The sequence below is a fragment of the Thalassophryne amazonica genome, chromosome 13, assembly GCF_902500255.1.
Source record: "Thalassophryne amazonica chromosome 13, fThaAma1.1, whole genome shotgun sequence".
Lineage (NCBI taxonomy): Eukaryota > Metazoa > Chordata > Actinopteri > Batrachoidiformes > Batrachoididae > Thalassophryne > Thalassophryne amazonica.
The window spans coordinates 12,945,993-13,090,171 of record NC_047115.1 but is presented as its reverse complement, the minus strand read 5'-3'; the positions used below and the strand labels follow the sequence as shown (position 1 = coordinate 13,090,171).

Sequence of the window (144,179 nt, the reverse complement as noted above, 5' to 3'; positions counted from 1 at the left end):
TGTTTATGGTCCTGATGCAAGATTTTAATTAGTATAAAGTAAACCACTATGCACTGATTAAATAAGTGTAAAAAAATGTTTAAAGATTTTAAAAGCAGGAAAAACCATTTCATTCTTGTGAACAGACATTGCAAACCCCCTCATCACAAATAAACCAGAAAAGGAGAAAATCTGACAAACAGAAAGAGCCACTTTCATGTTCTATGTTCATAAATAAGTAAATAAAGTGTTAAAATACTGTTATTTTTACTGATTGGCTAATCAATGAATCCGCTAAATGTTTTATCACTGTGATTGCTGAATCAATTAAAAAATCAGACTATTATGGCTCTAGAAAAAAATGTGTTTGATGTTGAAATAAAAATGTTTGATAGCCACAACAAATTTGTAGTAACACACATACAAGGAAAAGCAAATGTTACAAGATTAAAAGTGCAAAATATGAGAATTCATATAATGTGTAACCTGTATGTCAACAATAATATGTTATCTCATTACTGAAATACTTTAATACTGTTTCACAAATAAAACATTTTGCATTTTGACAAAAATACCTGTTATTATATCTACAATAATTAATTCTGAGTAAGAAACTGTGTCCATTTTAAATGGAGAAATACAGAATGTATTTTCTACATTAATTTTTTTTTTTTATAAAAATGATAAAACTTTGTTTTGGATATAGTACATGGATATAGAACCTCTTGTCTCAATGAGACTACCTGTATAAATAAAGGATAAAAAAAAAAAAAATGATTAGAAATGCTATCCAACAATATTTCTAGTAACAGAAATGATATATAGTATCACTGTATGATCAACGTGATTATTCAGTACTTTTGTATAACATTTCTAATAGTGATTATATGCAAATACAGTTTCTGTACACTATCTATCCGTGTATGTATGGCATGATCATACTCATCACTGTATGATCTGTATTCCCTTACTGTACTAATTTGCAACATTTGTAATCATGACAGTAACAATTACAAGTTGTATCCAGTCACTGTCGTGGCAATCCCTTGATAGTGAGGACAATGGTCTCTTGATCAATTCCTCAGTGGGATGGTGGACATGGAGAAATCTGGAGATGCCTGTGCATGGTTCTTTTAACGTGGGATTAGCATTGCACAACGACAAACGCTGTCCTTGACAGATCCTTAGCTTGGTCTGATGGCTGGGAAATCCCAGATGATTGGAGTCTGAGGACCTGCTGCAGCCTTCACAGCTGTTGGGTTTGAAGTCATCACCTCCTCCACCTGATCTGCTGTTGAGCACTTTTTGTTTCACCAGAGCCCCATTAGCCACCTCGTGTTCAGGGTTCCTGTTGGGCCCTCATGGTCACCATAACGGCCGCTGGGCACATAAGAGCCCCATCGTATTTCACCCCAACAGGCAATGCCTCCACTATATCAAATATACGTATGTGTACACATACTGTATGATCACACTTCTTTTTCCTCAATGCTGAATGTTGTTGCACTGTTTCCTTGTCACTGCATGATCATGCTGTACTTTTGTATAATATTTCTAGTAATGATAATGATGATGAGATACAATTATGCAATGTATGATCATAAAACATCACAACTGTTAATGTTACTATCTGCCCTCTAATACACTGTATGTTTTTGCTGCTATGGATATAACACTCAGTTATGATACAATTCATTTACTATACTGCTATAACCATGTCTACACCAACAAATTCTACTACCATAACACCAATAAAGCATCTGCTTGTGCATTTTTAAACTATTAATATTCTGTACTTTTCCTTTGGCTTTTATTTATTTATTTTTATTAATTCAAACAGTATTGTTTGATAATGTAAAAAAAAATAAAATAATAGATGCCTTCCAGTTTGAAACAGGAAAAAACAGCTCAGCAGGCCCATAGCTCACTTTATTGTGGGCCATTAGGTTGAGTGCATTTAATTCCTCCTTTCATCTCCTTCTATCCTTTTATGTTACCACATACACACACATACACTCATGCACAGTCACACACACACAGACGGAGGTGTGAAACGCACTGATGAACAGCAGACTGTCTGCATTGCCCCAGTAAAGTCATTACATTGAGGAAATGGCGGCTGTGCTGGGTGGTGTGGCTGCTTTGCGGTTCAAGGTTCACTTGCAGCCTTGGACTCGCTTTGTGTTTCTGCTTTGGCGTTGATTAAAGTCTGGATTGGGATTACAGATTAGACAGAAAACAATGCAGGACAAAAATGTCCAACATCATTTGATGATTCTTTTCTTCATCAGTTTACTGATGATGTTGCAATTTATTTTACATTCAAAAAAAGGGATGCTTTTCTGTTATGACTTAAAGCTCCCGCATCTTCATACTGCTTAGAGAGATGCATGCTTAGTGTTATTTTTTTTATTATTGTTTTAATCCAAAAGTAATGACAGTTTAAAAAAAACACCAGATGTCTAAAATAGCTGAGAAACTGTACAGCAAAAACAACCTCTTTTCAAAGATAAAGTGCTTCAGTTGATAACAGTCAAATCAATTCAGTTGATCCAAATTAACTAAGTAATATTAATGCCCACTTATTTAATTTTGGCAAACTTAATTCATTTGAGTGTTGCCAGTTGAAGCAATTTAATTAAGTTTAGTCTTTTTTAGTCTATAAAAATAAACTACATTTATGTGGCATTTAAAAAACAGCATAATAATGCGCTTTACAACCAGATAAAATATAAAATTATACAAGATACAAAAGAAAACAATGAAATATTTTAACTTATCTATAAAATTGATACAATAACAACAACACTACAAAACAATAAAAATATCAATAATATATACTGTAACACTTTGAATGAATGTAAAAGCTGAAGAAAAATAGAAGAGTGGAGCTTCTTGTACTGTTGTGGTCTGAAACAGTAAACTACTATAAAATAAAGAAAGAATGGAAAAGCAAGTTGTAAAATTATAAAACACGAGAGTGTTGCTATATGCATATAAACCTAATACTAGTACAATATGTTCACCATAAAATCCCCAAATGGAGTCTTTTCCAGTATCATCCTCCAGGTCCAAAACGGAGGTTTGAGGTTATGTTGAAGTATCATAAGGAAGAACACGATGTGCTAGGTGACGTCATAAAACCTGGTGGGAGGGGATGGAGTGTGAACAACAGACATCATTTAAACGACTTTTTTATTTTATTTTTTTGGTGAAAATAAGAATAATAAAAAAATAATGCTCGATATTTAGATTTTAAAGTTGAATGTCAGAGTATGAGTCAAAAGGTTGTTCATTCTATGGTTTCTGTTGAAAACATTGCCAAAATGAACATAGTTTGAAGCCTTAAAATATTCACATTACAAATTGAATTTTAGGTTGCTTGTATTTCTGCGGCTAGTTCTTAACCACCATTACGGATTGTTTTCTATGTAAACTAAAAGAATCTGCAAGATTCTGGCGGACAAATGTGCATTTGCAACCACCTGGAAAAGGGTTAATTTTATGGTTCTTTAGCTTATTAACTTAACACGAGGTTTGTGTTCAATGAAAATTAGACATGTTTTATTGACATGTTTTTACTCCAAAAACTTGATATAAAAATAGTTTACTATGTATATTAGAGTTTGTCTAAGTAGTTTTCAGTTGTTTTTAATATTCTGTCTGACTGATGTGATGCTGATGTGTAAATTTTCCACATTACGGGAAAAATTAAGTCAGAATTCTTTTTGTTGATAAGATTCAGTTCTGTACAATATTCTTTATTATGAAAAACACCAAAGAGACAAATAAATCGCATGTTGTGTGGGGGAAAAAAAGACGTTTGGGCCTCTTTTGACCCTCGATCGCATTTTTGGAGCCTCATTCTCAACTTGACCCCAGCAGTCATATATTATTGTATTGTTTTTCAGGTAGAGAGAAAGAAAACATTTGTAGAAGTTGTGCGTCCTCCTCCTCACCCTCTCCGGCTCTCCTCCCGCTGTGACACCGATCACTTCATCGCCTCCTCCGGTTGCTTCCCAGCCGCGTTCTCCGCTTTCACACACGGATCAAGACGCCTTTCCATCGTGCCGGGAAAAGGAGCTGTAAATCCTGACAGACTGCAGTGGATTTGCGGTGGAAGCTCCGCGCGTCTCCGGCGGACGCCTGTGCGTAAAAACGGAAACCGGGCACGCGGCACAGAAAACAAACCATACTGGTTCTGAATGTCTTCTCTGAGGGGGATGCGACGCTCGAGCGCACATGATGAACCGGACACCGAGTCGAAGGGGATCAGACATCTCCAGCATCGAGGCGCGCCAAAACGTCTTCGTTAAAAACGGCGAATTTATGAACTTTGACGCATGCACGCAGCTTGCATCCTGTGTGGATTTATTCCTATTTTAAACCTGGTGTGTGTGTGTGTGTGTGTGTGTGTGTGTGTGTGTGTGTGTGTGTGTGTGTGTGTGTGTGTGTGTGTGTGTGTGTGTGTGTGTGTGTGTTTGGATACTATAACAAAAGTTAGGATGAACGGAGTTCACATTTTGTCCATAAGCGCACAGAACTTAGAACACATTCAAATCCACTGCAGGCCTTTGAAGATCTCCAGATTTATTGTCAAATATGAGGAATTATGAGTTTTATTTAAAGCCCGAGTAAAACGTTGTGGTTTACGTTTAGATTGGTTGAGGCTTTATATGCCACAAATACAAAAGTGAACCAAAAAAACAGCTAAATTTATGTGCAATACACTGAAAAAAAAGGCAGAATGAGAATCAAGTTTATTGCCAAGAAAGCTTTCACATACAAGGAATTTGTTATTTGTGTTTTATGCACAACAATAAACATAAGTTCAATAAAACTGGTAGTAAAATTTCAGGAGAAAAAGTGTGAACTATAGGTTTACCTAAAAAAGAAAAAAAGATTGTTGGATTTATATGATTTCAATATGTACATTGGTTGCACATGATCAGAATGTGTCGAAATAACATAGTTTTCTTATGTTTCTAACATAAGAAAACATAAGAAACATAAGAAAATTATGTTTTTGATTTTGACATGATTTAAATATGTATATTTGTTGCACATCTCCAGGGATACCTGGAGCTGCATCAGGAAGGGCATCTGGCATAAAACGTGTGCCAAATACCAATGCGGATCTGACTGTATCCGCTGTGGTTACCCCCCCAAAAATGGGAGCAACCAGCAGGACAACAACAATATTGATTGCACATGGTTACAATGTGTCCAAACATATTTTTTCTTGTGCTTCTCAAATAGAAACATACTCCTATAAGAACATTATATTTGAACAAATGCAAAATTCTGCAAAATTCACTGAAAAAAAAAAGTCTGTTGGATTTGCATGTTTTAAATGTGTACATCGGTTGCACATTCTGATCATGTGGAAATATAAGTCATGCATCTTTTTTTGAGATGCTGGATTTAAAATCTAAAAGAGAAAAAAAGAACTCTTAATGCAGCCCATGTGCTGCACAATTAAAACACATCTCAACTCGTATGGTGTGCGATTTTTATTTATTTTATTTTATTTTATTTTAAATATTCTCTTGTCAAATTCCTGGTGTGAAATGTTGACAAATGTGTCCAAGCTGAATAATTCCCAAATTGTTTTGTGAAAATAAATAAATAAATAAATAAAAACCTCGCATGACATTGAATTTCAGGATATTTATGGTGGCACTTATTTGAGGCTAAATCCTATGTGGTCAAAACCCACGAGGAGCTTTTTAAAGGATTTGTACACTCAGTGATCATACATCTTGTCATGTGATTCCAGAGTTCAATGACAGGAAAATATCTCAGGAATTCAACTGTCGTGAGAAAATGGAAGCTGTTGTGCTGACAGGGGTCGAAATTTTATATCACATGATTTTATTTGACATTGTACAATTAAAACAAAATGAAAGTCAGACATTTTAGAAATAAATAATCAAATAAGCCTTACTTATTTATTCATTTTTGAGGACTGACACAATTAAAATGCCTGTTAAATAACACTATAGCATGCAAATTAAATTACTACTTCAAACTTAAAAGAATTGCTGAAGGTTGTTTCCTTCTGATTTGGAGAGCCGTTTGGAATACAAACATTTCTTCTCTCTTATCTTCACACTGTTTTTTTTTTTTTTTTCATTTAAAAAAATCTTAACATGAATAATCTGTATCACTCAAATGGGCTAAAAAGTAAATTCTAAGTCCCATATTTCACTCTAACAATGTTGTATTTCCAGCATGCTGCTGATCATTTTCATCTGTTTGCATTTTACAAATTATTTGATTTAGATTTTTACGCCATATGTTGGTCAATTTGCTCTGCATTATTTAACCCGAGTGTCAAAGAACACAATGGAACCATAGTTCTTCTTCAAGGGAGCAAATTGTCACTTTTCAGTATGTGGAACAAGTCAAAAAATTTTCAGTTCATTGATTTACAAAATTATTACTTGTGTTCATCGATAGTCAATTGTTTTGCTGTTTGAGTTCTGCTTATTATAACTGAATGGTAGAAAGAGCAGCAGGCAGCTGCTTTCGGCCTACAAAGTATTTCTTTTTAGGTACATTACTGTACATAACAGAGTGCAGTTTCTGAAAGAAAATCCTTCTGCTCTTGTGGGAATTTTCCTTTTTATTACATAATAAATATTTTTGTCAAATCACAACAGTTCTTATTTCACACCAAGATACACATGAATTTTCTTGGAGGCGAACACGCATGTCATCGCTTTGCTCTCAATGTAATTATGTTCATATGTACATCATCAAGATATCAAAGCACACATAATCCATTTTTATTAAACTTGGGAGGTACTTTGGTCCTATGAATGGAAAGAAGTGATTTGATTTTCAGTAGGATTACTCAGTTATAAAGGTTTGAGGTCAAGGTCAAATTTCAGGCCCAATGCTAATATATAGTAAAAAAAAATCTTATGAAATAAGTTCAGATATTCTACTGTTTGTGAACTTGACTGTTAACATCCCAGGAAACATTTCTGTCGAAATGCTTGATTTTAAAATGTAGGTGTGGCATCACTGTGCTCTGCTCTCTGAGCACTTTGATGTAGATATATTGTGCTCATATAAAAACCACATTATAAAACTGAACATGTTGTTCAACTCAAAGTACAATCGAAGAGGCTGACTTAAAATTCAACCTTAAAGCTGTACGGCCTTTGGGTTTTTTAAAGCTTGGAGTCATAAAAAGACTTTTCTTTGACACCACTGTAATTTTATTCCTTAGCATTTAAATAAGGGATTTATAATATGATATATTACCAATATGATGAAAATCCATGCATTTGGGAAAGAATTTAGAATTTTGACCCCTGATGGGTAGAAATTCAAGCAACTAGTTGCAATGACCTACATTTGGTTGCAGCATCATATATCACGTGGAGGCTTCCCCTGATTTGCATGAGGGATGCTGGGAAGGACATGGTGATGACAGCCAATCAGAGTAAAGAAAAGCAACATGACATCAGCTGGCTGCTCACTGGAACAAAATAAACCAAGACATTGGAAAACGCTCCAAAACAGCTTATTTCTGTATAAATGTAACATGTTTCTCAGATATTTTGTAAAAATTAGAGAGAGATAAACATTTCTAAATCTAAAAAAATCTTTTTTTGAAACCAGATAACACCTCCGAAGTGATTTACAAGACATCTTATGGATGTTAACGTGCACGCCTCAGGAACATGCATCAAGCAGCTGCATCAGGTCAAAGGTCATCTCAAAACCTCACACGTGCACACACATGCTTTCTTATGCAGTCCGTTGCATGAAGGCATTAGAAGGAAAAGACAATATTTGCCATGGAATTCCTGCAAGATAAATGTGTTCTCTTTGTTAGTTTTGTGAAATTTGAAAGGCTTTATGGCTTTAAATGAAAAAAAAAAATGATTTGTTCTTCTAACATGACTTTATGTGCAGTCTCTTTCATTTTATATTTTCATTTATTTGTACTAATGATGTAAAATGTGCCTGAATTTAGAGTTGAGGAACTACTGGGGTTTGGAAAGATGGGACACTGTTTGAGCTTAGTGAAGATAAGACAGAGGTAAGTCCTAAATAGGACCTGAGGTCCGTTGGTGCCGGTGCTTATTCTGTAGCATCAAGATGAGTTGTTGTGAAGTTGACACTTCTGGGTTAATGACTAATGGCTGGATTGTACTGCGTTCCATTGTATCTGGAACGCAGAAAAGAAATGAGTTCCAACTCGGAAAAGTGGAATGGGATGGCCATTTGATGTCTGACTTCCAATTCGGAAACTGGGGCAAGATCTGTAAAGACTGAGGTCAGCGATCTGACGTCACAGCAGTATGGCAGAAGACACACAGGGAACTGTAAACAAAATCACTTTTTTCTGTAATTTTTACTTGTATGTAGTGTTTGATGGTGGCTTTTATGCAATAAATGCTCTCAGCACGGCAGTTCGTCACAAACCCATGACAGTTCCCCTCCCAAGATGCAAAATGCAAATACTGCAGAAAGGAGCTTAATGACTTTCTCTCGGAGCACATGCACTGGGACATGACTTTGGAATTAACAATTTCTGACGTGCAACAGAATGCAGCATTATTTCTTCCAATCAACTTTGCAATGTGGAAAACAGATCAGATTTCAGATCAGATCAGTATTTCCATATACTATTTTCTTTGAGAGTCTATTATGGCGCCATCCGATGGTGTTTTGGTGGAACTGCATGTAATTTCCAGTTTGGTTCCCAGACATAGAGTGTGCTACACACTGTGACTGAACTTTGTGAGAGTGTTGTTTTGGAAAATACTGCAGCAGATCTACAGATCAGAGGGTCCAAATATTTGACATCCACCCCCAAAAATCTACAAATGATTTAATATGTTTTGTTCTAACAGTCTCTCTCTGTCGCTGCTCATCTGGACACAATCGTCTCCAAAGTACTTCATCTGGCTGCGGGGAAAGAAGACACAAGACATGAAGATAGAGTCTAATGAAAGAAAGTGAGGAAATGCCAAAAGCGAAATCATGTTGTTATATGATTTACTTTCTGACTTTACTGTTTTTACTGCTTTACTGTCTGACTGTACATATATAGAGCCCACAATGTAAATCACAGCCTCACATACAGGACTCTGTCATGGAGGTGAGGAAAATAGTGTCCTTCAATATAATTCAGAGTTAATATTTGGGGGATGGTTGCACAAATTTGACCCACCAAAATTAGGCCAAATGGTAGACAAATGGTTTTATGTGATAAGTTGTTGTGTGGGCCGCCGAAGAGGAGGTACTGCTGGCCCACCACCACCAGAGGGCGCCCTGTCTGGAGTGCGGGCTCCAGGCACCAGAGGGCGCTGTCGCCTCACAGGAGCAGCCAGGGTGACAGCTGTCACCCATCACCTGAGACGAGACAGCTGATATCAATCAACAGGGAGGTATATCAGCAGGACGGCATCTCCACCTCATTGCCGAGATATCGCTTTACCAAGGAGGTAACGTATCTAGCCGATTATATCAACCTTAATTACCTTTTGCCTTTATACAGAGAGAGAGGAGAGCAGCAGGAAACAATATTTGGATAAGTACTCACACTCCTGCACTTTAGTGTTTTCCTGACAAGAGGTGGAGGTGGTGTTCCACCCTGTGTGTTGCTGGGTGCAGCCGCACCCACACCTGACTGTTTCTGTTCCTTGCCAGCAGTACCGGATCCGACGAGCGGAGGCAGTGGCCACCTGGGGTTCGGGACTTGGCGGCTCCAGTATCCCCGGGGTTCGGTGGCAGAGGAAATCGGGTGGATGTATTTGTAATCTGTTGTGTTTGTTGTGTGAATTCACAACAGTAAAACTTTGTGATTTGACTTTCTCCATTGTCCGTTCATTTGCGCCCCCTGTTGTGGGTCCGTGTTCCTACACTTTCCCAACAGGATATCTCGGCCAACGTCATGGATCCCGAGGGGCGTCAACCGGCTGTTGAACGGCCAATGGAAGAACAGGAAGCGCAGGCGTCCACAGGAGGGGTAATCGGTGACTTGCAGCGGATCCTCTCCGCTTTCACGACTCGGTTAGATTTGATGACCGAGCAGAACGTCCTCCTGAACCGCAGGGTGGAGGCTCTCGCCGCGCAGGTGGAAGCGCGCCCCCCGGGCGCCGCTGCGGCTCTCCCTCCCGTAGACCCTGTGCGTAACATTGACGTTCCACTGGTCGTTCAACGACCCCTCCCACCTTCCCCTGAAGCATACATAAGCCCCCCAGAGCCGTACGGAGGCTGTGTGGAGACGTGCGTGGATTTCCTTATGCAGTGTTCGCTCGTCTTCGCACAGCGTCCAGTCATGTACGCGACCGATGCTAGCAAGGTAGCTTATGTAATAAACCTGCTTCGCGGCGAGGCACGCGCTTGGGCTACAGCGCTCTGGGAGCAAAAGTCATGGCTCCTTCAGACATATGATGGGTTTGTGAGGGAGTTCAGAACCGTGTTCGATCACCCCAATAGAGGAGAAACCGCTTCAACTGTGCTACTGTCGATGAGACAGGGGCGTCGGCGCGCAGCTGCCTATGCAGTCGACTTCCGCATCGCGGCTGCGAGGTCCGGCTGGAATAGCACTGCCCTCCGCGCCGCCTTTGTAAACGGACTGTCATTGGTTCTTAAGGAGCACCTGGTGGCTAAGGACGAACCGCGGGATTTAGACGGGCTCATCGATCTTGTCATACGATTAGACAACCGGTTAGAAGAACGTCGGCGGGAACGAGACGAAGGGCGTGGCCGGGCACGCGCCGTCCCTCTCCCTTCCGGATCCGACCGCGCTCCGCCTTCCCCACGCTCCACGGCCCCTGCGCTCCGTGGGGCCACAGCTCCCCCTGCTGGCGAAGCTAAAGACACGAGTAGGGCAACATTTAGGGCACCAGATGCACAGAAGAGGCAGGCCCACGGAGCTTGTTTTGTTTGTGGCTCGACAGAGCACCACGTAAGAGACTGCCCCGAGCGGTCAAACTCCAAACGCCCGCCCCTAGAGACAGGGCTAGGGGTGGGCCGAGACATTCACGTGGGACACACCCACATTGCCACACGACTCCCAGTCACGATCCTTTATGAGGACTCAACCCTGAAGGCCCCAGCACTGGTGGACACGGGCTCTGAGGGGAATCTGTTGGATAGCAGATGGGCTAGGGAGATAGGGCTCCCTCTGGTGGCGCTTACCTCGCCTGTACAGGTTCGGGCACTAGATGGCTCCCTACTCCCTCCGATCATGCATAAGACACCACCTGTAACTCTGGTGGTGTCAGGGAATCACCGGGAGGTGATCAAGTTTTTTGTGACTCAGGCCACCTCCCGTGTGGTTTTAGGATTTCCCTGGATGTTGAAGCACAATCCCCGGATTGATTGGCCGTCCGGGGTAGTGGTTCAATGGAGCGAGACCTGCCATCGGGTGTGTCTAGGTTCCTCGGTTCCTCCCGGCTCCCGAGCTAAGGAGGAGGTCAGAGTCCCGCCCAATCTGGGGGCGGTGCCGGTGGAGTACCATGACCTTGTTGACGTGTTCAGCAAGGATCTGGCGCTCACCCTTCCCCCCCACCGTCCTTATGATTGTGCCATTGATTTGGTTCCGGGCAGTGAGTTCCCGTCCAGCAGGCTGTACAACCTCTCACGGCCTGAGCGCGAATCAATGGAGACCTACATCCGGGACTCGTTAGCCGCCGGGTTGATCCGGAATTCCACCTCCCCGATGGGTGCAGGTTTCTTTTTTGTGGGTAAAAAAGACGGCGGTCTTCGTCCATGCATTGATTATAGGGGGCTGAACGAGATCACGGTTCGCAATCGATACCCGTTGCCCCTGTTGGATTCAGTGTTCACGCCCCTGCATGGAGCCCAAATATTCACTAAGCTCGATCTTAGAAATGCGTACCACCTGGTTCGGATCCGGAAGGGAGACGAGTGGAAGACGGCATTTAACACCCCCTTAGGGCACTTTGAGTACCTGGTCATGCCGTTCGGTCTCACAAACGCGACTTTCCAAGCATTGGTTAACGATGTCTTGCGGGATTTCCTGCACCGGTTCGTCTTCGTATATCTAGACGATATACTCATCTTTTCTCCGGATCCTGAGACCCATGTCCAGCATGTACGTCAGGTCCTGCAGCGGTTGTTGGAGAACCGGCTGTTTGTGAAGGGCGAGAAGTGTGAGTTCCACCGCACATCTTTGTCCTTCTTGGGGTTCATTATCTCCTCCAACTCTGTCGCTCCTGATCCGGCCAAGGTTGCGGCGGTGAGAGACTGGCCCCAACCCACAAGCCGTAGGAAGTTGCAACAGTTCCTAGGCTTTGCTAATTTCTACAGGAGGTTCATTAAGGGCTACAGTCAGGTAGTTAGCCCCCTGACAGCCCTGACCTCACCAAAAGTCCCCTTCACCTGGTCGGATCGTTGCGATGCCGCGTTCAAGGAGTTGAAACGGCGCTTCTCGTCTGCACCTGTTCTGGTGCAGCCCGATCCTAGTCGCCAGTTAGTGGTTGAAGTGGATGCCTCGGACTCAGGGATAGGAGCCGTGCTGTCCCAGAGCGGGAAGACCGATAAGGTCCTTCACCCGTGTGCCTATTTTTCCCGCAGGTTGACCCCAGCCGAACGGAACTATGACGTCGGCAATCGAGAGCTCCTTGCGGTGAAAGAGGCTCTTGAGGAGTGGAGACATCTGTTGGAGGGAACGTCCGTGCCGTTCACGGTTTTCACTGACCACCGGAACCTGGAGTATATCAGGACCGCCAAGCGGCTGAATCCCAGGCAAGCCCGCTGGTCACTGTTCTTCGGCCGTTTTGACTTCCGGATCACCTACCGTCCCGGGACCAAAAATCAAAGATCGGATGCCTTGTCCCGGGTACATGAAGATGAGGTCAAAACGGAGTCGTCGGATCCCCCGGATCCCATCATCCCGGAGTCCGCTATCGTGGCCGCCCTCACCTGGGACGTGGAGAAGACCGTCCGGGAGGCCCTGACACAAGACCCGGACCCTGGAACCGGACCGAAGAACAAACTCTACGTCCCACCAGAAGCTAGGGCTGCAGTCCTGGACTTCTGTCACGGTTCTAAGTTCTCCTGTCATCCTGGGGTGCGAAGAACCGTGGCAGTCGTCCGGCAGCGCTTCTGGTGGGCGTCCCTGGAGGCCGACGTCCGGGGTTACATCCAGGCCTGTACCACCTGCGCCAGGGGCAAGGCCGACCACCGCAAGACATCGGGATTGCTACAGCCGCTGCCCGTGCCTCATCGCCCCTGGTCTCACATCGGCCTGGATTTTGTCACGGGCCTCCCGCCGTCCCAGGGAAACACCGTCATCCTCACGATAGTGGACCGATTCTCCAAGGCGGCCCACTTCGTAGCCCTCCCGAAGCTACCAACGGCCCAGGAGACAGCGGACCTCCTGGTCCACCACGTCGTCCGTCTGCATGGGATACCATCAGACATCGTCTCCGATCGCGGTCCCCAGTTCTCCTCGCACGTCTGGAGGAGCTTCTGCCGGGAACTGGGGGCCACGGTCAGTCTCTCGTCCGGGTATCACCCCCAGACCAACGGGCAAGCAGAACGGGCCAACCAAGAGATGGAGCAGACCCTACGTTGTGTGACAGCCGCGCACCCGATGGCCTGGAGTACCCACCTGGCCTGGATCGAGTACGCCCACAACAGTCAGGTATCATCAGCCACCGGCCTCTCCCCTTTTGAGGTGTGTTTGGGGTATCAGCCCCCGTTGTTTCCGGTGGTTGAGGGAGAGGTCGGTGTGCCCTCGGTCCAGGCCCACCTACGGAAGTGCCATCGGGTGTGGCGTGCCGCCCGTTCTGCTTTGTTGAAGGCCCGGACGAGGGCGAAGAACCATGCAGACCGGCGGCGGACCCCGGCTCCTACGTATCGTCCTGGGCAGGAAGTGTGGTTGTCCACCAAGGACATTCCCCTACAAGTGGACTCCCCAAAACTGCAGGAACGATACATTGGTCCGTTTAAAATTCTCAAGGTCATCAATCCCGCCGCAGTGAGGCTTCAGCTCCCGGCCTCACTGCGGATTCATCCAGTGTTCCATGTTTCCAGGATAAAACCTCATCACACCTCACCCCTCTGCACTCCGGGTCCGGCACCACCTCCTGCCCGGATCATCGACGGCGAGCCGGCTTGGACTGTACGCCGGCTCCTGGACATCCGACGGATGGGCCGGGGTTTGCAGTATCTGGTGGACTGGGAAGGGTACGGCCCCGAAAGAGCGCTCCTGGGTGAAGAGGAGCTTCATCCTGGATCCGGCCCTCCTGGCCGACTTCTACCGTCGCCACCCGGACAAGCCTGGTCGTGCGCCAGGAGGCGCCCGTTGAGGGGGGGGTACCGGATCCGACGAGCGGAGGCAGTGGCCACCTGGGGTTCGGGACTTGGCGGCTCCAGTATCCCCGGGGTTCGGTGGCAGAGGAAATCGGGTGGTTCCGGTTCGACTCGGACAGACGTCTCCTATCGTCGAGCCTGCCCACACAACACCTTTGGAATTCGGTTACTGCTGTATTTGTAATCTGTTGTGTTTGTTGTGTGAATTCACAACAGTAAAACTTTGTGATTTGACTTTCTCCATTGTCCGTTCATTTGCGCCCCCTGTTGTGGGTCTGTGTTCCTACACTTTCCCAACAATAAGTATTGGTTTTGATTTGGGCACTCAAATGAAATACCATATTAGTGAGAATATAAGACAGGGGCTGTTTTTTGTTTTGTGTTTTTTTGCTCTAGAAAATAGATTTTAAAATTATTTGGGCAAAAACAGTAACCTAGAAGGCCCTCAGAGAGCACATACCTCCCCATGGCCAAAATACAATACAAATACAAAATTTTGCATCAGGCATCAAGTCTTATTTCATAAAAAATTATCTATGTGCTCATAATATTTCATCAGTATCCATTCATAACTGTTTCAATTCAGCATCACAATCTGCCTAACATTCTTCTGGATCCCGGGTCCAGAATATGTTCCGGATTGACTCAAAAATTACTTAAGTTGTTTATTAGGGCATTATTCATCTGCTCACAAATTCTTATGGAATTTCATTTTTAACACATTTTTGAAAGAAAAGCATCAGAGAGATGATGCCTGCAAACTCTGCACACTGGGATATCAGCATGTCTCATGGTTCATGTTATCAATCAGTCACACATATTTTGCTGATCAATATAAACTTTAGATCATCTCTCTAGCCCCATTCCTTGCAGAGATATAGCAGAAAATCTGTTTTGTTTTGTTTTTTGCACCATGTTTTTGTTGACCTTGACCTATGTCCTTTGTCTGATCTTTTCCAAAAGTTAATGATTTCAAGATCTCTGGCCAGTTAACATTCCAACCAACCACGTTTGGTGAAAATCCATCCAGACTTTTGTCAGTTATCTTGTTCACAGACAAACAGACACACATGACCACCAGTTACAATGCCATGCTTTGCTGCTTCACCTGTGTGCCAGGTAATTAAATGTTCCTGAATGCTTAAAACTTATAGATCTTGGATCTAAAATATACTTCCTTATTTTTTTGGATGATGATCACCTGCTCCCCAAATTTCATTAACATCCTCTCACAACGTTTTGAGTTAAATACTGCTAAGTGCCAAACATTCTTCTGGATCAAAGTTCCAGAATATATTCTGGATCACCTCCAGAGTTGAATCACATATTACCCAGAAGGTTGTCTATCTGCTCACCAAATTTCACTGAAATCTGTTCATTACATTTTGAGTTATCCCGCAGGCAAACAAACAGACCAATGGCGGTGAAAATATTACCTCCTTGGTAAGCATAGCACAAATTATGTATGCAAATTAATGTCAGAAAATGGTCATATTACCTGAAAATCAAATGTGGCATTATTGTTTTTATTGGCAAATTGTAATCTGTCTGTAGAAATATTAATCACAGTGTAATATCAGATTAATGTAGAATTGTTCAGCCAATGGGCTTTAAAAATAATGTTTCACAGTTGCATGTAATAATATTCAGACATATTTACACACTGACAGTTCAGTGTTTTTAAAAATCTTTTGTGATTTTTTTAATAACTTGCATTTGTGAAGTAAATTTGCCAAAATTAGTAATGACATTTAATATATATATATATATATATATATATATATATATATATATATATATATATATATATATTAAATATATATATATATATATATATATATATATATATATATTGTATAACGTTACCACCTGGTTTCTAGTTTCTCCACAATAAAAGATAAAACATGCACGGAGCGCCCCCATGTGTATACTTGTTGTACTGCAGGACACTGTGAGAGATTTTATATACTATGTCAACAGGTTTACAATTTAAACCGTTTGAATATGATAAAAGCACGTCCTTTCATTTGGAAAACAACAGTAACAACAAAAAACAATTCAATTTTTTATTCAATTCAAATTATTTATGTCATTTACATTATAAATCTCATCTCGTCGCTTCACTAGGACCCACCAGCTGTTGAGAATTAATTTTTAAATATTTCCTTGTGTTTGCAGGTTTTCTTTCCTTTAATCTTTCTTTTTAAATAAAGTCTTTGGATTAATATTCCATTTAACAGATTTTATTTGTTTTTAAATTGAGAAGCTTCATCCACTTCATGTTTTAAACTGTTTGTAAACTAGTTTTACTAAACAGCTGCGAAACATTAAATGTCTTAAACTAGCAATTCATTACTTCCATCCATCCATCCATCCATCCATTTTCTTCCGCTTTATCCGGAGTCGGGTCGCGGGGGCAGCAGCTCAAGCAAAGCTGCCCAGACCTCCCGATCCACACACACCTCCCCCAGCTCCTCTGGGGGAACCCCAAGGCGTTCCCAAGCCAGCCGAGAGATGTAGTCAATTCATTGCTTATTTATTATATTAATTTATTTATTTTTACTAGCTGATTTAAGTTCTGAGAATTTTTAAATCTTGCAAAAATAACAGTAGCACAGTTTATTGATGTCATTAGTAGTTAGATGTTTTACCTGCATTTGCATTGAATTGTCATTCTGAGGTATTTCACGATATTTCAAAAATATTGCAATTACTGTGAAAAACGATTTCAACGATTTCTTGCCCACTACCAAGACAAAACAAAAAGACTACAACGCAAAGCATTCTGGGAAACTGTCCTCTCCTACGTCAACAAACCGCGCCGACTCCTGACTTGCTTGATGTCACTGCACAGGAATAGAGAAGTCTGTTCTTTGTTTCTGCGTTTTTCTGATTAATTATCTGCTCTTTGCATCGCTAGAAACACATACATTTAATGTAAGTACGTATTTAATGCAGATATTCTTTGAAATAAGCTGAAAATCGATAGAATATGCTGAAATGTTTTTTTCGTCACAGTAATGACAGCAAGCTTATGTGACACCAGAAGTTTAGCGATTTTTTTTCGCACCTGTTCTAATTTACAACAAAAATGTATTCGTAAAGTTTTTAAAAAGTAGAAAACCGCTTGTCTCCAAAACGCTGATAATACAAAGCCTCATTCAGCAGCTAATTTGAAACTTTGGTTGTAGAAGGTAAAGTAAATCAAATCACGACATGTCGTATGTGGTGTCAAATTTGACAGATTCGTAGCTAAAATCAACACCGACTTTAATTGTATATCCATTTACATTGTCATCAGTGGCTAAATAGTGCCAGGCTGCTGCTGCTGTAAGTTTAAACATATCACATATCAGCTGTTCTAGCACCTCCACCAACACGTGCACAGTGGTTCTAATGCCACATGCCGGCTATTTTACACTCCATTAACCTCAAATTACATCTGTTCCTGTGTTCCAACCAGCATTTGGTATGTGGACCCAGACAATATAAGAATTTCGATACTGCGTGTAATTTCCACACATACAGATTTACATATAGTGATGTAGTTGTTTGAAGGTCCTACTGACCCTGTATATCCAGATCAGATCAAGGTTTGGTTAGTTGGTGTCGTCAAGTTTAAATTCATGAACGTGCTTCATATTATTTTAGCTTGAGATCAGCCAGAGTTTTAGTCAAAAAATGCATCATGATTAGGAAAAAAAATGCAAGTCACATTGGTCTATAACTTACATTTAGTTTTTGAAATGTGGTGGCACTGCTTCATGCAACAAAAATCAAAATGAATTTAATTAGTGGATTGTTTATTTATAGCACAAACACTGCTTAGTGAGCAGAAGCTAACAGGCCAATTAATCTTATTGTTTGAGGCACACAACAACTCAAGTGTAAACTGCTTTAAAGCAGCTCACACACTCAGAAAGCTTCTTGCTGACATGATTCCACAGTCTGCAAGGCAAATGTTCCAGAATGAAATGTTGTAATATAGTGGGGTAAAAAAAAGTATTTAGTCAGTCCCTGATTGTGCTCCTACTTAAGAAAGACAAGAAAGATGAGAGAGATCTGTAATTTTCAACATAGGTACACTTCTACTGTGAGAGACAAAATGAGGCAAAAAAAAAAAAAATCCAGGAAATCACATTGTAGGATTTTTAAAGAATTTATTTGTAAATTATGGTGCAAAATAAGTATTTGGTCAATAACAAAAGTTCAACTCAGTACTTTGTAACATAATCTTTGTTGGCAATGACAGAGGTCAAACTTTTCCTGTAAGTCTTCACCAGGTTTGAACACACTGTAGCTGGTATTTTGGCCCATTCCTCCATGCAGATCTCCTCTAGAGCAGTGATGTTTTGGGGCTGTCGCTAGGCAACACGAACTTTCAACTCCCTCAACCAATTTTCTATGGGGTTGAGGTCTGGAGACTGGCTTGGCCACTCCAGGACCTTGAAATGCTTTTTACAAAGCCACTCCTTCGTTGCCCGAGCGGTGTGTTTGGGATCATTGTCATGCTGAAAGACCCAGCCACGTTGCATCTTCAATGTTCTCACTGATGGAAGGAGGTTTTGGCTTAAAATTTCACAATACATGGCCACGTTCATTCTTCCCTTAACACGGATCAGTCCCTTTTGCAGAAAAACAGCCTCAAAGCATGATGTTTCCAACCCCATGCTTCACAGTAGATATGGTGTTCTTGGGATGCAACTCAGCATCTGTCTTCCTCCAAACATGACGAGTTGAGTTTTTACTAAAAAGTTCTATTTTGGTTTCATCTGACCACATGATATTCTCCCAATCCTCTTCTGGATCATCCATATGCTCTCTGGCAAACTTCAGACGGGCCTGGACACATACTGGCTTAAGCAGGGGGATATGCCTGGCACTGCAGGATTTGAGTCCCTCTCTGCGTAGTGTGTAGCCTTTGTTACTTTGGTCCCAGCTCTCTGCAGGTCATTCATCAGGTCCCTCCGTGTAGTTCTGGGATTTTGTTCACCGTTCTCATGATCATTTTGACCCCACGGGATGACATCATGCATGGAGCCCCAGATCGAGGGAGATTATCAATGGTCTTGTATGTCTTTCATTTTCTTACAGTTATTCCCACAGTTGATTTATTCACACCAACCTGCTTGACTATTGTAGATTCACTCTTCCCAGCCTGGTGCACATCTACAATTTCTTCCTGGTGTCCTTCGACAGCTTTTTGGTCTTTCTCCAAACATGACGCGTTGAGTACAGGTAACAGGTGGAGGACAGAACAGCTTCTTAAAGAAGTTGTTACAGGTCTGTGAGAGCCAGAAATCTTGCTTGTTTGTGGGTGACCAAATACTTACTTTCCACCATAATTTACAAATAAATTCTTTAAAAATCCTGCAATGTGATTTCTGGATTTTTTTTTTTTCTCATTTTGTCTCTCATAATTGAAGTGTACCTATGATGAAAATTACAGACCTCTCTCATCGCTCAAGTAGGAGAACTGGTACAATCAGGGGCTGACTAAATACTTTTTCTCCCACTGTGTTAATATCAATTGTGTAACTTCAATATAGGCACCATGTGGTTTCCAAAATATGGTAAAGGGATACACAGACTTGTATGTGTTGTTTTATTTTAGATATTCTGTCCTACAGTGAACCAGAGGAATATAAGAGGAGAGACATGGGGGCTCTTCTATCACGATGGAGGGTATGTGTATCAGAAAAAAGTGGTGTGTGTGTGTGTGTGTGTGTGTGTGTGTGTACATATATATATATATATATATATATATATATATATATATGTATATGTGTATATGTATATGTATGTGTGTACAGTACTTTGCAAAAGTTTAAGACACCCCAGTTATAAGTGGCATTGGAAGTCTCCCCCACCCCATTTTTTTTGGCATTTCCCACAAAAGTGAATATGTGAGCAATATTTTTTATAATAATAATAACAATGATAATGATATACTCAAACTTTAAGTCGCTTTATCCTTAAAATAGTTTTGAGGTCCTGCAACTTATATATCGAAAAATCATGCATAAATGGAACCCAGTTGTCATATTATCATCAAAATAGAAATTCATCACATATTTCATTTATTTATGACTTTTGATCAGGTTTTCATACTTTTTAGTGATTTTATGATGCATTAAATGTGCCTAAAACTGTTGCACAGTACTGTATAGTATTGGAGTTGTTGTTGTCCATAACAAAAGGTGTTTCATAATCTGATTATTATGCAGAGGAGTCTTAGTACGTGGCTTGTCAAGTTAGACATAATGTGTTTATTGACAGTTGACACTTTTGACTAATTTATCATTTTATTGATATTGCACTTTTCTGTGCTGTACATATGTAAATATCTAAGATAAGTACTTGTTCTATTACTTTGACAGATAACTATTTTACTTCTCCACATGGGAAATTTGACCCCCAAAACTAATTCTTGAGCAGTCATTTACACAATGTTTTTTTTTTGTCCCGAGAACCATGTGTGATATCAGTCAAGACTTTGAAGCCTGCACCCCCGCTGGAAGAAATCCAAGTCCTATTTTAAGACATACCGGAGAAGTCAAAGAAAGAATGGCAGAGGCAGTCTTGACTTTCATTCAGTTTTTTGAGAGGAAAGAGGTCAGACAAACTGAGTTTAACTCCAGATTGAGAGATATTTGAAATGGTGTCTGAGAGGAAGTCAGAATGCAGTCAGAAAAACCTGTCTGTCAGCCTTACAGTGCCGTCACATTTAAAGCCTTTGTATCTTAGTTTGTTTTCATTATTACATTTAAAGAATTCTTGCCACCAGCTCAACTGGCTGATTGTTTGCAGAGACCAATCAGAATCTTGTAACACTTAGACAACCAATGTACATTGTTCTCAGAGAGTCCTTCGCTCATTCATCTTCAACCGCTTACTCCAATTAAGGGTCACTGGGGGGAGCTGGAGTCTATCCCAACAGTCATAGGGTGTGATGCGGGATACACCCTGGACAGAATGCCAGTCTGTCACAGGGTTATGGGGGACATGTTTTAAAAATAATTTATTTGTCTCTTTATCTCTGTTTTCTAATCTTTGCTGTTTTTGTAGACAAAACCAACTACTATTGAGCAGCTGGAGAATCTGGACAAGGTAATGAATAAATAGTCACTGCATTACTGGGGAAATGGTGATCTTTGTGTGGAAGGGATGATCATATGATTTCCATTTTTGGCTTTTGGAGACTTGTTGTTATTGTGCAACCATACCTGATTGTTTAATAATGTTTGTCATTATTTTTGTGTCATTTAACCCTTTTGTAGGAGATCAAAGAGTTGGAGGAATTCATGGCCAAAAACCAGCGCCTGAAAAAGGTAAAGTAGACAAACTTGATGACCTCCAGTGTTGTTCTGTAAGCAAATGCTTATCAGTGTCTTTGTGTATCAACCCGCAGCTGTGGGTTGGCAGATTTCTTTTCTACTCATCGCTGCTTTACCTGCTGACCTCTCTGCTCTTTTACTGGCTGTATCTACCGGACCAATGGTTGGAGAGACTGACCATGGCTTTGCCTTTCTTCATTTGCCCCATGCTGTGAGTCATACACATTTGATTTTTGTGATCTGGAACACAAAGTCTTAAACATGACATGTTGAACCTTGAATGTATTTAAGGTGTAATCTACAGGGTGTTAATGGCTGTTTTGGGTTCTCATCATACATTTCTATCTACATATCAGGATCTGGTTGATAAGGAAGTTTTTGATTTTCCTCTTCTCGAAACACACTGAAAGAAACAGTGAGTTTTGCTGCTTATCTACACAGGCAACACATGATAAATTTTAGGTTTTTTACCTGTTTAAGATTCACTAATGCTGCTCCTGCTATTACAACCCCTGGCCAAAATTATGGAATCACCGGCCTCCGAGGATGTTCATTCAGTTGTTTAATTTTGTAGAAAAAAAGCAGATCACAGACATGACACAAAACTAAAGTCATTTCAAATGGCAACTTTCTGGCTTTAAGAAACACTATAAGAAATCAGGAAAAAAAAAATTGTGGCAGTCAGAAACAGTTACTTTTTTAGACCAAGCAGAGGGAAAAAAATATGGAATCACTCAATTCTGAGGAAAAAAATTATGGAATCATGAAAAACAAAAGAACGCTCCAACACATCACTAGTATTTTGTTGCACCACCTCTGGCTTTTATAACAGCTTGCAGTCTCTGAGGCATGGACTTAATGAGTGACAAACAGTACTCTTCATCAATCTGGCTCCAACTTTCTCTGATTGCTGTTGCCAGATCAGCTTTGCAGGTTGGAGCCTTGTCATGGACCATTTTCTTCAATTTCCACCAAAGATTTTCAATTGGATTAAGATCCGGACTATTTGCAGGCCATGACATTGACCCTATGTGTCTTTTTGCAAGGAATGTTTTCACAATTTTTGCTCTATGGCAAGATGCATTATCATCTTGAAAAATGATTTCATCATCCCCAAACATCCTTTCAATTGATGGGATAAGAAAAGTGTCCAAAATATCAACGTAAACTTGTGCATTATTGATAATGTAATGACAGCCATCTCCCCAGTGCCTTTACCTGACATGCAGCCCCATATCATCAATGACTGTGGAAATTTACATGTTCTCTTCAGGCAGTCATTTTTATAAATCTTATTGGAACGGCACCAAATAAAAGTTCCAGCATTATCACCTTGTCCAATGCAGATACGAGATTCATCACTGAATATGACTTTCATCCAGTCATCCACAGTCCACGATGGCTTTTCCTTAGCCCATTGTAACCTTGTTTTTTTCTGTTTAGGTGTTAATGATGGCTTTCGTTTAGCTTTTCTGTATGTAAATCCCATTTCCTTTAGGCGGTTTCTTACAGTTCGGTCACAGACGTTGACTCCAGTTTCCTCCCATTCGTTCCTCATTTGTTTTGTTGTGCATTTTTGATTTTTGAGACATATTGCTTTAAGTTTTCTGTCTTGATGCTTTGATGTCTTCCTTGGTCTACCAGTATGTTTGCCTTTAACAACCTTCCCATGTTGTTTGTATTTGGTCCAGAGTTTAGACACAGCTGACTGTGAACACCCAACATCTTTTGCAACATTGCGTGATGATTTACCCTCTTTTAAGAGTTTGATAATCCTCTCCTTTGTTTCAATTGACATCTCTCGTGTTGGAGCCATGATTCATGTCAGTCCACTTGGTGCAACAGCTCTCCAAGGTGTGATCACTCCTTTTTAGATGTAGACTAATGAGCAGATCTGATTTGATGCAGGTGTTAGTTTTGGGGATGAAAATTTACAGGGTGATTTCATAATTTATTCCTCAGAATTGAGTGAGTCCATATTTTTTTTTCTCTCTGCTTGGTCTAAAAAAGTAACCGTTACTGACTGCCACAATTTTTCCTGATTTCTTATAGTGTTTCTTAAAGCCAGAAAGTTGCCATTTGAAATTACTTTAGTTTTGTGTCAGTCTGTGATCTGCTTTTTTTCTACAACATTAAACAACTGAATGAAGATCCTCCGAGGCCGGTGATTCCATAATTATTGCCAGGGGTTGTATTATTATTATTATTGGCTGAATTCCTTTGTTTGTCTGTTTTAGATGATAAACTAGAAGATTTGAAGGCTGCTAAAAGAAAGATTGTAAGTGTAAAAACTCTTTCCAGCATTTCTCTTGCTTACTTTTTAAGGAGGGCTGAATTTGTGATATTTGTGCAATTTCCTGTGTAAATAAGTTTAAAACAAATATGCTACTATAATTAATGAATTTACAATGGAGTTTTTGATTTCATGTAATTTTATATCATTTATTTACATTAAGATTATCAAAAAACTATTTTGAGAGGTTACACTTTATTGGCCCAGTCCACCCAGCTATAAATGTGGAACCGGCTTTCACTGGGCAAGTAACCTGAGGGATTTGTAGAGTCTTATCCACTTCACTCTAAGGAATCATCATCTTTGTTGTCATTATTATTATTATGATTATGGTTAAATTATTTGCAACGAGATTGAGTCCACAAGGTTTTATATGTGGAGCTGAAATTCAGTCTGCAACATAGAACTAATGATGTCCTGGTTTGTGTGTCTAGCTGGAAGAAGTGATGGAGACAGAGACGTACAAAAATGCAAAACTCATTCTGGAACGCTTTGATCCAGAAGCGAAGAAGAAGGCTGTAAGTGTGGTTGTGTAGATTTAGTTTGTGTTGTAATTATCTGTTGATTGGGTTCACTGTTATGTTGCAGGAGTTGGAGTTGACTCCTGTCCATCCTCAGATGACTCCCAGGCCAGGACAAGGTTCAGCACACACACACACACACACACACACACACACACACACACACACACACACACACACACACACACACACACACACACACACACACACACACATATATATATCAAAACTGAAAGACAAAGAATTACAGTTAATTTTTTTGTATGTGAATGGTAAATGGACTGCATTTATATAGCGCTTTTCTATCTGCATCAGACGCTCAAAGCGCTTTCCAAATAATGCCTCACATTCACCCCGATGTCAGAGTGCTGCCATACATGGCGCTCGCTACACACCGCGAGCAAAAGGGGATTAAAGACCTTGCCCAAGGGCCCTTAGTGATTTTCCAGGATCTTCTGGTCTCAAGCCCAAAACCTTAACCACTAGACCATCACCTCCCCATGTGTTATTTGCTCAGGATCAAGCTAGGCTTATTTTCAAGTTGTGTGAAAGTAAAAGCAGCAAGACAACATGCAATGAATCGTTTTGTTCTAGAGCTTCGACAGAGGGGAGCTGCAATGAGACCATCTCCAACCAGCACTCCGGCTGCAATGACAACAGCTCCCCCACCTGGTGCACGAGTCTCATTGGGGTCAGGGGCCACACCTGTGGGTAAGAGTATGCTTGGCAATAAGTATCATAGAATATAACAGATGTGTAGTGTTGGCTGGGGCCTTACAGTTAGACCTTTCACTTGGTAGCAACACTGGCCCATGTGGCAGCCATCTGTCTGTCTGTATTCCATGTTGTTGTTCCACCAGCACCTCTCTCTCGCCCTCGCTCTCCCAGCTCCAGGAGGACCACCAGAGAAATCTGCATCTGTCCACCAGGGGGTGCTACCCAGAAGCCCCTGTTCCCCTGTTCCAGGTGTAGGTAGGTAACGCCTCTGATCTCAGTTTGACGTGACTGTGCATGGGCAAACCGTGTGTGAATAATGCTCTCTGTGTTTGGGCTGTTTTTGAAGGCATGCACCCACCAGGTCCCCCTATAGCCAGACCCATTCTGCCCAGAGAGAGGGGCACTGTGGACCGCATCATAGAGTACCTGGTAGGGGATGGACCACAGAACAGGTAAAGGTCCTTTTTAAATGTTGCATATCCTTCTTTAGGTGTTCAGCCACATGAACCTGTGAGTTATTCTTTTGAACAGCTCCAAGACAGGATAATTTGTGCATCAGTCATCAGTTGGTAAGAATCAAGATTTTTCAGGTCAGTCAGGTTTTATAATACAGGTACAGAACAAAACACAAAACTATGAAGATGGAATAATGTCACTTGAAATGCTCAACAACTGGCTTCAGGATCTATCGTTTCCACATGCTGAACATTTTTCATGAAGTTTTTACTTCGCATTCTGAATAATAAGAATAACATATTTGTTATACAGATTATGTATTTCAAAATGCTTTTACAATTAAACATATTCATAACAGTACAATAAAATCATAACATATCTATATCAGCCAACATTTCTGGAATGTGTGAAGTTTTGACTCAATGGGTGCAACGTTGAGAAATGTTGGTTTTTCAGAATGCAAAAGATGGAGAACCACGCCTTAATTTTTGTATGTTTATACATTTAATTTGTCTTTATTGTTATTCTTCAGGGATCTTAATAGAGCTGCAAACCTAATATTGGTGTGCAGTGTATTACATTGACAAAGATATTCTATTCTAACATGAATCATACTTGGTGTTGAAGACTGTACAGTTTGTTTGTTTGTTTTTTTAATAGTTTGCAGCCCCCAGTTTGAGACATGTAAAATTTGCGTTTGCTGGTTTCACGGTTTATTGTTGTAGTCAGAAACAATTTGGAGGGGGACTTTTGTCTCAGACACACCGTTTGCTTTTTAGTAGCTGATCTCTTCAAGCAGAAGCTTCTGTTTGTGTATCTAACTTCTTTAGATGGTCAGACGTCATTCTGTGATGCAGTAAAGTTTAGTGATGGGAACTTTCAGAATGACTCTCACAGGGTGATGGACACTGCCTTTTGCAGTTACTAACGGGACAAATGGAAGAGAGTGGTTGGCTGAATATCACAAACTGCCTTTCTCTCCCTGTCTGCTTACTTCTCTTCTTTTCTTAGATATGCCTTGATCTGCCAGCAGTGTTTTTCTCATAATGGGATGGCTCTGAAAGAAGAATTTGAGTATCTGGGTAAGAACAGAGACACTCCTACATGTACCTTACTGAAAAGTGCATATTTGCAGTAGGGAGACTTGAAAAGAAGTTGTGAAATTTCAGCTACAGTTTGCCTGAAGGAAGTAAGAAGCCCATGGGAACCTCGAGCCTAGATGTGCTCGGTTTGCTTGAAACAAAGTCCAGAAGAATAATAACAATAATTGAAGTTATTTGTCATTGCATATACAACAAAATTTGTCCTGCATTTAACCATCCTGTTTGCAGTTGGACACAATCCAACCACTAGGAGCAGTGGGCAGCCACAATTCGGTGCCCGGAGACCAACTCCAGATGTAGAGACGCTGCCTGGCTCAGGGACAGAGAAAGGGGCAGACCCTAAATAAGCATGTTTTCGATTGTGGGAGGAAACCGGAGTTCCCGGAGGAAACCCACACAGACACAGAACATACAAACTCCACACAGAAAGGGCGGGAAGCGATCCCACAACCTTCTTGCTGTGAGGCATCAGTGCTAACCACTAAACCACTGTGCTGAAGAAGTGGCTGATGATACAATGTTTAGGTTTACCCTCAAAATGCAATTTTAAACAAAGTCTGCCCAGGATTATTTAACAGGATACATTTAAAATGACAATTTTATTACTTCATTTTTGCCTGTATTTGATAGATTCTAATAGACAGAATCTATCTTGAAATTCATCTTCAACCACTTTCCACTGTGCCCCCAAACTATGAAGTTTAGTGTGAGTAAAATTTGAGGTGTGTTATGTTTTGTAACGTGATCCCTCCACTTTGCGTATTAAGGCTGAGGTCCCTCCCTCTCATCTCTGTTCTTTCTCCAGCGTTTCGTTGTGCGTATTGTTACTTTCTGAACCCAGCCAGGAAAACACGCCCCCAAGCTCCCAGGCTTCCCGAGTTCAGCTACGAAAGGAGGCTGCGAGCAGAATCTCCATCACCTGGGCGGGCACCACGTTCTGCTGCAGACACAGAGGAGAGTGCGCCCCCTTCTGGAGGTACTGAAGTACACAAACGCAAACATCAGACATGACCAAGTATGTTCGGGTCTCAACATACAAAAGAACTAAAAAAGGACCAATCATAATTCAGATCAGGACCAAAGCTGTGGACAAATGTCATGCTTGAGATTGTTTGACTGACGTATTAGTCCAGGAGGCTGAAGTTGATTTTGACCTAATCGGTACCAAAACAGTTCCAATCCAGCATACACAAATGTATGGTGGCCATCCCAGGGCAGTAGCTATAGCAAGGTAGGGGGTCAGTGAAGGATTACACAAGGGTCAAGATTTAAAGTTTTACCACATTATTTATCTGATCATAAAGATTCCAAAAAGGTAAAGTTTGGGTGATTTCTGACGGAATATTATGGGGTCAAAACAGCATTTTTTTTTTTTTGACAAGCATCAGTTTCAGTTTATTCAACTCAAACTTTATGTCGGAAGCACATTTAGAATGACAGCAGTCGACCAAAGTGCTGCACAATAAAAATGGGCACCGGGTCACACCCAATAATAAATAAGTAAATAAGAGTTAAAAACAACAATAAAAATTAGGGCAGACTACAAAAAGGTAAAATAAAATAAAAATGCACTAGCTCATTTGGGAAATGCTGTGGAAAAAGAGGTGAGTTTTTAAAGAAGATTCAAAAGTCTCAAGGGTCAGGGATGATCTAATATGAAAGGGGAGACTATTCCAAAGCCTGGGGGCAACCGCCGCAAAGGCCTGTCACCTTTAGACTTTAATCTACTTTTGGGCACGTCCAGCAACAGTTGGTCAGAGGACAAGTAACTATGTTCTGGATGAGCTGGAGACAATTAAGAGAAGTCAGGTCCAAGCTGATGTACAGAGAGTTACAATAGAGAGTTAACACTATTCTTGACCGTGCGTAATGGTTCCTGATAATTCTCCAGGAACACGTGCCATTAATCGTAACGTGTGGTCACAGGTTGCAGCAGTTCCTGAGGACACCTGCCGCCTCTGTCCCGAATCATCACATTCGTGATCAGCAGCCAAGAATGTGTACTTCATGGCATTTGTGACTTGTCGTTATGTGTAAACGCAGCATAAAAGTCTTGTCTGTTTTTAAAAGCTTTTTCTTAACTATGTTTTTTCTTGTACTTTGTTTTATTCTTTGTACTTTTATGGTAGCGCCTTGAAATTTGCTTGTCAAATGTAAGGCGCCTTATAAATAAATTTTTTATTATTATTATAATCTAATGTACTTGTAACAAAGGCATAGATAACCTTCTCGAGGTCATTCCTGGAAAGATGGGGCTTGGTCTTAGCTAAAAGACGAAGTTGGAAAAACCTTGCTTAACACAGCACTGATCTGCTTCTCAAATTTTAAATGGCTGTTGTTCAGGGGTCACAAGTTAAAGTTGCTCAAATTTAGGTAAAATGTGTTGGAAATTATTGGTTGAGCCACTAAGCTTAATAAATGGAATAGTTTTGACCATCATAGTGACTGTTTGCTCTCCGACGTCTATTTGATTCTATGACATATGTTACTCTGTAACACGAAGAAGCTTAACAGATGGTGCCGATTATTACTTTTCAAACCATATGGGATTGTGTTGTTTAGTCCTCTTAAGTGGTACAGAATATCTGCTTGGCCTGTGGACTGTCGACACAAACAAGGAATAATTAGCTGACATTTGGCTCCACAGGTTTGTACATTATTGACATCCAGTGACACACCTGAACATACTGCCGTAATGTTCTCTGTCTCTCTCTCTATGCTACCTGGTCCATGTTCTAACATCTGTGTTTGATCCTTTTTATGACAGAGCAGCAGTTAATCCTTTTCTGACTTTAGTTTCTTTGATAGTCTTATTGATGCCACCATTTGTCTTTTGTTGTTGTTCAGACAGAAGCCAGTAGAAGGGAAATGCCTATTGTCACTTTTTCTTTTATCCATCCATTAAACTCTTACTATAATTTGGCTATCTTCACCTAAATGTTGATGCACTTATGTAATTAACTTTGTATTTATCCTCATTCACTGTTCCAAAAAACAAACAATACTGAGGCACAAAGCTGTTTTAATTAACAACTGTACAATTTAGAATCTGTTCCTGTTGCACACAGTTCTTTCCATCTGTTCAAAAATTAGTTTTTAAAAATCTATTTGATTCAAGACAAAATACAGCTAGTTACCAAACCAGGTGAAGTAGAAAATGAGGTGTAATTTTGTTGTGTGCATGCCAACCCTTTAGGTAATGAGTTTTGTGCACTGTTTTATAATAGTAATGATGTATTTTTATTGCAATTTCAGGTTATACATTTCAAAATGCTTAACATCAGTAAATTCACACCAGAACACCTCAAACAGTTTAGTGTCTTTTTTTTTTTTTCTTCAAAACTCAACCTCGACCTACCTCGGACTGGTGCCCCGTTTCTGGGAATAAGCACTGGAACCAGTGGGCCTCGGGGTGTTTATAAGACTTATTTCTACTACTACTATTTCCAAATGTTAGTTAACAAAGTGCTTTGACATACAGCAGAAATGCAGTCCGGCTTCTGTTTGACTTCTGTCGGTGTCCATCTGATTCTACAGCACTCACAGTCCTGCGTCACATTTGTTCTGCTTAATGCCTGACTGTGCGCTGTGGGTTTAACAGTGTGATCTTGCCTCTAGCCAAGGCTCCGGCACCGTGGAGTTTGGTCCACAGTTTCCCAATCCAGCAGAGTCCAAAGAATCCCAGACTCCACCTCTGCAGCGTCCAGGTTCCCCAACCCCCTCTCTGTGCACGCTCTGATCTGGTGTAAATTTGGGGCTGATTTTAATGAAGTTTTTTCTTCTCTCTTCCAAATGGGGACATTTTAATTTCTCTTGAATCAGTTTAGGTCATAAAACTGCCACAAAGTGTGGAATATCAGAGGAACATGCATGGACCTGATATTTTTTTATTTACTGACTTGGCATTGTTAGAATTGCACATTTGGTTGTTTCTCGAATATATGAATATAAATCACTGTAAAATTAACTAATTATGATAAATATATCTGACTTGGACTTAGTCAAGAATGAATGTGCAGTATATTTAGACATCCTTACCTATGTACTTCCAAAAGTGCACTAATTATCTTTAAATTGTGTGAACATTAAGCTGAACATTATTCTTAACCAGTTTTCTTCTATGTCCCAATTTCAATGATCCCCTAAAAATGTGATATTACACTTTTGTACACTTAAGGCAAAAATGTACTTCAGATTAATTTTGCTACATAAAGTATTTCTGATATTTGCCTCTGAAGAGGCCTGGGTGATTTGGCCTAAAAATAAAATCTCCAATTTTTTTTCAGAAAAAATTCAGTTTTTGATTTTTTTTTTTCCGATTTTTTTTTTTCTTTTCCCTACTTTTAAAAGAAAACATTTAATACAAATGACAGAGATAACTCAAAACAAGTTTTGCTTTTATCAAAAACTTAAAGCTAACCCCTACTTACCTCCTGGAATTGAAACTCCAACTGTTCTTTTGATTTAAAAAATACACTTGGGTAAATTATTCCACCAGAGTAAGCTGGTTCTTAGCAGGAGTTTGCGCTCCTGTTCCCCTCGTAAAGTGTAACATTTCTCCCATGCAGCTGGATGCTTCTGTTTTAGATACTGGAATAAGTTTGTTGTGTGGCTGGCTGCGTTTGTGGTGATGGGCTTTTAGGGTTCGCCCCAGAAATTTTTAGTATAGTGGTGCTGTTGGCAATTATCACCCGAGGCGGTGCGTTGCGAGTCATTTTGACTGGTTTTAGATGCATTGAAAGCAGAATAATAGACCAAAACAAGACACTTATGTTGTAATATCAAAGTTTTTTTTTTGCATGTTTCTGTCTAAGTTAATAAAATAAATAACATTGAAAAGTTTAAAAACACATTAATATTTGATGGATATATCATTTCCTCTCCTCTTCTTTAAAAATGACACACTGTACCTTTAATCCATACTTTATAAAAACATATACCCCTAATTGTCTTGTTGTACAAGAGCTAAAACCTGGACTGATTTGTCAAATCAGAATCAAATTTATTGCAAAGTAAGTTCTCACATACAAGTAATTTGATCTGGTGTCATTGGTGCATAACAACAATAATAAAAAGAAACACTTCTATAAGAAGTAAATTTGCTCTCATAAAGATGAAATCCTGGATGGAAAAACTTTCTGAATCGGTTTTTCCACACTTTACTGTGTCACTGAATTGTGTGGTGAAGATGATCATTGATTAAAATTGCTTCGCTGCTTTTTACAGTGTGGAGTGTGTTCACTTTTTCCTCCTCCTCCTCTCTCTCGTCGTGAGGGAAACGAGACTCTTCACAACCGTCTTGCGGCTTATTGAGCAAACTTTGGAAACATGAAAGCTTTCATTTGTAAAATAAAGCCTTAATGTGTCACCAGCTACACAGGCAGAAGGAGCTGTTTTGTTGAAAGACTGACGGAGTTTTTGTTCTTTCACTGGAGACTCTGAGCTGCAGCGCTGTGGCTCTGCTCTGCTCGGCTGACTGGCGACGAGCAGGCAGCAGTCCGATCAACACAGACTGGCTGGATTAAACAAAATACAATGGCACTACGCCGTTGTTCCATTGTTCGGGGTAGAACCATGGTTTAAGACAAACTTTGCAGCATCCAGTCACTTGTTCCACGTCTGTCACAGCAATCTCAAACCACTGACGAAACTCGCTCTCCATTAGCGGTTAGTTTTCGGGTCCGAAGACCTCCAGGTTTATAATTAAAGATACGTCTGTTTGATCCTTTTAAGTATTTACAGTTTAAGTTTAGTTGGTGTTTACATTGTGCGCAAACCTCCGTCCCTCCCTTCTCCTCCTCCACCTCAGTTAACCGCATTCGTCTGGTTCTATTGTCAGAACACTTAATAAAACTTTTTTTTTTCTTTTACTTTACATATTTTATTATGTACAGGTAAAATATACATGTCTGTTTGTTAATAAAAAAAAATATTTATTACAATAAACAGGACGTTAAAGTGCAAACTTCACTTTCTCCCCGAACATGAACAGGAAGCGATCGCAGCTCGCAGCAACTGACATTGAAAATAACGGAGAAACAACCTGAGCGTCTGACATTTTTACATAAAACAAACGCAGTAACAGCGTCTAAAAACTCAGTTAATAATCCAGGAGAGTTTTATGTTGCGATGCTAATGCTGTTGTCCGTTTGCAGCGGTTTAAGTGCAGCCTGATCAGATCGTCTCAGTGCAGTTCTGTGTTAATGACGGCGCGCCTTTTTTGTTTGGAGTCGGAAGTTGCAAATCACATGATGCTTTGCGTCACACTTAACAACCGGATTGTGTGAAGGAAACGGGACGGGGAGGGGGGAGCTACGGAAGGTCCTGGGGACAAAAAGGTGCGCCGCTGCAAGAAGAGAAAAAAAAAAAGAAAAAAAGCTTGAATGTGTTTATTTTTTAAATCGTCCGCAACAAATAATTCGAATTAATCGATATTATCGATATATCACCCAGGCCTACCTCTGAACCTTGTTGTGTGTAGGATTTAATAGTTTATCCACCAGGGGCTTCATAAATACCGCCCGAATAATACCCTGTAATTCTTCAGGAAACTGCCATCAAAGCCAGAGAACTGTATAAGATCAGGGTTTTGAAGGCTTGCTATCAGACATCCACAACAGAGTCTTAATTTGTAAAAGCATAAACTGTGGATTTAGTTATGGTTGCATAATTAATAATTTGTGTGTTGTGCTTGAGAGCCTGATTTTTGCCCCCCTCCCCCCCCCATTCAATGACGTTTGAGAGCATTGTTTTCACTTCATGTGCAAGCTTATAATTTTCACACAATAACTGAAGAACACCTTGTCTGAATGAAATTTGTTGTTGGTTAATTGGGGAAGGATAGAGGAAGGGTTCTTTCAAAAGTTGGGGTCTTCAATCATTCAATATGGCCACAATGAGTGCCATGTTGATATTTGTTTCTGCACAATAACTGAAGAACGCCTTGTCTGAATTAAAGTATTTCCTGGTGGTGAATTGGGGAAGGATAGAGGAAGGGTTCTTTCAAAAGTTGGGGTCTTCAGTCATCTAATATGGCCACCATGGGTGCCATGTTGATATTTGTTTTCGCACAATAACTGAAGAACGCCTTGTCTGAATTAAACTATTTCTTGGTGGTGAATTGGGAGAGGCTACAGGAACTCTCATCTCATCTCATCTTCAACCGCTTTTCAACAGCTCCAGCAGGGGACCCCAGACTTCCCTTTCCTGTGCCACATTGACCACCTCTGACTGGGGGATCCCGAGGCATTCCCAGGCCAGTGTGGAGATATAATCTTTCCACCTAGTCCTGGGTCTTCCCCAGGGTCTCCTCCCAGATGGACATGCCTGGAACACCTCCCTTGGGAGGTGCCCAGGAGGCACCCTTATCAGATGCCTGAACCACCTCAGCTGGCTCCTTTCAATGCAAAGTAGCAGCTACTCTACTCTGAGCTCCCCACGGATGGCCGAACCTCTCACCCTTTCTCTAAGGGAGACACCAGCCACCATCCTGAGGAAGCCCATTTTGGCCAGGAAGTATCCCTTTTAAAAATTGGGGTCAGTACACTACACACCTATTGTTATTGGCAAACTTTCCCAATAAAAATTGACCATACACCATCTTTAATGCACCAGTCTTTCGCTGTAGCAATAATTTCCAGTCTTCATCATTCCCCATACTGTGCAAGCGGAGGCATGCACCACGCTTTATGTTGTAATTCTTCAGCTGTGATTACGGTCAGTGTGTTCATGCAGGAGTTACTAGCACGGACACATACAAAACAGTTTTCAAACATTTATGAATGACAGAAAGTCTCCTCGAGTGAAGAGATGGAACCTTCTCCAGTGATTTTGCCTTTGACGGAGTGATGAGCCGCTCACGTCACTGTGATTGTTTTCTGTCTGGAGTCTGAGTTGCACCATATTCTCAAAGAAAAAACCAGGCAGGATGATTTTAAGTATTAATGATCACTTAAAACCTTCAACACCACCTCTGCTAAAAAGGTAGCTGAAGACCATTCTGCTGGATAATTAGGTATTCATCACTTTAACCACATCAAAGATAATTTATCTATCAACCAATCATATTGCAAATTATGAATGTGATTGTAGATGTTCCAGCTTTCGTCTTCTTCTTTCTCTTTATTTGACTTTATCTTCCTGTTTCTTTCTTTCTGTTTTTGTTTTTGTACCCCAAGTGGTTCCTGCTTCTTAATAATTCAAATTTTATCTTCAGATGAGAAAGAGACAGAAGATGGACCTTCTAACGAGGCAAAGAGACAACCAAAGGAGGAGCAGCAGCAGGAGGAGAAGGAAGAGCTAGTTCAGAAAGAGGACGCACATGCAGAAACACAGCGCCCCCTGTGAGGCAACATTTCAAGCATCATCGGTGCTGAATCAGGTCTGCTCACATCAGTTAGTCATCCGAAAGATCTTTCTGGATTCTGTAGTTGGCTGCAGCTGATGGTTTGATGCTAATGTTTTGTAGCTAAACTCCCTCACTGACTCTTAATTGAATTTTTATTATTTTGTTTGTTCAACTCAACTTGGCACATTACCTGCTGTTGTTCTACAAAAACAAAACATGTCAGTCGGGTCCCAGAGATCGAAGCAAAAAGTTAATCACAAGAAGAGTGTTTGGTGAATCACGACAGCGTTTGTAGTTTATGAAGGACTTTTGTGACACGCGGGGAAACGGCTGATGTTTAAGTCGTTACGATTACAAGCTCAATGTAACAATGTCAAAGTGCTTATACTCACATTTGACCAAATTCTGAAGCATGTTCACATTTTTCCGATGAAATTTGAAGAAATCAATGTCTGAGTAACTCAATCAATCAAACCTCAAAGAATGACACCAGCTTCACCCAATTTGATGTTTTAGCCCAATTTACACTGAATATAAATGTTATCGTTCCACAAATTTAGCAAAACATCCAAGTTTAACTAAATCATTTTCTGAGCTTTTCTGGGTGCCACCGAGTTCAGTTGTTTTTGGTTGGTTTTAACCAAATTTGCTGATACTTGAAACTGGCCTGGGATAGAGGATCCATCATAACAGATACAAATCTAGTTTAAGTTGTGTAATTTTAGAAATTTAGTGTAACAGTGCATTTCCTGCTGTTACATACAAGTGGAGAGCAGAAGGCAAATTTTCCATATTCCAAGTTCCCAAACCATGTTGGGAACCCAAGAAAACAAAAAGCTGTTATGCTAAAGTTACAGTGTGCAGGATTGATGGATGTTTTTAGTAGTAGTGCATAATTAATTACCTGCAGCAATGAGTTAATGTGTTTTCATCAACGTAGAATGAGCCCTTCACATCTACACAGGGCCACCATCTTGCACCGCCATATTGATACAGCAGCCCAAAAGGGACATATTTATTCACATTTACATACTTATTCCTTCCTTCACATTTTGGAGTGTGTCAGGAAGACTGAAGAAAGAAGATGAGTCCGTGGTTGATCCTCTATACATAGTCTACTGGATGCTAGTGTAGGCAAACATGTTTTAGAACCATTGTTTTTGTGAATACGTATTGCTTTTTACAAAAGAAGGCAAGCAAGCATGAATCCCCATCGGCACAGAAGCAAAAACTTGAACGTAAACAAAATCATGTAACATATTGCAATCTCCAGCCTTGCCACTAGGTGACACACCTGTTGAAAAACCTGCTCCTCCCTCAGTGTTTATGAAACCTACTCATCCCATCAGCTTGCTCTTTAATGTCTTTATTGTTTTGACATTAGAGCAAATAAAAAAAACTTGCCTTCTTTAATTTAAAATTTGCACTCTTTAGATATAAGCAAGTCAGGACACAACCTCTTTAATATAAAACAACTTAAATAAGCATGTTTATAGAGAAACATAGGCTCATGTTTGCCAGAAGGCACATGGGGACATGTGATCCTAGATGTCTTTCAGTCCACCTGTGAATGCAACAGGCCAGAGCTTATAGTCACTTCATCCCATCATAGCCACTGAAGTTTGCAACTCCTTCATAGTAGAAAACCCATGACAGTTCCCCTCCCAAGATGCAAAATGCAAATACTGCAGAAAGGAGCTTAATGACTTTCTCTCGGAGCACATGCACTGGGACATGACTTTGGAATTAACAATTTCTGACGTGCAACAGAATGCAGCATTATTTCTTCCAATCAACTTTGCAATGTGGAAAACAGATCAGATTTCAGATCAGATCAGTATTTCCATATACTATTTTCTTTGAGAGTCTATTATGGCGCCATCCGATGGTGTTTTGGTGGAACTGCATGTAATTTCCAGTTTGGTTCCCAGACATAGAGTGTGCTACACACTGTGACTGAACTTTGTGAGAGTGTTGTTTTGGAAAATACTGCAGCAGATCTACAGATCAGAGGGTCCAAATATTTGACATCCACCCCCAAAAATCTACAAATGATTTAATATGTTTTGTTCTAACAGTCTCTCTCTGTCGCTGCTCATCTGGACACAATCGTCTCCAAAGTACTTCATCTGGCTGCGGGAAAGAAGACACAAGACATGAAGATAGAGTCTAATGAAAGAAAGTGAGGAAATGCCAAAAGCGAAATCATGTTGTTATATGATTTACTTTCTGACTTTACTGTTTTTACTGCTTTACTGTCTGACTGTACATATATAGAGCCCACAATGTAAATCACAGCCTCACATACAGGACTCTGTCATGGAGGTGAGGAAAAGTGTCCTTCAATATAATTCAGAGTTAATATTTGGGGGATGGTTGCACAAATTTGACCCACCAAAATTAGGCCAAATGGTAGACAAATGGTTTTATGTGATAAGTTTGTGTGGGCCGCCGAAGAGGAGGTACTGCTGGCCCACCACCACCAGAGGGCGCCCTGTCTGGAGTGCGGGCTCCAGGCACCAGAGGGCGCTGTCGCCTCACAGGAGCAGCCAGGGTGACAGCTGTCACCCATCACCTGAGACGAGACAGCTGATATCAATCAACAGGGAGGTATATCAGCAGGACGGCATCTCCACCTCATTGCCGAGATATCGCTTTACCAAGGAGGTAACGTATCTAGCCGATTATATCAACCTTAATTACCTTTTGCCTTTATACAGAGAGAGAGGAGCAGCAGGAAACATATTTGGATAAGTACTCACACTCCTGCACTTTAGTGTTTTCCTGACAAGAGGTGGAGGTGGTGTTCCACCCTGTGTGTTGCTGGGTGCAGCCGCACCCACACTGACTGTTTCTGTTCCTTGCCAGCAGTACCGGATCCGACGAGCGGAGGCAGTGGCCACCTGGGGTTCGGGACTTGGCGGCTCCAGTATCCCCGGGTTCGGTGGCAGAGGAAATCGGTGGATGTATTTGTAATCTGTTGTGTTTGTTGTGTGAATTCACAACAGTAAAACTTTGTGATTTGACTTTCTCCATTGTCCGTTCATTTGCGCCCCCTGTTGTGGGTCCGTGTTCCTACACTTTCCCAACAGGATATCTCGGCCAACGTCATGGATCCCGAGGGGCGTCAACCGGCTGTTGAACGGCCAATGGAAGAACAGGAAGCGCAGGCGTCCACAGGAGGGGTAATCGGTGAGTTGCAGCGGATCCTCACCGCTTTCACGACTCGGTTAGATTTGATGACCGCGCAGAACGTCCTCCTGAACCGCAGGGTGGAGGCTCTCGCCGCGCAGGTGGAAGCGCGCCCCCCGCCCGCTGCGGCTCTCCCTCCCGTAGACCCTGTGCGTAACATTGACGTTCCACTGGTCGTTCAACGACCCCTCCCACCTTCCCCTGAAGCATACATAAGCCCCCCAGAGCCGTACGGAGGCTGTGTGGAGACGTGCGTGGATTTCCTTATGCAGTGTTCGCTCGTCTTCGCACAGCGTCATGTACGCGACCGATGCTAGCAAGGTAGCTTATGTAATAAACCTGCTTCGCGGCGAGGCACGCGCTTGGGCTACAGCGCTCTGGGAGCAAAAGTCATGGCTCCTTCAGACATATGATGGGTTTGTGAGGGAGTTCAGAACCGTGTTCGATCACCCCAATAGAGGAGAAACCGCTTCAACTGTGCTACTGTCGATGAGACAGGGGCGTCGGCGCGCAGCTGCCTATGCAGTCGACTTCCGCATCGCGGCTGCGAGGTCCGGCTGGAATAGCACTGCCCTCCGCGCCGCCTTTGTAAACGGACTGTCATTGGTTCTTAAGGAGCACCTGGTGGCTAAGGACGAACCGCGGGATTTAGACGGGCTCATCGATCTTGTCATACGATTAGACAACCGGTTAGAAGAACGTCGGCGGGAACGAGACGAAGGGCGTGGCCGGGCACGCGCCGTCCCTCTCCCTTCCGGATCCGACCGCGCTCCGCCTTCCCCACGCTCCACGGCCCCTGCGCTCCGTGGGGCCACAGCTCCCCCTGCTGGCGAAGCTAAAGACACGAGTAGGGCAACATTTAGGGCACCAGATGCACAGAAGAGGCCCACGGAGCTTGTTTTGTTTGTGGCTCGACAGAGCACCACGTAAGAGACTGCCCCGAGCGGTCAAACTCCAAACGCCCGCCCTAGAGACAGGGCTAGGGGTGGGCCGAGACATTCACGTGGGACACACCCACATTGCCACACGACTCCCAGTCACGATCCTTTATGAGGACTCAACCCTGAAGGCCCCAGCACTGGTGGACACGGGCTCTGAGGGGAATCTGTTGGATAGCAGATGGGCTAGGGAGATAGGGCTCCCTCTGGTGGCGCTTACCTCGCCTGTACAGGTTCGGGCACTAGATGGCTCCCTACTCCCTCCGATCATGCATAAGACACCACCTGTAACTCTGGTGGTGTCAGGGAATCACCGGGAGGTGATCAAGTTTTTTGTGACTCAGGCCACCTCCCGTGTGGTTTTAGGATTTCCCTGGATGTTGAAGCACAATCCCCGGATTGATTGGCCGTCCGGGGTAGTGGTTCAATGGAGCGAGACCTGCCATCGGGTGTGTCTAGGTTCCTCGGTTCCTCCCGGCTCCCGAGCTAAGGAGGAGGTCAGAGTCCCGCCCAATCTGGGGGCGGTGCCGGTGGAGTACCATGACCTTGTTGACGTGTTCAGCAAGGATCTGGCGCTCACCCTTCCCCCCCACCGTCCTTATGATTGTGCCATTGATTTGGTTCCGGGCAGTGAGTTCCCGTCCAGCAGGCTGTACAACCTCTCACGGCCTGAGCGCGAATCAATGGAGACCTACATCCTCTTTAGCCGCCGGGTTGATCCGGAATTCCACCTCCCCGATGGGTGCAGGTTTCTTTTTTGTGGGTAAAAAAGACGGCGGTCTTCGTCCATGCATTGATTATAGGGGGCTGAACGAGATCACGGTTCGCAATCGATACCCGTTGCCCCTGTGGATTCAGGTTCGCCCCTGCATGGAGCCCAAATATTCACTAAGCTCGATCTTAGAAATGCGTACCACCTGGTTCGGATCCGGAAGGGAGACGAGTGGAAGACGGCATTTAACACCCCCTTAGGGCACTTTGAGTACCTGGTCATGCCGTTCGGTCTCACAAACGCGACTTTCCAAGCATTGGTTAACGATGTCTTGCGGGATTTCCTGCACCGGTTCGTCTTCGTATATCTAGACGATATACTCATCTTTTCTCCGGATCCTGAGACCCATGTCCAGCATGTACGTCAGGTCCTGCAGCGGTTGTGGAGAACCGGCTGTTTGTGAAGGGCGAGAAGTGTGAGTTCCACCGCACATCTTTGTCCTTCTTGGGGTTCATTATCTCCTCCAACTCTGTCGCTCCTGATCCGGCCAAGGTTGCGGCGGTGAGAGACTGGCCCCAACCCACAAGCCGTAGGAAGTTGCAACAGTTCCTAGGCTTTGCTAATTTCTACAGGAGGTTCATTAAGGGCTACAGTCAGGTAGTTAGCCCCCTGACAGCCCTGACCTCACCAAAAGTCCCCTTCACCTGGTCGGATCGTTGCGATGCCGCGTTCAAGGAGTTGAAACGGCGCTTCTCGTCTGCACCTGTTCTGGTGCAGCCCGATCCTAGTCGCCAGTTAGTGGTTGAAGTGGATGCCTCGGACTCAGGGATAGGAGCCGTGCTGTCCCAGAGCGGGAAGACCGATAAGGTCCTTCACCCGTGTGCCTATTTTTCCCGCAGGTTGACCCCAGCCGAACGGAACTATGACGTCGGCAATCGAGAGCTCCTTGCGGTGAAAGAGGCTCTTGAGGAGTGGAGACATCTGTTGGAGGGAACGTCCGTGCCGTTCACGGTTTTCACTGACCACCGGAACCTGGAGTATATCAGGACCGCCAAGCGGCTGAATCCCAGGCAAGCCCGCTGGTCACTGTTCTTCGGCCGTTTTGACTTCCGGATCACCTACCGTCCCGGGACCAAAAATCAAAGATCGGATGCCTTGTCCCGGGTACATGAAGATGAGGTCAAAACGGAGTCGTCGGATCCCCCGGATCCCATCATCCCGGAGTCCGCTATCGTGGCCGCCCTCACCTGGGACGTGGAGAAGACCGTCCGGGAGGCCCTGACACAAGACCCGGACCCTGGAACCGGACCGAAGAACAAACTCTACGTCCCACCAGAAGCTAGGGCTGCAGTCCTGGACTTCTGTCACGGTTCTAAGTTCTCCTGTCATCCTGGGGTGCGAAGAACCGTGGCAGTCGTCCGGCAGCGCTTCTGGTGGGCGTCCCTGGAGGCCGACGTCCGGGGTTACATCCAGGCCTGTACCACCTGCGCCAGGGGCAAGGCCGACCACCGCAAGACATCGGGATTGCTACAGCCGCTGCCCGTGCCTCATCGCCCCTGGTCTCACATCGGCCTGGATTTTGTCACGGGCCTCCCGCCGTCCCAGGGAAACACCGTCATCCTCACGATAGTGGACCGATTCTCCAAGGCGGCCCACTTCGTAGCCCTCCCGAAGCTACCAACGGCCCAGGAGACAGCGGACCTCCTGGTCCACCACGTCGTCCGTCTGCATGGGATACCATCAGACATCGTCTCCGATCGCGGTCCCCAGTTCTCCTCGCACGTCTGGAGGAGCTTCTGCCGGGAACTGGGGGCCACGGTCAGTCTCTCGTCCGGGTATCACCCCCAGACCAACGGGCAAGCAGAACGGGCCAACCAAGAGATGGAGCAGACCCTACGTTGTGTGACAGCCGCGCACCCGATGGCCTGGAGTACCCACCTGGCCTGGATCGAGTACGCCCACAACAGTCAGGTATCATCAGCCACCGGCCTCTCCCCTTTTGAGGTGTGTTTGGGGTATCAGCCCCCGTTGTTTCCGGTGGTTGAGGGAGAGGTCGGTGTGCCCTCGGTCCAGGCCCACCTACGGAAGTGCCATCGGGTGTGGCGTGCCGGTTCTGCTTTGTTGAAGGCCCGGACGAGGGCGAAGAACCATGCAGACCGGCGGCGGACCCCGGCTCCTACGTATCGTCCTGGGCAGGAAGTGTGGTTGTCCACCAAGGACATTCCCCTACAAGTGGACTCCCCAAAACTGCAGGAACGATACATTGGTCCGTTTAAAATTCTCAAGGTCATCAATCCCGCCGCAGTGAGGCTTCAGCCCGGCCTCACTGCGGCTTCATCCAGTGTTCCATGTTTCCAGGATAAAACCTCATCACACCTCACCCCTCTGCACTCCGGGTCCGGCACCACCTCCTGCCCGGATCATCGACGGCGAGCCGGCTTGGACTGTACGCCGGCTCCTGGACATCCGACGGATGGGCCGGGGTTTGCAGTATCTGGTGGACTGGGAAGGGTACGGCCCCGAAAGAGCGCTCCTGGGTGAAGAGGAGCTTCATCCTGGATCCGGCCCTCCTGGCCGACTTCTACCGTCGCCACCCGGACAAGCCTGGTCGTGCGCCAGGAGGCGCCCGTTGAGGGGGGGGTACCGGATCCGACGAGCGGAGGCAGTGGCCACCTGGGGTTCGGGACTTGGCGGCTCCAGTATCCCCGGGGTTCGGTGGCAGAGGAAATCGGGTGGTTCCGGTTCGACTCGGACAGACGTCTCCTATCGTCGAGCCTGCCCACACAACACCTTTGGAATTCGGTTACTGCTGTATTTGTAATCTGTTGTGTTTGTTGTGTGAATTCACAACAGTAAAACTTTGTGATTTGACTTTCTCCATTGTCCGTTCATTTGCGCCCCCTGTTGTGGGTCTGTGTTCCTACACTTTCCCAACAATAAGTATTGGTTTTGATTTGGGCACTCAAATGAAATACCATATTAGTGAGAAATAAGACAGGGGCTGTTTTTGTTTTGTGTTTTTTTGCTCTAGAAAATAGATTTTAAAATTATTTGGGCAAAAACAGTAACCTAGAAGGCCCTCAGAGAGCACATACCTCCCCATGGCCAAAATACAATACAAATACAAAATTTTGCATCAGGCATCAAGTCTTATTTCATAAAAAATTATCTATGTGCTCATAATATTTCATCAGTATCCATTCATAACTGTTTCAATTCAGCATCACAATCTGCCTAACATTCTTCTGGATCCCGGGTCCAGAATATGTTCCGGATTGACTCAAAAATTACTTAAGTTGTTTATTAGGGCATTATCATCTGCTCACAAATTCTTATGGAATTTCATTTTTAACACATTTTTGAAAGAAAAGCATCAGAGAGATGATGCCTGCAAACTCTGCACACTGGGATATCAGCATGTCTCATGGTTCATGTTATCAATCAGTCACACATATTTTGCTGATCAATATAAACTTTAGATCATCTCTCTAGCCCCATTCCTTGCAGAGATATAGCAGAAAATCTGTTTTGTTTTTTTTTGCACCATGTTTTTGTTGACCTTGACCTATGTCCTTTGTCTGATCTTTTCCAAAAGTTAATGATTTCAAGATCTCTGGCCAGTTAACATTCCAACCAACCACGTTTGGTGAAAATCCATCCAGACTTTTGTCAGTTATCTTGTTCACAGACAAACAGACACACATGACCACCAGTTACAATGCCATGCTTTGCTGCTTCACCTGTGTGCCAGGTAATTAAATGTTCCTGAATGCTTAAAACTTATAGATCTTGGATCTAAAATATACTTCCTTATTTTTTTGGATGATGATCACCTGCTCCCCAAATTTCATTAACATCCTCTCACAACGTTTTGAGTTAAATACTGCTAAGTGCCAAACATTCTTCTGGATCAAAGTTCCAGAATATATTCTGGATCACCTCCAGAGTTGAATCACATATTACCCAGAAGGTTGTCTATCTGCTCACCAAATTTCACTGAAATCTGTTCATTACATTTTGAGTTATCCCGCAGGCAAACAAACAGACCAATGGCGGTGAAAATATTACCTCCTTGGTAAGCATAGCACAAATTATGTATGCAAATTAATGTCAGAAAATGGTCATATTACCTGAAAATCAAATGTGGCATTATTGTTTTTATTGGCAAATTGTAATCTGTCTGTAGAAATATTAATCACAGTGTAATATCAGATTAATGTAGAATTGTTCAGCCAATGGGCTTTAAAAATAATGTTTCACAGTTGCATGTAATAATATTCAGACATATTTACACACTGACAGTTCAGTGTTTTAAAAATCTTTTGTGATTTTTTAATAACTTGCATTTGTGAAGTAAATTTGCCAAAATTAGTAATGACATTTAATATATATATATATATATATATATATATATATATATATATATATATTAAATATATATATATATATATATATATATATATTGTATAACGTTACCACCTAGTTTCTAGTTTCTCCACAATAAAAGATAAAACATGCACGGAGCGCCCCCATGTGTATACTTGTTGTACTGCAGGACACTGTGAGAGATTTTATATACTATGTCAACAGGTTTACAATTTAAACCGTTTGAATATGATAAAAGCACGTCCTTTCATTTGGAAAACAACAGTAACAACAAAAAACAATTCAATTTTTTATTCAATTCAAATTATTTATGTCATTTACATTATAAATCTCATCTCGTCGCTTCACTAGGACCCACCAGCTGTTGAGAATTAATTTTTAAATATTTCCTTGTGTTTGCAGGTTTTCTTTCCTTTAATCTTTCTTTTTAAATAAAGTCTTTGGATTAATATTCCATTTAACAGATTTTATTTGTTTTTAAATTGAGAAGCTTCATCCACTTCATGTTTTAAACTGTTTGTAAACTAGTTTTACTAAACAGCTGCGAAACATTAAATGTCTTAAACTAGCAATCATTACATCCATATCCATCCATCCATTTTCTTCCGCTTTATCCGGAGTCGGGTCGGGGGCAGCAGCTCAAGCAAAGCTGCCCAGACCTCCCGATCCACACACACCTCCCCCAGCTCCTCTGGGGGAACCCAAGGCGTTCCCAAGCCAGCCGAGAGATGTAGTCAATTCATTGCTTATTTATTATATTATTTATTATTTTTACTAGCTGATTTAAGTTCTGAGAATTTTTAAATCTTGCAAAAATAACAGTAGCACAGTTTATTGATGTCATTAGTAGTTAGATGTTTTACCTGCATTTGCATTGAATTGTCATTCTGAGGTATTTCACGATATTTCAAAAATATTGCAATTACTGTGAAAAACGATTTCAACGATTTCTTGCCCACTACCAAGACAAAACAAAAAGACTACAACGCAAAGCATTCTGGGAAACTGTCCTCTCCTACGTCAACAAACCGCGCCGACTCCTGACTTGCTTGATGTCACTGCACAGGAATAGAGAAGTCTGTTCTTTGTTTCTGCGTTTTTCTGATTAATTATCTGCTCTTTGCATCGCTAGAAACACATACATTTAATGTAAGTACGTATTTAATGCAGATATTCTTTGAAATAAGCTGAAAATCGATAGAATATGCTGAAATGTTTTTTTCGTCACAGTAATGACAGCAAGCTTATGTGACACCAGAAGTTTAGCGATTTTTTTTCGCACCTGTTCTAATTTACAACAAAAATGTATTCGTAAAGTTTTTAAAAAGTAGAAAACCGCTTGTCTCCAAAACGCTGATAATACAAAGCCTCATTCAGCAGCTAATTTGAAACTTTGGTTGTAGAAGGTAAAGTAAATCAAATCACGACATGTCGTATGTGGTGTCAAATTTGACAGATTCGTAGCTAAAATCAACACCGACTTTAATTGTATATCCATTTACATTGTCATCAGTGGCTAAATAGTGCCAGGCTGCTGCTGTAAGTTTAAACATATCACATATCAGCTGTTCTAGCACCTCCACCAACACGTGCACAGTGGTTCTAATGCCACATGCCGGCTATTTTACACTCCATTAACCTCAAATTACATCTGTTCCTGTGTTCCAACCAGCATTTGGTATGTGGACCCAGACAATATAAGAATTTCGATACTGCGTGTAATTTCCACACATACAGATTTACATATAGTGATGTGTTTTGAAGGTCCTACTGACCCTGTATATCCAGATCAGATCAAGGTTTGGTTAGTTGGTGTCGTCAAGTTTAAATTCATGAACGTGCTTCATATTATTTTAGCTTGAGATCAGCCAGAGTTTTAGTCAAAAAATGCATCATGATTAGGAAAAAAAATGCAAGTCACATTGGTCTATAACTTACATTTAGTTTTTGAAATGTGGTGGCACTGCTTCATGCAACAAAAATCAAAATGAATTTAATTAGTGGATTGTTTATTTATAGCACAAACACTGCTTAGTGAGCAGAAGCTAACAGGCCAATTAATCTTATTGTTTGAGGCACACAACAACTCAAGTGTAAACTGCTTTAAAGCAGCTCACACACTCAGAAAGCTTCTTGCTGACATGATTCCACAGTCTGCAAGGCAAATGTTCCAGAATGAAATGTTGTAATATAGTGGGGTAAAAAAAAGTATTTAGTCAGTCCCTGATTGTGCTCCTACTTAAGAAAGACAAGAAAGATGAGAGAGATCTGTAATTTTCAACATAGGTACACTTCTACTGTGAGAGACAAAATGAGGCAAAAAAAAAAAAAATCCAGGAAATCACATTGTAGGATTTTTAAAGAATTTATTTGTAAATTATGGTGCAAAATAAGTATTTGGTCAATAACAAAAGTTCAACTCAGTACTTTGTAACATAATCTTTGTTGGCAATGACAGAGGTCAAACTTTTCCTGTAAGTCTTCACCAGGTTTGAACACACTGTAGCTGGTATTTGGCCCATTCCTCCATGCAGATCTCCTCTAGAGCAGTGATGTTTTGGGGCTGTCGCTAGGCAACACGAACTTTCAACTCCCTCACCAATTTTCTATGGGGTTGAGGTCTGGAGACTGGCTTGGCCACTCCAGGACCTTGAAATGCTTTTTACAAAGCCACTCCTTCGTTGCCGAGCGGTGTGTTTGGGATCATTGTCATGCTGAAAGACCCAGCCACGTTGCATCTTCAATGTTCTCACTGATGGAAGGAGGTTTTGGCTTAAAATTTCACAATACATGGCCACGTTCATTCTTCCCTTAACACGGATCAGTCCCTTTTGCAGAAAAACAGCCTCAAAGCATGATGTTTCCAACCCCATGCTTCACAGTAGATATGGTGTTCTTGGGATGCAACTCAGCATCTGTCTTCCTCCAAACATGACGAGTTGAGTTTTTACTAAAAAGTTCTATTTTGGTTTCATCTGACCACATGATATTCTCCCAATCCTCTTCTGGATCATCCATATGCTCTCTGGCAAACTTCAGACGGGCCTGGACACATACTGGCTTAAGCAGGGGGATATGCCTGGCACTGCAGGATTTGAGTCCCTCTCTGCGTAGTGTGTAGCCTTTGTTACTTTGGTCCCAGCTCTCTGCAGGTCATTCATCAGGTCCCTCCGTGTAGTTCTGGGATTTTTGTTCACCGTTCTCATGATCATTTTGACCCCACGGGATGACATCATGCATGGAGCCCCAGATCGAGGGAGATTATCAATGGTCTTGTATGTCTTTCATTTTCTTACAGTTATTCCCACAGTTGATTTATTCACACCAACCTGCTTGACTATTGTAGATTCACTCTTCCCAGCCTGGTGCACATCTACAATTTCTTCCTGGTGTCCTTCGACAGCTTTTTGGTCTTTCTCCAAACATGACGCGTTGAGTACAGGTAACAGGTGGAGGACAGAACAGCTTCTTAAAGAAGTTGTTACAGGTCTGTGAGAGCCAGAAATCTTGCTTGTTTGTGGGTGACCAAATACTTACTTTCCACCATAATTTACAAATAAATTCTTTAAAAATCCTGCAATGTGATTTCTGGATTTTTTTTTTTCTCATTTTGTCTCTCATAATTGAAGTGTACCTATGATGAAAATTACAGACCTCTCTCATCGCTCAAGTAGGAGAACTGGTACAATCAGGGGCTGACTAAATACTTTTTCTCCCACTGTGTTAATATCAATTGTGTAACTTCAATATAGGCACCATGTGGTTTCCAAAATATGGTAAAGGGATACACAGACTTGTATGTGTTGTTTTATTTTAGATATTCTGTCCTACAGTGAACCAGAGGAATATAAGAGGAGAGACATGGGGGCTCTTCTATCACGATGGAGGGTATGTGTATCAGAAAAAAGTGGTGTGGTGTGTGTGTGTGTGTGTGTGTGTGTATATATATATATATATATATATATATATATATATGTATATGTGTATATGTATGTATGTGTGTACAGTACTTTGCAAAAGTTTAAGACACCCCAGTTATAAGTGGCATTGGAAGTCCCCCACCCCATTTTTTTTGGCATTTCCCACAAAAGTGAATATGTGAGCAATATTTTTTATAATAATAATAAACAATGATAATGATATACTCAAACTTTAAGTCGCTTTATCCTTAAAATAGTTTTGAGGTCCTGCAACTTATATATCGAAAAATCATGCATAAATGGAACCCAGTTGTCATATTATCATCAAAATAGAAATTCATCACATATTTCATTTATTTATGACTTTTGATCAGGTTTTCATACTTTTTAGTGATTTTATGATGCATTAAATGTGCTAAAACTGTTGCACAGTACTGTATAGTATTGGAGTTGTTGTTGTCCATAACAAAGGTGTTTCATAATCTGATTATTATGCAGAGGAGTCTTAGTACGTGGCTTGTCAAGTTAGACATAATGTGTTTATTGACAGTTGACACTTTTGACTAATTTATCATTTTATTGATATTGCACTTTTCTGTGCTGTACATATGTAAATATCTAAGATAAGTACTTGTTCTATTACTTTGACAGATAACTATTTTACTTCTCCACATGGGAAATTTGACCCCCAAAACTAATTCTTGAGCAAGTCATTTACACAATGTTTTTTTTTTTGTCCCGAGAACCATGTGTGATTCAGTCAAGACTTGAAGCCTGCACCCCCGCTGGAAGAAATCCAAGTCCTATTTTTAAGACATCCCGGAGAAGTCAAAGAAAGAATGGCAGAGGCCACGTCTTGACTTTCATTCAGTTTTTTTGAGAGGAAAGAGGTCAGACAAACTGAGTTTTAACTCCAGATTGAGAGATATTTGAAATGGTGTCTGAGAGGAAGTCAGAATGCAGTCAGAAAAACCTGTCTGTCAGCCTTACAGTGCCGTCACATTTAAAGCCTTTGTATCTTAGTTTGTTTTCATTATTACATTTAAAGAATTCTTGCCACCAGCTCAACTGGCTGATTGTTTGCAGAGACCAATCAGAATCTTGTAACACTTAGACAACCAATGTACATTGTTCTCAGAGAGTCCTTCGCTCATTCATCTTCAACCGCTTACTCCAATTAAGGGTCACTGGGGGGAGCTGGAGTCTATCCCAACAGTCATAGGGTGTGATGCGGGATACACCCTGGACAGAATGCCAGTCTGTCACAGGGTTATGGGGGACATGTTTTAAAAATAATTTATTTGTCTCTTTATCTCTGTTTTCTAATCTTTGCTGTTTTTTGTAGACAAAACCAACTACTATTGAGCAGCTGGAGAATCTGGACAAGGGTAATGAATAAATAGTCACTGCATTACTGGGGAAATGGTGATCTTTGTGTGGAAGGGATGATCATATGATTTCCATTTTTGGCTTTTGGAGACTTGTTGTTATTGTGCAACCATACCTGATTGTTTAATAATGTTTGTCATTATTTTTGTGTCATTTAACCCTTTTGTAGGAGATCAAAGAGTTGGAGGAATTCATGGCCAAAAACCAGCGCCTGAAAAAGGTAAAGTAGACAACTTGATGACCTCCAGTGTTGTTCTGTAAGCAAATGCTTATCAGTGTCTTTGTGTATCAACCCGCAGCTGTGGGTTGGCAGATTTCTTTTTCTACTCATCGCTGCTTTACCTGATGACCTCTCTGCTCTTTTACTGGCTGTATCTACCGGACCAATGGTTGGAGAGACTGACCATGGCTTTGCCTTTCTTCATTTGCCCCATGCTGTGAGTCATACACATTTGATTTTTGTGATCTGGAACACAAAGTCTTAAACATGACATGTGAACCTGAATGTATTTAAGGTGTAATCTACAGGGTGTTAATGGCTGTTTTGGGTTCTCATCATACATTTCTATCTACATATCAGGATCTGGTTGATAAGGAAGTTTTTGATTTTCCTCTTCTCGAAACACACTGAAAGAAACAGTGAGTTTTGCTGCTTATCTACACAGGCAACACATGATAAATTTTAGGTTTTTTACCTGTTTAAGATTCACTAATGCTGCTCCTGCTATTACAACCCTGGCCAAAATTATGGAATCACCGGCCTCCGAGGATGTTCATTCAGTGTTTAATTTTGTAGAAAAAAAGCAGATCACAGACATGACACAAAACTAAAGTCATTTCAAATGGCAACTTTCTGGCTTTAAGAACACTATAAGAAATCAGGAAAAAAAAAATTGTGGCAGTCAGAAACAGTTACTTTTTTAGACCAAGCAGAGGGAAAAAAAATATGGAATCACTCAATTCTGAGGAAAAAAATTATGGAATCATGAAAAACAAAAGAACGCTCCAACACATCACTAGTATTTTGTTGCAACACCTCTGGCTTTTATAACAGCTTGCAGTCTCTGAGGCATGGACTTAATGAGTGACAAACAGTACTCTTCATCAATCTGGCTCCAACTTTCTCTGATTGCTGTTGCCAGATCAGCTTTGCAGGTTGGAGCCTGTCATGGACCATTTTCTTCAATTTCCACCAAAGATTTTCAATTGGATTAAGATCCGGACTATTTGCAGGCCATGACATTGACCCTATGTGTCTTTTTGCAAGGAATGTTTTCACAATTTTTGCTCTATGGCAAGATGCATTATCATCTTGAAAAATGATTTCATCATCCCCAAACATCCTTTCAATTGATGGGATAAGAAAAGTGTCCAAATATCAACGTAAACTTGTGCATTATTGATAATGTAATGACAGCCATCTCCCCAGTGCCTTTACCTGACATGCAGCCCCATATCATCAATGACTGTGGAAATTTACATGTTCTCTTCAGGCAGTCATTTTTATAAATCTTATTGGAACGGCACCAAATAAAGTTCCAGCATATCACCTTGTCCAATGCAGATACGAGATTCATCACTGAATATGGACTTTCATCCAGTCATCCACAGTCCACGATGGCTTTTCCTTAGCCCATTGTAACCTGTTTTTTTCTGTTTAGGTGTTAATGATGGCTTTCGTTAGCTTTTCTGTATGTAAATCCCATTTCCTTTAGGCGGTTTCTTACAGTTCGGTCACAGACGTTGACTCCAGTTTCCTCCCATTCGTTCCTCATTTGTTTTGTTGTGCATTTTTGATTTTTGAGACATATTGCTTTAAGTTTTCTGTCTTGATGCTTTGATGTCTTCCTTGGTCTACCAGTATGTTTGCCTTTAACAACCTTCCCATGTTGTTTGTATTTGGTCCAGAGTTTAGACACAGCTGACTGTGAACACCCAACATCTTTTGCAACATTGCGTGATGATTTACCCTCTTTTAAGAGTTTGATAATCCTCTCCTTTGTTTCAATTGACATCTCTCGTGTTGGAGCCAGATTCATGTCAGTCCACTTGGTGCAACAGCTCTCCAAGGTGTGATCACTCCTTTTTAGATGTAGACTAATGAGCAGATCTGATTTGATGCAGGTGTTAGTTTTGGGGATGAAATTTACAGGGTGATTTCATAATTTATTCCTCAGAATTGAGTGAGTCCATATTTTTTTTTCTCTCTGCTTGGTCTAAAAAAGTAACCGTTACTGACTGCCACAATTTTCCTGATTTCTTATAGTGTTCTTAAGCCAGAAAGTTGCCATTTGAAATTACTTTAGTTTTGTGTCAGTCTGTGATCTGCTTTTTTTTCTACAACATTAAACAACTGAATGAAGATCCTCCGAGGCCGGTGATTCCATAATTATTGCCAGGGGTTGTATTATTATTATTATTGGCTGAATTCCTTTGTTTGTCTGTTTTAGATGATAACTAGAAGATTTGAAGGCTGCTAAAAGAAAGATTGTAAGTGTAAAAACTCTTTCCAGCATTTCTCTTGCTTACTTTTTAAGGAGGGCTGAATTTGTGATATTTGTGCAATTTCCTGTGTAAATAAGTTTTAAAACAAATATGCTACTATAATTAATGAATTTACAATGGAGTTTTTGATTTCATGTAATTTATATCATTTATTTACATTAAGATTATCAAAAAACTATTTTGAGAGGTTACACTTTATTGGCCCAGTCCACCCAGCTATAAATGTGGAACGGCTTTCACTGGGCAAGTAACCTGAGGGATTTGTAGAGTCTTATCCACTTCACTCTAAGGAATCATCATCTTTGTTGTCATTATTATTATTATGATTATGGTTAAATTATTTGCAACGAGATTGAGTCCACAAGGTTTTATATGTGGAGCTGAAATTCAGTCTGCAACATAGAACTAATGATGTCCTGGTTTGTGTGTCTAGCTGGAAGAAGTGATGGAGACAGAGACGTACAAAAATGCAAAACTCATTCTGGAACGCTTTGATCCAGAAGCGAAGAAGAAGGCTGTAAGTGTGGTTGTGTAGATTTAGTTTGTGTTGTAATTATCTGTTGATTGGGTTCACTGTTTATGTTGCAGGAGTTGGAGTTGACTCCTGTCCATCCTCAGATGACTCCCAGGCCAGGACAAGGTTCAGCACACACCACACACACACACACACACACACACACACACACACACACACACACACACACACACACAAACACACACACACCCACACATATATATATCAAAACTGAAAGACAAAGAATTACAGTTAATTTTTTTGTATGTGAATGGTAAATGGACTGCATTTATATAGCGCTTTTTCTATCTGCATCAGACGCTCAAAGCGCTTTCCAAATAATGCCTCACATTCACCCCGATGTCAGAGTGCTGCCATACATGGCGCTCGCTACACACCGCGAGCAAAAGGGGATTAAAGACCTTGCCCAAGGGCCCTTAGTGATTTTCCAGGATCTTCTGGTCTCAAGCCCAAAACCTTAACCACTAGACCATCACCTCCCCATGTGTTATTTGCTCAGGATCAAGCTAGGCTTATTTTCAAGTTGTGTGAAAGTAAAAGCAGCAAGACAACATGCAATGAATCGTTTTGTTCTAGAGCTTCGACAGAGGGGAGCTGCAATGAGACCATCTCCAACCAGCACTCCGGCTGCAATGACAACAGCTCCCCCACCTGGTGCACGAGTCTCATTGGGGTCAGGGGCCACACCTGTGGGTAAGAGTATGCTTGGCAATAAGTATCATAGAATATAACAGATGTGTAGTGTTGGCTGGGGCCTTACAGTTAGACCTTTCACTTGGTAGCAACACTGGCCCATGTGGCAGCCATCTGTCTGTCTGTATTCCATGTTGTTGTTCCACCAGCACCTCTCTCTCGCCCCGCTCTCCCAGCTCCAGGAGGACCACCAGAGAAATCTGCATCTGTCCACCAGGGGGTGCTACCCAGAAGCCCCCTGTTCCCCTGTTCCAGGTGTAGGTAGGTAACGCCTCTGATCTCAGTTGACGTGACTGTGCATGGGCAAACCGTGTGTGAATAATGCTCTCTGTGTTTGGGCTGTTTTTGAAGGCATGCAACCCACCAGGTCCCCCTATAGCCAGACCCATTCTGCCCAGAGAGAGGGGCACTGTGGACCGCATCATAGAGTACCTGGTAGGGGATGGACCACAGAACAGGTAAAGGTCCTTTTTAAATGTTGCATATCCTTCTTTAGGTGTTCAGCCACATGAACCTGTGAGTTATTCTTTTGAACAGCTCCAAGACAGGATAATTTGTGCATCAGTCATCAGTTGGTAAGAATCAAGATTTTTCAGGTCAGTCAGGTTTTATAATACAGGTACAGAACAAAACACAAAACTATGAAGATGGAATAATGTCACTTGAAATGCTCAACAACTGGCTTCAGGATCTATCGTTTCCACATGCTGAACATTTTTCATGAAGTTTTTACTTCGCATTCTGAATAATAAGAATAACATATTTGTTATACAGATTATGTATTTCAAAATGCTTTTACAATTAAACATATTCATAACAGTACAATAAAATCATAACATATCTATATCAGCCAACATTTCTGGAATGTGTGAAGTTTTGACTCAATGGGTGCAACGTTGAGAAATGTTGGTTTTTCAGAATGCAAAAGATGGAGAACCACGCCTTAATTTTGTATGTTTATTACATTTTAATTTGTCTTTATTGTTATTCTTCAGGGATCTAATAGAGCTGCAAACCTAATATTGGTGTGCAGTGTATTACATTGACAAAGATATTCTATTCTAACATGAATCATACTTGGTGTTGAAGACTGTACAGTTTGTTTTGTTTGTTTTTTTAATAGTTTGCAGCCCCCCAGTTTGAGACATGTAAATTTGCGTTTGCTGGTTTCACGGTTTATTGTTGTAGTCAGAAACAATTTGGAGGGGGACCTTTTGTCTCCAGACACACGTTTGCTTTTAGTAGCTGATCTCTTCAAGCAGAAGCTTCTGTTTGTGTATCTAACTTCTTTAGATGAGTCTAGACGTCATTCTGTGATGCAGTAAAGTTTAGTGATGGGAACTTCAGAATGACTCTCACAGGGTGATGGACACTGCCTTTTGCAGTTACTAACGGGACAAATGGAAGAGAGTGGTTGGCTGAATATCACAAACTGCCTTTCTCTCCCTGTCTGCTTACTTCTCTTCTTTTCTTAGATATGCCTTGATCTGCCAGCAGTGTTTTTCTCATAAGGGGATGGCTCTGAAAGAAGAATTTGAGTATCTGGTAAGAACAGAGACACTCCTACATGTACCTTACTGAAAAGTGCATATTGCAGTAGGGAGACTTGAAAAGAAGTTGTGAAATTTCAGCTACAGTTTGCCTGAAGGAAGTAAGAAGCCCATGGGAACCTCGAGCCTAGATGTGCTCGGTTTGCTTGAAACAAAGTCCAGAAGAATAATAACAATAATTGAAGTTATTTGTCATTGCATATACAACAAATTTGTCCTGCATTTAAACCATCCTGTTTGCAGTTGGACACAATCCAACCACTAGGAGCAGTGGGCAGCCACAATTCGGTGCCCGGAGACCAACTCCAGATGTAGAGACGCTGCCTGGCTCAGGGACAGAGAAAGGGCAGCAGACCCTAAATAAGCATGTTTTCGATTGTGGGAGGAACCGGAGTTCCCGGAGGAAACCCACACAGACACAGAACATACAAACTCCACACAGAAGGGCGGGAAGCGATCCCACAACCTTCTTGCTGTGAGGCATCAGTGCTAACCACTAAACCACTGTGCTGAAGAAGTGGCTGATGATACAATGTTTAGGTTTACCCTCAAAATGCAATTTTTAAACAAAGTCTGCCCAGGATTATTTAACAGGATACATTTAAAATGACAATTTTATTACTTCATTTTTGCCTGTATTTGATAGATTCTAATAGACAGAATCTATCTTGAAATTCATCTTCAACCACTTTCCATGTGCCCCCAAACTATGAAGTTTAGTGTGAGTAAATTTGAGGTGTGTTATGTTTTGTAACGTGATCCCTCCACTTTGCGTATTAAGGCTGAGGTCCCTCCCTCTCATCTCTGTTCTTCTTTCTCCAGCGTTTCGTTGTGCGTATTGTTACTTTCTGAACCCAGCAGGAAAACACGCCCCCAAGCTCCCAGGCTTCCCGAGTTCAGCTACGAAAGGAGGGCTGCGAGCAGAATCTCCATCACCTGGGCGGGCACCACGTTCTGCTGCAGACACAGAGGAGAGGTGCGCCCCCCTTCTGGATGGTACTGAAGTACACAAACGCAAACATCAGACATGACCAAGTATGTTTCGGGTCTCAACATACAAAAGAACTAAAAAGGACCAATCATAATTCAGATCAGGACCAAAGCTGTGGACAAATGTCATGCTTGAGATTGTTTGACTGACGTATTAGTCCAGGAGGCTGAAGTGATTTTGACCTCATCGGTACCAAAACAGTTCCAATCCAGCATACACAAATGTATGGTGGCCATCCCAGGGCAGTTAAGCTATAGCAAGGTAGGGGGTCAGTGAAGGATTTACACAAGGGTCAAGATTTAAAGTTTACACATTATTTATCTGATCATAAAGATTCCAAAAAGGTAAAGTTTGGGTGATTTCTGACGGAATATTATGGGGTCAAAACAGCATTTTTTTTTTTTTGACAAGCATCAGTTTCAGTTTATTCAACTCAAACTTTATGTCGGAAGCACATTTAGAATGACAGCAGTCGACCAAAGTGCTGCACAATAAAAATGGGCACCGGGTCACACCCAATAATAAATAAGTAAATAAGAGTTAAAAACAACAATAAAAATTAGGGCAGACTACAAAAAGGTAAAATAAAATAAAAATGCACTAGCTCATTTGGGAAATGCTGTGGAAAAAGAGGTGAGTTTTTAAAGAAGATTCAAAAGTCTCAAGGGTCAGGGATGATCTAATATGAAAGGGGAGACTATTCCAAAGCCTGGGGGCAACCGCCGCAAAGGCCCTGTCACCTTTAGACTTTAATCTACTTTTGGGCACGTCCAGCAACAGTTGGTCAGAGGACAAGTAACTATGTTCTGGATGAGCTGGAGACAATTAAGAGAAGTCAGGTCCAAGCTGATGTACAGAGAGTTACAATAGAGAGTTAACACTATTCTTGACCGTGCGTAATGGTTCCTGATAATTCTCCAGGAACACGTGCCATTAATCGTAACGTGTGGTCACAGGTTGCAGCAGTTCCTGAGGACACCTGCCGCCTCTGTCCCGAATCATCACATTCGTGATCAGCAGCCAAGAATGTGTACTTCATGGCATTTGTGACTTGTCGTTATGTGTAAACGCAGCATAAAAGTCTTGTCTGTTTTTAAAAGCTTTTTCTTAACTATGTTTTTTCTTGTACTTTGTTTTATTCTTTGTACTTTTATGGTAGCGCCTTGAAATTTGCTTGTCAAATGTAAGGCGCCTTATAAATAAAATTTTTTATTATTATTATTAATCTAATGTACTTGTAACAAAGGCATAGATAACCTTCTCGAGGTCATTCCTGGAAAGATGGGGCTTGGTCTTAGCTAAAAGACGAAGTTGGAAAAACCTTGCTTTAACAACAGCACTGATCTGCTTCTCAAATTTTAAATGGCTGTTGTTCAGGGGTCACAAGTTAAAGTTGCTCAAATTTAGGTAAAATGTGTTGGAAATTATTGGTTGAGCCACTAAGCTTAATAAATGGAATAGTTTTGACCATCATAGTGACTGTTTGCTCTCCGACGTCTATTTGATTCTATGACATATGTTACTCTGTAACACGAAGAAGCTTAACAGATGGTGCCGATTATTACTTTTTCAAACCATATGGGATTGTGTTGTTTAGTCCTCTTAAGTGGTACAGAATATCTGCTTGGCCTGTGGACTGTCGACACAAACAAGGAATAATTAGCTGACATTTGGCTCCACAGGTTTGTACATTATTGACATCCAGTGACACACCTGAACATACTGCCGTAATGTTCTCTGTCTCTCTCTCTATGCTACCTGGTCCATGTTCTAACATCTGTGTTTGATCCTTTTTATGACAGAGCAGCAGTTAATCCTTTTCTGACTTTAGTTTCTTTGATAGTCTTATTGATGCCACCATTTGTCTTTTGTTGTTGTTCAGACAGAAGCCAGTAGAAGGGAAATGCCTATTGTCACTTTTTCTTTTATCCATCCATTAAACTCTTACTATAATTTGGCTATCTTCACCTAAATGTTGATGCACTTATGTAATTAACTTTGTATTTATCCTCATTCACTGTTCCAAAAAACAAACAATACTGAGGGCACAAAGCTGTTTTAATTAACAACTGTACAATTTAGAATCTGTTCCTGTTGCACACAGTTCTTTCCATCTGTTCAAAAATTAGTTTTTAAAAATCTATTTTGATTCAAGACAAAATACAGCTAGTTACCAAACCAGGTGAAGTAGAAAATGAGGTGTAATTTTGTTGTGTGCATGCCAACCCTTTAGGTAATGAGTTTTGTGCACTGTTTTATAATAGTAATGATGTATTTTTATTGCAATTTCAGGTTATACATTTCAAAATGCTTAACATCAGTAAATTCACACCAGAACACCTCAAACAGTTTAGTGTCTTTTTTTTTTTTCTTCAAAACTCAACCTCGACCTACCTCGGACTGGTGCCCCGTTTCTGGGAATAAGCACTGGAACCAGTGGGCCTCGGGGTGTTTATAAGACTTATTTCTACTACTACTATTTCCAAATGTTAGTTAACAAAGTGCTTTGACATACAGCAGAAATGCAGTCCGGCTTCTGTTTGACTTCTGTCGGTGTCCATCTGATTCTACAGCACTCACAGTCCTGCGTCACATTTGTTCTGCTTAATGCCTGACTGTGCGCTGTGGGTTTAACAGTGTGATCTTGCCTCTAGCCAAGGCTCCGGCACCGTGGAGTTTGGTCCACAGTTTCCCAATCCAGCAGAGTCCAAAGAATCCCCAGACTCCACCTCTGCAGCGTCCAGGTTCCCCAACCCCCTCTCTGTGCACGCTCTGATCTGGTGTAAATTTGGGCTGATTTTAATGAAGTTTTTTCTTCTCTCTCCAAATGGGGACATTTTAATTTCTCTTGAATCAGTTTAGGTCATAAAACTGCCACAAAGTGTGGAATATCAGAGGAACATGCATGGACCTGATATTTTTTTATTTACTGACTTGGCATTGTTAGAATTGCACATTTGGTTGTTTCTCGAATATATGAATATAAATCACTGTAAAATTAACTAATTATGATAAATATATCTGACTTGGACTTAGTCAAGAATGAATGTGCAGTATATTTAGACATCCTTACCTATGTACTTCCAAAAGTGCACTTAATTATCTTTAAATTGTGTGAACATTAAGCTGAACATTATTCTTAACCAGTTTTCTTCTATGTCCCAATTTCAATGATCCCCTAAAAATGTGATATTACACTTTTGTACACTTAAGGCAAAAATGTACTTCAGATTAATTTTGCTACATAAAGTATTTCTGATATTTGCCTCTGAAGAGGCCTGGGTGATTTGGCCTAAAAATAAAATCTCCAATTTTTTTTCAGAAAAAATTCAGTTTTTGATTTTTTTTTTTTCCGATTTTTTTTTTCTTTTCCCTACTTTTTAAAAGAAAACATTTAATACAAATGACAGAGATAACTCAAAACAAGTTTTGCTTTTATCAAAAACTTAAAGCTAACCCCTACTTACCTCCTGGAATTGAAACTCCAACTGTTCTTTTGATTTAAAAAATACACTTGGGTAAATTATTCCACCAGAGTAAGCTGGTTCTTAGCAGGAGTTTGCGCTCCTGTTCCCCTCGTAAAGTGTAACATTTCTCCCATGCAGCTGGATGCTTCTGTTTTAGATACTGGAATAAGTTTGTTGTGTGGCTGGCTGCGTTTTGTGGTGATGGGCTTTTAGGGTTCGCCCCAGAAATTTTTAGTATAGTGGTGCTGTTGGCAATTATCACCCGAGGCGGTGCGTTGCGAGTCATTTTGACTGGTTTTAGATGCATTGAAAGCAAGAATAATAGACCAAAACAAGACACTTATGTTGTAATATCAAAGTTTTTTTTTTGCATGTTTCTGTCTAAGTTAATAAAATAAATAACATTGAAAAGTTTAAAAACACATTAATATTTGATGGATATATCATTTCCTCTCCTCTTCTTTAAAAATGACACACTGTACCTTTAATCCATACTTTATAAAAACAATATAACCCCTAATTGTCTTGTTTGTACAAGAGCTAAACCTGGACTGATTTGTCAAATCAGAATCAAATTTATTGCAAAGTAAGTTCTCACATACAAGTAATTTGATCTGGTGTCATTGGTGCATAAACAACAATAATAAAAAGAAAACACTTCTATAAGAAGTAAATTTGCTCTCATAAAGATGAAATCCTGGATGGAAAAACTTTCTGAATCGGTTTTTCCACACTTTACTGTGTCACTGAATTGTGTGGTGAAGATGATCATTGATTAAAATTGCTTCGCTGCTTTTTACAGTGTGGAGTGTGTTCACTTTTTCCTCCTCCTCCTCTCTCTCTCGTGAGGGAACGAGACTCTTCACACCGTCTTTGCGGCTTATTTGAGCAAACTTTGGAAACATGAAAGCTTTCATTTGTAAAATAAAGCCTTAATGTGTCACCAGCTACACAGGCAGAAGGAGCTGTTTTGTTGAAAGACTGACGGAGTTTTTGTTCTTTCACTGAGAGACTCTGAGCTGCAGCGCTGTGGCTCTGCTCTGCTCGGCTGACTGGCGACGAGCAGGCAGCAGTCCGATCAACACAGACTGGCTGGATTAAACAAAAATACAATGGCACTACGCCGTTGTTCCATTGTTCGGGGTAGAACCATGGTTTAAGACAAACTTTGCAGCATCCAGTCACTTGTTCCACGTCTGTCACAGCAATCTCAAACCACTGACGAAACTCGCTCTCCATTAGCGGTTAGTTTTCGGGTCCGAAGACCTCCAGGTTTATAATTAAAGATACGTCTGTTTGATCCTTTTAAGTATTTACAGTTTAAGTTTAGTTGGTGTTTACATTGTGCGCAAACCTCCGTCCCTCCCTTCTCCTCCTCCACCTCAGTTAACCGCATTCGTCTGGTTCTATTGTCAGAACACTTAATAAAACTTTTTTTTTCTTTTACTTTACATATTTATTATGTACAGGTAAAATATACATGTCTGTTTGTTAATAAAAAAAAAATATTTATTACAATAAACAGGACGTTAAAGTGCAAACTTCACTTTCTCCCCGAACATGAACAGGAAGCGATCGCAGCTCGCAGCAACTGACATTGAAAATAACGGAGAAACAACCTGAGCGTCTGACATTTTTACATAAAACAAACGCAGTAACAGCGTCTAAAAACTCAGTTAATATATCCAGGAGAGTTTTATGTTGCGATGCTAATGCTGTTGTCCGTTTGCAGCGGTTTAAGTGCAGCCTGATCAGATCGTCTCAGTGCAGTTCTGTGTTAATGACGGCGCGCCTTTTTTGTTTGGAGTCGGAAGTTGCAAATCACATGATGCTTTGCGTCACACTTAACAACCGGATTGTGTGAAGGAAACGGGACGGGGAGGGGGGAGCTACGGAAGGTCCTGGGGACAAAAAGGTGCGCCGCTGCAAGAAGAGAAAAAAAAAAAGAAAAAAAGCTTGAATGTGTTTATTTTTTAAATCGTCCGCAACAAATAATTCGAATTAATCGATATTATCGATATATCACCCAGGCCTACCTCTGAACCTTGTTGTGTGTAGGATTTAATAGTTTATCCACCAGGGGCTTCATAAATACCGCCCGAATAATACCCTGTAATTCTTCAGGAAACTGCCATCAAAGCCAGAGAAGAACTGTATAAGATCAGGGTTTTGAAGGCTTGCTATCAGACATCCACAACAGAGTCTTAATTTGTAAAAGCATAAACTGTGGATTTAGTTATGGTTGCATAATTAATAATTTGTGTGTTGTGCTTGAGAGCCTGATTTTTATGCCCCCCTCCCCCCCCCATTCAATGACGTTTGAGAGCATTGTTTTCACTTCATGTGCAAGCTTATAATTTTCACACAATAACTGAAGAACACCTTGTCTGAATGAAATTTGTTGTTGGTTAATTGGGGAAGGATAGAGGAAGGGTTCTTTCAAAAGTTGGGGTCTTCAATCATTCAATATGGCCACAATGAGTGCCATGTTGATATTTGTTTCTGCACAATAACTGAAGAACGCCTTGTCTGAATTAAAGTATTTCCTGGTGGTGAATTGGGGAAGGATAGAGGAAGGGTTCTTTCAAAAGTTGGGGTCTTCAGTCATCTAATATGGCCACCATGGGTGCCATGTTGATATTTGTTTTCGCACAATAACTGAAGAACGCCTTGTCTGAATTAAACTATTTCTTGGTGGTGAATTGGGAGAGGCTACAGGAACTCTCATCTCATCTCATCTTCAACCGCTTTTCAACAGCTCCAGCAGGGGACCCCAGACTTCCCTTTCCTGTGCCACATTGACCACCTCTGACTGGGGGATCCCGAGGCATTCCCAGGCCAGTGTGGAGATATAATCTTTCCACCTAGTCCTGGGTCTTCCCCAGGGTCTCCTCCCAGATGGACATGCCTGGAACACCTCCCTTGGGAGGTGCCCAGGAGGCACCCTTATCAGATGCCTGAACCACCTCAGCTGGCTCCTTTCAATGCAAAGTAGCAGCTACTCTACTCTGAGCTCCCCACGGATGGCCGAACCTCTCACCCTTTCTCTAAGGGAGACACCAGCCACCATCCTGAGGAAGCCCATTTTGGCCAGGAAGTATCCCTTTTAAAATTGGGGTCAGTACACTACACACCTATTGTTATTGGCAAACTTTCCCAATAAAAATTGACCATACACCATCTTTAATGCACCAGTCTTTCGCTGTAGCAATAATTTCCAGTCTTCATCATTCCCCATACTGTGCAAGCGGAGGCATGCACCACGCTTTATGTTGTAATTCTTCAGCTGTGATTACGGTCAGTGTGTTCATGCAGGAGTTACTAGCACGGACACATACAAAACAGTTTTCAAACATTTATGAATGACAGAAAGTCTCCTCGAGTGAAGAGATGGAACCTTCTCCAGTGATTTTGCCTTTGACGGAGTGATGAGCCGCTCACGTCACTGTGATTGTTTTCTGTCTGGAGTCTGAGTTGCACCATATTCTCAAAGAAAAAACCAGGCAGGATGATTTTAAGTATTAATGATCACTTAAAACCTTCAACACCACCTCTGCTAAAAAGGTAGCTGAAGACCATTCTGCTGGATAATTAGGTATTCATCACTTTAACCACATCAAAGATAATTTATCTATCAACCAATCATATTGCAAATTATGAATGTGATTGTAGATGTTCCAGCTTTCGTCTTCTTCTTTCTCTTTATTTGACTTTATCTTCCTGTTTCTTTCTTTCTGTTTTTGTTTTTGTACCCCAAGTGGTTCCTGCTTCTTAATAATTCAAATTTTATCTTCAGATGAGAAAGAGACAGAAGATGGACCTTCTAACGAGGCAAAGAGACAACCAAAGGAGGAGCAGCAGCAGGAGGAGAAGGAAGAGCTAGTTCAGAAAGAGGACGCACATGCAGAAACACAGCGCCCCCTGTGAGGCAACATTTCAAGCATCATCGGTGCTGAATCAGGTCTGCTCACATCAGTTAGTCATCCGAAAGATCTTTCTGGATTCTGTAGTTGGCTGCAGCTGATGGTTTGATGCTAATGTTTTGTAGCTAAACTCCCTCACTGACTCTTAATTGAATTTTTATTATTTTGTTTGTTCAACTCAACTTGGCACATTACCTGCTGTTGTTCTACAAAAGAACAAAACATGTCAGTCGGGTCCCAGAGATCGAAGCAAAAAGTTAATCACAAGAAGAGTGTTTGGTGAATCACGACAGCGTTTGTAGTTTATGAAGGACTTTTGTGACACGCGGGGAAACGGCTGATGTTTAAGTCGTTACGATTACAAGCTCAATGTAACAATGTCAAAGTGCTTATACTCACATTTGACCAAATTCTGAAGCATGTTCACATTTTTTCCGATGAAATTTGAAGAAATCAATGTCTGAGTAACTCAATCAATCAAACCTCAAAGAATGACACCAGCTTCACCCAATTTGATGTTTTAGCCCAATTTACACTGAATATAAATGTTATCGTTCCACAAATTTAGCAAAACATCCAAGTTTAACTAAATCATTTTCTGAGCTTTTCTGGGTGCCACCGAGTTCAGTTGTTTTTGGTTGGTTTTAACCAAATTTGCTGATACTTGAAACTGGCCTGGGATAGAGGATCCATCATAACAGATACAAATCTAGTTTAAGTTGTGTAATTTTAGAAATTTAGTGTAACAGTGCATTTCCTGCTGTTACATACAAGTGGAGAGCAGAAGGCAAATTTTCCATATTCCAAGTTCCCAAACCATGTTGGGAACCCAAGAAAACAAAAAGCTGTTATGCTAAAGTTACAGTGTGCAGGATTGATGGATGTTTTTAGTAGTAGTGCATAATTAATTACCTGCAGCAATGAGTTAATGTGTTTTCATCAACGTAGAATGAGCCCTTCACATCTACACAGGGCCACCATCTTGCACCGCCATATTGATACAGCAGCCCAAAAGGGACATATTTATTCACATTTACATACTTATTCCTTCCTTCACATTTTGGAGTGTGTCAGGAAGACTGAAGAAAGAAGATGAGTCCGTGGTTGATCCTCTATACATAGTCTACTGGATGCTAGTGTAGGCAAACATGTTTTAGAACCATTGTTTTTGTGAATACGTATTGCTTTTTACAAAAGAAGGCAAGCAAGCATGAATCCCCATCGGCACAGAAGCAAAAACTTGAACGTAAACAAAATCATGTAACATATTGCAATCTCCAGCCTTGCCACTAGGTGACACACCTGTTGAAAAACCTGCTCCTCCCTCAGTGTTTATGAAACCTACTCATCCCATCAGCTTGCTCTTTAATGTCTTTATTGTTTTGACATTAGAGCAAATAAAAAAAACTTGCCTTCTTTAATTTAAAATTTGCACTCTTTAGATATAAGCAAGTCAGGACACAACCTCTTTAATATAAAACAACTTAAATAAGCATGTTTATAGAGAAACATAGGCTCATGTTTGCCAGAAGGCACATGGGGACATGTGATCCTAGATGTCTTTCAGTCCACCTGTGAATGCAACAGGCCAGAGCTTATAGTCACTTCATCCCATCATAGCCACTGAAGTTTGCAACTCCTTCATAGTAGTTGGGGGTCTCTTGGAGGCTTCCCTCACTAGTCTCCTTTGTGGACATCCTCTGCTTTTGAGGACCATCAGCTCCAGATTTGAAGGAAGTGTGCAGCTAATTGTTTTTATTCAGTTTTTTATTTTCAATTTGAGATGAAATATCACCATTTTAAAGGTGTATATATGGGTGAAGCACACTGTAAGTCACAGTATACTGGGCTTGAAGATCAAAATGTTGAGTACTGACCTTGAAGAAACAGTTGAAGTTTAATCAGTAACTGATGTCATTCATTTTATCCTCTTGTCTCTTTGTTGGAAGGAACGTCTGCTGTAGTTTTGAAGGCGAACTCATTGTCAGCAACGTTAACGTGTCACCTCTCACAACAGTAATGAAACAGTCAACAGGTCACGATTGATTTAATGTTAAATGTAGGATATTTTATGGCACAATAACATTTTTTTTCTTGAAACTGCCATCGAAGCATAGGAAAAGGAAAACTTTAGGGTTTACAAAGGTTTATTTTTTATAATCTGGGTCGCTGAAGGCAGAGCAGGTCTGGGAATGGCTTGACTCCATGTGCGCATCTGTGTGTGTCCGTCTATTATGAAGGTCGGCTGAAAGATTTTGCCTCCTGTGTGATTATTTTAACAACAAACAAGATACCCGCATGAATCAAATAACTGCTTAAGGATTGGAATGTTCTCTATTAGACGGCGTCATTACTTTTCCTCAAAACCCCCTTCCCTTTCCACACACTTACACCAATGCTGGATAAGTTTTTGCATGAGCGACGGACAGCTGCTTGCGGCTCTGCACCATCAGTCTAACACCGTCCCTTCAGGTGTTCTTTCAGCTTTGGAAGAAGGGACAGAGTTATAGGGTGCGAGATCGGGACTGTACCGCTGGTGTGGGAAGACCTCATAAAATCTGAGCCGCTGCAACGCATCCTGTGTTTGTCTTCTCGTGCGGACGGGCACCGTCGTGTTGAAGAACTGCGTCTTTTCCAGGAGAAACTTTCTACAAGCATCCATACAGCTTTTGCAAAGTGTCCACATGTTGATTTGCATTCACAGTGTGGGCGTGTTCCAAAACATCTGCGAGAACTATGCTATCTCACTTGCATCTGTAGCTTTTATGGGGCGCCCCCTACGGGCCTGGTCATGCAGAGTCATCATGGCTGGGTTTTTGCCCTTTAAACTCTTTTCCCACCTCTTGTCTTTCGTGACATCTACACAGGTGTCTCAGTAGACACATTCATCACTGAATGTTCATGGGTGCACACCCCTCTGCCGCGAAGATTTCAGTAACAGCACATTGTTTGAAATGCACATCCATTTATGTATGTCACCTTTTTTTTATTTTACTGACTACTGTGTGCATGTGATGTGTCCAAGGTGATTCTGTTCATGCCTAAAAACTGCAGACGAAAACCATGTGGTGTAACGATGGTCTATAAGTAAAGGGTTATTTTTGTACCAGTTTCACTTCAGTATCTCGCTTGTTATTGAAATAGTAGCGTTGCAGGCAGAACCTTTTCAGCCGACCCTTGTAGTCAATGTTTACACAATATCTTGACAAAGATCTTTGTGTATCAAGGTGAAACCTGGTGCACAAGATCGATTTACGATGATCTTGGATAAGTTTGACACTTAGCAAATTTCAGCTCTGATTTTTGATTTCTGTAGGTTATAACTTACTAAGGCTCAGACCTTGCACAGCTTGGAGGTTGGGCTTGATGAAATGGCTATGGTCATGTTTAGCCCTTGTTATGAAATAGGCCTGCCAGGCTAAGCTAAAGTATGAGCTTGTTAACACTGTTGAACTCTTGTGGCTAATTTCACGTAAACACCCATTTGTTTGGCTCCTTGTTTATTTATTTATGCTCTTCTGCTGCTCATTTGCTGTTGCTGTCTGAAGGAGCAACTTGCTGTTTGGTTTGCCCTTTCTTTTTGACTTGTTCTCTTAGTTGTTTGTGTCTTCTTGGTCTTGGATCAGTTCTTTTAGTTGATTGGTCTTATTCTCTTGCACCTCCTTAAACAGCCTAGATTGCAACTCATCCCACAGACTTTGCATAGTTGTATGAATTATTCACTTGATTTAGATGTTTTTATTGCTGGATTGAGTCTTGTATTATTTTTGACAGCCGTGGGCTTCAAATGTTTGTATGCAATGGAAGTCAAATATGTAGTGTTCCACTTGAAAGCTCTGTGTGAATAAATGGAAAATCAAACAAACAAATCAGTGACTGATTCTGATCTTGTGTTTAAGATGGATTCATTGCGATTCCATCTTTACTGTATGTGCTGTATTTTCCAGAGTAGAAGTTGCAGGGAGTTTGTGAGGTCCTGTAACTTATACAGTAAAACTTGCCTAAACCATCATCGTATAAAGCGGCGGATATTTGCATGGTTTTTCATGTAATAAACACAGTATATAACGGATTTTGTATAACAGATTTTCGCTTACACCAGACAAAACTTCTCATCCGATTGCAATGCATTTTCATAAAAAAACTCCTTGCATGTACCGGACAGAGCAGTCTGGACATGCCCAGCAACAGAGGTATGAAATGAAGTTCAGTACTGACACTCGGGGATTTGAGGAAATTGGGTTCCATGTTTCTGTGATTACAAGACTGGACATTAATCTTTTTTCAAACCGTGTGCAGACCCGAGACCTAAATGAGGCAGGGTGTCATTCAAGCCCAGAGATTATTAACAAAATGATGCTTGTTGCCTGCACTGTAATATGGTGTTATGTTTCACACATAACACCATAGGTGTTATGTGTGAAACATAACATAACACATATGGTGTGTTATGTTATGTGTGAAACATAACATAACATAGCATGTCTTTTTCCTGGTTCTCTCTTTCAGCCCCAACCAGTCCCAGCAGAAGACTGCCCCTCCCTGAGCCTGGTTCTGCTGGAGGTTTCTTCCTGTTAAAAGGGAGTTTTTCCTTCCCACTGTAGCCAAGTGCTTGCTCACAGGGGGTCGTTTTGACCGTTGGAGTTTTACGTAATTATTGTATGGCCTTGCCTTACAATATAAAGCGCCTTGGGGCAACTGTTTGTTGTGATTTGGCGCTATATAAAAAAAAATTGATTGATTGATTGACATAACCCTGGGTGTGGTGATCAGAACCCTCTTCCTGGCTGTGAACCTGTGCACCTGCTAAATGATGGAGACTGCAAAAGGCTGTGATTTGTCACTTTTCAGGTTTCACTCCTTCCTCTGGGAAGGGTTCACTAGTCTGAAGGTTCACTAGTCCAAAGTTCAGTAGTCTGTGTGTGTCTTTATTTCAAATTAAAGCAAATATTGCAGTTCACAGATAATTGCCATTTCAGTTAAATGCCAAAGTCGTAATTACAGAATAGTGTGTATGACATTTACATTTTAATTTCAATTTATTTTCCTTTATATAGCGCCAAATCACAACAGAGTTGCCTCAAGGCGCCTCACACAAGTGAGGTCTAACCTTACTAATCCCCAGAGCAGCATTGGTAAGGAAAAACTCCCTCTGAGTAAGAAACCTCAAGCAGACCAGGATCAAAGGGGTGACCCTCTGCTTGGGCCATGCTACAGATATAAATTACAGAACAATTCACAAAACGATTATACAGGAAATGCTGTTGGTGCACAGGACAGGAGGGTCTTCAGCACAAATATGACACCCATCTCTGGATGGAGCTGCACCTTAACAGAGAGGAAAAAAAAACAGAATCAGGCATCAGAAAGACAAGAAATACTGGATAATTTGTCAGCATTAAACAACAAGAAAAACAGGATACTAAGGTGATCGCCGGCCACGAGCCCTGAGCTTCACTAAAAGACCCAGACTTTAGGTCAAGTTGAGGCTGCGGCATGCTCCGTTTCCTAATAAAATTAATTAAAAGAATAAAAAGCACAGAACTATACTATGCCAGTATGCTAGCCGTACAGAAGGGAAAATAAGTGCGTCTTAAGTCTGGAGTTGAAAATCTCTACAGAATCTGACTGTTTTGTTGACGCGGGGAGATCATTCCACAGAACAGGGGCATGATAAGAGAAAGCTCTATGCCCCGCAGACTTCTTATTCACCCTAGGGACACAAAGTAGTCTTGCACCCTGAGAACGCAAATCCCAGGCCGGTACGTAAGTTTTAATTAGGTCAGCTAGGTAGGGAGGTGCCAGTCCGTGAACAATTTTATAGATTAGTAGCAGAACCTTAAAATCTGATCTCACTGGACCAAGAACCATCATTTCAGTCTTAGAATTTAAAAGTAGGATGTTTCTAGACATCCAACGTCTCACTGATGCAAGGCAATCTTCTCAGGATTTTATGTGGATGAGATTACCAGCAGTTATCGGTATTTATAACTATCATCAGCATAGAAAGGTAATCCCAAAACGCCACAATATGTGCCCAAGGGGTGCTATGTAAAGGGAGAAAAGCAGGCAGCCTAAGACATGGAACCCCAAATTTCATGTCACTAAGGTTAGAGGTAGTGTTACTGTACAAATCAATGAGAACGACTGGGCAAGTGTGACGTCAACCATGAAAGGGCACTCCCAGTAATCCCAAAGTGATTTTCCAGCCTGTCAAGTAGAATATGATGATCTACGGTATCAAATGCAGCACTGAAATCTAACAGCACCAGAACCGTAGTGGTGTCCGAATCCATTTCAAGCAGAAGATCATTCACCACTTTAGTGAGAACCATCTCTGTGGAATGATATTTTCCAAAAGCAGACTGCAGTGACTCAAAGAGATTATTCTCAGTAAGATAGACCACGAGCTGCCGTGACACCACTTTTTCCAGAATTTTAGAGCAAAATGATAGATTTGATATCGGGCGATAGTTTTTCAATACACTAGGGTCAAGATTAGCTTTCTTAAGTAATGGTTTAATCACTGCAGAATTGAAACATTTAGGAATAGATCCAGAAGTTAAAGAAAGATGAATAATTTCCAGCACAGTCGGCCCAAGAGTGGGCCACAGGTCCTTAAACAGTTTTGTTGGTATAGGATATGTAGGTTGTGCTTTTTGTTGTTACGAGTTTTGTCAGCATGCCTAGAGAGATACTCTCAAATTCTGTAAATCTAGGTAATACCTTAGTAATGGCACCCACCTCAATAGCAGGGTGTAGTGGCTGGGTTGAGGCATGCTGGGATATGTTTAAGCTAATGTCTTCTATTTTCTTCTCAAGGTAATCCAGGAAATCTTGTGCTGTAAAAGGAGAGCGAACTACAGGAGGTTGTCCATGAATAAGTGTTGCCACCATGTCAAACAAGAACTTTGAGTTATGCTTGTTTTTGTTGATCAAATCATAGTAATAGGTCTGCTCTGTAGCCAGCAATGCATGCTTATAGTCTAAGATGGCATCACGCCACACAAGGTGGAATACTACTAATTTTGAACTACACCATTTCCGTTCTAGACCTCTAGCCTTATGCTTGAGATTATGCAGGTAATCATTGAACCATGGTGACTGTGTTTTGGGGGAGTGCGGTTTTAACACAGGTGGCATAATCATTTCGAGTGCAGTTTTGGGCACTGAGTTTAAACTATCCACAAGACTGTCTACTGATTGGGTATTTGCCAAATGTGAAGCTAAGACATCAGGCAATCTAGCTTCAAGTTCAGTCTTAGTTGAGGAGTTGATGCATTGCTGTAGTGATATATAAGGTTGTTGTTCCACTAAACACAGCAGCGAAACTGTAAACTTAATGAGTGATCAGAGACCACTGATGTAAGAGGCATAATGTCAATATTCGTGACAGCAATACCATGTGCTAGAACCAGATCCAGGGTATTTCCACTAATGTGTGTCAAGTCCCGAATGCATTGCCAAAATCCTAATGCATCCACAATTCCCATAAATGATTTGCGGAGGGGATCAGAAGGCTTATTTGTATGAACGTTAAAGTCACCAATGATCAGAACGTTATCTGCACTAGTTGACAATTTAGAGATGAACACACCAAATTCATCTAAGAATTCCAAATATGGGCCAGGAGGCCTATATACAGTGACAAAGTAATATGGTTGATTTTATTCTTCTGACCTTGGCAATGCGTAATATCCTGAGCAGAGCAGACAATCAGATGCTCAAAAGAGTTATATTTGTGACCCCCAACAGCTAATAAGCTAAACCTAGATTTATAAATAAGACCAACACCCCCACCTTGCTTCGCATTACGAGGGACGTGACTAAATGTATATGCTGGTGGGTAGGCCTCATTTAAGGGAAGGACAGCTGTAGGTTTAAGCCAAGTTTCACATAACATTGTATGGTGCATCTTTATAACCAGCGAAGTTAAAAACAAAGTGATGTTTTCTTTTTAAATTAAAGTAACATTCACTGTTGTATCATCATAATTGAAACGAAAAGCACATGCAAGTACACAGCTCGTCATACAGCCTACTGAAACTTGTCATCAAAATATATTATTTTATTGACCTGAACCTTCGGACTAGTGGGATGTTCCCCTTCCTCTCCTGTCATATATTAAATGTTTCTGCAGTGTGCACACTCATTACATTTTGATCATGAATCAAATGTGTTTAGCAGAAAAGTCTGCAAATATGAACAACTTTACAACACTGAGTCGGAAAAAGACGCTCAAATGACCCGCAATTCATGGAGGGAAATTGCACATACCATACCGTTGGTTTGGAGGTTGATGATTGTATGAAGTGAAGCTCACTGAAGAACAAATGAATCGAGAAAAAGTCAGGCTTTAGGCCACTCTGCAGCAGACTTAGAAAAAGAGTGACTCAACCAAATGTAATGTTTTTAATTCACATAATTCCCGGCGCTTATTTATTTAATTAATTTATGTTTTCAGACAAAGTTTTGACATGGTCATTAAATGAGGCAGGTCCCGATTTAAGGTCAGGCGTTTAATCAACGAAATACATAAACCTGATTGGTGCTGGGGATTCCCCGTAGATCGTTCAGCACCTCCTAACTATAACTAACCCGTTAAATACATATAACGGATTTAGTCTATTTTTATACCTATAACAGATTTTGTCCGTTTTATACATTTGATGGATTTTGTTTGTTTTATATATGGATTTTGATTATAACGGACAAAATTCACTAGTCCACCTGAATCCATTATCTGTGAGTTTTACTGTATACAAAGGAGGAATTCAAATATTCATTATTAATACTAATGACTATATATATTGGGCTTTCCCATAAATAAATGCACTAAAAAAATAAATTCCAATAATACAAGAATAAATTTCAGTAATAAAAGTATTCTTCAACAATGCACAAAAATCCCAAGTTAAACAGCTGATTTAAAAAAAAAAAAAAAGTAAGTTGCCCATAAGGGCAAAAAACAAAAACACAATGTTGATTTCTTGCTATCAACCCATCATATTTAATCAGATGAATACACAGTCGAGACCTTGCAGTGCATTTGATCAGGTTTTGTTGCCATCTAGCAGGTAATCTGAGCATTGTAGCGCTTCTGGTACATTTCCTCCTTGAAACCCAAAATAAAAAAAAAAGCATTTAAATGTCAGAAATGAATGATTTATTTATTTGACATGTAGAGCTTTGACCTATCATTATTATTCTATAAATATTTAGATTTTGGGAGTTTTACAGTTCAGGCAGCACAGTGGCTTAGTGGTTAGCACTGTTGCCTCACAGCAAGAAGGTTGTGGGATCGCATCCCATCCTTTCTGTGTAGAGGTAGCATGTTCTTCCCGTGTTTGCGTGGATTCTCTCCGGGTGCTCCGGCTTCCTCCCTCATCCAAAAACATCCAAGATAGGTGTACTGGAAACTTTAAATTGTCCATAGGTGTCCATGCGGGTGTGAATGTGTTTGTTTTTCTATATGTGGCCCAGCGACAGACTGGTGTCCTGTCCAAGGTGGACCACGCCTCGTGCCCTATGACTGGTGGGATAGGCTCCAGCCCCCCACGGTGACCCTCAATTGGAATGATTGGGTATAGAAAATGGATGGATGGAGTTTTACAGTTTTTGAATTTTAAGATACTAAGGTTTGCCGGAAGGATAAGCTAAGCTCCTGACAAGCACAACTTACAGTTATGAAAAATGTCAAACTGACTCACATTTTATTTGTCCATCTTGCTTATTTTTGCTGTTTAAAAGTCCCTATGTTGAGTAACAGCACAGGCTGTGGTGTGCACATGTGCTATACTGAGTTCCTGTCAGTTGTTCAACTTGTCACCAGGGAAGTGCTGTCTTAAAATGAGAGTTCCACATACAGGGGAAAAAAATGCAACCTATACTCTGGAAAATGCAGTATATAATCATCTATAAAATTGATACATCATTTGAAAAACAACTAGTTAAGACTACAAATTTTTTTTCTGTAGCTGTTGCATACTTCATGGTCATTTTGCCAAAAGTGTTGTGTTATTTCCTGGATGTTGCACTGAGTTTCTCTTTGTATTTATTGTGTTTTACTGGCGTTCAGGTGTGGTGTGCTGCTCAGTTTGAAGTTTGTAATCACCTCAATGCTGCCAAACCTGTTCACATGCTGCAGCTATCTGAAGGCTAAACCACACGTTTGAAGTGTTAATGTGTTGCTGTTCCAGTAGATTAATTTAAAGTTTTTAATGTCGACACTAAGTGATGCTGTCTTAATATGTGCCTCGGTTGCTGCTGTTATTTGTTTGTGGGTTTGTTTGTTTTTTTTTTTTTGGCACTTTCGGGCAGCTCTGCTCTGTTGGTGTTTGTGAAAAAAAAATAAAACAAACTTTTTTGTGTGTGTTATGATAAATTGGTCTGTAGAGGAATCTCTTTGTTGTTCTCTTGTCTAATGGGAACTTTTTTCCCCTCACATTCAGATTTTGCAGCCTCAACGTTTCATGACAATAACATTTGCAGAACTTAAAGGTATATATACTTTATTGGTGCAGTAGTCATGCTTTCTTTTTCTTTTTCTTCCCATCACCGAAACAAAACAATTCATCTACTGTACTCACAATTGACAAAATTATTTCATGAAATGTTTGATATTTGTACACTGTAATCACAGCTTAATATTTTAGTCTTTTAATGAATACTTTTCCAGACAAGTCTGCTGACCCTTAGAATTTCAGTGCAAGTAGGTAATAATAATGAGGCTTTTATTTTAAAATGAGTGAAATTCTGAATTGTTTGTATTTTTAGTTGCTGGATTTGTCAGGTCCTTGTTTGCCCGTGCTGGCTGTCCTGTGTGTGTGTACGACACGCCTAATAAAGTATTTCAGCATCAAAGGAAACGCCCTGTAGTTTGATTTATTCTTTAATGCTGTTCACTGGAGAAACCGTAAAGCAGGATATTGTAATCGTGTGTGTGTGTGTTTCTGTCTGTGAACTAAAAAACTTCAGGACAGATTTCATCAAACGTGGTGGGAATGTTACTTGGGAAGATATCTCAAGATGATTAACTTTTGGGGAAGATCGGACAATGGTCATAGTCAATGAAAACATGGTGCGAAAAACATATTTTCTGCTATATCTCCGTAACCAGCAGAGCGAAAGAGATGAGCTAAAGTTTACGTATATTGATCAGCAAGTTATTTGTAATTGATTGGCATATACATTGTGTCATGATGAAGTCATTAAAATAAATTGTTTGTTCCGAGCATACAAACTTGCATCAGCCCCTTTTATTTTATTTTTTTATTTTTGTCTGTATCACCATGAATTTACTTTTCAGTGTGATGAGGGTAACAGCAGTGAGTTTTATGCTCCAGTAACTGAAAATGATCAACTCTAAGTGTATGTTATGACTTTATTTTTCACTCTATTTTACATGTATGCAAATTTATACAAAACACACAACAAAGAACACTTCTTCAAAGGAATCAAAAGCTGCAAAATAAATCAAGTTGCCCTCCATTGCTCGTCACAGACAAGATTGCAACACTGCAGCAATTATAAGTAAAACTTCAAAATAAGAATATAGTTAAGCAATTAAAAAAAAGGGTTTTTGCTATGATGCTTTTAAAGTTGTTACATATTTGTTTTTCTGATTTTAAACATTTTTTGCTTTAGGTTATAAAAGGGTTTTTGTATTTTTATCATGACACAGTGGTCTTAAAGTAATTTGTAGTTTGGAGCATTGCCCCCCTCTGTACATCCATCACATTAAAGATGATGAGCTTTGGCAGATGTGTGCACTCTGTGTGCCTTTCTACTTAGTTTTAGTTTCATCCTGCCGAGGAGAAACTACCTCACTATCCTCCAGGAGTAAATGAAAGAAAGATGCCAATGTGTTGCTCACAGTCCATCTAATTACGGTCACAAAAAAAGGAAAAAACTAGAGTTATTATCATTTATAACTTTAAAATGCAATTTGCACACATTCATTATTCAGATTAAACAGATACATTGTTATTTGGAGAATGCAAGACAAAACAAGTAGTCTAAGATACATAACAGCAGATTTACAACAAATTTATAGAAAACTACAGTATTAGAATTGGAAAAATGATTGTTACACAAATCACAAGGTTAACTTATAAATAGATTAGAAGTCAGTCGATCATCAGGTAAAACAAAACAACAAAACACTGTCAAGAAAATATCTCGTGCTCCAAAGGCCGAGACCTCCGTGCACATGAGCTCGCTGAGGTCGCGACCCATTTGGTAGAACAGAGTTGTTCCGAATAAAAGGTTGATTTGTTAATCTTCAGATCACTCACTGTGTGAGTTTTTTAAATACAAAACTCCAACCGACCTGCCAAAAAACAATGGCAGTTTGGCCATAAATCTCATCAGTTAGCTAGAATTTTATAATCATTTTTGTTTAACTTAATGAATTCTCATAATTACCAATTCCCATAATTAGGGAACGCTTCTCATAATTACAACATGTTATCTCAGGACTTAGTGTTTCACAAGTCTGATTCGCATCTGTTAGTTATGATTTAACATCTCGTTATTGCTGCATCTTGGAAATATGATTTGGAAACTTGTAGTTATTAATTTCCTATAATTATGACAAAGCATCTCATAATTATGCTTAAGTTCCTCATAATTGGTTTAGCTTCTTATAAGTACGACTTAATATCACATTTGCTCATAATTATAATTCAGCATCTCATAATTAGGACTTAGTAACTCAAAGTTCTGATTTATAATTCATAATTCTTGCTACCTCTTGCTATTGTGATTCTGAAACTTGTAACTATGACTTAGTTTCCTATAGTTATTGTTCAGTCTCATAATTATGACATGGCATCTCATAGTTATGCTTCACTTTCTCATAAATGTCTTACATGACTTAGTGTCACATACCCAACATCTCATAATTAAGCTTCAGTATGTCATAATTATAACTTAGTATCTCATAGATATGACTTAGCATCTCAGCAATCTCACAGTTATTGCAACATATTGCAAATATTATTCAAAAACATTCAGTTATGACTTAATTTCCTATAATTACGACTTAATCTCTCATAATTATGACGGCATCTAATGATCAGCATGCTATAATTGTTTTAGTATCTTATGATTGGCTTAGCAGTCTCATAGTTATGACTTGCAGCATCTCTTAATAATGCCAGGATCCTGCAATTGTAAATCAGGAACTCATAATTATGATTTGACACTTTATGACTGTGTCTCATAATCGTCTCACAGCAGCATCTTGTAATTGCAATTCAGTATCTCATGACTATGACTCAGCACATCATATTAAGCGTTTCATAATTATGTTTCAGTATTGCATATTAACATAATAATAATGTAATAATGAGACTATCTTGTAATTACGACTTAGTATATCAGTCATAGCTTACCTTTGTCTAATAAAGAGTTAATATCTTTAAAGATGGTAAAGTACGTATAATTTAATATCTTGCAGTTATTTAACTTAGATTTCATAACTAAAAAAAAATACAAATAATTAGAAGGTGGTTACTTGTTTGTTTTCAAGTTGCATTAATGTCCGTTTCCGCCTAGAAAAACAAACTACAAACACTTTTTAGAAAAATATTTGCAACGACTGCTTCAAGTATGACCCATTTTGAATCACGAGACACCTGCTTTACTGCAGCGACCTCACACACACATTTGACCCATGAGAAAACTTTAACTCATGCTGTGTGTATGTTTGGGAGTCTGGAGGAGATCAAACACGACCTGAACTCATCCAGTCATATCAGTCTGGTCGGCAGCTACAGCATGTTGAGCTCGATGAGTCTCCCGGCAAAGACGGCAAGTGTCCCAATGATGCACACGGCCATGAAGACGCAGAGCAGGATGTGATCTAGAACCATGGCGACAAACTTCCACTCCTCTGCGGCCTGAGGCAATATGAGGAGAAGATGAAGTCACAGTTTGGATGTGGGTATGTACCAAACAGAAAATAACTCTTTGGTGACAGCATAGTTTAGACTAAAGCCAGGACTCTTTGACGTACTTACAGGCTTTGTTGACCTTACCTAACCATCTGGAGTTCAGGGTATAATTGGCCGTTTTTGACTACTTTTGGTTTTACCTTTATAATTTACCTTTAAAAAAAACAGTTTTCCTTGTTTGGTGTCATTTTTTTCAGCACAACATCCCCTGTGTGACTTTACATGTTTCTTTCATTCTAACATACTTTATTTACACAATGAACCTAAATTTGCACAAAAACATAAAATACGAACAGATAAAAGTTTGTTTTTTTGCTGTGAAAGTCACAAACATGTTTAACAAACCCCTTTTAGAACTCAGAATGCAAATATAAATTGTAAATTTCAAAAACATATGTACAAATGTAGCAAACAACAGCTATATATAACTACGTATTTACATTAAAATGCAGGAAATGCTTCAAGTGTTTTTTGTACAACTTTTTATAAAACAGTAAGATGCCACTCAAATAACAATTCCTGTCCAAAACCTGACAGATTGACACAGGCCTCACCTACAGGAGTGTCACTTCTGTTGTCCACCTGGAGGCAGTGTTGGTACTTTTGTCTGCCTTTGGTGGCATTTTGACCAGAATGTCCTCAGACCACGCCACATGGATTGATGATTTTTGATTGGCTTAGGTCGTGCACTTTTCGACCAATGATAAAGGGTAAGGACCCCTTCACACATAGTACGAATGTGGTCGAATTGTGCACAAAACAGGAATTCGTGTAAAACCGGAGCTGCCTCTAATGCCACATACACCTGTTGCTACAACTATTTGTGCACAGCAGTGGCTGAAAGACAAAGTGTTCTGCGAGAGCCCATTTAAATCCTCTTGTGGCACGTGCCGGCCAAATTCCAAGTGACACACACGAACATCTAACACCACTCACTTGGCACTTAGAAAATATGTGGCCATTCGTGCTGTTAACATGAAAACAGTCAGCAGACGATCACTTTTGAGCTGGCTGTGAAATTATCTAAGTACCCCCACGAGTGTGGTGCTGAAAAACAGAAACGCACATGTGGTGTGCCAGAGTGTCGGCTACCCCCGCAACACGTGCCATGCATGTTAATTGCGCATGTGTTGCACTCCCCACCTCCCATCCGCAACACGTGGCGGATGTGTTGTGGATGGAGGGAATAACTAAATAGCAGTAAAAATAACTAAAAAGAAATGATCACATAACACAGACACAGAGTGACACATTGGTGTGTGTGCTGAACTGACAGTGGGCGTGGCCGGCGACAGCTACAGCTGTTGAGATCTCTGGTTCTGGACATCCCAGCTGGGGGACATGTATCATGTTTGGAAGGACATGAACTAACAACTGTCCACTGTGATGCGCATGTGTCTGCTTGCTGTCCTCACGTGGACATACATAAAAACATATATCGCTGTTGCGATGGGCTGCAGCGAGCGAGTGCACAGCGCGCACATTGACAGGCTGAAACGGGTGAAACGGACAGTAAGATCATAACAAGCAGTGGGCGATCAGACTGTTACGTCACCCACGTGAGCTCTGTTCCACATGACCCGGTGTCTGTCCTGCGGCGCACCGTCGACAGGACACGCGTGTCGGGCCAGAAGCGCACTGGCCGGCTGGACACACCAGGCCAGTAGATGTGGACATAAGAGCGCACGGCATCATTCATGTTATTTCGTGACTGCACGTCTGTGACCATGGGTCATCATCTACAGAGGAACAGATGGTTCATACTTGTATTATTCGCTCGATAAGAGGGATTCAATAAAATGCGATGTTGGTTTTATGGTGTGTGTTTTTTTTGTTTGTTTTTTCTTTTTAAATAAGTTTATCTCCTTCTTGATTTCAGGCATTTTTCCGCACCTTTTATAGGACAATGATGATAGCACAGTGGTAAAGTTTCTGGCTGGCAATCAGAGCTTTTGTAAATTGTAGGTTTGAATCCCATACATCTATTTTTTTTCCACAGCAGTTGCTCGATGTCGTTCCACACGCTGCTCGCACTGTGTTCACGCCTGGCACATGGCTCAATGTTTTTGTGGTTCGCTCATACGAGCTGTTTCACCGTGATTTGCCCTGATATGTACTATGTGTGAAGGGGCCCTAAGGCATGGTTTTGTACTCTGCCTCTCCTGCAGCGAGACAGAGCTCAGTTTGCTGTGACTTTATGCAAATGCATGCACTAAAACTGACCATAAGATTCAGGAAAAAAACATCACGGAAATTATTAATCATAATTCAAGTTATACTAGGCCTATCAACAGAATTTAAAAACTGGTATATAGTTTGAGGTCCTCTATTTCAAAACATGCAAACGGAGACTTAGAGTCTGATGGATTTGATGGGAGGACCGCTTCATTTGGTCATGTGACTTTTACGTGGAGACGCGTCAGATGACTCCAGAGCTTTAAAGCTACAATGTGTAGGATTTAGAGGTGCTTATTAGAAACGTAATATAGCATTCATAACCATCTGTTCATTAGTGTATAATTACTTGCAACAACAAACTGACATGTTTTCATGAGCTTAGAATGAGTCCTTCATGTTTACATGAGAGTGGGCCCCCCTTGTGTAGGCTGCCATTTTGTAAAGTCATGCCGATACAGTAGCCCAAAAAGGACACACTTACTCTGCCTTTCACACTTTGCAATGCAGCTGGGAGAGGGAAAAAAAAGAAAAGGAATCAGTGGTTACTCCCCTCTATGTCTACTGGCTGCTAGTTCAGGCTAACAAGTTTGAGAACCCTTATTTTTGTGAAATGGAGCTTCATACATATTGTTTATCGCAAAAGAAGGCAAGGGCAGCATGAATCCCCATCGCCAAGCAAAAACATGACTGGATATAATATCATGACTGGTGATGATATAATACAATGTGCAAACTCGCCACTAGATGACACTAAATCTTACACACTGTAGCTTTAAATTCTTCTTGGTGTAATTTGAAAGAATATCAAAAGCTGTTGTTGTGTAGTTACTGGATCACATTTTTGTTTGCCGTGATATTTTGGTCCAGATAAATAAAAAAATTCTAAATATTTGTTAAATTAAAGTAAGCTGTCTGAGGGATCTGGTGTAATCTGGTTTGTGAAAATGACTTTAAAACGTGTTTGTGTTTGTCTGCAGTATCCATTGCTGGTTCAGGGAGATGTTGTCTTACATTATTAGATTCTTCATCAGATTTCATGGTCTCTGCGATGTACTTCACCCCCTCGATGGCGCTGCGAACGTCCGGGTTTTTAATGATGGGAGACTGATATGTTACACTGGTGGGTGTTGGATTACCTGTACAGGAAAGAATGTGGACAAAAGAACAGAAATTTGTCATTATGAAAATGTTAATGATCCACCATGTCCCCTAATTACCACCCTGATGGTAAAAACAAAAAACCCACCAATGAGCATTAACCCACATAATCCCAAATGTTTGTTCTTCTGTCTGATAAAGATTATAGAATTCTAGAAAAATTCTGCAAACATATTTTCTGGCATATGAGTCATGTATTGTTTATTACACTACTTTGGGAGGTCCTGTGATTTATACTCCAGTATATAACTTCGATTTAAACACCATTAACAAAAGAGTAAATGCCAGTAATAAAAGTACACATTAAAGAGCTGTGTTTTTGGAAAATACAGTGTGTGTTGTTGGAAAATACAGTACTTCTAAATTGTAAAATTAAAAACCATGGGGCAACTTGAGTTTGGGAATTAGGATAGAATTGGGGTTTGGAAAAGCATATCTGACCTTGACTTTGACTTCCAAAAAGTAACCAAAAGTTGGAAATTGTAAATGACTTGTTTCTTTGTTTGTCCATCCATTGTAATTTCTAAAACTATTTTATTATAGTGTATTTGTAGAATTCGAAAGTTGAGTGACTTGAAATGTGGCAGCTTGAGTCATGGTATTGCAAAATATTTGATCTCTGAACATGACTTTCAAAAACAGCAAAAGCACATTTTTAATCATATATATTTATAATATATATTACAATTCATAAGTTGTAATTATTTACTTACTAGTTTAATAAAAACACATGTGGTGTTAATAAAATTATGATTACTATTTATATAGGACTTTCTACTAAATTAATTACTAAATGGTAAAATGGTAAATGGACTGCATTTACATAGCAGTTTTCCATCTGCATTAGTCGCTCAAAGCACTTTAGAATAATGCCTCACATTCACCCTGATGTACTAAACAAAATAAACTCCAATAGTAACTAAAAAAATAAAGAATAAATAACAATATTAAAGTTCATTACAACAATACACAAAAAATCCAAATTAAAGAGCCCATAATACAGAAAAAGGTGCAACTTATACTCCAGTGTGACATATATGGGTTTTTCTTCGTCAAGAGGTATTTTTCAATAAGTGCGACTTATTCTCTGAGAAATACTGTATACTACCCCTAATGCCATTGTATTTCCAAATAATCCCATTAGGTTCACAAATTTGTGTACTTTCAAGTGTTTGGGTGTTGCCCTTCTAGGATGGTTAGATATCCACATGGGTGAACACATGATGCCTGTATTTCCTTGAAAATAAATATAAATGTAATTTACTGGTCCTCTGTAATTGCAGTGTGGAAGGACAGACATCAACCTCTAAATGTTTGTAACACTGACTTCGCTGGACTTTAACAGACAATTTTACAATATGATAAAACTATTATTTTAGCATTTTCTTCTTGTACCACAGTGGACAAGGAGTTAGCTTCCCAATATGTAGATCTGGGTTTGAATCCTGCTCATGATAATGATGTGTCCTTGGATAAGACACCAAGTCTGCATTGTCCCAGTCCACCCACAGCTTGAAATCGTTGCTGGGTTTAGCTGGGGAAGTAACCTGATGGAGTCGCAAACTCATAGATAGATAGATAGATAGATAGATAGATAGATAGATAGATAGATAGATAGATAGATAGATAGATAGATAGATAGATAGATAGATAGATAGATAGATAGATAGATAGATAGATAGATAGATAGATAGATAGATAGATAGATAGACAGACAGACAGACAGACAGACAGACAGACAGACAGACAGACAGACAGACAGACAGACAGACAGACAGACAGACAGACAGACAGACAGACAGACAGACAGACAGACAGACAGACAGAGAGATAGATAGACAGACAGACAGACAGACAGATAGACAGAGAGATAGATAGACAGACAGACAGACAGACAGACAGACAGACAGATAGATAGATAGATAGATAGATAGATAGATAGATAGATAGATAGATAGATAGATAGATAGATAGATAGATAGATAGATAGATAGATAGATAGATAGATAGATAGATAGATAGATAGATAGATTGATTGATTTAGCTTTATTGTCATTTGCAGACCCAGCATACAATGAAATTCGGCGCGCTGCTCCACTTGTGCATAATACAAAATGCTCAAACATTCACTCAAGGATACATTTCATAAAAAGTAGAGAATACTATAAAAATAAAGTTTAAAATGGTTAACATTTTGCTATGAATGATATCATTTGCCATGTATATTACACACTTAAGATTGTATTGCTCCCTTTATATTGTACATTTGCTTCATGCTGCAGATTCTGGGGATAACTGCTGGAACCACTGGACTGTGTAGGACTTCATTTTTGTGGATCATTTGGAAAGTTGTCCAATAGAAGAAATTTGCTTGTTTTATACCTTACTGGTTCGGTTGCTCTGAAACTTCATGTCAGACCATGTTTTTCTGCAGCAGCTTGTTTTTTTTGGTGTATTTTCTTTGGCATTTTTCTATGCATTTGTGGAGACAAAATTCTATGCTATATCTGAGCGTCACTAGATTGTAGGCATTGATTGGGCCTTGAAAGAAAAGGTATGGAGGGAAGCAGAAACTGCCCATTTCTCCTCATTCCTTATGTACTTTGCATTACTCAACCATTCCTATAGTGTTTGAGCAGTGTGTCATTTAGATGTATTCTTGCCTGAAATGTCAGAGATGTCCATGTCTGTTGGGAACAATCTCTTCTGTTGGATCTCCTGACTGGGACGTTTCATTGTGGAGAAGAACATCATGTTGGGAATGGTTTCAATGAAGACCTGAGTGAGATAGAGTCATTGGCTTTAAGCTGGCATGACACATTTCTGGTCATTGTAGGTAAGAAGAAATAAAAGGGAGACCTTTCGGATCCAGGCGGGCATGGTGTGTGTGCTGGGCGAGCGGTGATGCGTGTTAATGACAATGACTGTGATGATGATGGAGGCGATGACGAACACCATGGTGAAGAGCATGTATTTCCCAATGAGAGGCACAGCACTGGAGGTGGACGGAATCAGCTCCACAATGACCAGCAAGAAGACGGTCAGAGACAGCAGGACCGAGATGGAGAGGGTCATCTTTTCACCTGAGAAATTTGGAAACATTCTCATTTTTGCCCAAGTTGGATTTTTTTTTTCCATGTTTATGACACATGCGTAACACACTTTAGACGCTCAAAATAACATTAAAATAGCTGCCTACTTAATAACCATCAGCACTCGAGTGGTACAAAACATGAACAAATATGGCCAATTGGATGCATTTTTCTGCATTAATTTATTGGTTTTCATCAAATCAGCACCCGTCTTAAAAGTTAGTACCAGCTAGGTTGTTCACCCCTAAGACAGGCTTATTAATCGTTCCTATAGAAATTTAATATCTCCAGCAAGTAAGAAACTGATCATAAAATGCAACAACATAATTATCCAAATTCAAGGTTCTGAAATGTTCATTGTTGGCCATTTCCACCAACAGGTAACAGGCCCTGTTCTTGTTCATGCACTAAAATGTGAACCAGTTGGAGTGTTTTGACCCAAACTAAAATGGTTCTTAAACTGAAAAGTTGGTTTACCTTTCAAACCAAAAACTAACTGGTTCTTCAGTGCTGCTCCAAAGTGCTGGAAGAATGGACCAGTTTAGTTGATAATACCAATATTCAAATAAATGAATTGCACAGGTTATAATCTGTTCCACATTGGTGGAAAAGACCTATTGGCAGTTGTGCACATAACTGGTGCAGCAGAATTTGGAAGGAAAGGCTTCTCAGGATGAAAGCAATGATAACAGATTGTAGGAAAAGTGCTTCAATCTGTGTTTTCTGCAGCACACCATTTATTTTTAGCACACGCAAACACCATGAGCACCAGTTATGTGTACGTCTCCTATTAGTTCTCTATGGCAGATACCCTATTGATGTCCCATTTCAGCAGATTGTGAAAAACATGGGATTTCCCATTTTTACGATGTTTTACATTTTGAATCACTGGACTTGAATTTTTTTCAATTTGACCATTAAAAAGTAGGCCAATATAATGGTTATATGATATGTTAATTTTAGATACCACCCATGTTTCCATACCAGAGTCAGTGGGCAGGTAGAAGACAAGTCCAGTGAGAAAAGAGAAGAGCATGCAGGGAATGATGACATTGACGATAAAATAAAGAGGCAATCTCAGCATCAGGAAGTGGTAAGTGATGTCCAGGTATGGTGTGTCGAGACAGCAGGTGTAAAAAACCCAATGCTTCCAGCTCCTGTAGTCCTTCAGCACCCATTCACCCGATTCCATGAAGTTACTGATATCTGGACGATCGCTGTCCTGAGAGGAGAGAAAGTGTTTTCCAAACAGAACCCACACTGGGACAAACTTCATTCATTAACGAACTCCAAAAGAATTCTGAAATTTTAATTCTAACTCTTACTGGGTTGATGACCACCAACAGTCCGTCGTATGTCCAGGTTCCCAGTTTCATGCTACAGTTCTGCAGGTCGAATGGGAAATGGAGGACAATGATCTCACAGTAACTCTTAAAAATAGCTGGAGGGTTCCATGTTATCTTCCCATTGTACTCCAGCAGAACTTTGGTCTCGTGGATGATGGCAAAGTCACCATCAGCGCTGTGCAAGTGAAAAGAAACCCATGGCCAAAAAAAGAGAGATGTCATAAGACAAAATCGAAACACGAATCACCGTCCAAATACTGACTAGATGTGTTATATTGACTTACTGGACTTGTTTTCTACTCTGCAGCTTGTATTTCAAATATCCTTCTAAGTATTGGTTTATGATTGTCCATCCATCCATTCATTTTCTGTACCCGCTTACTCCAATAAGGGTCACGGGGGTCTGGAGCCTATCCTAGAAGTCATAGGGCGTGAGGCATGGTACACCCTCGACAGGACACCAGTCTGTTGCATTGCCTTGTTTATGATTGTTTATGAGAATAAACACTCTACTCACTCACTCATCTCCGGACTCTGGAGGACTTGGAGGACTCTGGAGGCAGTTGCAAGGTATTGACAGGCCTGAAGGGTGGCAGCCTCTGCTGTGGGGGAGGCAAAGCAGCGGGTGTGGGAGGAGTTCAGAGCAACTATGGAGAAGGACTTTCAGTCAGCACCAAGGTGCCTCTGGCGGACAGTGAGGCATCTCAGGAGCTGAAAACAGGGAACCATCCATGCTAGCAAGTTTGATGGGCTCAGGGTCTCATCACTGCTTTTTAGAGATGATGTGGTCCTGTTTGCTTCATCAGCCTGTGACCTCCAACACTCACTGGATCAGTTCGCAGCCGAGTGTGAAGCGGCTGGGATGAGGATCAGCACCTCTAAATCTGAGGCCATGGTTCTCAGCAGGAAACTGATGGATTGCCTACTCCAAGTAGGGAATGTGGTCTTGCCCCAAGTGAAAGAGTTCAAGTACCTCTGGGTATTGTCCACAAGTGAGGGGACAATGGAGTGTGAAAGTGGCGGGAGAATCAGTGCGGCAGGGGCGGCGTTGCATTCGCTCTACCGTACTGTTGAGACGAAAAGTGAGCTGAAGCTCTCGATCTACTGGTCAATCTTTGTTCCTACTGTCACCTATGGTCATGAAGGTTGGGTCATAAATGAAAGAATTAGATCGCGGGTACAAGCGGCCGAAATGGGCTTCCTTAGGAGGGTAGCTGGGGTCTCCATTAGAGATAAGGTGAGAACCTCGGTCATCATCGGCTGCTGCTCCTTTGCATTGAAAGGAGCCAGCTGAGGTGGTTCGGGCATCTGGTAAGGATGCCCCCTGGGTGCCTAAGACCCAGGACTAGGTGGAGAGATTCTATCTCCACACTGGCCTGGGAACACCTGGGGATCCACCAGTCAGATGTGGTCAATGTGGCCCAGGAAAGGGAAGTCTGGGGTCCCCTGCTAGAGCTGTTGCCCCTGCGACCGCATCCTAGATAAGCGGTTGAAGATGAGGGATGAGTGAGTGCAAATGAGAGGTGATACATTTCTGAATCATTTGATGTTTTAGTGATACTGCTTTCAGTTTTTACTGTATATAATTCTGTGGTAGCATGGTTGCTTGCAACATGTTCATACCTGAGTTTAAAGTGTAGGTGACAAAATATGTAACGTTGAGCATTTAAAACTAAAAATAAACAATAGTTCGAAATTCATCCTTTCCTGGTGCGTAGTTACTGAAGAGATAAATATTCGGATTTTGAACTGCGCACCACTAAAAACCAGGAAGTTCCTCCCATGTCCTGACATTGGAGAAGAAGGAGAAAGTGATATCAGCACTGGATCCATTATCTTATTAGTCCCATTAATTTCTGATTTAATTTATGGATTTTTACAGGCTACTGACAGCTCTGTTTCCACAGAGTTGTTTGGGTCAGAGCTGCACGGTGTTTTCAGTATCAGAACGGTTAATTCTCGCCGGCAGAATCCTTTTGATTAATAGGTGGAACACCTAGGTTCACGAGCGTGCATACACGGTGTCTGTAGCTTCTCCACTTGACATGGAAGGAATACTGAGTATTTACACATTATTTTATTGTTTTGTGGATCATGGGATAATTTTGTCGTGTGCAGACTGAGACATTTTGAGCAGATGAGGGACTGGGAGTCTCTTAATTTGCAGCAGAGACTCGATCCATCAGCCACAGATGCAATTAATGGATTACACCTGTAGTTGACCGTGCCACACACGGATTGTACAGCAGAGACTCAACCCATCATGGACTTTTCTTCAGCCAGGACAACAAATTAAATTATTTTCAGATGTTTTCATCAGACTAAAGATGATCTCACTGAAATGGACAGGTAAGACTATATTATTATTATTTTCTCCTTATGTGAACGGTTTTAACATTTCGTAATAACGTGTTATGCTACTAACATATAGTACACTAACTGTATTCAAAAAGGAAACAATATTTATTTTAAAAAGCTGATATTTTCAGTCCCTCATGATATTTTTTAGATTTGAAATGTATGTATCTGTTTCTAAGAAAAAAAAAATCATAAATAAAAATCCACACTTCCTCATCACTTTTGTCTGATGTCACAGATAGTAAAAGTATTGATTAAGACCAAAGAGCTGGCAAAACAAAGTTTATCATCTCCACCTGTATGACAAAATAGCCTGCATTATTTATTTATTTATTTTATTTTATAATAACCATTCTGTGTTCTAAACTCTGCTAATATTGTCAATGTTGTCAGACTGAAGGTTTTCCTCCAAGGTTTCTTCTCCCTCACTGTGGTCTAAATAAAGTTCAAAACCATAAGGATGTGTCCTCCACAGCTTCTTCAAAAACACCTTCAGACTGGACTTTAGAAAAAAAGCTCCACACTAGAAAAAAATCATCAGAAAACAGCACGAGCTCTGCCATGTTTACAGTTGATTTTGGCCTGAATCAACAGGTGCTGTTCAACAATATGGCTGAGGCCTGAAATAGAGCGCAGGCTTCAGACAGCTGTAGTTTATCCTTCACCTGAGCACTTTTCATCGACTTTTATTGTTCAGGATTTTTAAAAATATCAACATTTCATCATTTTTAGTGATTATTTGTGCACATTTTTTGGTGTCAACCACACTTTAACCCACTCTGCAGAATCCTCGATGCTGCACATATTCTTTAAGAGAGATTCCAAGATGTTAACTCCCTCAAACAGCACAGATATTTGTTAAATTTGATTGTAAAACTACTTGCAATAAATTGTTGATGGTATATTTGTCTTTAACTGAAATAAAGATGGGCTTTGCTGAGGATAGTGAAGCGTGGGATTGAGCTGCTTGGTCTACTGCCAGGATAATGGTGCATTCACACTCTGACAGTTAGCCCAATGTTTACCAACAGACAGCGAATAATGGATTAACGTCGGCCAGCATCAAGGCCGGCCAGACTGTGCAGAAGCTAAGTTGACATCAGTTGGACAACGCTTTTCAACATGCTTAAAACCTCAACGTTCATGCTAAAATGCCATCAAGAGTTGAGCTACTCTACCACTACGTCACCTCGTCTAGTATGCTGTTACAGCTTCATTCTCCTACACTGGCCGACGTTAGAGACTTGATTGGATGCACCACCTCCTCTGGATCTTTTCGGCATGAAGAAATATGTGAAAGAAAATCTAGAACCTGTCTCGATGACGCACCACTAGCAAGTGACGAAATCAAAGAGTTATGTAGACTTTATGTAGGTGATATCACCTGACATCACAAATGTTGAGCCGACCATCAGGTCTGACAAGCTACACTACTGCTCCGCGCAGTGCACTACCAAAGCACCCAACCTCCAACAGTGAAAGTTGAACTATGTCCTATAGTAAGTGGGTAGACCATTGGCAAACATCGGGGCCCACTAATACAACAACTCCCTCCACTGAGTTACGTTGACCTGCATTAAAAACAGGAACTTTGGACCCTTGAAGTGAGTCTTCTCCAGCATTTCACAGAGATTTTTGAGAATCTTTTATGTCAGGAAGCGTTACCCACTTCACGTCATAGTGTGAATGGTCTCTAAGAGAATGAATGAATGAATGAAATGAAGATGGACTAAACAAGTCAGCACTGTGTTTGTGGACGTTTACTTGTTGTATAGAACCAGGTCAGGTTTCCATATGTCAGCTGAAGGGACTCGGATCTTCTTGATTCCTCCGTAATCATCAGGATTCCATTTTAAGTTCACATCTACCCATTGCTGAAGTGATAATGGAGAAACGTTAATCAATTTTTTGTTGTTGTTACCAATTATCTGTTTTAGTCACAGTGACTGTTATTAATAGTTTATTATACAAATGTATGGCAGCAGAACAAATAAAAATCCAAAACAGCAAGAGATGAACTTTGCCAGCTACAGCAACCCTTGTGTTACAAATATCAAATATGATTTGAATTTCAGGGGGTACTGGGAAGGGGGTGGGGGTGTGTCACCTCAAAATAAAGAATCAAAGCCACCCAAAGCAGGTTAAATCAAGAGTTTGGGGAAGGGGGTTATATGTCCTTCCTACCTGTAATTGTAAAGAGTATTTCCCATATTCATACCTTGAAGAAGTTTGTAAAACTGTTTCAGACACCCCCAAAGTGGATCATAACATATCTGAACCTGGACTGAACTCTTTTCTGCCTGTCTGACCAGTGTTGCCAATTATTGACTCTGTCGCTAGATTTAGTGACTTTTTCACTTTTTACTTAGTGACTAAAAATCCAGTTTAGCGGAGCAAGATCAATCTGGTGACTTTCACACAAACTGGTCAGTTTGTAAATATTACATTAATATAATAAAATTACAAACTCAAATATGTAAATTACTCCTACATAGTCCCCACCTGTTTTTGTCATCCCCCTCTACTTCTTTCGGCTGTTCCCGTTAGGGGTCGCTACAGCAGATCAAATGTTTCCATCTCACCCTGTCCTCTGTATCTTCCTCTGTCACACCAACCACCTGCATGTCCTCCCTCAGCAAGTCCATAAGCTTCCTCTTTGTCCGCCCTCTTCTACTCTTGCCTGGTGGCTCCATCGTCAGCATCCTTCTCCCTATATACCCTGGGTCCCTCCTCTCCACATGTCCAAACCATCTCAATCTCGACTCTCTGACTTTGTCTCCAAACCGTCTCACCTGACTGTTCTTCTGATATGTTCATTCCTAATCCTGTCCATCCTCATCACTTCCAAAGAGAATCACATCTTCAGTTTTGCCACCTCCAGCTTTGCCTCCTGTCTTTTTGTTAATGCCACCATCTCTACACCATACAGCACAGATTTTCTCACTACTGTTATGTGTCGACGCGGGTTGAGGAGCGGACCTGCGTCTGACGGAACCCAGCGCTAAAATAACCAGAAAGCGGTTCCAATAACAAAACAATTTATTCTTTCCACCCTCTAGTGCATAACAAAGTGAATGAACAAAAGATGCGTCAGTCTGGTGGAGTGAAGGCTGGCACGCTCTCCAGCGCCTGAAAGGATCGAGCCCGGTGCTTCTGGACTCACTTTTACCGCCAAACACCCCCCAGGTGGACACGACAAACCGACTCTCTGCGAAGGATAGAAGAGGTGAGGTAAGCAGTTACAAGCAATATCCTTCAAAAGGCACACACTATCAGCAACACATTCAGGTCTGTATTTAAGCTTTATGTAAATGAGCAGCTTCTCACAACAGGTGGAGGATCAGTTGTCTGCACGCCACAGCAGTGAGAAGCGAGCTGCACAATTCTCATCACAATTCAAATATACTGCGTAACAAAATACCAAGTTACTATCAACAAGTAGTCAAACAATTAATCACCTCTGATGTGTGCTGACAGCATGTGTCCCTCACCCTTCCTGCTTCACAGTCACGATGTGTCAAACCCAGGCGCGGTCCTCAGCGTCTCACAAACGAACATCACAAGGTCGAGTTCCCGGCAATTCTGCTTGAATCACACATGGCTTAAATGCAGAACGCCATCTAATTATCTGCTTCAGCTGAAAGTCTTTAAGGTTGCATGTGAGCACCATCCACAGGTGCTGCACATAACGTTGATGAGGGTGAAGGACTCTTCTGCCAGCACCTTCTCCACAGACAAATCAGTTCTCATACCACCTGGAGAGCAAAGAAAAGAAAAGAACACCAAAATGTCCAGCCACACCCCCCCAACACACAACAACTACTGTCTTGTAAACTTTCTACCTTCACTCTTGCAACTATTCTTCCATCACAAATCACTCCTGCCACCTTTTTCCAACTTGCCTGCACTCCCTTCTTCACCTCTCTACCACACTCTCCATTACTTTGGACAGTTGACCCCAAGTATTTAAACTAATCTACTTTCCCCACTTCTACTCATTGTAATTTCAGTATTCCACTGGGCTCTGTCTCTCATTCACACATGTACTCAGTTTTAATTATACTAACTTTCATTCCCCTGCTCTCCAGAGCATATCTCCACATTTCCAGGCTACACTCAACCTGCTCTCTACTCTCACTACAGATCAGTGTCATCTGCAAACATCATAGTCCATGGAGACTCCTGTCTGAAATCATCCGTCAACCTGTCCATCACCATTACGAACAAGAAAGGACTCAGAGCTGATCCTTGGTGTAATCCCATATCCACCTTGAATGAGTCTGTGATTCCTACTGTGCATCTCACCGCTGTCACACTATCCTTGTAGATATCCTGCACTACCCTCACATACTTCTCTGCCACTGCAAATTTCCTCATACAATACCGCAACTCTTCTCTTGGCACCCTGTCATAAGCTTTCTCTAAATCCACAAATGTAACTCCTTCTGGCCTTCTCTATACTTCATCAGTATTCCCAGAGCAAACATTGCATCTGTAGTGCTCTTTCTCAGCATGAAACCATATTGCTGCTCACAGATCTTCACTAGTTTTCAAAGCCTAACTTCTATTACTCTTTCCCATAACTTCATGCTGTGGCTGATTGACTTTATGCCTCTGTAGTTACTGCAGCGCTGTACATCACCCCTGTTCTTAAAAATGGGAACCAGCACACTTCGCTTCCACTCCTCACTGGTGTGACATCCAGTGCCTTCCTAGTTGTCTCCCTCACCGCATCTGCAGTACTTTTCCAGTTGTCCAAAATTGCTTCCCTTCTAGTGCCTCTCTCATCTGCTCACTGAATTTCACACAACAGTGTTTCCTCCTTCAGCTTCCACCATCTGATCCTTTCTTGAGCTCTCCTCTTCTTCTTTACCTCTAAAGTCATCCTACAAACTACCATCCTGTGTTGTCTAACTACACTCTCTCCTGCCACAACCTAACAGTCTCTAATTTCTTTTAACTTGCATATCCTCCACAGAATGTAGTCCACCTGTGTGCACCTTCCTACACTCTTATATGTTGCCCTGTGCTCCCCCTTTTCTTAAAGCAGGTATTCACCACAGCCATTTCCATCTTTTTGGTAAATCAACTGCCATCTGCCCTTCCACATTCCTGTCCTTGACACCATATCTACCCATTACTTCCTCATCACCTCTGTTCCCTTCGCCAACATGCCCACTGAAGTCTGTTCCAATCACCACTCTCCACCACCTCATCTAACTCACTCTAGAAATTGTCTTTCTCTTTCATCTTGCAACCTACCTGTGTGGCATATGCACTGATGATATTGATCATCACCCTTCAATTTCCAGCTTCACACTCATCACCCTGTCAGACACTCGCTTAACCTCCAACGCACTCTTAATGTACTCTTGCTTTAAAATGACCCCAACAGCATTTCTCTTCCTATCTTCACCATGATACAACACTGAACCCACCGCCTATGCTCCTGCTCTTACTTCCCTTACACGTTGTCTCTTACACACACAGTAAGTCTGCCTTTCTCCTCTCCATCATATCAGCTAGTTCTCTCCCTTTACCACTTATACTGTCAACATCGAACGTTCTGACTCTCACTTCCAGCCTTCCAGTTTTTCTCTGCTCTCACCGTCTCTGGACAAATTATCCTCCTCTTCTTTTTCACTCAGCGGTAACCCAGTTTCCACCAGCACCCTGTTGGGCAATGGCACCGGTGGCAGTCATTGTTAACCCGGGTTTCAACCGATCTGGTATGGAAATTCGAAATTCAGCCACACCACATGTGGCTGAGTTCTGTTTTCATCACCTCATGCCACCAGATAAAGAAATAAATGTATAAAAACAAACAACACCAACACCCAAACAAAAATAATTTAACCTTTGAGAGAACAGAACACTATTCAGTTTCCTGCCATATGCAAATTAGACATCATGTATTCTAGTGACTTTTAGTAACATTTCAATTAGCTGGCAATGACTTATGGTGAATTTTTATTTATTTATTTATTGGCAACACTGTGTCTCACTCACTGCGACACCTCATTTAAGTCTCTGGTCTTGTCTCTTGTCTTTCTCGGTCTTGAATATGTGGCCAAAACCAAATGGATACTGTAGTAGGTTAAATGTAAGTAAGTCACTCTGTAGTTTGTTTAATACACTTTATGTTCTATAGTAATGATGTTCTGAATCAAATTGCTTCAAGTGTCTGTGGATGAATGCTAACGTTAGCTAGTTGCTAATGTTTTCCTGAAGTTACAGTTTACGAGATAAAACCATTAAGGTGACTAATGCCTCGTGGGGACATCGTCATTTACTGAAGCAGCCAATAACAGTAGCTTGGCCACCATCTTGGGAAAGGGTTCAAATGATGTCACACAGTGTAAATAAAGTAACATGTTCGCTGTTCTTATATATATTTATAGATAGATTTATAGATTTTTAATAGATATTTTTATGTGTCCCTAGAACAGAATTTTAGGTTTAAAAAACAAAACAAAACAACTTTCCTTTTAGATGAACAGCAGTTGGTGTTCAGTTAACCTGGTGTGAGTTCTGTTTTAACTTTTTAAAACCTTTTATCTGTATCATGTAGGCAGTTAGATTGATCTAGTTATCTAGATTACGATTTGTTTCCCAGTGTAATCTTTACGTGCCTTAACTAAAGCACTCCTTCTGCTGAATCACCTCTAAATTATTTACACATTATTCACTTTGCGTGTTTTTAGGAATCCGCTAGCTTAGCGTAGCTACTAGCTCTTAGCCGATTTAGCATGGCGGCTTCTCCTGTCTCTCCCGCACTTTTCTGCTCTGGGTGTGAAATGTTTAGTTATTCCTCGGCCTCCTTTAGCAGTAACGGTACTTGTAATAAGTGTAGCTTATTCGTAGCTTTGGAGGCCAGGCTGGGCGAATTGGAGACTCGGCTCCGCACCGTGGAAAATTCTACAGCTAGCCAGGCCCCTGTAGTCGGTGCGGACCAAGGTAGCTTAGCCGCCGTTAGTTCCCCCCTGGCAGATCCCGAGCAGCCGGGAAAGCAGGCTGACTGGGTGACTGTGAGGAGGAAGCATAGCCCTAAACAGAAGCCCTGTGTACACCGCCAACCCGTTCACATCTCTAACCGTTTTTCCCCACTCGACGACACACCCGCCGAGGATCAAACTCTGGTTATTGGCGACTCTGTTTTGAGAAATGTGAAGTTAGCGACACCAGCAACCATAGTCAATTGTCTTCCGGGGGCCAGAGCAGGCGACATTGAAGGAAATTTGAAACTGCTGGCTAAGGCTAAGCGTAAATTTGATAAGATTGTAATTCACGTCGGCAGTAATGACACCCGGTTACGCCAATCGGAGGTCACTAAAATTAACATTAAATCGGTGTGTAACTTTGCAAAAACAATGTCGGAGTCTGTAGTTTTCTCTGGGCCCCTCCCCAATCAGACCGGGAGTGACATGTTTAGCCGCATGTTCTCCTTGAATTGCTGGCTGTCTGAGTGGTGTCCAAAAAATGAGGTGGGCTTCATAGATAATTGGCAAAGCTTCTGGGGAAAACCTGGTCTTGTTAGGAGAGACGGCATCCATCCCACTTTGGATGGAGCAGCTCTCATTTCTAGAAATCTGGCCAATTTTCTTAAATCCTCCAAACCGTGACTATCCAGGGTTGGGACCAGGAAGCAGAGTTGTAGTCTTACACACCTCTCTGCAGCTTCTCTCCCCCTGCCATCCCCTCATTACCCCATCCCCGTAGAGACGGTGCCTGCTCCCAGACTACCAATAACCAGCAAAAATCTATTTAAGCATAAAAATTCAAAATAAAAAATAATATAGCACCTTCAACTGCACCACAGACTAAAACAGTTAAATGTGGTCTATTAAACATTAGGTCTCTCTCTTCTAAGTCCCTGTTGGTAAATGATATAATAATTGATCAACATATTGATTTATTCTGCCTTACAGAAACCTGGTTACAGCAGGATGAATATGTTAGTTTAAATGAGTCAACACCCCCGAGTCACACTAACTGTCAGAATGCTCGTAGCACGGGCCGGGGCGGAGGATTAGCAGCAATCTTCCATTCCAGCTTATTAATTAATCAAAAACCCAGACAGAGCTTTAATTCATTTGAAAGCTTGACTCTTAGTCTTGTCCATCCAAATTGGAAGTCCCAAAAACCAGTTTTATTTGTTATTGTCTATCGTCCACCTGGTCGTTACTGTGAGTTTCTCTGTGAATTTTCAGACCTTTTGTCTGACTTAGTGCTTAGCTCAGATAAGATAATTATAGTGGGCGATTTTAACATCCACACAGATGCTGAGAATGACAGCCTCAACACTGCATTTAATCTATTATTAGACTCTATTGGCTTTGCTCAAAAAGTAAATGAGTCCACCCACCACTTTAATCATATCTTAGATCTTGTTCTGACTTATGGTATGGAAATAGAAGACTTAACAGTATTCCCTGAAAACTCCCTTCTGTCTGATCATTTCTTAATAACATTTACATTTACTCTGATGGACTACCCAGCAGTGGGGAATAAGTTTCATTACACTAGAAGTCTTTCAGAAAGCGCTGTAACTAGGTTTAAGGATATGATTCCTTCTTTATGTTCTCTAATGCCATATACCAACACAGTGCAGAGTAGCTACCTAAACTCTGTAAGGGAGATAGAGTATCTCATCAATAGTTTTACATCCTCATTGAAGACAACTTTGGATGCTGTAGCTCCTCTAAAAAAGAGAGCTTTAAATCAGAAGTGCCTGACTCCGTGGTATAACTCACAAACCCGTAGCTTAAAGCAGATAACCCGTAAGTTGGAGAGGAAATGGCGTCTCACTAATTTAGAAGATCTTCACTTAGCCTGGAAAAAGAGTCTGTTGCTCTATAAAAAAGCCCTCCGTAAAGCTAGGACATCTTTCTACTCATCACTAATTGAAGAAAATAAGAACAACTCCAGGTTTCTTTTCAGCACTGTAGCCAGGCTGACAAAGAGTCAGAGCTCTATTGAGCTCAGTATTCCATTAACTTTAACTAGTAATGACTTCATGACTTTCTTTGCTAACAAAATTTTAACTATTAGAGAAAAAATTACTCATAACCATCCCAAAGACGTATCGTTATCTTTGGCTGCTTTCAGTGATGCCGGTATTTGGTTAGACTCTTTCTCTCCGATTGTTCTGTCTGAGTTATTTTCATTAGTTACTTCATCCAAACCATCAACATGTTTATTAGACCCCATTCCTACCAGGCTGCTCAAGGAAGCCCTACCATTATTTAATGCTTCGATCTTAAATATGATCAATCTATCTTTGTTAGTTGGCTATGTACCACAGGCTTTTAAGGTGGCAGTAATTAAACCATTACTTAAAAAGCCATCACTTGACCCAGCTATCTTAGCTAATTATAGGCCAATCTCCAACCTTCCTTTTCTCTCAAAAATTCTTGAAAGGGTAGTTGTAAAACAGCTAACTGATCATCTGCAGAGGAATGGTCTATTTGAAGAGTTTCAGTCAGGTTTTAGAATTCATCATAGTACAGAAACAGCATTAGTGAAGGTTACAAATGATCTTCTTATGGCCTCGGACAGTGGACTCATCTCTGTGCTTGTTCTGTTAGACCTCAGTGCTGCTTTTGATACTGTTGACCATAAAATTTTATTACAGAGATTAGAGCATGCCATAGGTATTAAAGGCACTGCGCTGCGGTGGTTTGAATCATATTTGTCTAATAGATTACAATTTGTTCATGTAAATGGGGAATCTTCTTCACAGACTAAAGTTAATTATGGAGTTCCACAAGGTTCTGTGCTAGGACCAATTTTATTCACTTTATACATGCTTCCCTTAGGCAGTATTATTAGACGGTATTGCTTAAATTTTCATTGTTATGCAGATGATACCCAGCTTTATCTATCCATGAAGCCAGAGGACACACACCAATTAGCTAAACTGCAGGATTGTCTTACAGACATAAAGACCTGGATGACCTCTAATTTCCTGCTTTTAAACTCAGATAAAACTGAAGTTATTGTACTTGGCCCCACAAATCTTAGAAACATGGTGTCTAACCAGATCCTTACTCTGGATGGCATTACCCTGACCTCTAGTAATACTGTGAGAAATCTTGGAGTCATTTTTGATCAGGATATGTCATTCAATGTGCATATTAAACAAATATGTAGGACTGCTTTTTTGCATTTGCGCAATATCTCTAAAATTAGAAAGGTCTTGTCTCAGAGTGATGCTGAAAAACTAATTCATGCATTTATTTCCTCTAGGCTGGACTATTGTAATTCATTATTATCAGGTTGGCCTAAAAGTTCCCTAAAAAGCCTTCAGTTAATTCAAAATGCTGCAGCTAGAGTACTGACGGGGACTAGAAGGAGAGAGCATATCTCACCCATATTGGCCTCTCTTCATTGGCTTCCTGTTAATTCTAGAATAGAATTTAAAATTCTTCTTCTTACTTATAAGGTTTTGAATAATCAGGTCCCATCTTATCTTAGGGACCTCGTAGTACCATATCACCCCAATAGAGCGCTTCGCTCTCAGACTGCAGGCTTACTTGTAGTTCCTAGGGTTTGTAAGAGTAGAATGGGAGGCAGAGCCTTCAGCTTTCAGGCTCCTCTCCTGTGGAACCAGCTCCCAATTCAGATCAGGGAGACAGACACCCTCTCTACTTTTAAGATTAGGCTTAAAACTTTCCTTTTTGCTAAAGCTTATAGTTAGGGCTGGATCAGGTGACCCTGAACCATCCCTTAGTTATGCTGCTATAGACGTAGACTGCTGGGGGGTTCCCATGATGCACTGTTTCTTTCTCTTTTTGCTCTGTATGCACCACTCTGCATTTAATCATTAGTGATCGATCTCTGCTCCCCTCCACAGCATGTCTTTTTCCTGGTTCTCTCCCTCAGCCCCAACCAGTCCCAGCAGAAGACTGCCCCTCCCTGAGCCTGGTTCTGCTGGAGGTTTCTTCCTGTTAAAAGGGAGTTTTTCCTTCCCACTGTAGCCAAGTGCTTGCTCACAGGGGGTCGTTTTGACCGTTAGGGTTTTACATAATTATTGTATGGCCTTGCCTTACAATATAAAGCGCCTTGGGACAACTGTTTGTTGTGATTTGGCGCTATATGAAAAAATTGATTGAAATTGATTGATTGATCATTGTCAAACTCCATCAGATATTTGAAGTATTTGCCACAGCCACCAGATGGTGGATTTTATGCAAAAGTTGGATGTGACAGTTACTGACTTGCGTTGTGGATCTTGGTCTTGCTGTCAGTACAACGGTGGGTCACAAACCCTCTACCAAGATGGCTGAAGAAAATATTGCAGGAATGAACTCCATGTCCTGTCTAGTCATTATTAATCTCTATGGATAAAAGTATTATTTGCCTAAGCTAACAAACCTAACACAGGCTAACTAATTACTTAGCATTGCTTAGCAGTTAAGCTAATGTTTAGTTATGCTTGGCACTCTGGTTATAAATATTGATTTAGCTTGCTAATGGAGTGAAGTCACCGGTTAGTTATACCCACCTGTCTGAGACGGACATTACTGGTCACAATCTGGTTCACTTCATCCTGACAAATGACACAACAAAGTCAGAGATGAGCAGCAGTACGTTGATCAAACTACATTTTACGTATTTATGCAGCACCCTCAAAGGATTAGTTGATTAATAAAAAAGGATTCCACAACTATTATCATCACTCAAAGGACAATCTTCACCTCCAACACACCGTCACGTACCACACTGATGAGCTGGATTAGCTGCAGGCCCACAGTGATGACTACGGCCTCATTGAAGTGATTGACTGGACGCACAACCTTGTTGTAGCCAGTAAATAGTGTCTTCATCAGACGAGTCTCAGCCTCTGAACAGAACACAGGACCTGGCAACACAAATATTATGCAGCGTTAGTTCAGTTATTTTGTACAATTACATTCAATCCAGCATCCTGTCAGGTCTGGGAACTTAGTTCAGTCAAGGAGCATGCACTGGTGCCACGTGTCACTGTGTCCACCATACTATGGAACTACCCTTGGTCCTGGTTGGCACACAATTGGTTCATTGCCGCCTTCCTAAAGCAGCCATCCATCTGTTGAAACTAGGTGATACTTGGCCTTTCCCAATGGCTAGGGTCCTTAATTCCAAGGCATGTGTGCTGGATCATGTACAGAGAAATGAACTACATGGCCATAATGTCGTAGTGGCCATTCTCTCACGATGGGTGTCTTTAAGTAACCAGTTTGACACATTTCATCCAGCAGTACTTAAGGTTTTTCCAGAGAGACCTAGTACCAAAGACATTGAGTTGTCACCTTAGGTTACAGGTTAGCCTTCAAATCTTGAACTATGCAATAAGACAGGAAGCAACAGGAGCATATAAGTTCAATCACAGGTCAAACATTCAGGTGAAGATCAGGGCCATTGGAATCAAGGTTCAGATTTTCACAAAGCCACGAGAATTTACCAGAAACCTCTTGCCTAAGTGTAGCAAGGTGAAATCTTGAAGGAAACATGTTCCTAATAGCTTAGCTAGTGGGAGTATCCCCTTGGCTGACCTGCTAGAGCATTGGCCTTCTGAGTGAGGAGTCCTCAACTAAGACTGAACTAGAAGCTAGACTGCCTGATGTCTTAGCCTCACTTTTGACAAATACCCAGTCAATAGACAGACTTGTGGATAGTTTAAACTCAATGCTCAAAACGACACTCGACATGATTGCACCACCTGTGTTGAAACCGCTCTCCCCCAAATCGCAGTCACCTTGGTTCAATGATTACCTGCGTGACCTCAAGCATAAAGCAAGAGGTCTAGAAGGGAAATGGCATCATTCAAAATTAGAAGTATTCCACCTTGCGTGGCTTGATGCTGTCTTAGACTATAAGCATGCATTATTGGCTACAAAGCAGACCTATTACTCTGATTTGATCAACAAAAACAAGCAAGTTCTTGTTCGACACAGTGGCAACACTTATTCATGGACAACCACCTGTAGCTCGCTCTCCTTTTACAGCACAAGATTTCCTAGATTACTTTGAGAAGAAAATAGATGACATTAGGTTCAACATATCCCAGCATGCCTTAAGCCAGCCACTACACCCTGCTATTGAGGTGGGCACCACTACTGATGTTTCTATTACTTCTACTAATCTATTACCTAGATTTACAGAATTTGATAGTATCTCTCTAGACATGCTGACGAAACTCGTAACATCAACAAAAAGCACAACCTGTTTATTTGATCCTATACCAACAAAACTGTTTAAGGACCTGTGGCCCACTCTTGGGCCGACTGTGCTGGAAATTATTAATCTTTCTTTAACTTCTGGATCTGTTCCTAAACGTTTCAAATCTGCAGTGATTAAACCATTACTTAAGAAACCTAATCTTGACCCTAGAGTATTGAAAAACTATCAGCCGATATCAAATCTATCATTTTGCTCTAAAATTCTGGAAAAAGTGGTGTCACGACAGCTCATAGACTGTCTTACTGAGAATAATCTCTTTGAGCCACTGCAGTCTGCTTTTAGAAAATATCATTCCACAGAGACGGCTCTCACTAAAGTGGTGAATGATCTTCTGCTTACAGTGGACTCAGACACCACTATGGTTCTGCTGCTGTTAGATCTCAGTGCTGCATTCGATACAGTGGATCATCATATTCTACTTGATAGGCTGGAAAATCATTTTGGGATTACTGGGAGTGCCCTTGCATGGCTGACGTCATACTTGACCAGTCGTTCTTACTGCGTTTTGTACAGTAACACTACCTCTAACCTTAGTGACATGAAATTTGGGGTTCCTCAGGGGTCTGTCTTAGGCCCCCTGCTTTTCTCCCTTTATATAGCACCCCTTGGGCACATATTGTGACGTTTTGGGATTACCATTCACTGCTATGCAGATGATACTCAGTTATATATGCCGATAACTTCTGGTAATCTCGTTCACATAAAATCCTTAGAAGATTGCCTTGCAGCAGTGAGACGTTGGATGTCTAGAAACGTCCTACTTTTAAACTCTGAAAAGACTGAAATGATGGTTCTTGGTCCAGTGAGACATCAGCATCAATTTGACCAGTTAACACTCAGTCTAGGCTCGTGTGTCATACATCACACTGACAAAGTGAGGAACCTTGGGGTAATTTTTGATCCTTCGTTGTCCTTTGGCCTCCATATTAGAAATATTACTAGGACTGCTTTCTTCCACCTGTGAAATATAGCGAAGATTCGTCCCATCCTGTCTATAGCTGATGCTGAGACCCTGATCCATGCGTTTATCTCTTCTAGATTGGACTACTGCAATGTTCTATTTTCTGGTTTACCGCAGTCTGGCATTAGGGCTCTCCAATTGGTTAAAAATGCTGCAGCCAGACTTTTGACACAAAGTAGAAAGTTTGACCACATTACACCCATTTTGGCATCTCTTCACTGGCTTCCTGTCCCAGTGAGATCAGATTTTAAGGTTCTGCTACTAACCTATAAAATTATTCATGGACTGGCACCTCCCTACCTAGCTGACCTAATTAAACCTTACGTACCGACCCGGGCTTTACGTTCTCATGGGTGCAGGACTACTTTGTGTCCCTAGGGTGAATAAGAAGTCTACGGGTCACAGAGCTTTCTCTTATCGTGCCCCTGTTCTGTGGAATGGTCTCCCTGCATCAATAAAACAATCAGATTCTGTGGACACTTTCAAGTCCAGACTTAAGACGCACTTATTTTCCCTTTCATATGGCTAGCATACTGGTACAGTTTTGTTTTAGGCTTTTTACTCTTTTAATTCACGTTATTAGTAATTGGAGCGGGCCGTGGCTTCAACTTCACCTAAATTCTGGGTCTTTTAGTGAAGCTTAGGGCTAGCGGCTGGCAATCACTTTAGTATTTCTTCTGTTTTTCTTGTTGTTTAATGCTGGCAACTTATACAGTATTTTTTGTCTTTCTGATGCCTGATTCTGTTTTTTCTCTGTTTAAGGTGCAGCTCCATCCAGAGATGGGAGTTGTGTTTGTGTTGGCGACCCTCTCGTCCTGTGCACCAACAGAAATTCTTATATATTCATCCGTGAATTGTTCTGTGAATTGTTCTGTAATTGTTTGTAGCATGGCCCAGGCAGAGGATCACCCCTTTGAGTCTGGTCTGCTTGAGGTTTCTTCCTCAGAGCGAGTTTTCCTTACCACTGTTGCTCTGGGGGTTGGTAAGGTTAGACCTTACCTGTGTGAAGCGCCTTGAGGCAACTCTGTTGTGATTTGGCACTATATAAAGGAAAATAAAATAAATTAAATTAAATTAATTAATTAAATTATTCTGTTCAAATCTCATTGGGAGCCACACAGATATATCTCATTGTTACAAATTGGCATTGCTAACAGGATGTGGTACTTGACCTTGTAGTCCCAGTTACAAGTGAAGGTTCTTCATGCTTCAATGCACCTATGACCTCGGAACGAGGTCAAGATGAGTGGACAAATTTGCAGAAAGGTGAAATCCAGACTGAAAAAGGTTCTGGCTAGTTTGGCTTGTGGAAATTCCTTTTTGGTTGACCTGGTAGAGTGTTGACCAATGTGAGCAAAAAAATCTGGTGTTTGAATTGCAAAAGCAGCCACAATGGCACATCACATGATTACATCAGCAGGACGACCACATATAATACCTTTACTTCGTTAATGCTGTACATACCCTACCTACTTGCAATAGCATTTAGCATCTTAATGCCTGTGGGCACTATGGCCTGGTCCTGTTAATGCGTGTAGTAAAGTAATTGTTAATATTTACTATCTAGGACTCTAGGATTCTTGGCAAAAACTAAAGAATGGGTTGTCCATGGCTAAGGGGAATCTTAATGAACCCCTATTTCAAGAACCTTGAGTTCAGGCTGCTGTTGTGATGATGTCCAAACTGTTGCTAATATTAATAGGTAAACACTAGACATTTACTTTTCTTAGAATCCGCATTCACATGTATTGTTATCACAGGGGAGGACAGCAGCAGGTTTCAGCCAGGTTCTACATAAACCAATCATATTTAAATGGTGTTCCATAATTAGATCATTTATCAACATTGATACTCATACTCATCTTCAACCACTTTTCCGGGTTCGGGTTGCGGGGGCAACAGCTCCAGCAGGGGACCCCGGACTTCCCTTTCCCATGCCACATTGACCACCTCTGACTGGGGGATCCCGAAGCGTTCCCAGGCCAGTGTGGAGATATAATCTCTCCACCTAGTCCTGGGTCTTCCCTGGGGTCTCCTCCCAGATGGACATGCCTGGAACACCTCTCTAGGGAGGCGCCAGGAGGCATCCTTACCAGATGCCTGAACCACCTCAGCTGGCTCCTTTCAACGAGAAGGAGCAGTGACTCTACTCCGAGCTCCCCACGGATGACCGAACTTCTCACCCGATCTCTAAGGGAGACACCAGCCACCCTCCTGAGGAAGCCCAAAATTAAAATAAAAATGAAACCAAGAATTAACTAAGAATAATAAAATTATAGTTTTATTATTGTTTACATTCCACAATTTGAATTCTACATTCATCCAAACCCTGGACCAGATCATTAAATATCATAAACAAGCTTTTCTGTTCTTCCTCTTCTCAGTGACCACTGTGCCAGCTGTTCTTCTACCTGACATAAAACGGCCTACCGTGGTTTCTTCTCACATTAACTTGATCCCTCTGTACCTTCCACTTTCCTGAACACCTTTTCTCCTTATCAGTGGTTCTACCTGCCTTTATTCCAGTAATGGCAATAAAACATGGTTGAAATTATTTTTTAAATGTGACCCAGCAGATTAGAACAGTGCTGCTTACCAGGCTGTGACACACTTACATCCTCTGCATGTTATTTCTGGAATCTGTTGGCTGTTTGCTCTGAGCCTGGGCCCAGCATTCTGGGCTCCAGTTTCATTTAGTCAGCAACAGCCCAGCACACACACACACACACACACACACACACACACACACACACACACACACACACACACACACACACACACACACACACACACACACACACACACACACACACACACACACGGACAAAGTTGTGCACAATTACACTGACACACACACACACACACACACACACACACACACACACACACACACACACACACACACACACACACACACACACACACACACACACACACACACACACACACACACACACGGGGTGGTTTGTGACTGTTTGGTTTATTTTGTGGGCTTCAGCAGGGATTTATCACAAGGGTCCAGACGGGGGGAAAATGTGTGCACAGAGTTGACAATCATATCCATTTCCATCCGTCACTTTATCTCTTCACGATCTCTTGTCCTGCGAGCCGTCTTTGATCTTACCAAAATACATGAGAGGCGGGACAGAGGAGCCACTTGGAACTGTCGATCACTGCCCACTCTCAGTGGGTAGCTCCGCATCATCCTGAATTGCAACACAGTATAAAATGTCTGAACTGCAATGTGGGGAAAGTGTCTATGTGTGTATTCATATGTTAATGAATTAAATTCAAGTCTGTAATGTTTTCACATTTAATGTCAAAAATGTCAAATTTAGACATGAATCTTTGTGCCTTCTGCACTGTAGATTTTGCAGCGTTATGTAAATTGACTGTCCAATGAGCACGTATGGTCACATTCCAGTGTTAAATGGACTCTATCAGAGTATTAAATCAAGTCTATAATAGGACAGAAGAAGAAGTAAGTCCTATATACACGACGAGGACCTTTGGTGCCAGTGCTTATCTCTGGATTCCATAGTGTCAAGCGGATGCAAGTCTATGACTCACCCTGGACGGGATGCCAGTCTGACGCAGGTTACTTCCCCAGCCAAAGCCAGAACCCAATTACAGCTGCGTGGAATGAGAGCATGTAAATAGACTGTCTTGTCCAAGGACACAGACAGATAGCATGAGCAGGTTTTGAACCCAGGTCTAGATATTGGCAGGTCAGCTACAGTGGCTTGCAAAAGTATTCAGCCCCTTGGATTTCATGCATTTTAATTTGTTTATGGCATTTCAAATGCAAAACATAGATCACGCTTCTCAATATAAGTTTCTAAAATGATCTTCCTTAGACTCAAACTGAAAGTAAATCTGTACAACTTGATGTAAATTAATTAAAAATATAAAAGCCAAGACGATGGGTTGCATAAGTAATCAGCCCCTTTGGTATAATACCTGTAAATAATCAGTTTACTTGCCAGTTTTCTTCAAACAAGTCAGGGGATGGATACATGAACATTTCCAAGTCACTGAATATGTCTTGGACTTTATTTACATCAGTTATGAAGAAACACAAACAGTATGGCACTCTATGGTAAATTTGTGTGGAGTAGACAGTTCTCAAAAACTGAGTGACTGTGTACCACTTCATCATGAAGCTGTATAACTGGGAACACTAAATGCAAAACATGCACCATGCACAATATCTCCAATCACAGCCACAGAAGCCTGTAACAACGTCTGGGTTGTCTGGGTGTCTTGGTGGCTTTCCTCACTCTTCTCCTTGCACAGTCACTCAGTTTTTGAGTACTGTCAACTCCACACAGATTTACCATAGAGTGCCATACTGTTTGTGTTTCTTCATAACTGATGTAAATAAAGTCCAAGACATATTCAGTGACTTGGAAATGTTCATGTATCCATCCCCTGACTTGTCTGAAGAAAACTGGCAATTAAACTGATTATTTACAGGTATTATATCAAAGGGGCTGATTACTTATGCAACGCATCATCTTGGCTTTTATATTTTTAATTAATTTACATCAAGTTGTACAGATTTACTTTCATTTTTAGTCTAACGAGATCATTTTAGAAATTTTTATATTGAGAACCTTGATCTACTTTTTGTATTTGAAATGCCATAAACAAATTAAAATGCATGAAATACCAAGGGGCTGAATACTTTTGCAAGTCACTGTATGTGATCCATTCAGCTACCTGCTCTACTGTCATGGGATAAATGAACTGTATTAAAGCTGATCAACTTGATTTAACACTCTGATAGAGTTCAGTTAATACCATTTGGAATGGGAATATACAGTAGTGTTCAGAATAATAGCAGTGCTATGTGACTAAAAAGATTAATCCAGGTTTTGAGTATATTTCTTATTGTTACATGGGAAACAAGGTACCAGTAGATTCAGTAGATTCTCACAAATCCAACAAGACCAAGCATTCATGATATGCACACTCTTAAGGCTATGAAATTGGGCTATTAGTAAAAAAAAAAGTAGAAAAGGGGGTGTTCACAATAATAGTAGTGTGGTATTCAGTCAGTGAGTTTGTCAATTTTGTGGAACAAACAGGTGTGAATCAGGTGTCCCCTATTTATGGATGAAGCCAGCACCTGTTGAACATGCTTTTCTCTTTGAAAGCCTGAGGAAAATGGGACGTTCAAGAAATTGTTCAGAAGAACAGCGTAGTTTGATTAAAAAGTTGATTGGAGAGGGGAAAACTTATATGCAGGTGCAAAAAATTATAGGCTGTTCATCTGCAATGATCTCCAATGCTTTAAAATGGACAAAAAAAAAAAAAAAAAAAAAACAGAGACGCGTGGAAGAAAATGGAAAACAACCATCAAAATGGATAGAAGAATAACCAGAATGGGAAAGGCTCACCCATTGATCAGCTCCAGGATGATCAAAGACAGTCTGGAGTTACCTGTAAGTGCTGTGACAGTTAGAAGACGCCTATGTGAAGCTAATTTATTTGCAAGAATTCCCCGCAAAGCCCCTCTGTTAAATAAAAGACATGTGCAGAAGAGGTTACAATTTGCCAAAGAACACATCAACTGGCCTAAAGAGAAATGGAGGCATATTTTGTGGACTGATGAGAGTAAAATTGTTCTTTTTGGGTCCAAGCAGACAGTTTGTGAGACGACCCCCAAACTCTGAATTAAAGCCACAGTTCACAGTGAAGACAGTGAAGCATGGTGGTGAAAGCATCATGATATGGGCATGTTTCTCCTACTATGGTGTTGGGCCTATATATCGCATACCAGGTATCATGGATCAGTTTGGATATGTCAACATACTTGAAGAGGTCATGTTGCCTTATGCTGAAGAGGACATGCCCTTGAAATGGGTGTTTCAACAAGACAATGACCCCAAGCACACTAGTAAACCAGCAAAATCTTGGTTCCAAACCAACAAAATTAATGCCTCGCAGATGTGAAGAAATCATTAAAAACTGTGGTTATACAACTAAATACTAGTTTAGTGATTCACAGGATTGCTAAAAAAGCAGTTTGAACATAATAGTTTTGAGTTTGTAGCGTCAACAGCAGATCCTACTATTATTGTGAACACCCCCTTTTCTACTTTTTTTTTTACTAATAGCCCAATTTCATAGCCTTAAGAGTGTGCATATCATGAATGCTTGGTCTTGTTGGATTTGTGAGAATCTATTGAGTCTACTGGTACCTTGTTTCCCATGTAACAATAAGAAATATACTCAAAACCTGGATTAATCTTTTTAGTCACATAGCACTACTATTATTCTGAACACTACTGTACAGTGTTGTACTCCATCCAGGATAGAATCTGAGATCAGGTCTGCTGCACAGTAGTTTGGAGGGTTAAATTTACACTGCACCTAGTCCAAACTGTATACTAGCATTCCAGATTGTAATTCAACTCTGTCATACTGTTAAATAAACTCTATCAAATGTAGTAGAGTTTATTAAACACCATTCGGAATGGGATCATACAGTATGTCCTTACTTGGGGTGTAATATAACATCAAGATTGCCACACAGTAATTTTGCAGAGTTAAATTTACTCTGCAGTAAGGGCATACTGTATGCTCCCATTCTGAAATGCATTGCTGTAAGTCAATTTTACCAAAGTGTTAAATTAAAAGTCACAGTGTTAAATCACATGCATCACCATCAATGGAGTTGTTTTGACAATACGATAGAGCTGATTTAACTGATAAAAATTTAACACTATGGTAGAGTTGACTTAACACAATTTGGAATGTGGGCAATCAAGTTTGATACAATGATAATTTAACACTATGGTACAGTTGAGTTAACACAAATTGGAATGTGGGCATGCAGAATGTGCTGACTCTGGGTGTAATTTAACATCAACATTGACACACACTAATTATGCAGAGTTAAATTTACTCTGCAGTAAGCACATACTGTTAGGTTCCATTCCATATTGCGTTGCCGTAAATCAGCTCTACCATAGGGTTAAATCAAGTTGATCACCTCACGTATGCTGCATCTGGAAAGTATTCACAGCGCTTCACTTTTTCCACATTTTGTTATGTTATAGCCTTATTCCAAAATGGATGAAATTCATTTTTTTTCCTAAAAATTCTACACACAACACCTCATAATGACAATGTTTGAAATTTTTGGAAATTTATTAAAAAATAAAAAGTAAGAAACCATGGGTACATAAGTATTCACAGCCTTTGCCATGGAGCCAAAAACTGAGCTCAGGTTCATCCTTTTTTCACTGATCATCCTTGAGATGTTTCTACATCTTAACTGGAGTCCGCCTGGGGTAAATTCAGTTGATTGGACATAATTTGGAAAGGCACACACCTGTCTACATATAAGGTCCCACAATTGACATTACATGTGAGAGCACAAACCAAGTATGAAGTCAGAGGAACTGACTGTAGACCTCCAAGACAGGATTGTCTCGAGGCACAAATCTATGGAAGGGTAAAGAAACATTTCTGCTGCTTTGAAGGTCCCAATGAGCACAGTGGTCTCCATCATCCTTGAATAGGTGCACTAAGCTTGTGGCATCATATTCAAGAAGACTTGAGGCTGTAATTGGTGCCAAAGTTGCATCAACAATGTATTGAGCAAAGGGTGTGAACACACTTATGTGCATATGATTTCTTAGTTTTTTATTTGTGAGAAATTTGCAAAAATTTCCAAAATACTTTTTCATGTTGTCATTATGGAGTGTTGTGAGTAGAACTTTGAGGGGGGAAATTAATTTAATCCATTTTGGAATAAAATGGCTGTAAACATAACAAAATATGAAAAAAGTGAAGCACTGTGAACACTTTCTGGACGCGCTGTACAGGGGCGTCGGACTGGGGTGGTAAAGGGTACTATGTACCCAGGGCCCAGAGCGGGGGGGGGGGGGGGGGGGGGGGTGCACAAAAAACTGGCATTAAATACATTTTTGTGTTGCATGTTATTAATGTCTATACAATTCATGTTGTAAAAGAATGTAATTAGAATGAATGTATAAATGTTGCAAAACATAATTTTGCTCTAACAATAATATTGAAAGATCTCTGAGGACCCTTCCCAACCCTGCACAGTTGTACAATGGTTTAGTCCAGGCCCGCACGCTGCCACACACACACACACACACACACACACACACACACACACACACACACACACACACACACACACACACACACACACACACACACACACACACACACACACACACACATCCCAGAAAGAGGAGGTGTTTAGTAGTGCTGAAACAACTAATTGATTTAATTGATTATTAAAATAGTTGTCAACTAATTTAGTCATCAGTTAGTTGTTAAATAACTTTGTTTTACCGCGAATGTTTAGTTTCTTCCATATAAATCAACCATTTCTGCAGAGCGGCTTTGCTTTGAACCTTGAACCAATCGAAGCAGTGATTCGCAGATCTAAGCAGTGCTTCAAACTGGTGCTTTGTTGATTCAGTGTTTTATTCGCTTAATCTTAATTTTTCCCCACTAAAACCCCAAAGAGCATATGTCTGTGAGTAATATTTACCTTTTTATGTTAATCTGACCTGTTATGGTCTTCTGAAACAGTTGATAGATGTATTTTATAACTTAAAAACGGGACAGATGCTAACGCATTAGCATGTCTATGGCGTTTTCTATTTTAAAGTTAGCATTAAGCTGTTGCAGCTGTCAGCACATTTGTTTTCTGTATAATAATTCATGGCTCAGCGTTTGTTGTTGTAAAAGAGTCAAATGTATTACAAATTGTAATATTTTATTCATTTGTTTTTATTTATATATCAATAATAATAATACTAATAATAGAAACAACAATAATAGTAATAATAACTAATAATGCCACAATACAGTTTTAGAGAAATGGACAAAAAGAATCTGATAAAAGAAAACAGAAAAGCTTAAACCAACTAACAATGAACATAAATAAATATAGAAACTAGAAGCACTCGGAGAGCGCAAACCTCCGCCAAGGCCATGGGGTCACTGACGCCATAACATCTACATGCCGTGGAATCATTGAACCTAAAAAATTCTAACAATGATGTTTGCTCAGTAGTAAAAAAGTTTCATCTGCTGTAACTGGATAGCATGTATCCTTAGCGCTTGGCATCACAGTTTATTGCAACTTGCACCTTTCTCAGAAGCTACTGTCATCTGAGCACTGATATTGATACTGCATGTGCTTATAGACAAAAACAAATAAGACACACAATTCAATTTATTATTCAACTAAACTGCAAATATATGAATTTTTTAACATTTATGAAACACTTCTCTAAACAAGGCCATAGGGTCACTGACCCTAAAGAGATTCCCTCCTTGGCACAGTGATCTATTTCTTCTGTCTCTTTCTCTAAAATTGTATATAATAATCATTAGATTATTAATATATAAACAAAATTAAATGTAAGTAATATTACAATTTGAAAACAAATGCACCCGAACGTGATAACAGCTGCAAGTGCTTAATGCTAACTTTTAACATTGAAAATGCCATAGACATGCTAATGCGTTAGCATCGGTATCCAGATAGTGAACCGGATCACCACTAAAATTTAATTACTTGTTCCTCTTGTCATTTCCAACCACTCCACAAAATTTCATCAAAATCCGTTCAAAACTTTTTGAGTTATCCTGCTGACAAACAGACAGACAAACAAACAAACACGACCGAAAACATAACCTCCTTGGCAGAGGTAATAACTGTTTCCTGTGAACACCTACTGACTCTTAAACCTCCACTTCATCCCTGTTTTATTAAGTTTAATGACAATTTGTTTTGGTCAAACCACATCTAAGCTGTTTTTACACAAGAAAAAAATAAAATGCAGTAAACTGCACATTTGTGTCTTTCTTCATGAAAATATGTTTTTAATGATCACATATTACACTTTAGTCAGGCCTTTAAAATAATTTCGTGGACTCTTGCTGTAATACGTTGTCAGTGGTTGAGATAGTTGCTGTAGGCATCTAAAAATACTCATAATCGGGTGAAACCTGATAGAAATCTGTTTGTGGTGTGTCGGTGATGTATGTATGTGCAAAATAAAACAAAACACAGGTATGTTTTTGATGAGAATATAACATAACTTTGTTACAAGGTCAAACGTTGATGTTGCCTGTTAAAGGCCTTTTAATAATAACTCACTTAAAGAAATAATGGCAAAACTCACATGTAAGTAAAAAAAACCCATATTAATCAAAAAAATAATCGACCGATGAACTGATTAGTAAAATAATTGTTAGTTGCAGCCCTAGTGTTTAGGCCGAAATAAAATTTCTTTTTTCTAGAAAATGTGCAATTTTGGTCCCCCAATTTGGTCCCCCAGACCCCCCCCCCCCCCCCCCCCAACTCAATATTGTCTCCAGGACTCTGGGCCGAGCAGGTTGGATCACAGCTGACCCTTCTCACCCTGCACACGGTCTGTTTAAACCACTCCCCTCGGGCAGGGGGCTACGGTCCATCCGGACCAGAACCTCCCGCCATAAGAACAGTTTCTTCCCCTCTGCCGTTAGACTCATGAACACCTCATAACTCAGTCACCTTAACCTTAACTCTGTCACTTTATCATTTTATCACGGGTCACTTTAGACAGTGTACTTTGGTTTTTAATTGCACTCCTCCCACTGCACTATTTTTCCGTTTCTCTGTTTTTCTGTTGCACACAGCCTTTCATATTTCATATTTCTTTTTTTTTAATCTTATATTTTATCTTATTTTGACACATATATTTTATCCTAGCATTTTATCTCTTCTTAATGTTGCACCATTGTACCGAAGCAAATTCCTAGTCTGTGAATCCTGTTCACTGGCAAAGGCAATAAACTTCTTCTGATTCTGATTCTGATTCTAAGTGATAACTCTAGACCTTTTATCTGCTGACTTGTTAATAAATTAACGAGGGAATAACACTCAGCTGGACGAAAAACAGCTCAGCGACCAAACGTCCAATTACTTTTGGTCCCGTATTAATAGGGAAGCCCACACATAAATTGCTCACCCAATAATTACCCTAAAAGTCTGTTTGAGAGTCTGACCTACAAGCTCCTTCTTGGTATTCGATTTGTCGTGGAACGTGGCGCTATAACCATGAGGTCACAAGTTTAATCCCCAGCAGGGAATATGTGCATAAGCAGTCTAGTTTTGCGTCCTTGAGCCGACACTCGACTCGTACGCCGATTATAAATTTCTGTGGAGAAAAGAGCATCAGATCCAGTAACGGTGTGGATTGTGAATTCCATGAGGAACACCAGTAAAGCTGAAGTAGCTCTTTCTCTCTTCCTCAAGGACAAATTCTAACACATTAAGCGACGTACACAGAAAAGAACAGGTTGAATTTAAAATTCAAGTGTTCAGGTCGTTTTAGTCATGAGATATTCCTTCAGGTATGCAAATATCCAAGCATGTGGAATCACCCAACCGAAACGATATGATCAACTTCAAAGCCAAGTTATGGTTCTACAAAAGCCACAGGTCCAAATTAAGAATTTATAGCAAACGGGGAACTTTAATGACACCCAACTGGGGAGGATCAGAAAAGAGTTGGACACAGTCTCAAATTGAAATTACTAAAGTTTTGGGTAACTCCACATACCATGGCAGGTGTAAAATCTTTCTACAATTGCACATTTTGTGGTGAAGATACTAAATTTTGCACAGACATTGTCTGATATACAGTGCATCCAGAATGTATTCACAGCGCTTCATTTTTTTTCCACATTTTGTTACAGCCTTGTTCCAAAAAAGAGTAAATTAATTTTTTTTCACTCAAAATTCCACTTACAACACCCCATAATGACAACATGAACAACCTGTACATAAGTATTCACACCCTTTGATCAATACTTTGTTGCTGTACCTTTGGCACCAATTACAGCCTCAAGTCTTCTTGAATATGATGCCACAAGCTTGGCGCACCTATCTTTTGGCAGTTTTGCTCATTCCTCTTTGCAGCACCTCACAAGCTCCATCAGGTTGGATGGGGAGCGTCGGTGAACAGACATTTTCAGATCTCTCCAGAAATGCTCAATCAGATTCAGGTCTGGACCACTCAAGGACTTTCACAGAGTTGTCCTGAAGCCACTCATTTGATAGCTTTGCTGATATCTCATCTTCGTACATTCCAGTTTTCACCAAATTAAATATTGGTTTCATGGAAAGTATGTAAAAACATTTGTTATTTGTTTTATATAATGGCTAAAATAAATCCTTGTCATTTGATACTTTTAAATTTATAAACAACAGAAAAGGGACTTACATTTTGATGTGCTTCACTGGTCCTTTGACGTCAACAGTCCAACACAAACTTTAAATAGGAGTCCTAAATTGTTCTCAGTCAACTGGAAAAACAGTTAGACAGTTCAAAAATAATTCTGACGATGTAGTCCATGATGCCGTGCACTGACTTTGTGTATTTCCAAAAAAAAAGAAAAGAAAAAGACTTCAATCCAGTGAAAAATCACATCAGAAATTAGTCCAACTCTTCATCCTAACTTCATCCTCTTCATCCTAACAGCTCCAGATGGTTTACAGCGTAATGGATTTGTTGTTGGTTTGTGTGTGTGTGAGAAGAATTAGCATCATCAATTAGCTCCTTCAGATCGTCGTCCCTCAACAAAACAAACTCTGCCATGTTTAGCTAAACGCTGTCCCCACTAGTGGGCGGTGGTTGCAGCATGCAATAGTACAAAATGTATGGAACCAAATTTCCACGGTAAATGGAACCAAACTGCAACAAATGCAACACAAATGGGATGAATAATCCATATCGCATGACATACAAAGCACCAATCAAATGACAAGGATCCACTCAGCCGTTAGATAACATGCCAAACTTGCATTTTCCCAGAAGGACAATAGTAAGTCTCTTTGGTTTTCCTCCCTTTGTCTCACTTGGGTCACCACAGCGATCTGAGGTGAATCTGCATGTTGATTTGGCCCAAGTTTTACACTGAATGCCCTTCCTGATGCAAAATAGCAAAATCCAAGATGGTCACCATGCAGTTCTGGAATATCTTCAGAATGCTGGTTTTATTATTATATGTCAAACAGACACAAATTAATTATATACATGCTGAATCCATTCCAAACACAATTACATAGATAAAAAAATAAGCGAATAGCGTTTGACAATATATTTAATTTTTTTAAATGATATTTTCCGGAGTATAAATCGTGGGCTTTTTTTTTTTTTTTTACTAGTTAGGGGACTCTGTGAGTTATACTCTGGTGTGAAATATATTCTGAAATATCACACATTTGTTGTTAATAATAATAATAACAATAATAATATTTATAATGACTATTTACGTTGGACTTTCCCAGGTGTCAAAGCATGAAACTACATAAACTCTAATAATTAAAGAATAATTGCCAGTATAAAAAGTACACTACAAAAATACACAAATCCCAAGTTAAAGATCTTATAATACAGAAAAATGGTGCAACTTATATTTCTGTGTGATTTACATATGGGGTTTTCCAGTTCAAGAAGCAGTTTTTATAAGTGTGACTTCTACTCCAGAAAATATGGTATTATCAAACAATGTGTGCACAAAATTTGGTGATTTCACCATAAAATGCACAATTATTTGATATTTTAACATTTGTCATGTGTCATTATGTTCCTCAAACCCACTCGCCACTTCCTGTATGTGACGCCACAGATTGTATTTCACTCTGAAGCCATTCATCTTTTCAAGAAGCTCCTTAACTTGGACTTGGAAACTTGGAAAGACACTTCATTGTATTTCATCACAGAAATGCTATGTCCGAAACAGATATTCCATGTGTAATGAGAAGTGATCCAAATGATTTCTCCACTAATCACAAAATGACAGATTTGTTGATTAAATCTAAAATAATCCATAGATTAATCACTTGAACAACCAAACAAACAATTAGTTGCACCCTTACTTATGACAATAATTTCAACCATTTCTTCAGCCTTCTCCCTGGATTGTGTTTCAGGAGCCGGTCTCCAGTTTCAGAGTAGAGCCGCTTCACATCCCACAACATTCTGCAGGGAGTACAGCTGAAACTATTAATTCATCTTTGATCACAAACGGTTTTGATAAATTACAATATTTTAGAATGACATATCCAGAAAAAAAGGCATTTAACCACATAGAAATCCTAAAATCTAAGGATATATTCTCTTCCTTATTTATTTTTTGTACATTAACTGGCTTGACAGATTTTGAACAGTTGCAAAATGGATTAAACATATTTTCAAAGCACTTAAAATGGCTGAAAATACTTTTAAATGGATTATAAAACAACTCAGAGCTAATGCAAAATGGCTTAAACTGGATAGATTAAATATTTTTAAAAAAAATGCTTAAACAGATTATAACCAAAATGCAAAATGCTTTAAATTGGACACATTTAAATAATCTGTTTTTCTACTGGGCATACATGATTTGGTTCAGATTATAAAACCATTCTAAAAATTTGTTTTAAAATTTGTATTAAACTATTGTAGACTGACTCTAACATAAAAGTAGTTTTAATAGGTTTTATAATGTTCAATACCAAGACATTGGTTAGGGTACTTCTTTTTATTTATTTATTTATTTTAAAGATGTTTGGGCTTAAAGATAAAAGATGTTACTAAAAAAACTGGATTTGAAAATTGGTTTTGAGTGGTTGTCAAGTTTAATCTTTAACTGCAGCTGTAAAGTCAGTCAGTTGTTAGTTTGTAAAGTGTATTTGTTCCAAGAAATCTGAGTGTTTCCAACACTTAGAAAGTCCTCCGAGCTCCAAAACGTAACCATATAATTAGCCGGTTAACATTTCACACATACAAGCACAGTGACACAAGTAGACTCACCGACAGCTACAAGGACCCACGCTAGCAGGATCTGGACCTTAGGAAGGCTCATATTTCCTTAAAAAAAGCTTTTAACTACAAATACAACATCCATTTAATACTGTGTTAGCGAGTTAGCGGCTGACAAGCTAACAGATTAGCTGTCTTTACACAGACTACGTGTGCTAAAGGCAGGGCTGGCACTGTGGATTTAAAGTGGTAAAGGGTTAGTGGACCAGCTGGTCAACAAGTGTCTGGTGTCTCATGTCAAACTGTCCACCTCCCTCACTCGACAACAGACAGCTGGGAGCGTCCGCGTGCATGGTGGACAGACACAAATCACCACTGTCATCATTTGTCACGCATGAATGGAATGTTCCCGCGACCCGGTCCCGGATAAGCGGTTGAAGATGAGTGAATGGCATGTTTGTGTTACGTGAACGAATCTAGCTCAGGGTCTGGTATCAAAGAGACAGAAAGACAGACAGACACAGAGTCGGGACAGTGAGACAGGTGCATAGGAAGACAGGAGCACAGCTGATGCCACTCACTGATGGAATGACCAGCATGTTCTCTCTCTCACACACACACACACACACACACACACACACACACACACACACACACACACACACACACACACACACACACACACACACACACACACACACGTGGGACTATTAATAATCAGATGTTAAAGGTAAAACCTCTTAAATTATTCTATTCTAAAGGCAGTTTTAAGCAGAAACAAGGTGATACACTTTGAAATGACTGATGCGCTAGCAGCTCGTGTAGCTGTGGCGCTCTGATCGCTTCCTCTGTCGTTTCTGATGAAATAATGCTAAATTTATTCACCGATATCAATACCGATATTTTTTTCATATTTAAGCTTCATAGATCCAAATGATCCAAAAGACCTAGGATAGAATTTCGCCAAACATTGTACATGACAACAAAATGCTTTATTATCACAATCAACATTTTTGTTTAAAAAAATATCAATCAACAGAACTTAAAATCTCTTGAGGTAGAGGACTGACTTAAGGAGAGCGCTGAGTGGGCGGGCCAGGCTGAGCCTACCTGCATGGTTGTTGGCTGGTGCTGCTGAGCTGCATGACGGCGCGACGACAAAAGACCAAAGGGGGAGGGTGTGCTGCTCCGTGTTGTGTGACACAGCGCAGCGCTGCTCTTACAGACAGAGAGTAGACTTTGATGAATCTGCGTGCACAGCAGTCAGTGCGTGTGGGAGAGGAAAAAGCTTGAGTATCGATCTTTTTACATGAGGATCGTTCAATATCAATACCAGCGTTGGTATCGATATTAGGATCGATCCGCCCACCTCTACTCAGAATGCACTGGCTGCACACCCCGTGTGACTGTTATTTTTAGGCATGCAATTATAAAATTTTATTACACTGCAAGACTAAATTATGTTATTGATAGAGTAATATATCAGCATTCAGCCTAATTCATACAGAATTTTTGCTCAACTACTGTTCTAGTAGACTTCTAAATACATCGCTAGTAAAAATGTATTTTTAACAAAATGTTTTGTTTGATTAACACATTAAAAAAAATCATGCTAAATAGCAAGTTTATAAACAGGATCCTCCCCAAACATTTCTGCTACTTTTCGTGGTGTAAGCATTGACCGTGTCATTTTGTGTGATGCCATTCGATCGCTCTCAAAGATTTTACCAAAGCTGTTGTTTTTTCTGTCCTTCTGTTTGAAAATCCTGCTGTCAGATGACTTCCTGCACAGCGGACCAATCTGCTCCACATGAACTGAGTCCTCAGGATTCAGCTTCAGAAGCCTCCAACTCCACAAATTGCTAAACTGAACCCAACCAACAGGAAGAACGACACGTGTTTATGCATATTTTCAAAATTAAAGCTTCAGTTGCTGTGATCCTGCTGCTTGATTCTATCCTGATCCATGGTCTAGTTATCAGTACAAATCTTGTCTAGGAGCATGCACTGGTGCACGTCCATCACAAGTTGTCTCAATTGTTGCTGTCTCTCTCTTTGTGGAGAAACAGTTCATCTAATGTTGCAGAGAAAGACCAAATGATCCCATATGAAGAAGATTATTTTTCAAAATCTGACTTACAGAAAGCACGTTTCACCAAATCCACATCCTGTGATGTGGACATGGTGTGATTTTTCTTTTAATTTTAATTGAGTCAGGTCTGTGGTGCTTCTCATCTGAGTCTCTATCAGTAATTGCTTGACTGATGCATCATCACTCCACCAGTTCCTAAGGATCTTTTGAAGAGACCAAGTACCAAGGACATTAAGTTGTGTGGTTATCACCCGTCTGACAACAATACAATGAGACAAGAAGGAGCAGGGCCTTCAGAACTTGGATTTTCATTCTTCTGTTACAGGTCTCTGGGTTTTTAAAGATTTAAGTCATACAACCCCAATTCCAATGAAGTTGGGACTTTGCGTAAAATGTAAATTAAAAACAGAATACAATGATTTGCAAATCCTCTTCAACCTATATTCAATTGAATACACCACAAACACAAGATATTTAATGTTCAAACTGATAAACTTTATTGTTTTTGTGTAAATATTTGCTCATTTTGAATCGGATGCCTGCAACACATTTCAAAAAAAGTTGGGACGGGGCATCAAAAGACTGGGAATGTTGATGAATGTTCAAAGAACACCTAATTGGAAACAGGTGAGAGTCATGATTGGGTATAAAAGGAGCATCTCCAAAAGGCTTAGCCATTCACAAGCAAAGATGGGGCGAGGATCTCCACTTTGTGAACAACTGTGTGAAAAATAGTCCAACAGTTTAAGAACAATGTTTCTCAATGTTCAATGTCAAGGAATTTAGGAATTTCATCATCTACAGTCCATAATATAATCAGAAGATTCAGAGAATCTGGAGAACTTTCTACACGTAAGCGGCAAGACCGAAAACCAACATTGAATGCCCGTGACCTTCGATCCCTCAGGCGGCACTGCATTAAAACCCAACTTCATTGTGCAAAGGATCTTATCACGTGGGCTCAGGAACACTTCAGAAAACCATTGTCAGTTAATACAGTTCATCGCTACATCTACAAGTGCAAGTTAAAATTCTACCATGCAAAGTGAAATCCATACATCAACAACATCCAGAAACGCCGCCGCCTTCTCTGGGCCCGAGCTCATTTGAAATGGACAGACACAAAATGGAAAAGTGTGCTGTGGTCTGATGAGTCCACGTTTCAAATTGTTTTTGGAAATCATGGACGTTGTGTCCTCTGGACAAAAGAGGAAAAAGACCATCCAGACTGTTACCAGCGCAAATTTCAAAAGCCAGCATCTGTGATGGTATGGGTGTGTGTTAGTGCCCATGGCATGGACAACTTACACATCTGTGATGGCACCATCAATGATGAAAGGTACATCCAGGTTTTGGAGCAACACATGCTGCCATCCAAGCAACGTCTTTTTCAGGGACGTCCCTGCTTATTTCAGCAAGACAATGCCAAGACACATTCTGCACATGTTACAACAGCGTGGCTTCATAGTAAAAGAGTGCAGGTACTAGACTGACCTGCCTGCAGTCCAGACCTGTTGCCCATTGAAAATGTGTGGCACATTATGAAGCACAAAATATGACAACGGAGACCCCGAACTGTTGAACAACTGAAGTCGTACATCAAGCAAGAATGGGAAAGAATTCCACCTACAAAGCTTCAACAATTAGTGTCCTCAGTTCCCAAACGCATACTGAGTGTTGTTAGAAGGAAAGGTGATGTAACACAGCGGTAAACATACCACTGTCCCAGCTTTTTTGAAATGTGTCGCAGGCATCCATTTCAAAATATAAACAATAAAGTTTATCAGTTTGAACATTAAATATCTTGTCTTTGTGATGTATTCAATTGAATATAGGCTGAAGGGGATTTGCAAATCATTGTCTTCTGTTTTTATTTACATTTTACACAATGTCTCAACTTCATTGGAATTGGGGTTGTAAAAAAAATTTCCTTGGCACCATGATACTTTTATTCTTTAGTTTTTTTCCTTTTGTTGCAGCATGTCTTCTTTGTGTCAGTCTGATCCCGTCAGATCTCAGAAGCTAAGCAGTGCAGCATCTGGTTAGTACTTGGATGGGAGACCTTGGAACACCAGCAGCTGTGTGTGTTTCTCCAGGTGAAACTGGAGTTCCGTCAGGAAGGGTATCCAGTGTAAAACTTGTGCCAAATACCAATGCGGATGTGGCTGTATCGCTGTAGTCACCCCGAACATTAACGGGAGCAGCCAAACTGATGACAACAACATTTTATTTCCTTTCTTCACACTGTCTGGGTACAATGTCAAATTTTGATCCATGAAGGAGAGAAATTCAAGCAATATGATGCCATGATCTACATTTGGTAGTGATGCCAGAGATCCCACAGCAGACAAACATGTTCCGAAATATATAACTAAACAGATGGGCTTGTGACCAGAGGATCCTTGGTTTTATTGCAGTCCTGTCATCAGTGTTTCTGTGTGAATGGATGAATGTGAGACATTATTGTAAAGAACTTTGAGGTGGACCTGTGCAACACCTATTGCTGGCTAAATGCCAGGTATTTACTTAAACATGTAAGTTGTGCTCTTGTGCAATTTTCAAGGTCAGAGATCAAAGGCGAAAGTCAGGAAAAATCTCTGAAAATTGGAAAAAATCCTTATCCTTTAACACTGAATGAATTTTCAAAAATTCATAACTGTCAAAAAAAAAAAAAGATCAAATTTCTTTCATATTTTGAGAGCGTTATGTAGGATGGTATCCTTTATCGACTGACAAAGTTTGATCTGGATTACAGATTTTGTGGCCATTTAACATTGAAAGTCCCATTTAATGTATTTTTTAATTAAATTTTAATTGAACCTTTATTTAATCAGGTTAGTCCCATTGAGATCGAAACTTCTTTTGCAAGGGACACCTGGACAATTATAGTTTCCAATTCACCTAACCTGCATGTCTTGAAATGTAGGAAGAAACTGGAGCACCCAGACGAAAACCACACAAACACGGGGAGAACATGCAAACTCCACACAGAAAGGCCACAGGTGGGAGTTGACCACCAAGGCCTCATGACCTTGTTGCTGTGAGGCAACAGTGCTAACCACTAATCCACCGTGCTGCCGTTTTGAATTATATCTCAATCAAACGTGCCCCAATCACTCTCATATTTGAAAGTGAGGTGCAGACTGACACTATCGCCTGACAAACGTTGATCCAGATTGTGGATTTTATGGACATTTGAATTTAATATTGAAAAGCCCATTTGATGTACATTGTACATTATATCTCAACCAAATATGCTTCAATCACTCTCATCTGTGACAGTGAAGTGCAAACTGGCACGCTCAATGAATAGATATTGATCTGGATCTGATCCGTATTGCAGATGTAGCAGATATTTGATTTTAACATTAAAAAGTCCTTTTGATATATATATTTTGTATTATATTTTACCTTTTGAAAAACCACTTCTCACAGGACTTTGACTTTGAAAATTTTTTCCAAGGTCAAAATTTGTGGAATTGGAAAGTTGGTGGAGGTTTACACTCTACGAGCACGGTGCTCTAATTAATGTAGTTGTCTCCTCCACCCTCCTCCTGCAGTTCCTGATGATGCTCAGTAATCAATTACTCTATTTGGCAGCAGGTGTGAACATGCCCCGTCCCTCACCCAATGCACCCTGGGATAGGCTGCAGGTTCCTGTCACCCTCAGGAGGATAAACTGCACAAACCGGATTCTGGAGGATGCTGACATTTTCAGGTGAGTTTTATTGCAGAATCCTGGATGTATTAGCTGTAGTCTCCACTGGATGGCAGTATAGGATTGAGAACTCTGCAACATGAACCTGCTCTGCGTGTGTGTGTGTGTGTGTGAGTGTGTGTGTGTGCGTGTGTGTGTGTGTGTTTTATCCTTCCATTTACACTCGAAGGTTTGTTTCTCTCTGTCTGTTGGCATATTTTACTTCACTGTTTCTGTCTGTGTTTTGTCACCCTGTCTCTCTTTGTGAGGTCACACAAACTGCCCCCCCCCCCCTTTACTCTTTAATGACAGGCAGAACAATTTATCCAGTTTCAACTAGTGTGTGTGTGTGTGTGTGTGTATTACTGTGTGAAAGTTTGTGAACCCTTTGAGCTTTTACATGTTTGAATTTTTTAGGACATCAAAAAGCCAAAGCAATATTCAAGCTTTTTACATACAAAAAAAAATTTTTCAGCCTGTTGCTCCTGCACTTGGGAAGGAGCAGTCTGTGGCTGAAGAGGCTCCTCTGGTTGCCGATGATGGTGTGAAAAGGGTGACTGACATCGTCCATAATGTCCAGCAGTTTGTCCAGTGTTCTCTGCCACCAACACCAGAGAGTCCAGCTTCATACCAACCACAGAGCCAGCCCACATGATCAGTTTGTCCAGCCTGGACGTGCCCTTCTTGGATTAGTGCACACAAGATTAAAAAAATGAACTAATTCTAGTAGTGCTTAGGACCAAAACATTAATTCCTATATCTGTATTCACATATCTCTCTGGGGATATCCTCAATAAACATCCTCTGTGACTTTTACCCATGTAACATCTGTCACTCAGTGTCACTATCAGTTCAGTGCACTCTGAAGTTACAAATGAAATCAGACTAATCAAATCATCCAAACAAATTATATCTTGTGCATATGCAGTAGCATTTCAAGTGCTCTATATTGCAAAATGTGTCCTTAGTAAAAATCGATATCACTCCAGAGTTCTGCATGGACTATAGATGGGACCAAGCTGGTGTGCGCCTCCAGTCATCATCCTTTGCTGCACGAGGAAGACTATGCAAACAAACACTGTAACTTGTGCAGATATTCTGAATAGACCTGATGTATTTATCACACGCATCACATATCACTGTACTGTTAACTCGGGCTGAGGAAGGTTTAACTCTCCTTCCTCACCCTCACGTTTGAACTCGGCCTCCTGGCACGCTTGCTTTCATTCTGCACATATGTTTCCCACGTGTGGCGCACATGTAAACATGTCATCAGCTATATCATTAATGCCGTGGGACGACACATCCTTATTGTGAGGAGGAATTCCACTGATATATTGACGACAACGCGATATGGCATATCCTTCACTGCGCTGACGAGAGAAATGATTATCACATTAAAATGTAAAGTTAATAAACGGAGACAAAGAACAAGAGAGGAAGAGAAGCCAGAAAAAGCCAGACAGATTTACAGAATAAAATCTATTTCTCAGATTTTTTTTTTAAAGGCCTTTGTTGTCAGACTGTGTCAGGAGAATTGAAAGTGTCCTTAGTAGACACAAAAAACCTCAATTTCATCCTGTCATGGTCACTGTGAAACGCAGCTTTGTGTAACAAATGATTGTGCATCATGTCAGTGCTGCACAAAGAGGATAGTTGTAGCTAAAAATAGGAAACTCAACTCTTTATTAATGTTGAATGTTAAAAATAAAGTACAACAGAGCATGCAGTTTTATTTAAGTCATCACACAGAGAGGAACAAATGCATCTGGGCTCTTTTTCTATCTCTGAGAGAAGAAGACATCTGTGACACGCCAAGCGATCTCAGACAGGCTTTGCTAAAATAATAATAATAATACATTTTATTTGTAACGCACTTTACATTCCATGGAATCTCAAAGTGCTACTGAGCAGAGACTAAAAACAAACAATATACAGGGTCAAGAACAATAAAATATATTCATAAAACATAACCACACAGATAAAATCATAACATTTTAAACATTTTAACATTTTTATATTTTAAAAGGCCCTTTTAAATAAAAATGTCTTGAGGCCTTTTTTAAATGCCCCCACACTCTGTGGGGCCCTCAGGGTCTCTGGAAGGGCATTCCAGAGCTGTGGGGCGACTGCCTGGAAGGCCCTGTCTCCCATGGTGGAGAGCTTGGATCTGGGCTGGTGCAAGCAGTAGGTGGACGTGGTGGAGCGGAGGGTTCTTGGGGCGGTGTGTGGCGTGAGGAGTTCACTAAGGTAGGCAGGGGCAGTTCCATGTATGCACTGGTGTGTAAGGAGACAGAGTTTGTACTGAATTTTTTGTTGAATGGGCATCCAATGAAGAGATCTGAGGACTGGAGTGATGTGGTCATATTTGCGCCTCCTCATCAGGACCTGAGCAGCACAGTTCTGAATGTGCTGCAGCACATTCAGAACTGAAGGCACTTCAGCAGTGTGTATTCACGCTGTCAGGGGTGATTTGTGCACAGCTGAGGATGAAAACAGCAGCAGAGGAAGACGCGTCATCATGATGGAGAGGATTGTTCTTTCCCCAAAAGATTGCTGGACTGATACCAGGCTACTCCTGCCTCAGTGCCAAAGTATGCTTGAGCAAGACGCTGAACCCGAAGCAGCTATTCCACGGAACATTCAACAGTCAAATGCACAGATGTAAAGAGCATTGCTAACTAAACTTCAGACCCTCTGCAGCTCTCTATTTATCTCAGGACTTTGCCTCAAGAAATGATGGATCCACATGCCTGAATTTGCCTCACATACCAAACCTCATGTCCTTGCTTTTGAATGGCTTGTGGATACTTGCGTCATTCCCAAAATACATGAAAGTATCCATCTTGGTGCCAAAACTGTAATCAGTCTGGACTGGATTGGAACTGGCACGGTTCAATGAAAGACAAACTGCCCATTTTCCACCAGGTTTTGATGCCTGGTTGTTGTAGCATCCCATCAACCACACATGTCCTTCAATCCATCTGGAAGATCCCATGATGTTTTTGTATTTGTGTGTGTCCAGCAAAATCACATAGACTGGTTAAAAAAAAACAAATTTGCCTGAGTCCAACACCCTCTGAGAACATGCTTGACTTTCTACCCAGGATATGGGTACAGGCCTTACTGCAGTCCTATGAGGACCAGACAGTCCATATCAAGGAAGTCCTCCTCCTCCTGGCATCTGTCCGTCTGCAGGAGACGATGGTGTAGCATCCAGTTTTTTTTTTTGTTTTGCTTTTTTGTTTTTTATACACCTTTTCAATTCAATTTCAATTTATTTCATTTATATAGTGCCAAATCACAACAAAGCTGCCTCAAGGCGCTTCACACAGTAAGGTTTAACCTTACAACACCTAGAGCAAACACACAGGTGACAGTGGTAAGTAAAAGCTCCCTCTGATGATTGGAGGAAGAAACCTCAATCAGACCAGACTCAAAGGGGTGACCCTCTGTGACAATCTCTGCTGCATTTGTTGCACGTGTACCATGATGCCTGCTGAGGCTGCCGCTGTCGCTCCTTCCTTCTAGCTCGTTGCTCAGCAAGGCCTCGGTTCCTCTCCTGCTCAGCCCTCTGTGCACCTGTTATGACGGTAAGGTGCCAGGCTGCACAGTCCTCTGCACACTGCTCCCACGTGTTGACATTGATGCTGCACATATTTTTGAAGGCATGAAGGCTCAGTTCCTTAAAATGTGCAAAATCAAGGAACTAAGCCTTGATATTCTTGTAAAGTCTTCCAGAGACAATTCGATAGAGACGCTCACTGGCCTTCTCCAACGGTACAAAACACACGGGGCCTGATTTAGTAAAAGTTTGCATACATAAAAATGTACGAAAACACAGCTGTACAGATCCAGGAGAAACAAACACACTACTCAGTATTCTAAGTGTTACTGCAAACATTACCAAATAATTTCACCATTATGTAATATATATGACTAATATTTTTCCTGGTTAGCTAAAAATAGGTCGGTAAAAACTTTTAAATATCAAATAACTGTCAAAAATAGGTCAAATGCAATATTGTTAGTCAGGTGTTTTACACTGAGCCAAGACTGGCATACTGTCTCCACCACATCATTTCTAATAATCAATCAAAGAAGACAAAACATGTTGCTTCCAAAATTCATGTTTCAGTGATTATTCCTTTAGCGTAGAGGCTAACTGTGACACCTTGAGTTTTGACTGTGCCACGAGGAAAGAGAAGAAAGAGAGGAAAAGAGATTTCATTTTTTTTTTGTTTCAGGGCATCTCCATGTCCTCCTTATTTTTTCGCTCTTTGAGTTCTCTGGTGTAGAGTCGTGGCTGAGGGAAGGGATTTGAAAACACAAATGACCCCTTTCAAAAAGCCCCCGGTGAGACACGTTTACTGAGCTTAAATCCCTGGGTGATAATACGTTCTACTATTTTAATTAGCCTGGATTCCAGGTTGAGACACTATATTTATTAGCAATAGGCCCTCATAAAATGTTTACACTGATGTGTTATTAATGTACCCATATGCTTGGTCCCTGATGGAAGAATTAATGACTGTCCTCAAGAATTAATAACAATTCTGTATTTATTGATTTAAATGTTTTATTGTTCAGAATTAACTACATTTGGTAGTTTCACATTGCAGTGTTGTTGGAATAAGTTTGCTGTCTTTGTGTTTCAGTCTTGTTTTGTGGCTTCTATACACTGTCTTGATATAATGGCCAAAGCAGATGGCCACCCCACTGAGACAAGTCTGCTTTACGTTTCTTCCTGTTGAAAGGTTGCTTTTGTTGCCATTGTTGCCAAAATGCTTGCTAATGAGGAGCATAATAACTCAACTCTTAACCTTATTCTCTCATGGAGAAGGTAGTATTTCAACTCTCGACCGTTTTCACTCACGAGGAAGGTAGTATCTCCATTCAAGCCGTTATTCACTCAGGACAAAGGTAGTATCTCGACTCTACATGTTATTCGCTCATAAGGAAGACAGTTTCTCAACTCTAGACCTTGTTTACTTACAAAGAGAGGACTATTTTTATCTCTAGACCTTATTCACTTATAAGGTAGTATCTCGACTTTAGCCTTTATTTACTCACAAGGAAGAGAGTATCTTTGACTCTAGACCTTATTTACTCATGGGGAAGATAGTATCTCATCTCTCAACCTTATTCACGCACAAGGAAGGTAGTATCTTGACTCTAGACCTTATTCACTCAGGGGATGGTAGCTCTCAACTGTAGCCCTTATTAATTCACAAGGAAGGTAGTATTTCGACTTTAGACCTTATTTACTCATACGGGAGGTAGTATCTCGACTCTAGACCTATTCTGTCATGGGGAAGGTAGTATCTCAACTGTAATCCTTATTCACGCACAAGAAAAAGAGTATCTCAACTCTAGACCTTATTCACTCATTAGGAAGGACGTTTCTTGACTCTAGACCTTATTTACTCATGAGGAAGGTAGTAGCTCAACTCTAGGCTTTATTTAATCACAAGACAAGGAGTAGTATCTTGACCTATTTGCTCATGAAGAAGGTACTATCTCAACTCTAGACTTTATTCTCTCAAGGAAAGGAATGTCTTGACTCAAGACCTTATTTGCTCATGAGGAATTTAGTATCTCAACTGTCGCCCTTATTCACTCACGAGGAAGGGAGTTTCTGGACTCTAGACCTTTTTCACTCACGAGGAAGGTAATATCTCGACTATAGAACTTATTCACTCATGGGGAAGGCAGTATCTTGGGTCTAGAACTTATTTATTCACAAGGAAAGTAGTATCAACACGAGACCTTACTCACTCATGGGGAAGGTAGCAGCTGGACTGTAGACCCTATTCACTCAAAAAGAAGGGAGTTTCTTAACTCTAGACTTTATTCACTCCCAGGAAATTTCTTGATTCTAGACCTTGGGACCCCCACTGAGCTGCTCAAATCACAGATTTTACTCTATAAGTTGTGACTTATAGAGTAGAGTATTTGTGTCTGATTAACTTCACAGTCAAAACAACAGCTGTGGCAGGTCCCACAGGGAGCCACCAAGGTTCAAGGTGAGTGCAGGTCTACTCTTTCCCACACACAATAAGTAATCCAAAAAGAAATGCACAATCAAGCAAAAACTCCACATCAGGGGTGAGTGCCTGCCCTACGTTTAAAAGGCGTTATGACCTCTCTCCACTGTTGAGAACTCATCATCGGGATCTGAGCTAAGTACCTCTAACAGCATTGAGATTCTCTTTGTTGCTCACACAGCAGCAGAACTGTTGGGGCAGCGTTTTATACAAGTGCGATTGTGATTACGTGTATTGAACATGGGAGGGGAAATCAATTTCTACCTCCTCGATGAAAAGACAATACATGGAAATAGCTGACGTTTAGCTGCAGACATCATACTGTTGGATAATCTGGTTAAAAAAAGTGCTCTTGTGTCTATAACTTCAGAGGGTTGAAATACATATTGTCTCCCTGATTGTCGGATATTGACAGTATTATTGATCAGTTACAGTGGAGATTGGCAATGAAAATTTTAACCGTGGAGGCTAACAAAATAGATGGGGCTGGAAACTTGATATCAGGTCATGTCTGAGAACATGCACTAGTGCCACACATGTTACCATGTCCACCACATCACAGAACCAACTCAGGTCCTGGACAGCAACCACCCAGGAAGACAACTGGTCCATCCCCACTTTTCAAAGGTGACTATCTCTTTGTCAGAGCCAGATGATACGTGGGCAGCCCCGAAAAGTCATAGTGATTGTTCCCTCACAATGTAAACGGTCCTCCTTATCTGGAACAACCTTTCATTTGATACAAAGTCATTGTAGTGGATCAGTCATTCCTAACCATCCTCTAAAGAGTCTTGGTACTGGAATCCAAGGATCCTCCATAGAGACCTAGTACAATGACATCCAGTCACTGAAAGCCTGGATCTCAGTCTTGATCCAAGACAATCATGCGATTAGTCCATGAGCCAGTAGACAATTTTGACCTTATCAGTACCACTTAAGGGGACTAAACAACACTCACAATACAGCCTCAGTGTGCCACAGCCTACACAAAGATGTACCCACGCCCTAACCCTATTCCATTAATAAATGGAATAGTTTTGACCATGTGGAATATTTGGTCTCCAAAGTAATGGTCAAACAAGGTAAACATCCAATAGATTTGATGATATATGACATATGTTACCCTATAACATACTAACGAAACATAACAGATGGTGCTATTCCTTTTTTAAACCCTATTAACTCAACCAATAATTTTCATCACTTTTTACCAAAATTGGAGCACCTTTAACTTTTGACCCCTGTATGAACTGAAACTGACCTTTGTCACCCTTTTTGCTGTTTTTACCTCATAACTCCATAACATTCAGCCATAGATAGTCCAAACAAAACTTTTTTGGAACCTTTATGATCAGACAAATACTGTGGTATACTTTTCAAAGTGATTTTGACCCTTGTGTAATTATTCATTGGCCCCTATCTGGCTACAGCTACCACCCTGCAGTAGTCAACATACAGTTTTGTGTAGGTAAAGGCTGGATTGTAAGTGTTGTTTTGGACCCTTAAGTGGTACCAAAAACCGGCTTGGTCCATGGACTATATATGGTGCTATAATGACAATATGATGGTTTTTCTACCATCGCCATGCGAATGCTGCATCAATACTATTGACATTTTGGAAGGAAAAATTCCACCGTTTTTTGCTTTCCTCCTGCTTCATCTGAAGATGGTTTACTTCTGGTTTGTAGATGCATTACTGCCACCTACAGGTCAAAGTACAGGAAGAGCCATGCTGTGTGAAAGAAACATCAACCTGTAAATGAATTATTCAGCAGCAATAATGCTGACTGTTATAATACAGCCTATCTAATATGGATCTGTCTGATCCTCGATCTGCTTCATAAAGTCGCTATTGTTGCAGATAGACAGACGTTTACAACGGGACCTTCTGTCTACGCCGTAAACATAAATATAGAGATACAAGTCCGTTTGTTACCATTGACACATCATAATCGTAACATCGTGTGCTACATCTTCATCATGCACCGGCCGCGTCGGTCCTCTCACCTGTCAGTGTTTCTCTCATTTCCGCTATAATATTTATATCATTTTCATCCGCGCGGGGATGTTCACTTTATTTCCTGTCACAGTTATTGCTTCATCTCAATGATTTTACGATGCTTTTCTGCAGGCGGTTTTAGGTCATTCGTTTCCTGTTACCATGTTCACTGCCACCTTTGGTGGTCTAAGTTTTACATTTCTTTTGTTTCGATGAGCATTCAAATGATCTGTGAAAATAAAAATGAACTGTTTAGAAAGCAGTCAAATTCAAAGGTATAATTACACCAAACCCATCGTGTTTCCTTTTTAATATTATTTTATTATCCATGAAGTGAAAACATTAAAACCAGGAATGTCCCGATCAGGTCTGTTTGCCCCAGGTCCAAGGTCCAGATCCATGTCATTTAATACTGAGCAGCTGCCTATACAGAGTCATGATTTTTTATATATAATATATGAAGAGTTCAGATGCAAAACCCAGTAAGTACCTTTTTTTTTTTTAAATGGAGAAAGATGCACTTGAAAATGAAGACTTAAAGGAAACCATGTGCAGAAATGCACAGACTTTCATCAATAAAATGAAAACAGTTTGTTCAAATAATTTCATATTTTGCACACTGATGGTCCCCTTGACAGCCAAGTACATGTTGGCCTGAACTAAAAATTTATGGTTTTGGAGATGCTGGGTTTTGTATCTGAATTCTTCATATATATATATATATATATATATATATATATATATATATATATATATATATATATATATATATATATATACAAGGTCAATTAGAAAAGTATCTGACATTATTTTTTTCAAAAGCTATATGGATTTCAATCACGTGTGATTGCGTCAGACAAGCTTTAACCCTGGTGCGCATGCGTGAGTTTTTCCACGCCTGTCGGTTACGTCATTCGCCTGTGAGCAGGCTTTGAGTGAGGAGTGTTCCAGCCCCTCGGCGGATTTTCATTGTCAGGAAATGGCGGAATGATTTGGGCTTGTTTTCCATCAGAACTGTTAGAGACTGGCAGCTGGAAACCATTAGAAAAAATTATCTGGCTTTCAGGGAAAATGTTACGGGCTTGGTAGAGAATAAGGAGTGTTACTGTCGCTTTAAGGATGGCCCCCAGCGGCTGTGGGGCGCGCCGTTCTCCGAAGCCGCCATCGACAGGCTGAACGACCATTTCATTTCTAAACGGATGGCTGTCTGGATCTGTGACCATCGTGTGCCATTTCTCTGGTTATCACAAGAGCTGGACATCAACCATTTTACGGCAGATTTCACTTTTAACAAGAGATTTTGTCATGGAAAGCCGAGCGGAGGCTTCGCGCATCATGATGGATTCGCTACTGGAGCGAGACAAAACCACCTCCGTTTTGGTCTCACAGGACGGCTTTGAGATGGCGTTCAGACAGCTGTCGGTGGTTTTTCCATCGAGTGATTATCCGAGAAATTGTGGATGTGCCTGGACATGACAGAACATGTCCCGTGAGGCTTTATCACGGCATTGCTGTGCACCATGTGGCACCGCCGCAACGCGCGAAGCGCAAAGCCTCCGCTCCTCTTTCCATGACAAAAACTCCTGTAACAGTGGAATGTGCCGTTCATTTCCAAACTGGACGCTGTGTTTTATCCGGGACGTCGTTTGACTAGCACAGGAATTGTGAAAAGACGTGGACATCAGCACTTTTTTGGCACATTGAAACAGACGTGCGGAGGAATTCCGTCCTTAAAGCCGTCCTTAAAGCTGTAGTAACAGTCCTTATTCTCTGTGAAGCCCATAAAATTTTCACCGAAAGCCAGATAAATTTTTCTAATGGTTTCCAGCTGCCAGTCTCTAACAGTTTCTGAAAAAATTCTGATGGAAAAAAAGCCCAAATCATTCCGCCATTTCCTGACAATGAAAATCTGACGAGGGGCTGGACCACTCCTCACTCAAAGCCTGCTCACAGGCGAATGACGCAACTGACAGGCGTGGAAAAACTCACGCATGCGCACGAGGGTTCAAGCTTGTCTGACGCAATCACACGTGATTCAAATCCATATGGTTTTTGGAAAAAATAATAAGGTCGGATACTTTTCTAATAGACCTCGTATATATATATACAGTGACGAAATAATCTAAAAAAAAAAAAAAAAATCCGGAAATCACAATGTATGATTTTTTAATAATTTGCTTGTATGTTACTGCTGCAAATAAGTATTTGAACACCTGTGAAAATCAATGTTAATATTTGGTACAGTAGCCTTTGTTTGCAATTACAGAGGTCAAACGTTTCCTGTAGTTTTTCACCAGGTTTGCACACACTGCATCAGGGATTTTGGTCCACTCCTCCATCCAGATCTTCTCCAAATCTTTCAGGTATGGAGTTTCAATTCAATTCAATCAATTTTTTTATATAGCGCCAAATCACAACAAACAGTTGCCCCAAGGCGCTTTATATTGTAAGGCAAGGCCATACAATAATTATGTAAACCCCAACGGTCAAAACGACCCCCTGTGAGCAAGCACTTGGCTACAGTGGGAAGGAAAAACTCCCTTTTAACAGGAAGAAACCTCCAGCAGAACCAGGCTCAGGGAGGGGCAGTCTTCTGCTGGGACTGGTTGGGGCTGAGGGAGAGAACCAGGAAAAAGACATGCTGTGGAGGGGAGCAGAGATATTCAGCTCCCTCCAAAGATTTTCTATTGAGTTCAGGTTTGGAGACTGGCCAGGCCACTCCAGGACCTTGAAATGCTTCTTACGGAGCCCCTCCTTAGTTGCCCTGGCTGTGTGTTTGGGGTCATTGTCATGCTGGAAGACCCAGCCATGACCCATCTTCAATGCTCTTACTGAGGGAAGGAGGTTGTTTGCCAAAATCTCGCAATACATGACCCCATCCATCCTCCCTTCAATACGGTGCAGTCGTCCTGTCCCCTTTGCAGAAGAGCACCCCCAGAGTATGATGTTTCCACCCCCATGCTTCACGGTTGGGATGGTTTTCTTGGGGTTGTTCTCATCCTCTAAACATGGTAAGTGGAGTTGATTCCAAAAATCTCTATTCTGGTCTCATTTGACCACATGACCTTCTCCCATGCCTCCTGTGGATCATCCAGATGGTCACTGGTGAACTTCAAACAGGCCTGGACATGTGCTGGCTTGAGCAGGGGGACCTTGCTGCCCTGCAGGATTTTAAACCATGACAGCATCATGTGTTACTAATGTAATCTTTGTGACTGTGGTCCCAGCTCTCTTCAGGTCACTGACCAGGTCCTCCTGTGTAGTTCTGAGCTTTCTCAGAATCATCCTTACCCCACAAAGTGAGATCTTGCATGGAATCCCAGACCGAGGGAGATTGACAGTCATCTTGTGTTTCTTCCACTTTATAATAAATAATCATAACAGTTGTTGTCTTCTACCAAGCTGCTTGCCTGTTGTCCTGTAGTCCATCCCAGCCTTGTGCAGGTCTACAGTTTTGTCCCTGATGTCCTTAGACAGCTCTTTGGTCTTGCCTGTGGTGGACAGGTTGGAGTGTGATTGATTGAGTGTGTGAACAGGTGTCTTTTATACAGGTAACAAGTTCAAACAGGTGCAGTTAATACAGGTAAAGAGTGCAGAATAAGAGGGCTTCTTAAAGACAAATTAACAGGTCTGTGAGAGACAGAATTCTTGCTGGTTGGTAGGTGTTCAAATACTTATTTGCAGCAGTAACATACAAATAAATTATTAAAAAAATCATACATTGTGATTTCCGGAATTTTTTTAGATTATGTCTCTCACAGTGGACATGCCTCACTGTATATATATATATATATATATATATATATATATATATATATATATGTGTGTGTGTGTGTGTGTGTGTGTTTAATTAAGTAAATAGATTTTTTATATGAGCATTGTAGTAGTAAAATTAGGATATTTCTGCCTAATAGTGACTCAAAATGTTTTAGAAGTTGGTTTTTAGTACTTATTTTTTATTATTATTTGCATAACATGGCGGGGGGGGGGGGGGGGGGGGTCTGACCTAGAGTGCCTTGATTGGAGTGTGGCGTCAACTCAGAACACGGCGCCATTTTGTGTCTAACTGCGCTGAACTACTGAATGGACCTTTTATGTTTTCAACATTTTTTAAAAATCATTTAACCACATACAGCAACACACCCAGGTACATGTGCTATCAAAATAAATATAAAAATAGTTACGCTATCAAATTTCCAATTTATGATGATTGATTTAATTACTTTAAAGCCTGATTTATGCAGCTGCTGCTCTTTAACTCTGTGTCATGCAATGACGTGCGTAACTGTTTTAAAGTTCTCCGTCTCTGGATTATGATTTGTTCTGGACTAATCTTACCATCAACAAGCTTTTCTTTCTACAATCATCACCTCCAAATCAAATGTAAGCTGTACATTTTCCTCTTTTATCGACTTCGTGCTGTAAAAGTGATGCAGACTTTTCTGATCCATTTATCAGAGTGTGCGCTATCAATGTGCTTATAATATGATGGCAGATGAAGGATTAAAAGCAGAAAATTGTCAAATCACAGCCTTTTGTGTTTGATGTAACAGATGCACGTCAGGCTGCGGGTCCGAGTCTGAACACCGTTTGAAAAAACTAAACAGTCGGACTTTTAATCGCAGAAATGACTCCGGTCCCACTTTCCACAAATTGGTGTCAGAGCTGAATCTTAATTTGTACCTCTGCACGTGCAGACTGCTCGGAGTTTTTAATGGAAATACATTGAGATCGGACGGGACATTTTATCCAATGTGACGAAAAATCTGCTGTACAAAATCCATTATTATATTAGTTTATTACATGAAAAACAATACAAAAACTTTGGGACTTTTTTGTCCGGGGACTGTGAATATCTAGTTTATACGATGACAGTTTAGATGAGTTTTACTGTATATGGGACTGAACAATAAATTTACCTCTCAAACCTTTGATAATGTTCTCCGCTTCCATCCCAAATGGCTGACTTTATTTTCCCAAATCTTTCTTCTGTTCAGATCTCAATGGAATCTGTACATCTTGAAGCACTTGTTGTGTCTGTTTGTGCCTCCAAATGCACAGCAACCCAGCATTTTCAGCGAATAAGTAAATAAAATAGCTGGATTTACATGCAGACACATTAACAGCCAGCACTACTTTTGCACCAAGATGACACCACGAGTAACATGACCTTTTTTTTGACTTGTCATGTCGCCACTCTCTCTAATAAAGGCACTCTAGTCTGACCCCTTGCCCATCTCGCTATGCACCGGTACTGTGTCTATTAGCAGGAGGAAACCACACATGATGACAAGAAAATTTATGTAGAAAGCTCTAATTGATCAGAAACAGTCCTGTTGCATATTTGAAGCGAAGGAGAGTGAAATGTGTTTTTAAAAAGCACAACAGTGCAGCATCATAAGGCAGCACGGTCCGACTGAGCGCGGCTGTCGGCTCCGTGCTTACAAAACACAGCAAGGCTGATGCACATTGTTGATGATCTGTGTGAATAAAATAGACTTGTTGTACATTTAAAGTGAAGTAGAGCGTTAATGTGCTTTTAAAACGTGCATCCCGCCTCTTTATTGTGTTGCAGCAACAGCAGCAGTGACTGGCTGTTTACTTTGTCGACACCACGCATTTGAAACTTGGTGAAAGGAAGAGCGCGCTTATTTAGTGACACGGGTTTAATCTATCTGACACCAATCAATAAATAAAACAAAACAAAAACAACAATGAGAAAAAACACCTTAATTGAGCCTGATGGTGATCGAGACATACATTATTAAAACTGGATTATTATGGAGATGATCGGTTTTGTAATTGTTTGATATACTGAAAATCAATGTGACCTCCTCAGAACTGCCAGTATTTAGCTGTATAGCTTCAGTAAATACTCGGAAAGAGTACCCATGGACAGTGAAGACAGTTACAGCTATGGCAATCTGATATTTGACCCCAGTGACCTTGACCTTCACTCAAATGCTTAACCTCTGGCTGACCTTGCAATGGCAGTTGGAATCTATCAGAGCGTGAGCCACATTTGGTTTAAACTGGGTTGAAAAGCCTTGTGATCTTGTGGTCAACCTTCATTAACAAACCAACTTTGGTAGAAATTAGCAAATGACCTGGGAGGAGGAGGTCAACAAACAGGCAGATTTGACCTTCATCCATCCATTTTGTAGACCCGCTTACTCCAGCTGGGGGTCACGGGGGGGCCGGAACCTATTCCAGCAGTCATAGGGCCTGAGGTGGGGTACACCCAGGACAGGACACCAGTCTGTTGCAGGGCCAGATGTAGACAAACAAACACATTCACACCTGCACGCACACCTACGGAGAATTTAAACTATCCAATCCACCTAAACCTGGATGTCTTTGGATGTGGGAGGAAGCCGGAGCACCCCATGAGAACTCACACAAACACACACGTGGAAAGCATACAAACTCCACACAGAAAGATCACAGGTGGGAATCAAACCCATGACCTTCTTGCTGTGACGCAGCAGTGCTAACCACTAAGTCACCATGCTGCCCCCCTCCCCAATGACTATCCTTTGGGAAATTTGACCTCACTTGGGCAATTCCAGAACTCATCCACATGTGTGTCAAGTCTGGTGAACATCAGAGAAAAATTTGACCTTCAAGAGCAATTTTTGAGATTTGACTGTCATCAACAAATCAAGTTTGGTGGAAATCGACTGAAGGACCTGGGGGGAGTCGGGGAATAAACGGACAAAAACATGTTGCTGAAATTGTAGTTCGATAAAACAGCGACGGAACATTTCTGTCTGAGCAGAATAGCAGCGACAGCATCTGTGCCTTTGTGTCTCTAATAAAAGAAGACAGACGTGATGGATGAACCAAAAGTGTCAGACTGAGAGGATCTACACAGAGAGCTGATGTAAAAAAGCCTCTTGATGTTTGATGTGGATGTGTTGTGATGTTCCACATTGTAAAACGTCACCTCAAAACAACATCTCCCAGCGGCCGCACGCATCTGAACTCCTCCATCAGCCTGTTCATCTGTTCGTGTCTGTCTGGAAAGCGACATTTAAGTTGTCAGAAATTGCAGATATTTTATTTTCAGTAGATCAATAAGTCATCAAAAACAGCGCTGCTTGCTGCTGTGGATCAGTTGGTATTTTACTGATTGATAGCAAATAAAGATACAGATCAATATTCATATTATATCAAAGCTCGTTTTAGAGTCTGAAGCGCACATGAAAAGTGAAGCTTTGTTTTCTGCAAACTTCGCTACATATGGAGCTTTGAACGGTCTATAAGATGAAAAGGTCATTGCGATTATTGTTTGAGAAAACGTCACATGTTTTCATACCATTTGTTTGTTTGTTTACTTGTCGGCAGAATCTGCAGTGCACATCAGCAGATTTCAATAAAATTTGGTGGCAAGATCAAAGAAGACTCATTGAAATTTTAGTGAGGCTCTAGATCACAGACTGATAACAACACTGATCACTGCTTTTCAGTTAAAGATCAAAGTTCAGAATCAACATTCAGCAATCAAAACGTAAAATCAGTTCAAAGGACATAAATCAAGATCACAAATCATGATCATAGATCAAAAAAATCAAAATAAGTAGTCATTGATCAAGATCAAAGACTACTTATGCAGGATTAAACCTCCATAATCAGAACTCATTATCACAGATCAGAAGCAAATATAGTGATCTGGATCAAAGCTAGGAATGAATTATGAGTGTTTTGGATCAAAGGTCAACAATCAAGATCAAAATATCACAGATCACAATCTAATATAATCAGGATCATAGGTCAGCAGTAACATTAGAATCAAAGATGAGTGATTGGGATTAAAGTTCAGGATGAATTATGAGTGATCAGGATCAAAGGTCAGGATGAGTTGGGAGCAATCAGGATCAAAGGTCAGAAATCAGGATCAAAACTCTGTCACTGGTCAAAGGCATGTGATCAGGATCAAACCTCAGGATCAATTACCACTGTTCAGCATCAAATGTCATCAATCAGGATCAAACTCAGTATCACAGATCAGGATCAAAGATGAGTTAGAGGATCAAAGATCAGGATCAGTGATGAGTGATCAGGATCAAAGATCAGTGCAATTACTCCTATGCCCATCTGTCCAATAATCATGGTGTTTAATCAGCATCTTGATTTGCCACAGCAGCAAGGTGGATGGATTATTTTGGCATGATCATGGAATTTAACAAATTTGTGAACAGATTTTGAGAGTAATAAACTTTTTATGTGCAGAGATGAAATTTTAGATCTTTTACTTCAGTGTCTGAAAAATGGTAATGAAAATAAAATTGCTGCATTTAGATTTTTTGTGGAGTGTTTAAAGGACGTCTTTTTAAAGCTGGGTGAGGTCTGCCTCCGTCTCATCGTCTCCACCACTGATGGAGTTGGAAAAAAACAGTCTTGTTAAATAAAAACAATGCAGGCAGACGTGTGACAGACTGCTGATCAGCTCCTCCACAGAGCCAAAGCTCGAGAACATATGGCTGCAGAGGTGAATAAACTCTGTGCTTTTAACAGTTTTTTCCTTCCCTGTCTGGTGTTCAGAGCCAACTAAGTCTGTTCCAAATAAACCCTTCTGAAGTCTGCAGCAGTGCAGTTTGTTTCTCTGGCCGCTGGCCAACAAACCATCATCTTAGCGCCGGGCGACACCCGTGATGTTCGCCCACAGTCAGACTCGCGGCCAACGTGTGCAAACCGGAGGACATGTGCAGTCAGTTTGGCGAAACACGCTTCATCTTCTGTAAACGGCTGGAAGCTGTAGGGCTAAATACTGCATAACCTTGAGGAGTTTGGTGCCACTCTCATGTGCGTCTTCACCCCCGCAGTGAGAATAACTTAACTGATCCCCCCCCCGAGCACATTAGCTATTCGCGGGGGGTCACTTTGTTTGACCCAAGCCGTCAGACAAGCAACGTGTGGCGCCAAACCGGAGGAAAAAAACTCTTTGAGCAAACACAACAAATGGCAGAGATGAGTGGGTTTTACTTTTTATCCTACCGGAGCGAGAACAGACGGAATGAAACGCATGGGAGGGAGAGAAAGATGAGATGGACAGTGAAAGGAAAAAACAAACAAACAAACAAACAGTCATTTCTGTGGTGGTGGGGGTGGAGGACAAGATAAAGGTCAGAAAGTGAGGACAAGGTGGAGAAATGAAATGAATCAATCAGGAAATACACAAATGCTATGTGGAGAAAATGAGAGAAAAGAGAAGAGAGGAAATGGGAAAGACAGAAAACCAGAAACCACATGAAAGAGAACAAAGCAAACAGCAAACTCGTCCAGTCAGCCGGCTGTGATTTGCAGGACAACATAACTGCATCAGGCAGAGGTAATCAAGAGCACAGGCTTTATTCCCACAATGCTTCACTCTGTTCCCATGATGCTTCACCAAGACTCCTGCACAGTCACTCCTCCGTATATTAGCAACATTTACTGGGAACTTCAATAAAGTCGTCACAGTCGAAGCAAACCAACTTCAGGAACACTGACAAAGTAAATAAATAAATAATTGGGGAAGGGTTCATCACATCAAATTTGTGAACAAAACAGCAGAGTCAAGTCACTATGTGATGTCATAAAGTCCTGCACATAATTACTGTCAGCTCTGAATTTTAAATTCACAATTTAAAATACCTATGTTCAGAAATAAGTGCAAGCAAACCAGAATCAGAATGTTTAATAAAAGGTAGAAAATTACTGAACATCAACAAAAAATGCTTTTGTAAAGTAATTCAGACATAAAATGTGTGCATTAGCCCTGAGGAAGGTAATGGTCCAGTGGTTAAGTGTTGGGCTTGAGACCAGAGGATCCTCGGTTCAGAACGGAAAATTACTAGGGGCCCTTCAGCAAAGTCCTTAAGCCCCGAGTTGCTTCCGGTGTGGAGTTGAGCACCTTGTATGGCAGCACACACACAGGCATCATTGCAAAGCACTTTGGGGTTCTGAGTCAGACAGAAAAGTACTATTTGAAGTACAGTCCATTCATGTCTATACACACAAAGTCTGCACACCCTTGATCTTTTAAATGTTTGAATTTATTTACACCACTGCAATATATATATATATATATATATATATATATATATATATATATATATATATATATATATATATACGAGGTCTATTAGAAAAGTATACGACCTTATTATTTTTTCAAAAACCATATGGATTTGAATCACGTGTGATTACATCAGACATGCTTGAACCCTCGTGGGCATGCGAGAGTTTTTTCACGCCTATCGGTTCCGTCATTCGCCTGTGGGCAGTCTTTAGCTAAACTGCAGGATTGTCTTACAGACATAAAGACATGGATGACCTCTAATTTCCTGCTTTTAAACTCAGATAAAACTGAAGTTATTGTTCTTGGCCCCACAAATCTTAGAAACATGGTGTCTAACCAGATCCTTACTCTGGATGGCATTACCCTGACCTCTAGTAATACTGTGAGAAATCTTGGAGTCATTTTTGATCAGGATATGTCATTCAAAGCGCATATTAAACAAATATGTAGGACTGCTTTTTTGCATTTACGCAATATCTCTAAAATCAGAAAGGTCTTGTCTCAGAGTGATGCTGAAAAACTAATTCATGCATTTATTTCCTCTAGGCTGGACTATTGTAATTCATTATTATCAGGTTGTCCTAAAAGTTCCCTAAAAAGCCTTCAGTTAATTCAAAATGCTGCAGCTAGAGTGCTGACGGGGACTAGAAGGAGAGAGCATATCTCACCCATATTGGCCTCTCTTCATTGGCTTCCTGTTAATTCTAGAATAGAATTTAAAATTCTTCTTCTTACTTATAAGGTTTTGAATAATCAGGTCCCATCTTATCTTAGGGACCTCGTAGTACCATATCACCCCAATAGAGCGCTTCGCTCTCAGACTGCAGGCTTACTTGTAGTTCCTAGGGTTTGTAAGAGTAGAATGGGAGGCAGAGCCTTCAGCTTTCAGGCTCCTCTCCTGTGGAACCAGCTCCCAATTCAGATCAGGGAGACAGACACCCTCTCTACTTTTAAGATTAGGCTTAAAACTTTCCTTTTTGCTAAAGCTTATAGTTAGGGCTGGATCAGGTGACCCTGAACCATCCCTTAGTTATGCTGCTATAGACGTAGACTGCTGGGGGGTTCCCATGATGCACTGTTTCTTTCTCTTTTTGCTCTGTATGCACCACTCTGCATTTAATCATTAGTGATCGATCTCTGCTCCCCTCCACAGCATGTCTTTTTCCTGGTTCTCTCCCTCAGCCCCAACCAGTCCCAGCAGAAGACTGCCCCTCCCTGAGCCTGGTTCTGCTGGAGGTTTCTTCCTGTTAAAAGGGAGTTTTTCCTTCCCACTGTAGCCAAGTGCTTGCTCACAGGGGGTCGTTTTGACCGTTGGGGTTTTACATCATTATTGTATGGCCTTGCCTTACAATATAAAGCGCCTTGGGGCAACTGTTTGTTGTGATTTGGCGCTATATAAAAAAAAAATTGATTGATTGATTGATTGTGAAAAATGTAAATAAAAACAGAATACAATGATTTGCAAATCCTCTTCAACCTATATTCAATTGAATACACCACAAAGACAAGATATTTAATGTTCAAACTGATAAACTTTATTGTGCAGAATGTGTCTTGGCATTGTCTTGCTGAAATAAGCAGGGACGTCCCTGAAAAAGACATTGCTTGGATGGCAGCATGTGTTGCTCCAAAACCTGGATGTACCTTTCAGCATTGATGGTGCCATCACAGATGTGTAAGTTGTCACTAACACGCCCCCGTACCATCACAGATGCTGGCTTTTGAACTTGGATGATCTTCTTCCTCTTTTATCCGGAGGACACGATGTCCATGATTTCCAAAAACAATTTGAAATGTGGACTCATCAGACCACAGCACACTTTTCCACTTTGTGTCTGTCCATTTCAAATGAACTCAGGCCCAGAGAAGGCGGCGGCGTTTCTGGTTGTTGTTGATGTATGGCTTTTGCTTTGCATGGTAGACTTTTAACTTGCACTCGTAGATGGAGCGACGAACTGTGTTAACTGACAATGGTTTTCTGAAGTGTTCCTGAGCCCACGTGGTAAGATCCTTTACACAATGATGTTGGTTTTTAATGCAGTGCCGACTGAGGGATTGAAGGTCACGGGCATTCAATGTTGGTTTTCAGCCTTGCCACTTATGTGTAGAAAGTTCTCCAGATTCTCTGAATCTTCTGATTATATTATGGACTGTAGATGATGGAATCCCTAAATTCCTTGCAATTGAACGTTGAGAAACATTGTTCTTAAACTGTTGAACTATTTTTTTCAACAGTTCACAAAGTGGTGATCCTCACCCCATCTTTGCTTGTGGATGGCTGAGCCTTTTGGGGATGCTCCTTGAGTGTTGTTAGGGCAAGTTGTGTCTCACTAATAGCACTGATGGTTGGAGGTTGACTTTCTGCTGATTCAGCTGTGCACAAAACACAAACCACCTATTATTCTTTGAGTGTGTGTTTTTACAGTATTATGACAAAACCAAAACATTAGCTTTTGGAAAAAGTAAACAAAAAAATTCTAACTGCTGTTCATAATTAAATCATGCACTTACATTCTTCAGTTTGTGAAGTTGACACCAAGGGATTCTCTGCTGCAGCTCAGACAGGTGCTTGTTGTGACTGCAGATACTTTCTCAGAGCTTCTATACAAAAAAGTAGGTTTACATATATTTTCATAGTTTACACTAGCCCGCAATTCTAATCTTGCATAAATTAACGTGGTTATGTGAAACTAAGGATGAGTGTATATATTTACAGGTATCTGTACATTCTGTATGTTTCTTTAAAATCCTAGTTTGTAGCTTGGCCCGCTGTTGTGTTGGAGCGTCATGGACTGATGGATATAATGGGGAGTCAACAAGCTAAGAAGCTAACGCTATTTTCATGTTAAATTGTGATGTAAAACAACTGACATACCTCGACCCTGGGCCCGTTTTTCCTCCTTCTCCTTTCGTCGCTTTCTTAGAGCAGCACCCGAGGGCTTTGACCTTTTCATTGTTAGTTTATTTTATGTCTTAATCAACAACACCTGTGTGCGTGACGTCCATCTATTAATAGCGCTAACATCGGGATGATGCGCGCTGCCCCCCTCCCTCCACCTTTCACTGTAAACAGCGGGTCAGGTTCAGGGTGCTCTTGCTCTCACAGATTCAGAGGAGGAGTCAAAATAATTTGTATATTATTATATGTAATGCATTGAAATGTATTTTATACATAAAAACATGGCGCAATATTATCTTTATTTTATGATTATGATTTTCTTTTTTTTTTTTTTGGAAAGGGTTGCAGTTTGGTGCCCTGCCCACTAGATGGTGACCCGGGTGACCGCCCAGAACACCTATGCCCAGGGCCAGGCCTGGGCGCATCAACAAAGTATTGAGCAAATCCACCCATCCATACATTTTCTTCTGCTTCATCAGAGGTCGGGTCACGGGGGCAGCAGCTCAAGCAAAGCCACCCAGACCTCCCGATCCACACACACCTCCCCCAGCTCCTCCAGGGGAAACTCCGAGGCGTTCCCAAGCCAGCTGAGAGACGTAGTTCCTCCAGCATGTCCTGGGTCTTCCCTGGGGCCTACTCCCGATGAGACATGCCCGAAACACCTCTCCAGCGAGGCATCCAGGGGGCATCCGGACAAGATGCCTTTCGACGTGGAGGAGTAGCGGCTCGACTCCGAGCTCCTCCCGAATGACAGAGCTCCTCACCCTATCTCTAAGGGAGCGCCCAGCCACCTTGCAGAGGAAACTCATCTCGGCCACTTTTACTCGTGATCTTGTTCTTTGGGTCATGAGCCAAATCTCATGACCATAGGTGAGCGTCGGAACATAGATCAATCAATAATTCGAGAGCTTTGCCCCCCTGCTTCAGCTGTCTCTTAAGCCCCATTTACACATAGATGGTAAGAGCTCCCAGAAGCGTCCCGTCTTAAGGATCAAATGCCGTTGTCAACGCCGGCACTAAGGGGCGTGGCTTAGTTCCGGCTTTA

At 40.8% G+C, this 144,179-nt stretch overlaps 2 protein-coding genes and 1 pseudogene across 2 annotated transcripts; 2 read left to right on the top strand and 1 right to left on the bottom strand.

The window, feature by feature from the left end:
- Nucleotides 1-19,889: 19,889 nt before the first annotated feature.
- Nucleotides 19,890-35,252, top strand: LOC117523769 (endoplasmic reticulum junction formation protein lunapark-B-like). Its single transcript, XM_034185383.1, has 14 exons — nt 19,890-19,980; nt 21,364-21,405; nt 21,576-21,626; nt 21,707-21,843; nt 21,989-22,047; nt 23,870-23,910; nt 24,360-24,443; nt 24,514-24,565; nt 25,041-25,157; nt 25,335-25,418; nt 25,510-25,615; nt 26,631-26,701; nt 27,528-27,698; nt 34,938-35,252. Exons 1-14 carry the CDS (start codon nt 19,891-19,893, stop codon nt 35,066-35,068), a joined length of 1,236 nt encoding a protein of 411 aa, XP_034041274.1. The 5' UTR covers nt 19,890; the 3' UTR covers nt 35,069-35,252.
- A 12,820-nt stretch (nt 35,253-48,072) lies between these two features.
- On the top strand, nt 48,073-63,274 carry LOC117523828 (annotated as a pseudogene).
- Nucleotides 63,275-76,795: 13,521 nt separating this feature from the next.
- On the bottom strand, nt 76,796-116,610 carry chrna1 (cholinergic receptor, nicotinic, alpha 1 (muscle)). Its single transcript, XM_034185353.1, has 10 exons — nt 116,389-116,610; nt 99,081-99,223; nt 98,867-98,911; nt 89,125-89,234; nt 84,982-85,177; nt 84,641-84,878; nt 83,424-83,647; nt 83,228-83,342; nt 80,418-80,542; nt 76,796-77,174 (listed from the first exon to the last, which is right to left on the bottom strand). Exons 1-10 carry the CDS (start codon nt 116,438-116,440, stop codon nt 77,046-77,048), a joined length of 1,377 nt encoding a protein of 458 aa, XP_034041244.1. The 5' UTR covers nt 116,441-116,610; the 3' UTR covers nt 76,796-77,045.
- Nucleotides 116,611-144,179: the final 27,569 nt, after the last annotated feature.

Coding starts and splice junctions, on each gene's coding strand:
- LOC117523769 (XM_034185383.1), top strand. CDS start 19,891: ATGTGTTGTTTTATTTTAGATATTCTGTCCTACAGTGAACCAGAGGAA. Junction 21,844..21,988: donor TTCTTCATTTGCCCCATGCT/GTGAGTCATACA, acceptor TCTACATATCAG/GATCTGGTTGATAAGGAAGT. Junction 25,419..25,509: donor TTCCCCTGTTCCAGGTGTAG/GTAGGTAACGCC, acceptor CTGTTTTTGAAG/GCATGCACCCACCAGGTCCC.
- chrna1 (XM_034185353.1), bottom strand. CDS start 116,440: ATGAGCCTTCCTAAGGTCCAGATCCTGCTAGCGTGGGTCCTTGTAGCT. Junction 99,224..116,388: donor GTGGGTCCTTGTAGCTGTCG/GTGAGTCTACTT, acceptor TTGTGTTGCCAG/GTCCTGTGTTCTGTTCAGAG. Junction 85,178..89,124: donor GACCTGGTTCTATACAACAA/GTAAACGTCCAC, acceptor TCACTTGCACAG/CGCTGATGGTGACTTTGCCA.